Source organism: Ostrinia nubilalis, chromosome 12, assembly GCF_963855985.1.
Source record: "Ostrinia nubilalis chromosome 12, ilOstNubi1.1, whole genome shotgun sequence".
In the NCBI taxonomy this organism is placed as follows: Eukaryota; Metazoa; Arthropoda; class Insecta; order Lepidoptera; family Crambidae; genus Ostrinia; species Ostrinia nubilalis.
This window is the reverse complement of record NC_087099.1, coordinates 901,672-1,045,850: the sequence shown is the minus strand read 5'-3', so window position 1 is coordinate 1,045,850 and position 144,179 is coordinate 901,672. Positions and strand designations below refer to the sequence as shown.

The window sequence follows — 144,179 nt, the reverse complement described above, 5'->3', positions numbered from 1 at the left end:
GTCGATGTGCAATATTTATCGCCGGGTATTGTACGATGCCTAACGTCACCTCGGGCCGACAGCGTCATCATCGGCTGCGCTCGGCTCACACACTCGCTTTGGGACCCCACCGTCGACGCACGAATACCGCGTACCATTATAATTTCTTGTAATTAGGCTGGCGAGAATTACAGCACCTATTTTTATACAGTCTGTTATTTTCATTTAATTTATTCGTTAGGACCCTAACAATGATCCGGCTCGAAGGACGTGTTTTAGTAGTAGTATTCGTGCGTCGACGGTGGTGTCCCAAGGCAAGTGTGTGAGCCGAGCGCCGCCGATGATGACGCTGTCGGCCCGAGGTGACGTTAGTCATTGTACGTCTCCTGCCGCGCGTGTTTTGTCTTCCCAACAGGCGAGGATGCGCGCCTAGATAAAATCTTATCGATATGAGACGACAATGTATAGTCTATGATCGATAAGATTTTATCATGGCGCGCATCCTAGATGTGCAGGCTTGATTTCGACATCGAGACTAGCAGCAGAGACAAAGACAAGATCTTCATACAAATACAAAGAATTTATATGAATGTCGTCGCATGTCGCTAGATTATCATCGATGTCGACATCAAACCTGAGGCCCGTATTATGAAATGACACAAGTATGCTTTATGATTTATTTTGAGCGTGTCGTTTTATAATACAGGCCTAAGGCTCGATTACCACCAAGGCGGAGCAGAGAAGTGTTTTTAATAACCAATTAGATTTCATTATTTAGAAACTCAGGAAAACTGATTGGTTATTCAAAACATATCTCCTCTCTACTCCGCCTTAGTGGAAACCGGGCCTAAGATTCGGATTCTGAGACGACGCCAAAAACTTCATTCAATCTCAAATCGAGACCGTGATTTAGTTGGTAAAAATATCGAAATCCAACCAATCATAGGCTCGAATCATGGAGATTGAATTGAGTTTTGAGTGTCGCCTTAGAATACGAACTTAAGAAAGCGCTTCCACCAAAGATGTGCATGATAGCCAACTTGTGCAATGAAGGAAATAATAGGGATTTATTCTACGCGAGTAAGGTAAAGCGGTGCAGAATGTAGCGAGTAGCATGTTGTTTTGCTTATAATAAGACCTCGCTCCCGTAAGCTTTTATCTACCACAGCACAATCTATACTAATATTATAAATGCGAAAGTAACTCTGTCTGTCTGTCAGTCTGTCTTGCTTTCACGCCTAAACCACTGAACCGATTTCGATGAAATTATGCATAGAGATAGTTTGAGTCCCGGGAAAGGACATAGGATAGTATTCATCCCGGTTTTTGAAACAGGGACGCGCTATTTCCCACCACTCAAGTTCACAACTTTGGTGAAAATGCGTTAAAAGCCCGTATTATCAAACGACACCCTCTTATGCATAGAAAAGAAAGATTCGAGCCTGCAAATAGCTCTTGTTGCAATTCAACCAATCATAGACTTAAATTATTTGATGCTTAATTAGAGCCATCACAGGTTTTAATTTAATTTGTGTGTGCAACTGAAAAGTGAAGTGTCGTTTCATAATACAGACTAAATCTCCAAAACTGGATTAAACATTGTAGCTTCTTGTGATACTTTATTTCCAACAAATTAAAAAGAAAGTATATCATGTTAATCCAGAGTCGGGATATCATACATTCAAGAGTTGAAGCAGTCTACTTAATTATTTATTGCATTATAAATAAAAATAAAATAAAATTCATAAAATTCATTTATTTTTGCAAATAGGCTTTAAAAAAGCGCTTTTACACGTCCCAATATTAACCCTACCACTGCTTCGGGACATGAATGAATGTGCATGTATCTTGGAATCATAAAACATACACAAACACTACCTTTTATAAATTTAAAGATGAGCGTTGTACAACTTTAATGTAAGTTAATGAAAATTTTAATTGAATCTTGTATAACAAATTGAAATTTTTGATTGAAAAAGTTGATTGGAGAAATTGAAAGCTAGTTCTGTGTTACATAGCATTTTATCTTAGAATGTAAAAAATAAAAATTAAAAGTAGAATTCTAATTTTAACACTTACCCTCCTTGATTGTGAATTTTAGTAGATTCCAGTTGCCTTGCTGCCTCTTCAGTCTTTTTTAGCAATAGCAGCTTCTGGGCTAAATTCCTGTGAAAGAAATAAATAGCTGTTATTTTTAACCAGTTTCAAGAGATATGTTGCAAAAAGTTTTAAGGTCAGATGATAAACAAAGTCTACTAGTCTAATTCCATAGTCAAATGAACCTAATTTGAGAGGGGATATTGAAATAGAGGATAACATTCAATATCAGTGAAAAAACAGGGGTACGTTCATAGAAGTTGCAACTAACAAAGTGAAGTAATGTTTATTCTCTGGTACTAATAAAAGTGAATAAAGTGCAACCAATCAAAATCCACATTATTTGACAGAATTTATGGCTGAGCGTACGGCGCTAAAACTTGAGCGCGGTTGATCGGAGCTGGTGTCCACTTTGGACATTCAACGCAGTCCTGACGAGTGCCTATGAATGAGGGTTTTCGCGATTGAAAAATCCGACAGATGGCAATACGTAGACGCGAGGTCCAAATGCTGCATGATTGGTTATTTTTGACGTGACATTGACAGACATGTCAAAATCCACCAATCATGCAGCATTTGGACCTCCCGTCTACGTATTGCCATCTGGCGGATTTTTCAATCGCGAAAACCCTCATTGCGCGTAATGCGATCGACTCCCGCCGCGCGTGTGGAAACCCGTTCCATGTGTCTGCGCCACAAAGCGTTTCTTATACTATTTTTCGTTACAGTCACGTGTTGTGTTTCTGCCGGGGACAATGGAGGATAAAAGTATCTGGTATGTAGAGTGGTGTTACCTAATCAACGACTATCTTAAAAAGCTTGGGCCCAGAGCTGTAAAACTTCCTATTAAAAAAAAAAAAATGATAATAAAAATAAACTTTTTTAAAAACAAGCTTTTATTCTGAATTTCGAAAGCTTGTATCGCGCATGAAATTTATTCCTCTTTTTCTCTGTTTGCGCTACAAGCTTTCGAAATTCAGAATAAAAGCTTGTTTTTAAAAAAGTTTATTTTTATTATTATTTTATTTTACACTTTTTAGTTATATCTTAATCTCAGGACCCTGGACATTATCTAACACTAAAGTGCTCGAAAAGACAAAACCAACGAACCCAAACTCGATGAGTTTCCGCCGTTTTGTTTAGGAGTTCCTATGGCTACCTCCCGACTCCATCATCAGACCAGCTCAATGGTACCATAATATTGCATTGTCATCGTACTTACATAAGTATACCAAATTTCAGCTCAATCGGTTGAGGAGAACTGGTCTTAAATTCAGTTGCAAGATTTGTCCCACACATACTAACAAGTGAAGTCAATATAAAGCTTGTAAAAAGCTTGTAATAATAATAAAAAGAAGAGTTGTTACCTAAAGTGCATCTCTTGCAGCATCTCGGCGCGCTTGTGCGAGGTCTCGCAGCGCGAGATGACGGCCAGCAGCCCGCGCTCGGGCACGTACCACACCAGCGCCGCGCCGATCGCCTTCTGGAACTCCTTGTGGCGTTCTCCACCTTCGCGCTGAGCACGAAGAATTTCGTCCAATGACCCCAAGCTACTCATCCTTATCGCTCGCGCGTAATTATATTGCTGTCGCGACTGTGCGACGGGCGGCAGCAGTGAGTGTGCGAGCGGACTATAGTCTAGCTAGACTGTAGTGGATACAGAAGTCAATCTTGTGTTGTTACCTAAAGTGCATCTCCTGCAGCATTTCGGCGCGCTTGTGCGAGGTCTCGCAGCGCGAGATGACGGCCAGCAGCCCGCGCTCGGGCACGTACCACACCAGCGCCGCGCCGATCGCCTTCTGGAACTCCTTGTGGGCGTTCTCCACCTTCGCGCTGTAGACAACACGAGACGTTATAGGTATAGCACAGCGGTTCCCAAACTTATTTTGTCTACTGCCCACTTTGAGAATAAATTCTTTTGAGCGCCCCCATTAAATTTTCAAGAGTCAAATGCTCAGTCGGTGTCTAAGAGACCTCCTAAGTAGATGAAATTACAAATGGCCTACCAAGCCTCTACACAATGCCCCGATTTTTTTCCGGGGTCTCTTACCGCCCCCCTTTAAGCCTGCAGCGCCCACAAGGGGGCGTTATCGCCCACTTTGGGAAAGACTGCTCTAGCATAAGACCTGGTTTAAAGCGAAAGGTCACTGATGCCCGTTTTCACCATCAATCCCTAATTTTTAAGTGACCCCTATGAAAACAAAATTCCTGTTATGTGTTACCATAGGGGTCACTTAAATTAAAAATTAGGGATTGATGGTGAAAACGGGCATGACTCACTCATCACGAAATCTCAGAAACTACAAGTGCTAGGAGTCTCAAATTTTGCATGGGTTTGCATTAGAACTTAGGTGCTCACTAAGAACGGATTTTACGAAACTCCACACATAAGAAGGTAAAACGGGATCTACGCGTACGAAGGCGCGGGCGTCCCCTAATAACCAATAACATTTAATTGAAACCAGGAAATCTGATTGGTTATTCTGATTGCTCCGCTCCGCCTTGGTGGGCCAAGCACGCGGCTGGCACTGAGAAGAAGAGGTTTGTCGCCGTTTTGTTTTGAAAATTTAGTATAGCTTACACTGGGCCTAACTCAGTTCCTGAGCCATAGCTCAGGCAGCGGTATGAGGGGTGGCATAATAAGATGACCTGACAGCATACAATTTCTTCTTTTTTAATTTTTTGGACCCTCATAACTTCTAAATGGGCAAATTTGGGCGCGTGCTGATAGTGTAGGATTATAGTCAACAAGCCATAAAACAAGGCTCAAGTAGTTTCAAAGCAAGATCTGTCTAGGCTTAGTCGAAATCGACCACTTTATGTTTCATTCCATACAACAAAAATGGAAAATATTTTTTTCCAGCCAAACTATTGGTTTTAGAGAAAAACGTTTAATGATATTTATTCATCAGAATATGCATGCATGCATGTAATTTTTTGGACCCTCATAACTTCTGAACGGGCAACTTTGGGCGCGCGCTGATAGTGTAGGATTATAGTCAACAAGCCCTAGAACAAGGCTCAAGTAGTTTCAAAGCAAGATCTGTCAAGGCTTAGTCGAAATCGACCACTTTATGTTTCATTCCATACAACGAAAATGGAAAATATTTTTTCCAGTCAAACTATAGGTTTTAGAGAAAAACTTGTGCAGCATTTAATCATCAGAATAACGTATCCTATCGATAGGTAATGTTTTCAAATAGAAATTGTGAAAAAAATCGCTAAGTCCATAAATCTCAATTTCGATCCAGTGTGCCGCCCCGAAAGAAACTCCATGGTAAACGGTCAGCTCGTGACGAGTAGCTACGTCGTAACTAATTTTATGGGTGCGTAATGAGTATCGTTACATGAAAATCAGGTAGGTATTTTTTACGGTCAGTCACTCCTCATCACATTAAAAACTATTATTATTCTCCTTATTATAGAATGTTCGATTGTATGGCATTTACTGATTATACGATTAGTCAGGTTAAAGGACGTAGCACACTTATCAACCCGGAAAGGGATCGTAACCGTATCAACTCGAAGCGGTCAGTATTATTTGTATGAAACTCTATAAGTCTATGGAGTCTGTATACGACAACGCACAGTTATCCGCACCGTAACGTAAACGCCTCGCCTCGCAATGAGGGTTTTCGCGAATGAAAAATCCGCCAGATGGCAATACGTAGACGCGAGGTCCAAATGCTGCATGATTGGTTATTTTTGACATGACATTGACAGATATGTCAAAATCCACAAATCACGCAGCAGTCAGACCCCACATCCACGTCCCGCCATCTAGCGGATCTTTCATTAGCGAAAACCCTCATTGACAGCGGGCAAAAGGCGAAACAGCTCGCGAAAGGCGATACGATGTTGATCCCTTTCCGAGTTGATAAGTCTGCTATGAGCTTAAAACTGCGTCCTACAAGGCATCATAATGTAAAGATTAAAATTAATGAAGTCAAACTGAAACAATTGATTTAGTTACATCAAATTAATATTACAACTTTACGACGTTGTAAGTGATTTCATAAGACTTATATTTTTAAAAACACTTAAAACGACGCTAAACTATTATGTGGATATCAATCAAGTGGTTCCACTTTGATAAGAGTTGCGATAAAATAATCCAAAATACATCTCAGTCCAGCTCAGGTGCACGATGAAGCTACATCTTTTGTTGATCGTGCTCGCCGCGGCGTCGGCGCACTACCACGCCAGGATTGGGGTGCCCGCCGCCGCCCGTATATGGCAGCTGGAGAACGGCGGTGAGACCAGAATAACAGGCGGGTTACCCTCCTATAGAAGTTTGCATCCGTTCTTCGCCGGCTTACTTATCGCGCTGCCTATGAATTTAACATCCGTCTGCGGTTCGACGCTTCTGACCGACACCAAACTTATAACGGCGGGTCACTGCTGGAACGACGGCGAGAGACAAGCCATCCTGTTCGAAGTCGTCCTGGCCTCCGTGCGGCTGTTCACCGGCGGGACCAGAATAATCACCGCCGACGTCGTCCCGCACGAGGCTTACGTACCCGAGACGATATACAACGACATCGCGATGATCACCGTGCCGCCCGTCCAATTCAGCGAACTCATCAGGCCGATAAGTTTACCCGTGGAAAACCTGTTCAGTTCTCACGAGGGTCGCGTCGCAACTGTGGTGGGTTACGGAAAAACGGGCGATGCGAGTGAAATTACGGGAAGCCAGAGCCTGAGGTTCGCTTTCGTAACTGTGAAACCTAAAGAGGAGTGCGCGATATATGGGAATTTATTCGGGGCGTCGATGATTTGCACGAATGGCATATACGGCGGGTCCTGCGGAGGGGACTCCGGCGGGCCGCTGTTCATTTCGGAGCGTTCTGGGGAGAAGTACCTCATCGGCGTCGTGTCGTATGGCTCGGCTTATGGTTGCGAAGCGGGCCACCCTACAGTGTTCACGAGAATCAGTTCGTTTATTGACTGGATATATGATAAAATTTGTTATTGATACTAATACTATTCAATTGATTAAATTATACAAATTAATTGCTTTTAAGAATAAGCAAATAATTATTGGCGTAAAAATATTGTTTTTAATCAATTATTGAGAGTATAAAATAGGTTGTACTCAAATTATCATTTTTTATACCTGATTTGTTTGATGTATTACAACAGAGTATTTGTGTTGATTGATTTACAATGATTGAAAAACTATTTCTATTTATGAAATAAATTGTTATGCTTTATCTATTTTGTTAAAAATATTACAACACATCCGTAAACTGGTGCTGTTTAGCAAACATTTCTTTATATTGTAGTTTCAAGATAATTATTACTTTCTACTGTTTAAAACTTAAATATACTGCTCCATTGGCTTATCATTATTTTCTCCAAATGTGTATGAGATTCACATCTCACCACAATTCTGGAGTTGTAATACTTACCACTACTTCTTCAGGTACCATATACTTACTAAAGGCCAGTGCCAGACCATGAGTTTAGGGGACCCTGGGCTAATACTACTTAGGGGCCCACCTAATTACTCAAAGTATAGAAAAAAATGAAACAGTAAATTTTTTGTTGACTTGACTTAGCTGGCCCCTTGACTCCATGGGGCCCTGGGCTGAAGCCCAAAATCTGGTCCTCCTGAAGGCCTTACAATACTATTTACTCCAAAATAAGTAGGTAATAAATGAATAAAAAAATGCTTACTAGTCCTTGAGATCATCAGGCACCACAATTTCGAACTTGTGGAAGGTGTTTTTGTCAATGGGGGTCTTGGGAGTTTTCACCCTGAGCCGGTCTTTTGGCACAATCTCTGTGTAGCAGTTGTCCCATTCCAAGTACTCTATCACGAGGAAGTCCCCCCTTATCATCTGAAACACAATCATTTCTGTGTCATTTCATTGAAATTCAATATTTAATTTCACTACATCAAAAAGTGATGAGAAACTAATTGAAGATATTTCATTTCGAAAACTGGTAGTTGTAGCTTTTAATAGTGAAGCTTTATGTGTAAAATTTACACATTCCAGAAATAGCTATTTATTTATTTATATCATTTACTATTTTCACAGAATAATCAATAATGTATCATTAAATTGGTGTGAAATATTAACTCAATTTAATTGAGTATAAAGAATACCGGTAATGTTAATGTTAGCACCCTAAATGTATAGTAATTTGAAGGCCAACAGTGCCATTGAGACATTCATATAGCAGCTAGGTGGCACCTGGTGTGATTTAAATATTTCAAGGGTGAGAGATACTGGTAATTCTGGTAAACTAGTTACATCAGAAAAGTTGGTTACTTCAGCCAATACTTTAGTTTTAATAATTTGAAACACAATAAAATTCAAAACCAAATATAAAAAGTTATATGAAGAAAACTGGCATTTCAAATCCCAACTAATATTACTATAATATTATAAATGCGAAAGTAACTCTGTCTGTCTGTCTGTCTGTTACGCTTTCCCGCTTAAACCTCGCAACCGATTTTGATGAAATTTGGCATAGAGATAGTTTGAGTCCCGGGAAAGAACATAGGATAGTTTTTATCCCGGTTTTTGAAACAGGGACGCGCGCGATAAAGTTTTTCTGTGACAGACAAAATTCCACGCGGGCGAAGCCGCGGGCGGAAAGCTAGTATTAAATAATGGACAAGTGGTGCTATTTTTGGCTTGTTATTTTCAACCGACTTCAAAAAAAGGAGGAGGTTCTCAATTCGATCCATATGTTTTTTTTTAATAAATACATTATTACAATATACAATAAAACATTTTTCTTTTTTAAAATACATTAATTAAAAATATATAAAAATGAAACCCGTTTCGCGTTGTCACGGCATCACGTGTGAACGGCTGAACCGATTTAGATAATTCTTTTTTTTAAATGTTTGTGGAAGTCCAAGGATGGTTCTTACGGAAAAAAATATTAAGAAAATCTCTACGCTAAGGCGGTACGAAGTTCGCCGGGTCAGCTAGTTAAAAATAATAATACATTTCACTTCCCTACTACTAGAGAGAGAGTACCTATTCCTACTCTTCAAAGGATATTAAAGGCATCAACAAAGTTAATAATAGCTGCCTGAAATATTTATGGTTTTCATCAATAAATTTTAAAAGGGAGGTAGTAGTTAAATGTCTTGTGATTTCAGAAATCAAAATAAATATTATTGTTGGTGTTAAAATATTAAAATAAATAGTAATGTAATTCAATACCTTGATATTTGCTGTCCACCACCCACATGCTTCCTTCTCATTCGACCTCGCGAATACCTCGACCTCTTGGTTCTCCACGAACTCAGTGTGTTTGCCGGAGTCTTTGGGTGGTAGGAACACTTGAGAAAAGGGAAATTTGGACTCCGGCTGCCAGCTGCAATGCACAATTCGCATGTAAATAATAAAAATAGGAAGGTACCCGAAGACCACATATCTCATGAAGGGCATATAAAATTTCAACTCACTCATTTTCAAAGGCTACGAGAACCTCGTTGTCGAGCACGTCGGTGACAATGGCCTAAAAATAAAGGAAATTTCGAACATTACGATGATCCAATAAGTTGGTAATGTGCTAGAAATAAAGAAGTAAACTAGGTCAGATACGAGAAAATGCGCACATATAAAATACGGCTCGTGCGGACTCTAATTTGGTGCCGCAATAGTTGCTAAAAATATAAAAAGCAGCGAATTTACAACACATGGAAAAATCACGCCCTGTCAGACGGACATGGCGTCCATTCCAGCCGCGATCATCTTCCCGGAAAAATATTTTTGTAAGTAAAACGTACAAGATGGAATATGCGACTGCAAATAACTCAGGGTGGGAATCACGAAACATTGTACTGTCGAACCAATCAATTTATAATGTACTTCACGATTTACAAACCTTATAATAAGCACCATTTTCACCGTACACCTCGACCGACAAATCCTCCATTTTGGTTTGAAAGCGTATTTGGCGTTTTCGAGCGAGAACGAACTCTCGTATAAATTCAACCAGCCAATCACATGCAAGAATTTGTGCATAGACAACTTTTTACTTCTTAATTAGTTCATAGCCAATAGAATGAATCATCGATTTGAATTCAGAATCTAGAAATCCCCTAGAATCGCCACGATAGTTTCATAGTTTTCCGGCGTAACGGATTCAACACCATTATGAATAGGAGTTTGGTACTTTTGTTGGAGGCACCAATTAGAATTAAAAAAAAAATTAGAAAGACTTAAAATTGTTTTCATCAAATAATTAGTCTTTCAAAAAAGCTATTTAGGTACAAAAAAGCTGAAAATAGTTAATGAACTTACTAATGAGTGCCTGAGCTAAGGCCTGAGCCTGATGAGTAAGTTGAAATTTTATTAAATTGAATACATTTATACTGCCATCAATCAGAATCGGTTAAATTATAATCGAAAATAATCAAACCATAGACAACCATGTGACTTGGGGTGCGTGCACAGTAGGGTGTCCCGAAATATCTTTTTTTATATTTTCGCTACACAAGACCCCTCAAACGTTGCGTCATAAGATGTAGATTACCGTAAAAATAATTAAAAAAATATAAAATAATGTCTCAAGGGCTCTACCGGCATTTTTATGTCTCAAAAAATCACTTAATCAGCCCTTCACTGTTTGTCATCTATTATATTTTTTTCAAAATTATTTCATTTTATTTTGTAATAACAGTGGCAGTGGAACCCTAAGATATGATTTGCAGGCAATGACAGACTGTTTCCAGTGAGGTATAGGTTTGGTTCGAACTAGCAGAATTCATATTTTGACTTGTTTTTCTCAAATTTTCTACTTCTTTGGCGAGGCTGTTGGTATTATTTCTGTTGAGGTTTTATTGCTGTAAGGTATCGCACCGCACTTTTTTGTTATAATATTACATACTTTTAGCATAAATTAAACAAAAATTTAGCAAACATATGGTAGTAATATACTTTTTGATTTTTTTCAGGTAAAAACTACCTAGCCAAAAATCTTTAAAATATTATATTTAAACAGAATACTAATTGACATGTTAAATAGTTTTAGCATACTATTAAATATAAATAACATTTATGTACGTTACATATACACTTTCTAGCTGAAGTTTTTGTTCTGTACGCAGTTTTTTATCAATGGTGAACTTCAACGGAAGTAAAAAAATATTTTTAGTTATGAAACGCATACATGTTATATATCAAATTAAAGACAATTTAATACACTCCTTTGGCTCGTGTAAAACTTTTAGTAGAGTATTAGAAATTTTGTAAAAAAATGATTTAAAAAGTAGTATCACAACAATGTAAAAAAAATCAATTTTCCTTTAATTACTAACTGAAGGTTGATTTTATCGATACAATTTATACTACAAAATATCAAGCGCACACGTAGAGCTTTGATTTAAATAAAAAAGTAATGAAATCGGACAAATGGTTTTCAAGTTATGGTTGATTTTCTAAAATTGACTGTCATTTTTGTTAGCTTCCACTTAGAGATGCCAATCATTGTTTTATAATAGCGTAATAAAATTATTAACCTGCTGTAAGAAGGGAATTGAGTATCTTCAAATTAAATCGATATCTTGGCTGACCCATGGATTAATTAAGAATACATTAAAATCGCGCGCGTAAATGCCTAATTCTGGTCAAAAAGCCAATTCCGTTTTTAAAGTATTTATGGATTTATTGGTTTTTAAACTATTTTAAACCTTGCTGTGACTCATTGTGTATCCTCAAATTTCATAAAAACGCTATTTTTGTATTATTTATAGTTTATGTTAGGAACCCCTAAAATAGCAATTTTAAAAATGTTTAAGGACAGGTAGAGGCCTCAAGATGACAGAAGTCTAATTAAATTTAATGCTAATCGTAATCTATGTGTCAAAACGCAACTTTTGACACCTCTTGCGTAACCGTAGCTCAAAAAAAATTTTTTCCCATACAACGACGGGACACCCTAGTGCACAGATATGGATAGATGCAGCATGTGTCAAAAATTGTATGAAGTCGAGCGTGCCACTTTTTAAACGTCATTAGTGTCATTTTAGCGAATTTTAGTGATTGCCGCAACGTAAAAGTAATCGTATCATCGTACTGCATTTGCAAAGTCATCGAATGATATCGTGTGACTCGATTCGAAAATTAATTAATTCCGATAAAACTGATAATTTCTTAAATACAAAACCAAAAACATCTTTATTTACCTTTTTAAAATAAATTAATTCTTACAAATCGTCAAATCTCGTTATTGTTTTTACCCTACCAGCGTTTCAAGACATAAAGGACATCATCCATTTTGGTCCAAAATCAAAAGTGCCGGCCAAAAAATAAAAGTGCTGTATTCTGATAGAATACGTCCGCCTTAGCATTTATTACTATGGCACCAAAGCTGTAGCACCACTGTGCATCGTAGTATTTGAGTTCTAAAAATATATGAAACGACTGACTTTGATCTCAAATACTACGACGTACAGTGGTGCTACAGCTTTGGTGTCATAGTAACAAATGCTAAGGCGGACGTATTCTGTCAGAATACAGCACTTTTTTTTTATTGGCCGACATTTTTGATTTTGAACAAAAAATGTATGAATCGTCGATGAATTTTAGATCTCAAATACTCGACGCACAGTGGTGCTACAGCTTTGGTGCCATAGTAACAAATGCTAAGGCGGACGTATTCTGTCAGAAGACAGCACTTTTTTTTTATTGGCCGACAGTTTTGATTTTGAACAAAAAATGTATGAATCGTCGATGAATTTTAGATCTCAAATACTCGACGCATAGTGGTGATACAGCTTTGGTGCCATAGTAACAAATGCTAAGGCGGACGTATTCTGTCAGAATACAGCACTTTTTTTTTATTGGCCGACACTTCTGATTTTGAACAAAAAATGTATGAATAGTCGATGACTTTTAGATCTCAAATACTCGACGCACAGTGGAGCTACGGCTTTGGTGCCATAGTAACAAATGCTAAGGCAGACGTATTCTGTCAGAATACAGCACTTTTTTTGTTGGCCGGCACTTTTGATTTTGGACCAAAAATATATGAAACGTGGATGATGTCCTTTGTTAAGTGCATGAATACATCATCATCAGTGTGTGTCTTATTGATGAGTAAGTACGGTTCCTTGGGATCGGTATGAGTGCACCACATACAGGGACCATGGTTTTAACTCTTAAGAGTACATCGCAGGATATGTATTAAAAACAATGCTACTTTATACTTCTTCTACTGCTACTTTATTCTAATTAATTATTTGTTACTTGTGCTGTTAATTACAATTCTCAATCCGTAAATAATTTCTTCTTTCTACCGTGTTCGTACTACTGTCCTCGTAAAATCATCGTAACCGATTGTTGTAATCGGATTACATGAACATCACTCGACCATGTATGTCCATTTGGACATATCGGAATGGCACGCTTTGACGATCAACTTGCTGTATCTACTCTAATCCATATCAGAATCTGTGGGTGCGTGCGTGATTAAAAAAAACACTGACTTGGCTGGCTGACTGACATTGACAGATTAAAATGACAGCCGGACAGCTGGCAAACTGGGAATGTTGTAATTTGTAAATAAATTGAAAATCTTTGAAAATTTCACAGTCTAATAGTACCAACGCAACATTTAACAATAGAAAAGTGTTGTGTAATTTGTAAAAGCTAAGAGGTAATGTATACATTCTGCTTTCTGTATTATTACTAGCAATAAAATAGATAACGTTATCACCATCACTTTTTTGTGTTTCTTTCAGATGAGTGCTGATAAAACTGTAGTGCTAGTTACTGGAGGTTCTGGCCTAGTCGGGCAGGCGATCAGAACCGTGGTAGAAGAAGAAAAATCAAATGGAACCGGCGTCCCAGATGAAACGTGGGTGTTTTGTGGGTCGAAAGATGGCGATCTCAGGTAATAAGTGATAACGATTCCTTTTCACTGTACGTACACCTGACTAGGGTTGCCAGGTGTCCCGCTTTAGCCGGACATGATTGCCTTTTTACAGACTTGTCCTGCCAAAATCTGGTTCTAATAAATTTGAGCTATAAACAAGATTTATTGAGGGTGTACTCCAAATAGACATCATCCAATGTTCTGGACATCTATAAAACTCAAAATCTTAGGAGCTTAAAGCTTCTGCAAGGCTTAAGATATTGTAGCTTTTCCTAGACTTATTTATCATGAGACTGGCTTGATGTAAAGTAAATCATAAATCATAACACTTAATTACAGGGATAAAGGGCAAACAGAGGCATTGTTTGAGAAGCACAAGCCCACACATGTAATCCACTTGGCAGCCATGGTGGGGGGGCTCTTCCACAACATGGCACACAACCTGGACTTTTTTGTAAGTTAAAATCTTAGTTTATTATTTACTTGGTAAATGTTATTGAATGAAGATAATAACATACTATCCATAACCTTCTAGATTGATTAGAAATATCAAAGTTTCTAAACTACATTACAATAAATAGACCTTTTATAATAAATATTAGGACCTTTGCTATTTCTTATTTATATTAATGACCTTCCTTACTTTGTAAAAGATCTGTGTGATATTGTGTTATTTGCTGATGACACATCTCTCATTTTCAAAGTTGATAGAGGTAAAGTAAATTTTGACGATATTAATAACACACTCTCACAGGTTCTACATTGGTTCACTGTTAACAACTTATTGTTAAATGCAAACAAAACTAAGTGCATTAAATTTACCTTACCTAATGTGAGGCAGGTTTCCACGCAATTAATGGTGAAGAATGAACCATTAAATAGCATAAATTCCACAACATTCTTGGGAATCACTTTAGATGCTAAACTTCAATGGGGTCCTCATATTGAAACTTTGTCAAAAAGGCTCAGTTCGGCTGCTTTTGCAGTGAGAAAGATAAGGCAATTAACTGACATTGAAACGGCAAGGCTAGTATATTTTAGCTATTTTCATAGTATAATGTCATACGGCATATTGTTGTGGGGCTCAGCCGCGGACATTGAAACTGTGTTTGTTCTGCAGAAGAGAGCAGTGCGGGCCATTTATAACCTTGGACCCCGATTTTCCTTGAAAGATTTTTTTAAGGAAATTAACATACTGACAGTAGCTTCACAGTTCATTTATGAAAACCTTTTATATGTCCGCAAAAATATAGAGCAATTCACGAAAAAGAGCGATTTGCATAACTTTAATACAAGAAACAAAAATAAACTTGCCGTTCCAAATTTCAGATTGCATAAGATTGGTAATTCATTTATGGGAAAATGTATTAAATTCTTTAATAAATTACCACAAACTGTTGTAGAACTACCCATTCATAAATTCAAAGCACATATTAAAAGTACCTTAATGAAAAAGGGCTACTATAAAGTCGATGATTATTTAAAAGATAAAAATGTTTGGGATACTTTACTGCCTAGCTCGCATAAATATTTATAACTTTGTACATTTTAAAGCATGTAAACCTTTGAAAAAGAGGCTGACAATAGTGACTGAGTTTCTTGCGCTGCTTCTTCTCAGCACTGGCCCATTTATTGTCCTGAAGCAGTGGTAGGGTTAATACTGGGACGTGTAAAAGTGCTTTTTTTAAGCCTATTTACAGAAATAAATGAGTTTTATGAGTTTTTTATGAGTTTTTTCAGTACTTGTATAAATCAAAATATGGTAGTACTAGTGGCCGCCCGTGACTTCGTACGCGTGGATCCCGTTTTACTCCCTTAGGGGTTGAATTTTGCAAAATCCCGTATTAGTGAGCACCTAAGTTCTAAAAAGAACCCCCATGCAAAATTTGAGACTCCTAGCACTTGTAGTTTTAGAGATTTCGTGATGAGTGAGTGAGTCAATAAGTGACCTTTCTCTTTTATAGATATACCTAGATTAAATTAAAATGTAGATATGACCTACATTTGCATTATTTGCTAAGAAACATGATTCACTTGTTAAATTATTAATTTATGTTTACAGAGGGAGAACATGGCAATAAACGACAATGTATTACACGCAAGCTTCAAATTCGGGGTGAAGAAAGTGGTGTCCTGCCTCTCCACATGTATATTCCCAGACAAGACCACATACCCCATTGATGAGACTATGGTCAGTTGATTTGTAATTTATAAATAAATATGATTCATAAGATTCTACCCAGGTGATCCTGTCACATGTATAAACTTTTATGAATAAAAATATTACTTATTTTCAGGTGCACAATGGGCCACCCCATTCATCAAATTATGGTTACAGTTATGCAAAACGTATGATTGATATTTTAAATAGGTAAGTTTGAAATTCAAACTTAATTAGGTATATGAAGTTTGAATAGAGTGCAGTCTTAGGAATAGAGTTACCCACAATTAGTAACAACAGGACTAAAGACAACAGCACAGCAGAAGTGCCTAATCATTTTCTAGTCACATTACTCAAATTGTTGTCAATCCTCCAGGATCATGAGATTCGGGATTAGGGGTAAAATCCTGTAAGATTAATCTTGCAAGATGTAACCTGTAAGTTTAAAATTGCCAACTATCTGAAGGCCCCTGATTGGTCCGTCTGTCTCCATACGCCTAATTGAGACAAGCATAATAACCGCGCGGTTTCTGGGTAATTCTCATTGGCAAGGTACTGAGGCAGCAACTTTGCGGATATGGTTTGATGCAAATGTACATGAACTGCCCAGCAACTGCGCGATTATCGCCTTGTCTGGACTAGGTCATAGAGTGAAGCTTCAACCCATTCTGGGAATGGGTAGTTTCCCCTGCATATTCTAACCGTTGAGCATTTTTTCGAATTGACTACCCACCCCCAGAATGGTGCAAATCGCCATCGGCTTATTCCACTATTCCCCGTTGACAATCCCCGTCAACTTTCTAGTTCATTATTCTCCATTATAAGTTCCCAATTGGCGTTAACGAGGAATAGTGAACACAAAGCTCACTAATCCCCGTTGACGGGGATTGTCAACGGGGAATAGTGGAATAAGCCGCGCGATCATAGGCCAATGACAGGTCGCGCGACCTGTGAGTGGTTGAAGCATCAGGAATGTTAACCGTTTCAGGGGTTATCACGAGCAGCACGGGCGTACGTTCACGTCGGTGGTGCCGTGCAACGTGTTCGGGCCGCACGACAACTTTCGCCTCGACTCGTCGCACGTCATCCCGGCGCTGATACGCCGCATGGATACCGCTCTCAATGACGGTATGTGCTATAATAATTATTTTTTCTACTTAAAACTACTATAGTTAAAACTAGCATTTCTGATTCGGCCAGTCCGACACCGACACCTTTGGGCTATTGTCTAACATAATATGATTTTATTCTACAATTTTACTTATCTCAATAACTTTTCCACAATTCAGTGTTTTGATCTTGAGATGTTGGTGTCATTTCCTAGGTGAGACAGAAAAACACTGATCCCTGAAGTTTCATCTCTTAAAATGCATACGTTAGGTAGGAGAAGTCATCGTATTTTTCGGAAATAGATTTTGGTATATTCATTTGAAACCCTCTTGGCCTATCCAGTCCAACAGAAGTGGACATAATTTGTCTGAAGGAACGAATGTAGAATTCAGTTTTTAACGGCTAAAATAATGTATTTATAGGTGCGCCAACATTCACGGTGCTTGGCAGCGGCAAGCCGCTCCGGCAGTTTATCTACTCTTTGGACTTGGCTCGGCTGTTCGTGTGGACGCTGCGACACTACGACAGTGTTGAACCGCTTATATTGTCAGGTGATTATTGTTCAAATACATGAGCTGGCTGACGGCCGATGGGGCAGCAAGGTTCTGGAATGGAGGCCACGTGCCGGAAAACGCAGCGTGGGACGTCCACCCACAAGGTGGACCGACGACCTGATAAAGGTAGCAGGAAGGCGCTGGATGCAGGCCGCTACCAACCGTGCGATGTGGAAGTCATTGGGGGAGGCCTATGTTCAGCAGTGGACGTCCTGTGGCTGAAATGATGATGATGATGACATGAGCTGGGGAATCGGACATGGGCATAGCAAGAGCAAGATTCCTGTATGAATAAATGTTACTTCGTAGAAATTTTTGGAATAGGTTAAATGTTCAGGTAAGGAAATCACTAACAAAATAATCGAATATTCTAGCGAAAAATTATAAAACTTATTAAAATCTTCTTACTCCAACCAATCCAGATCGCCCTATAAAGTGCCCTGTCAAGGCTTCTGCAAGCTTTTGGCGAAGATGGAGATTGGAGAATTTGAGCCCGTTGATCTACCGCTCCTTGTGTTAAATGCAATGTCCAGCTGTGAAATATGTTTTAAGAGCTAGCTCGTAACGATGATACTGAACAATATTTTCTTCTCAGCACTTGCCAAATGTTGGTCTCGAAGCGCTGGTAGGGTAAAAAGATTATGAGACATGTAGAGGCTCCTTAAGAGCAAAATGATGATTTGTAAGAACTATTTATTAGTCTAAACAAATAAAGAAATTTTGAGTTTGACTTCTTTCTTTCTAACAATACTCTTCAACTCCATCATTTTAAATCCCCAGTGGACGAAGAAGACGAGGTGCCAATTAGCGCAGTGGCAGAAGCTATCAAGAAAGCGCACGGCTACACCGGCCAGATCGTCTACGACACCAGCAAAGCCGACGGCCAGTACAAAAAGACCGCTTCCAACAAGAAACTGCGGTCTCTTTGCAAAGACTTCCACTTCACGCCATTCGAGCAAGCCATACAGGATACTGTGGATTGGTTTAAGAAAAATAAGGAGCAGGCGCGGACGTGATGCAGTTGACAGGTTAGGTACAGTCACCGTCAAATAGTTCGTGACACCCAGTGACCGAAAAGTTGACAACACAACCTTATTCCAATGAGGGCCATCGTTTTAGCGCTCACCAGTTAGCGCCACTGTAGAGTAAGGTCCTGTCACTTGCTAGTAGCGAAGACAGTGGCACCACCTGGTGAGCGCGAAAGTGGTAGGAGGACTATCGCATTTGCACTCATCAAGATGGCGCCACTGTAGAGTAAGGTCCTGTCAATCGCCAGGGGTGCCAACTGTTAAGTATAAAAACGATAGCCCTCATTGTAAAAGACGTGTTGCGAACTTTTTGGCTACTTTGGGTGTCACGAAATATTTGACGCTGACTATGCAGACGACGGCACATCGAAAAGACACCTTAAGCAGTTGTAACAGGAACAATAATTTGTCTGTGCTATCGTCTTATTTTTTTACATGCGTCCGGCATTTGTTTGAGACAGGTCTCGAACAAACGCCGTAAGCATTGAATAAGTTTCAAAGTGTTTTCGTTGTTATTATAATAAAATGTTTATGGACCAATCCAAACTTGCGATGTTTTTTAGCAGCCAACTTGCCTTATCATTTTGTTAAAACTCAAAAAAGTCTATTTTTCTATTTTCTAAAAGAAACACGTTTTAAAAATTAACTACATTTACGTTTATTACAAAGTAAAATAAGAATAATAACAACTTGTAAATACTTAAATATAACTTTCAGTCGTTTCGGTAAATCTGATAGAATTAATTAAACCGAAAGTTTGCAAGCGTCATTTTATGTTTATTCGTACCACCATCTCTATCTTGTAGGATGTAAAAATGAAGCGTATTTTTAGAGCAATACAATTCAAATTAGTTTACGAATGCAGAAGTCATCGGCTTGTCAAGCTAATTTAAACTCTAAGACCCAGAACAGACGGTGAAACGCAACTGCAACTGCTAGTTACTTTTGAGTTGCATCTAAGTTTCTGCCATAGCATCCGTTGAGACCACACATGACGCGACCAGTTTGAAACTTTCAGTTTCATTCATCAGTGTGCTTACCGTGAGTTTACGTTAGGTGTGCTCGCTAGCGAAAAATCTATGAAGATTATATTTCTTGAAAGTAGCCGCTAGGGGCGCTGCACAATAGGTATGTCATACATTTAATGTCATATTTTTAGTTTACGCAGTCGCTAGCGAGCACATCTAACGTAAACTCATGGTAAGTGTACAGAATCATCAGAAAGTTGCAGTTGCGTTTCACCGTCTGTTCTGGGCCTTATGCTCAAAAAATTCAACGTCTCAATCAAATGGCCAAGGGAATACCGGTGGTATAGTAACGTGAGCGTTATAGCGCTAGCCCCATGTCGTCATACGTCATGAATATCTTCTCGATGGCATTGACGTAGGCCGCCGTTCGCACGTCCAAGCCCAGGTTATGCTGTTTTGCTACCCGCATCACGTTCTGTAAACAATTAACCATAATCAGCCGGAGTAATTTGACTAAATGTATCATAGATTTGATGAAAACAACGGAACGGAACGTATACGCGTCTTCGCCATATCAGCGCAGACTCGGGCAAAAAAGCCCACCGAGTCAACTTTTTTAATCGTTTGGACCTAAAAAGCCACTTGAAGGGTTAAAAATATTGTAAAATACACTCGGCGTCAAAAAATTGCACCTCCCGCGTCAATAACTTTGAAGATCTTATCCTCTAACACAAACATGGTGCTCCACTCCACCACACAAATAAACTTAAAGAAAGACACATTTAATTTTTAAATAAACGATACCATAAGTGGCTTGAAAAAATATGATGGGAGCAGAGGCAGCCAGATAAGACTAACATTTGTGGTTATAAAACCAAACAATGATCTCCGTGTCCTATAACAGATAGAGATTAATCCCAATTTAAAATCTTTATATAGTTCCAAAATACTGAACTGTCCTATGCATGACATTGACAGTGGGGCGCCCCCTGTTATTGAGTTTGGTGGGACAGTTTAGCATGGGTCATCTATAACCATAGCTCAAGCGTAACTGTCGCCTACTGTCTGCCCACCTGTCGCTTTAAGCAGCAACACTGGATCTTCTGGACTGGACATTTTTGGGGTACCAATCTTTAAGTCATTGAACGCCGAGACGCTAGACACAATGGAAATTGTATCCCACCAAAAACATTCTGTAAAAAACTAGCCAAGTCTCGATGGAGCTGCTTGTTTATCTCTAAAAAGTAATTAAATCTAGACAAAGTCGTGCCAAGTCTATGGTTCCTTACTGCGATTTCTTTATTATTATAGTTAATGTTGTGTGACTTGGCCGTTGAAGGGTGACAAAACCAGGTGCTCCATGACACCATTGCACCAATCTGTCGCCAGAACCGCTACCCATTGACGATGGAAAATTGCCACTTGGAAAACGTTGATTCAACAATAACCAGTCAATTGTAGGCTTTATAAAGCTGCGTATTTCAATAATACTTATGTATGATTATCTTAATAAAGATTGTTCAACGGCCAAGTCACACAACATTAACTATAATAATAAAGAAATCGCAGTAAGGAACCATAGACTTGGCACGACTTTGTCTAGATTTCATTACTTTTTAGAGATAAACAAGCAGCTCCATCGAGACTTGGCTAGTTTTTTACAGAATGTTTTTGGTGGGATTTCACTTATTTTTGTAGAAAGTGGCAAAATTTTTTAACGTCGTCGTTTTATCGATTTTTTTACGATATTAAACACAAATAAACTCAACGACCTTTAAAATGGACAACGAATCAGAATTGTTTTAATAACATGACCTTAGCGATCCTTACAATATAATAAACGAAATCAACGAAATGCAAATTACACAACATTCAACTTAATCGACGGGGGGCTCTGGAAAGGAAAAAAATCTGGACACCACTTGCTAGTGCTAGCGCCATCTAGCGGTAAGCGATACAGGCGAACACCACGGTGCCGGAGTAGTATTGATTATGAATGTGGTGTTACTCCAGATCTTCGATTTCCCTAGTTTTTATAGTTTTCCCTTTATGTGGCCATTAAACCCTAACTCTGTACCAAATTTCAGCTCTCTGAGTTTATGGGAAGTACTAGTTCTATTTTGATGATCATCAGTGAGTGAGTGAGTGAGTGTCGTAAATGCGAAACTTTGCTTTCGCTTAACTTCGGAACTAAATGACCTACAGACTTGAAATTTTGGATTTTAAGTTCTGGTCTTATCCAGAGGTTCTCAAATAGGGGCCTGAAAATGCGGCGAAATGGTTCCAGTAAAGATGGTACGGCAGTGTTTGCTTCGCGCTCGACTTGGCGGGGGCACTGCCGTGCCCCCAGATTGTTCGAGGCTCACCGGTGAGCCGCGTGGCGTCCAACGTGTTAATGAAATGAAGTTTAGAACTGAGTTCTCAAATGGTAATTGTGGGAAGTGGGAATGTATACGTTTGAAAGTTTTTGCCGCGGGAGGTGCGATTTTTGACGCTGAATTCTACTAATCCTACTTCCTACTAATATTATAAAGGCGAAAGTTTGGATGTCTGGATGTCATGATGTCTGGATGTTTGTTACTCTTTCACGCAAAAACTACTGAACGGATTTTGTTGAAACTTTACAGTATTGTTTATAACCCAGATTAACATATAGGATATAATTTATGACGATATGTGACAAATAAATTTCAATAAATAATTAAGACGTATCTAAAAAGCGCCATCTATCGTCATTAGTAAAAAAAATCTACAGCGCTGGACATACTGTTTTTGACGTTCGTAAATATTCATGCAGGGGAAGCCGTGAAACGCCATCTATCAACATCATGTTGATGTTGACAACATGATATCAAACAACAGATTTTACGAACTAAGGTGTAAAACGAGGTCCACGCGTACGAAGTCGCGGGCGACCGCTAGTGTCGTATAAACGGTCCGTACATCGCAGGCGTTGGTCATGGAGTACTCTAGCCCAGAGTTGACGATGTGCTTCTCGCTGGCGCCCTCGATCATGGTCTGGAACAGCGGCGACGGCTGGATCTTGGCGTTCACGTTCGCTGCCTTCAGCGACTCCTCCACTGACTCTGAATACAATAGAAAACTTTTTATTTGTAAAGTCCGGTCGCACATAGAATTTCGTCCAATGACCCCAAGCTACCTATCCTTATCGCTCGCACACTCACTGCGGCCTAGCCGCCCGTCGCACAGTCGCGACAGCAATATAATTACGCGCGAGCGATAAGGATAGGCAGCTTGGGGTCATTGGACGAAATTCTATCTGCTCGGCGACCGGAATTCGGTATTCAAGCAGACAAGACATAGATACAGAGAGAGATACACAAGTGAACAGTTAACTGCTTGTGCCCCTCTAACAAAAAGCTCAGTATACATCAACACCGCCAGGGCTTGTCTCGAAACTGATTTTTAGCGACGACTCTGCGTCACATTGCAATTTAAACCTTATTACGGCGCCGTAAATTGCGTAGTGTAACAACAACTGTACACGTAAAAGAGCATGGGTGTGTAGCAATGAGGACTATCGTTTTAACGCTCACCACTTGGTGCCACTGTAGAGTAAGGTCACCGTCACTTTCTGTATGCCTGTATCTCACATGATGATAAGTGAACCTGAAGTGGCGACAACTTGGGAGCGCTGAAGCAGTAGGAGGACTATCGCATTTGCACTCACCAGAGTGGCGCCACTGTAGAGTAGGGTCATGTTAATCGCCAGTGGTGCCAACTGGTAAGTACAAAAATATAGCCTTCATTGTTTATAAGGCCTATTCAAACCTGAGCGATATTCGCTGCCGCTGTGGGTAGAGGTACATACCGCGCGGGTTTCGATCAGGTATTTAGTATCAAGTATCGCGGCTAGAGTGTTTTCTCTGCCGCATACGGTAGCGAATACTGCTTAGGTCTGAATAGGCCTTTATTGTTCAAAAAGTACGGTTAGCAAACTTATGCCAAATAACCTACTACCTGTCTCATAATAAACGAATGCCCGTTTCTACTGAGTACTCACCCAGTAACGCCGAGTTGGAATCTTTCCAGAACTTAATGCTGAGCTTTCCGAAGCTGACGTGGTTCAAATTCTTCAGGAACTCGAAGTAGGACACCGTGACGCCCCCCACGTTTGCCAACAGATCTTGGAGCACCAGGATCTTACGTTCCCGCAGGGTCTAGCAATAGAGCCTACCTCGAAATAAACTAATGCGTGATTCCACTGAGTGCTCACCCAGTAATGCCGAATTGGAGTCCTTCCAGAACTTAATGCTTAGTTTCCCGAAGCTGACATGGTTCAAGTTCTTCAGGAACTCGAAGTAGGACACCGTGACGCCTCCCGCGTTTGCCAACAGATCTGGGAGGACCAGGATCTTACGCTCTCTGAGGATCTTGTCGGCGGCCGGGGTTGTCGGGCCGTTTGCACCTTCGCCTATTATCTGGGGGTGGGAGGATGCCATCATGTTTAAATTGTATTGATTCATATAAATCTATACTAATATTATAAATGCGAAAGTAACTCCTGTCTGTCTCTCTTTCACGCCTAAACCACTGAACCGATTTTGATGAAATTTGGCATAGAGATAGTTTGAGTCCCGGGAAAGGACATAGGATAGTTTTTATCCCGGCTTTTTGAAACAGGGACGCGCGCGATAAAGTTTTTCTGTGACAGACAAAATTCCACGTGGGCGAAGCCGCGGGCGGAAAGCTAGTTTAAAAATAATCCATTTTACATGGTGTGTCGAGCCGGAAGACGTAGTGTCATAGTGTGGGCAAGTCCCCCACTAGGTGGACCGAGGATCTGGTGAAGGTCGCGGGAGGTGCCTGGATACAGACGGCGTAGGACCGGTCTTTGTGGAAATCCTTGGAAAAGGCCTTTGTCCAGCTGTGGACGTCATTCGCTGAAACGCACGATACATGTGTGTCGGAATCGGAAATAAAAGTGGGAATTGAAATCATCAATCAGACTATGTATATTAAAAGCTGAAATTCGTAGCTTATGAGTGTTGGGCGTAACTAAGGTCTTTGGTTTGGTCTGAGTGGACACGAACTTGACAAAAAAGCAGCACAAACTCGAGATAATTCGTAGTTTAAAAGCGGAGCTGTTTACAGATGTGAATAATTTTCTAGTACAGACTGACCGAGATTCATGAGAGAGAATTGAAATTAGCAATAGTAACGAAATGTCACTCCCCAAAATTCCACCTGATGGGATACATTAAGCCACGATAGCCGAACGGTGAAGGGGTCGGACTGACCGACTCGAGATCCGAGGAACGCGGGTTCGAATCCCACCGCCGCTCGACTATTGTGGTGAGCCCACTCGTAACACAAGCTTATCACGAGGGGCTAACGGGACTATTAGTAATTTGGGCAATACAAATTGATAATAATCTTTTAAAAAAAAAATCCTAACCTTGCAGTTGACCTTGGCGGCGTTTTCGTGCGTGAGAGCTTTCTCCATGGCGGCCATGATGAGGATGTCGCAGGGCTCGAACATCAGCTCGGGGCCCGTGTCCTTGGCGCCCTCGAAGCCTTTGGCGCTGCCTCTGTTCTTCGCTTTGTACAGTTGAAGCGCCTGCGCAAAGAACATTATGTTGGGTTGAACGTTACGTCAAGTCTTAATTTTTTTTATCGTGTATAGTGTGGTAATTAATGCTGGATCATTTTACAACATCAACTGGACAGCACTAAAAAGTGCAAGGAATCCTCTCGTTTCTACCATTGCGAATCTTCTTTACGCAAGGTCTGCTCAAATGCAAAAATGAACACTTATCGGATGAGGTTAAATCTTAGGCTTGTCTGAGCAAACGACACTTGACATAGTCTAGTCTAATTTCTGATGGGGCAGCAAGGTTCAGGAGTGATACTATTTCTATTACTATTTCTATTTATTTATATTAACCGGCAGACAGTGGTGACTGAGTTTGTTGCGGCGCTTCTTCTCAGCACTTGCCAAATGTTGGTCTCGAAGCGCTGGTAGGGTAAAAAGATTATGAGACATGTAGAGGCTCCTTAAGAGCATATTTTATGACGATTTGTAAGAACTATTTATTAGTCTAAACAAATAAAGAAATTTTGACTTTGACTTTGACTTTGAAGGCCGCATACCGAAAAGCGCAGCGTGAGACGTCCACCCACAAGGTCGACGACCTGAAAAAGGTAGCAGGAAGGCACTGGACGCAGGCCGCTACCAACCGGTCAACATGGAAATCATTGGGGGAGGCATTGTTCAGCAGTGGACGTCCTTTGGCTGAAATGATGATGATGAACTTACATAGTTTTTAGTCTAATTCCATGGCTATAAACCTGTATATGGTAAAGGTGGGTCTATACTACCGAGCTGAGCCCAAGCCAAGCCGCTCTACTCGCGGTGTCAAGTGTGGATGTATAATGAGCCTAAAACAATCAATCTTCTTTGCGCGATGCAAATCTCTTTATGATCGTCAAATAACCAACTATCAGCGGAGCACAGTCGAGTACGAGCCAAACGCAGGAAGCGCGTTGCTCGTTCGAGGCTCGTCTTCGCTCTATACTAAAGCCCGGTCTGTGAGCACGTAGATGGGTAGATTGGGGTCATTGGACAAATCCAATGACCCCAAGCTACCCATCTTTATCGCTCGCGCGTAATTATATTGCTGTCGCGACTGTGCGACGGGCGCCCGCAGTGAGTGTGTGAGCGCAACAGCAACATAATTACGCGCGAGCGATAGGGATGGGTAGCTTGGGGTCATTGGACAAAATTCTACGTGCTCGCAGACCAGATTATACATGAATTTTGGCCCGGCTCATCCAGCGTAGACCCAAATTAAAGTGTTCATAGTATTCTCACCTTGGGGTCGATTCCGTCCGGATTGTGGAGGTTGCAATCGAACTCCAGCACGCCGATGATCTTGACGCCCTTCCCGTGAAGGTAGATGGCCGCGTAGCTGCCCACGTTGCCGAAGCCCTGGATGATCGCCGTCTTGTTCTGGAAACGTCCATTTAAATACGTTTAGAACAGAATCGAAACACGTTTATACGATAACACATACACACATAAAACAAACAGAGTCAACATTACAGAATCAGTCAAAAAAAATTACTTAGGCTTGCAGCAGCAAAAAGGCTCAGCTTATTATTATGTCAAGCGCATACCACATGACGCTTATTTTCAGACGGCGACCGGGGTCTGAGTTGCTCGGTGTATCAGGTTATTGACTGGTATTGTAAATAAATAATAATAAATAATAAATATCCTTAGACATTTTACACTGCGCTTCTAGTCCCAAACTAAGCAAAGCTTGTACTATGGGTACTAGACAACGGATATAAACATACTTAAATACTTTTTTTTTGTAAATACATACTTATTATACATAGAAAACACCCAGTCCAATACAAACAAATATGTTCATGCACACCAATGTTTGTACTGTGCGGGAATCGAACCCGCTACCTCCGGAATAGTAGTCCGTTTCGAACCACTACACCAAACGGCCGACCGACGGAGGAATACTATAATATGTGATCGCGATCCTCATCAGTGAAGGACCGAGAAAGGAGGAGAGAGATTGACTGGTAATGTCCGGTATTATTATTGTTTGTCGAAGAGAAGGATTGAACTCGTCCGTCTCGAACTGGAGGAGTCCGATGCCTGAAACGTTGACGTTGTCTACTACACCGAGAGTAGATTGTCAAACTTAAGTAGCGGTGGACACGGCACATAGCTTGTTGAACAAACGGCAGAAAAGTTATCAGGTGGCGACCTAAAAACGTAATGTAGGCAGAATTCCAACTCCGTCGACCGACAGTCTAGTAAAGATCGCGAGCTTCACCTATATACGGGCAGCGCAGGACCGGTCCTTTTAGAAGTCCTTAATTGTCTTACATTATTTTGGTCGTCCTGCCGGGCTAGGATACGCGCCGTGATATACTCTTATCGACGTCAAAATGTATGGGAGGAAAATCGATAAAATGGCGTGATAACCGCTTATCGCGGCGCGCATCCTAGGCCTAATGGTTTTGAAACGATTGTCTACAGCATTGTTCCCAAAGTGGAAAGACCTTTAAAGGAGGGCGCGGGCCATCTGTGTACTTAAGGATAAAAAACCTGCGACCGCTGAGAGAATGCATTCCAGACTGCTAAATACGACCAATAAATAATCTTGACTGGAGGAGGGCCGCGGAATTTTTTGTATGGTCGAAAGGGGGCGGACTCAAATAAGTTTGGGAACCAATGGTCTATAGTCTACACATTGAGTTTTCAACTAGCAGTGTTAGTAGCTGTACCTCGAAGCCAGGCTGGACGTCGATGAGCTTCATCCAGTCGGCGTTGTGTATGAAGTGGTGCACGGTCATGAAGACGCCGCGGCCCGTCGCCTCCACGCGGCCGTGGATGCCGCCGCCGTTGATCGGCTTGCCAGTTACGCATGCTGCCGCGTTTATGTCGTGGAAACCTGGACACAGGGAAGTTCAGCAAAGGGCCTTGCTGAAGTTTCTAAAGCACTGGGACTCAGGCACATAGCGTCTTAACTTCTTCAAGCAATTTATGGAGACCGAAGATTTGTTTCAATTCCAATTTTGGACGATTATTTGTCCAAGATTCCAATACATAGTCTGGTCCGTGAGCACGTAGGATTTTGTCGCACGCGTAATTATATTGCTGTCGCGACTGTGCGACTGGCACCCGCAGTGAGTGTGCGAGCGCGATAGCAACATAATTACGTGCGAGCGATAAGGATGGGTAGCTAGGGGTCATTGGACAAAATTCTACGTGCTCACGGACCGGGCTTTAGTAAGATCTATTAGAATCTCGTGAGGTTTCGCAGATGATTAGCTGTTGATGGGGGTAGGTAAGTTTATGGGCGTACCCAGGGGGAAGGAGCAGAGAAAAAAATGGCTTTTGTTCAGATGTGAAGTAAGAAAGCTATAAGAGCAATGTGAATATTAGAACGTGTGTTGATGGGCCGGTTTCCATCCAGTCCGACGCCGGTTCGTGAACACACGCACGCCCGGCGCCGAACCGGATAGAAATCGGCTCGCCAATACACGCCCTGATACGTTACCTATGGTCTTGATGTATGTATCGACAATCCAGGACATCTCTCTGCCCGAAGTGTTCACATCAGGCGCCGGGACGTCGATTCCTGCTCCTGAGTCAATTAAAAACATTTCAAGTCAATTAAAAACATTTCAAATCAAATCAAATCAAATTCGTTTATTTGTGGAACATAGGTAAATAACATATTTAAATATTTCTTTATAATATTCGTTTATCTGTTCATCGATAGTAGTATATTGGATCGAATAATCTTACCTATGTAATTTTTCTTTGCCAGCTCTAACGTGTAACGCCTGGTTATTCTCTGCAGCTCCGCAGCGGTGTACTTTTTCGGGTTTATTGCAACACCTGTGTACACAAACCAGAAACCACTGGTTAACCCGGACCTGAGCTCAAAACTTAAAGATGAAAAATAAATTATTTAGTGATTCTACCTCCTTTGGCTCCACCAAAGGGTACATTAGAGCAGGCGCATTTATACGTCATGAGCGCAGCCAGCGCTTTTACTTCTTCGAGGTTCACTTCGTCTGAAAATCTGATTCCTGTAGAATAAATGGGCATACTAAAATTCTATTCGTGTAGGTAGGTAACGTTAAAGAAAGATAAATAAACATGTATGTTGTGCAAAGAAAAGTAAAGAAATGCCTACCTCCTTTGCACGGCAACCGGTGGACGCTATGCTGCGAACGGTAGCCGTGTATGATTTCGTACTGGCCATTCTTTCTCTGCAGCGGGAACTCAAACTGCAGTGAGCTGTTGCAGGAACCCATCACCTGAAATATACGAATTAGCTTACAACTTAGAAATAAATAGAGGTACAAAGGTGAAGCTGGCAAAGGTCGCGGGAGGTGCCTGGATGCGAGCGGCGCAGGGCCGGTCTTTGTAGAAATCCTTGGCGGAGGCCTTTGTCCAGCAGTGGACGTCTTTCGGCTGAAACGAACGAACGAACAAAGGTGATAATCCATTTTGGGTTCATATTATCAGGTAAATGTGTCAGTCAGTATCACAAATTAATCGATAAACTTGAAGCTCATATAGGAAACACCCGAAGGCGCTGTGAATTTTAAACAGCTATCTCCCATTGTCAAAAAGGTGACTTACCTTCAGTATACCAGCTACTCTATTCAGCCTCTTCTTGTCCGACATGTGCTGGTATTTCTTGAGATATTCGATCAACGAGGGCTCCACGACTTGCACGGCGTTGTGGTAATAATACTCCACCATCCGGTAGAAGCTCGGGTTCGGGTCGGTGGCGATCGTTTTCAGGTGCTCCGGTATCTCGTAACATCGCAAACTGATCCTAATCGGACCGAAGGCTAATGATAACACCTTCCTAGCAGACTTACGCACTGGCAAAGCCATATTTTGAAAACAATATATCAATAATCCAATAATATTTCAGTATTTTGGTAAGCAATTACAAAAATAAATAATGATTGACGTTTTAAGATTGTCAGATTTAGTTTTTGATTTATATAGTTTCTAATGAGATGTCACGCATAAAAATCGCGGCATTGAGACAATGCAGAAAAAATCATAGAGCCCATTGAATATTTATCAGGGAATTCCTTAAAAAAATCATCTTATTCCAATCGGTCAAAGTGGAATAGATCATCCAATTTTGTCTTGTCAAATGAGGGCTATCGTTTTAGCGCTCACCAGTTGGCGCCACTGTAGAGTAAGGTCCTGTCACTTGCTAGTAGCGAATACAGTGGCGCCAGCTGGTGAGCGCTAAAATGGTAGGAGGACTATCGCATTTGCACTCATCAAGATGGCGCCACTGTAGAGTAAGGTCCTGTCAATCGCCAGGGGTGCCAACTGTTAAGTATAAAAACGTTAGCCCTCATTACTACTCCTCAACCACGCAATATGTAATTTCAAAAACGCTCATGACACTGCACACACATTCTTCAACAGCAAATAAAATAAGCAACAAATCAGATTAACGCTTTATTCAAATAAATATCTTATTTATCTAGCCTACAGATGGGATTAGTCTGCACCATCTGGAGATCGACGCGCGGGCCCACCAGGTCCCTTATGTTGTTGAGCCCGTACTTGATCATGGTGGGGCGCTCCAGAGACAGCCCCCAGGCTATGACACGCACGTCTTCGGGCAGCCCCATTGGTAGCAGCATCTCTGGACGGAACACGCCCGAGTTGCCGATCTCGATCCATTTGCCGAGACCTGCGGAAGGTTTTGGGGCTTGATCATTTAGATTGTCCATCGATACTGCTGAGGGATCTCTAGATAGGGTTGTCGAATGGCGACCGCATGCCGGAAGAGATAGTGTGGGTAGGCCCCCCACTTAGTGGACTGACGGTCGCGGAAGTTGCATGGATGACGCAGGACCGGTCGTTGTGAAAATCCTTGGGGGAGGCCTTTTTCCAGCAGTGGACGTCATTTGGCTGCAACGGCGACTGCTGATTGATGTCGTTTTAGGGCTCCCCAGTTGGCGCAACTGTAGAGTAAGGCACTGCTTAGTGACTAAGATAGTGACGCCAACTGGTGATCACTGTTGCGGTAGGACTATAGCATTTGCACTTACCAGAATGACGTACAAAAACTAATAATCCTCATAAAGCGCTAACTATCGATAAAACGTAGGATAGCGCTTGTGTAGCCGGATGCCTGAGCGCGTTTTCAATATCTGATTCAATCCTGGGTTTGAACTGCAGTTTGTGGAAGCCGAAGCGACGGTAAACGACGGAATCGCTAAAGTATAAGAAGTTTGAAACTCTTACCGGTATGATAAGCAAAGATTTCCACACTAAGTTCGGTGTAGGGGTTATAAGCAGGCTTGAACTGCAGCTTGTGGAAGCCGAGGCGCCTGAAGAAGGCGTCGAGCGTGCCGATGAGGTCGGCCAGCTACTGGAGAAGTCTGTAAGGCAAGCGACACTCACCCGTATGATAAGCGAAGATCTCCATACTGGGCTCGGTGTAAGGGTTATAAGCAGGCTTGAACTGCAGCTTGTGGAAGCCGAGGCGTTTGAAGAAGGCGTCGAGCGTGCCGATGAGGTCGGCCAGCTACTAACAGAAGTCTGTAAGGCAAGCGACACTCACCCGTATGGTAAGCGAAGATCTCCATACTCGGTTCAGTACAGGGTTTGCCTGGGTTTGAACTGCAGTTTGTGGAAGCCGGTGACGGTAAACGACGGAATTGCTAAAGAATAAGAAGTTTGAAACTCACCCGTATGGTAAGCAAAGATCTCCATACTCGGCTCCGTATAAGGGTTATAAGCAGGCTTGAACTGCAGCTTGTGGAAGCCGAGGCGCCTGAAGAAGGCGTCGAGGGTGCCGATGAGGTCGGCCAGCTACTGGAGAAGTCTGTAAGGCAAGCGACACTCACCCGTATGATAAGCGAAGATCTCCATACTAGGCTCGGTGTAGGGGTTATAAGCAGGCTTGAACTGTAGTTTGTGGAAGCCGAGGCGCCTGAAGAAGGCGTCGAGCGTGCCGATGAGGTCGGCCAGCTACTGGAGAAGTCTGTAAGGCTAGCGACACTCACCCGTATGATAAGCAAAGATCTCCATACTAGGCTCGGTGTAAGGGTTATAAGCAGCTGGCTTGAACTGCAGCTTGTGAATACCAAGGCGGCGGAAGAAGGTGGAATAGCTACAGACAAAGAACTTCAAAAACATTACTGACCTGTATGGTAAGCGAAGATCTCCATGCTAGGCTCGGTGTAAGGGTTATAAGCAGGCTTGAACTGCAGCTTGTGGAAGCCGAGGCGTTTGAAGAAGGCGTCGAGCGTGCCGATGAGGTCGGCCAGCTACTGGAGAAGTCTGTAAGGCTAGCGACACTCACCCGTATGATAAGCAAAGATCTCCATACTCGGCTCAGTACAGGGTTTGCCTGGGTTTGAACTGCAGTTTGTGGAAGCCGAAGCGACAGTAAATGACGGAATAGCTAAAGAATAAGAAGTTTGAAACTCTTACCTGTATGGTAAGCGAAGATCTCCATGCTAGGCTCCGTATAAGGGTTGTAAGCAGGCTTGAACTGCAGCTTGTGGAAGCCGAGGCGTTTGAAGAAGGCGTCGAGCGTGCCGATGAGGTCGGCCAGCTACTAGAGAAGTCTGTAAGGCTAACGACACTCACCCGTATGGTAGACGAAGATTTCCATACTAGGCTCGGTGTAATCAGGCTTGAACTACAGCCGCTTGAAGAAGGCAGAATAGCTACTGACAAAGAAGTTACTCACCCGTATGGTACGCAAAGATCTCCATGCTCGGCTCCGTATAAGGGTTATAAGCAGGCTTGAACTGCAGTTTGTGGAAGCCGAGGCGCCTGAAGAAGGCGTCGAGGGTGCCGATGAGGTCGGCCAGCGACAGCCCGCGCGCCGCCACCACGCCCTCCACCTGGTGGAACTCGGCCAAGTGCGTCGCGTCCAGGGTCTCGTTGCGGAACACCTGGAGTATACGTCGACGATATCATGGTGGAGGTAAGAATTCTGGTTAACACACTAAATGCCAACTACGCAATACATCACTGGAGTTTTGGGATAACGCTGTTTAGGTTTGTTGTCGACACGATAAGTAGAAGAAAACATCACTAGTGCCTACGTAATATTGCGTAGTTAGCATTCAATGTGTTAAAGTTTGATAGATGATTCTACATTATTTCATTACAAGTTTTTTTTTAAACTGCATTCTTCAATTGGTCAAATGTGGCTGATGCTTATGTGTATGACATTAGAGTTGACTATCGAATGGCAGGTACAGAGTGTAACGAAAAGACGTGTGTTATATACGGCGACTTTATTGGGACTGTTTTTACACTGCAAAATTTGCCTAGCTACTCATTCAATGAATGAGACCGTGCGCTTGTCTATTATAAACATAACATGCCGCCCACCAAAGTACGACAGGACTTTCATTAAATTATTAGCATGCACATAGTATAGTTATACAATACAATAGCAAGTTACTACCAATATCACATAACTAAGTAAATATTATGATCGCAAGTTAACATAATTACACAAAGAAATTAAACTCACGAAGTAAACAGTAGTTAAGAAACAGTGACACAATGTAAGTATAATCCAGTAGGCTTTCTCAACATTGACATTTACTATTAAAATTAAATATTCGTACAAACTGAATTAATCTTCAATATAGATAAAGAAATTTACTGCATCATCATTAATAGGTAGTTCACACAATTTACTAACCGAACGTTTTACAATTTCATTACGATACCTAACACTGTATACTCTGGTACAACCGTCATTTCCAGGGTGTTGAGCTACTATCCTACCTAATGGCCACTTGCCGGGTGGTAATTGTTCGTCCTTAAGTAACACAACGTCACCTACTTTGAATTCTGATTGTTTTTTATGCCACTTAGGTCTAGTTTGCAATCTAGTCAAATATTCAGTTTGCCATCTATGCCAAAAATCTCTAACCAACTTTTGTGTCATTTGCCAACGGTTTAAACGGTTAATATTTATGTGTTGTAAATTAGGAGAAGGTACGTTAATTGGGGCCTCGCCTATCAAAAAATGACCAGGCGTCAAAGGTTCTGGTGCATCTGGATCTAAATTGTCGATTGGAACCAAGGGTCGTGAATTCAAACAAGCTTCTATGTCACAGAGTGTGGTTGTCATCTCCTCGAACGTGAGACTAGCTGTGAGTATTCTTCGAAGGTGGTATTTTATAGATTTCACGCCTGCTTCCCACAAGCCACCGAAATTAGGGCTGTAAGGCGGAATGAAATGCCACTGTGTTCCTTCTTTTGCGAGATGTTCCGTTAAATGTTTTGGTAGTTCTAATTTTGTGGCGTTTAATGCTTGTGCCAATTCCTTGTTAGCACCGACAAAATTTCTGCCTTGATCACTCCACAAATGTGTACATCTACCCCTGCGAGCAACAAAACGACGAAATGCGCCGATGAAAGATTCGGATGTTAGATCCCCAACCAATTCAAGATGGATAGCTTTAGTAGCCATACAAATGAATATGGCAATGTACGCCTTATTTTGTTTAGCTCCACGTCCTCTTGACATCAAAACATACAAAGGACCAGCAAAATCAACCCCACTGTGCAAGAAAGGACGTGCTGGTGTTGTGCGCACACGAGGTAAGTCACCCATCAGTTGTGTTTTAACAAGGGCCTTCTGCCTAGCACATATTACACACTTGTGTATGTAAGCCTTAACCGTATTTTTTGCTTGCAGGATCCAGTACTTCGAACGCAGGTAAGTCAACACTAGCTGCGTTCCACCATGCAGTGTTCTTTTGTGTGCATCAGCAATAATCAGGTAAGTTAATTTACTTTTGTTTTTCAGGATTATAGGATGTTTGCTGTGTTCCGGTAAGACAGAGTTACGCAATCTGCCGCCCACCCTGAGGACATCATCTTCGTCAAGGTAAGGATTCAATGTTTTTAATTTACTATTTCTCTTTACATTTTTGTTAGCTTTTAAATCTTCAATTTCATCATTAAATTCTTCTTGTTCAATTTTGATGCATTTCTTCAAAGCAATGTCTAATTCTTGCGTAGTTATTGGCTCATCTATCCCTTCTGGATTTGTTTTACTGTGTAAAAACCTTATGCTGTATACTATTACTGTTAAAAGTTCATTCAAACTGTCAAATTCTTCAAATTTTATTATCTTTTCTTCATTTATCTTCAAATTTGCATGTATGTTTCTTTGTTCTAAGTCTGTATGTGACACATTTGGTTTTGTAAATATGATTTCTTGTTGGCTTAACCATTTTGGTCCATCCCACCATAGCTTGCATGTTTTCAGGTCTGAGACTAGAGCGCCCCGAGAAGCAACATCAGCAGGGTTGTGCTCTGATTTCACATGATGCCACTGCTGGTGATTGACATTGTCCAAAATTTCGACGACGCGGTTCGCAACAAATGTCTTCCATCGAGTCGGTTCTCCACTTAGCCACGACAACACTATCGAAGAGTCAGTCCAAGCAAATATTTGTGAAGCAGGTATTCGCATTGCTTGTGCTACATGCCTCAGTAATTTGGACAATAGCACTGCTCCACAAAGTTCCAGTCTAGGTAGCGAAACTGGCTTAACAGGAGCGACTCTTGTTCGAGCTGCAAGCAGTTTAGTGGTTATAGTGCCATCGAAGTTAATTATTCTGCAATAAATAACTGAGGCGTATGCTTTCTCAGATGCGTCTGAAAATCCATGCAATTCTATCCTCTTGGTTTCTTTGTTTGAACATCCAATCCATCTTGTTATATTAATGTCTTTAACGTTTTCAAAGTCTTGTCTTAATTTTGACCATTCTTCTTTCAATGCCTCGTCAAGTTCTTCATCCCAGTCTACCCTCTTCAACCACAGTTTCTGTATCAGTATCTTCGCGTTAACTATGCAGGGTGCTATCCATCCAAGTGGATCAAACAGCCTTTGAATTTCCGCTAGTATGTTTCGCTTTGTGATTGAGGTGTCCAGAATGGGAGGTAAGTTTATGTCATATTTGAATTGATCGTTTGCTAAATTCCATAGGATGCCTAACGCTTTAATAGTTCCATCAATTTTCAAATTTAGCTGTACTTTAGTTGAACGGTCTTCCGGTTTGATAGATTTCATGAATTCGGCACTATTAGACGACCATTTTTGCAATTCGAAGCCACCTCTTTTTAGTATTTCAGTCATTTGTTTGCATGCTTCTATGGCTTCGGCTGCACTGTCAAACCCAGATAGTACGTCATCCATATAAAAGTCTTCTTTCAGGATCTTTGCAGCGACAGGAAATTCTTCACCTTCATCGTCAGCTAATTGTAACAAGGTCCTAACTGCGAGGTAAGGTGCTGGTGCGGTTCCAAACGTAACGGTAAGTAAACGGTATTCTTTTATGTCTTCATTAGGATTGTCTCTCCACAAAATACGTTGGAAATCGGCATGTTCTTTCTTTACTAACACCATTCTATACATTTTTTTCAGGTCAGAAACAAAACATACGGCGTGCATTCTCCACCGCAGGACTATGCTTCTCAGATCCTCCTGCAAAACCGGTCCAACCAACAACTCATCGTTCAGAGATATCCCGTTCGTGTCTTTACACGATGCATCGAAAACTACACGAACTGGAGTAGTCTCGCTTCCGCTTCTTATGACAGCATGATGACTCAAATAAACTGCTTTGTTTTCATGTTCTTCTTTTGGTATTTCTTCTGCATGATTTAAATTTACATATTCTTGAATAACTTTCGCGTAATCTTCTTTTAATTCTTGTTTCTTCTGTAATTGCCTTTCAAGCTGTAAAAATCTTCTCAATGCTATCTCTTTGCTGTTACCATCTAATGATTTCTGAACTTCTGCTTTAAATGGTAAGTTTACTATGTATCTACCGATTTCATTTCTTTTGTATGTTTTCTCGTATATGTCTTCGCATTGTTTTTCTTCTTGTGTAAGCTTTCTTCCTCTTCCAGTATCTAATTCCCACATTGCGCTGAGCATTTCATTAAAATCAACCTGGTGATGCATTACAAGCAGTGACGGCGTTTCAGGTTCTCTCTCACCTATTTTTCCAAACAAAATCCAGCCAAGATCAGTCTTTTGAGCACACGGTGTTCCAGGGGGCCCTTTAATTATGTCAGAATGGACGATTTGTGCGTACTCGTTGACCCCAAGTAACAAGTCTATCGGTGCTGATTTGTTGTAGGTTGGATCAGCTAATTGCAAGTTGTATAGGTGAGGCCAGTCTCTCACCGCGATTGATGAAGAAGGTAATTTTGTCGTTAACTGTTTAGATATAACGTAAGCTTCTGATTGCAGACAAAATTCCTTGTTATGTGTTGAAAGTATATGAAGTTGAACTTTGCTATTTATCTTCGTCTTTGTAGAACCAACTCCAACAATGTTCCCTGTGATTGATTTTCTTTTCAGTTTCAGTAGCTGAGTCGCCCGTTCGCTTATAAAAGATGCCTGCGATCCTGGATCTATTAGCGCTCGAAAAATCATGGTATGTCCTGTTTCACTCTTCACTTTTACCATTGCTGTGGCTAATAGAGCATACACCTGGTTTGTCTTGCAGTGTGACGTCATCAATGTGTTGACTTGGATTTCATCCTCTTCTACATTTGTATTAGTAGCATGTGCAGTAGGTTCATTCGACTTAGTTTGATGCAGAAGGGTATGATGACGCCTGTGACATATGCGACAGGACATTTGTAATCGGCACTTCATAGCAGAATGTCCTGTCCACAAACAATTGAAACACAGGTTTTGATTTTTTGCATAATTACTTCGTTCCGTAGTTGACATCTTTGTGAACTGTTTACAATGACATAAAGTATGATTTTCGTTACATAATATGCATGTTCTTACTGGAGAAGTTGCTGCGTGGAAGGTTTTCTCTCTTGTGGTCTTCTCTCTTGCTCTCTCTGATGCTCCCGTCGTGATTGGATTAACTAACTCTAACGTACGAAACCTTGATTCCAAAAAACACTTCAAATCAACCCACGACGGTAACACGTCCGAGTCACTCTTGAAAGCGAAAGTCTCCCAATCTTTACGTGACTCCTGATCCAATTTCTGTACTACAAGAAATATAATTATAGGATCCCAAGAATCGGTTTTAATATTTAAGTTATTTAATGTATTTATGCATTCGTTAGTATTATCGAGTAACATTTTAATTTGATTGGCAGACTGAACACTTAACTTTTTATATGAAAACAACCTATTTATAAGAGAGTGCACTATTATACGTTTATTTCCGTAACGATTTTTCAAAGTGTCCCACGCATCCAAATAATTGGCTTCTGTCACACGAACATGTCTGAGGAGTGCTTCTGCTTCGCCCGCTAGGCTGGTCTTCAAGTAATGAAGCTTTTGTACGTCGGAGAGTGCGCTGCTGTTGTGTACTAAACTCACGAACAAGTCTTGAAATGTCGGCCACTCTTCATAGCTTCCATGGAAGGTAGGTAATTGTATACTAGGTAGCCTAACTTGCGACTGAAACGTTGATACATTGGGCGAATCATTATTCATAATGCAAGGCGAGCTTCTTTGTTGTTCCAGACTTTTCTTCTCATCTATCGCCGTGATCGCATCACGAATGTTGCCTTTGATACAGATATACATGTCCTCAAACGTTCCATATTGATCTTCCGCAAAGTAAGCTATGTCAGCTCGTTGTTCGCGCGGCGTGATCTTCACGAGTTCATGATGTGTGGTTGTAAACAACTTCCAGTATTCGTCTATACACTGCATTCGAGCTTGTAAATATCCTTTAGTCAACCTTGCTTTAGGACATTTTCTTAGATTACTTTCCGTTTTTCTTATCAAACAAGCTGTTTCTTCAAGTTGAAGTAGTAATTGTTCCATATTTGTAGTAATTGATGTTTAACTTCACTCGTAAAAATGTCCGATGAATAAGTTTTCTCTAAAACTCAGTCCGGCATTGATATGCAAATTAGGCAGATAACGCTCAACTCGTAAACAAGTTAGTTGGAATCTTCATTTCTCCTTCGATATCTTAACTGCTTCACCATAAGGGCTAATTTGCAACTTCACGTAGCACAAATAAATCGGCACCTTCCATTAGCGCGCAGCGTATTGTATTCGATCGCTCCCAGGTGCACGAATATTTTGTTTATTCCACTGCAAATATCCGGTTCGTTACGGACCACTATGATGCTTATGTGTATGAGATTAGAGTTGACTATCGAATGGCAGGTACAGAGTGTAACGAAAAGACGTGTGTTATATACGGCGACTTTATTGGGACTGTTTTTACACTGCAAAATTTGCCTAGCTACTCATTCAATGAATGAGACCGTGCGCTTGTCTATTATAAACATAACAGTGGCAAAAAAAACATATCATAGGTACTATCAAAGAAAATGGAGTAAATGAAAGGAGACGCGGCCTAGCATCGTGTCTCCATGACATAGGATCGAGTCATCGGCACGTGGTACACCTTTGAAAAGCAAAAAATAATTATAATTTTTGCATCACATTTGGATGTTAAGGTTGTGTTCTAGTGGCCTACACCCACGTGTGCTGCTCATACACAGAATCAATGTCCGAGGGCGCCCGCGAGAGTTTTAGAAGAGCCCCCTTAGGTTTCTTTCTTGTAAGAAAACGGACGATTTCGTGTTTCTTAAAAAAATCTTCGCTTCTGAATCTATACTAATATTACAAAGCTGAAGAGTTTGTTTGTTTGTTTACTCGAACGCGCTAATCTCAGGAACTACCCATTTATCGAGGAAGGCTATAGCCTAGGCTATATAATATACCATCACGCTAAGAGTAATAGATGCAGAGCAAAAATGAAAAATGTGCAAAAAACGGGTTTTCACGCGTACGAAGTCGCGGGCACAGCTAGTCTTCTGATATATCCTACCTTATCGATGCTGAAGTACTTCTGCGGCGTGAAGTCCTTCTGCTGCGCGAGGTGGTACAGCATACGCGCGCTGACCGCGGTCGTGTGAGTGCGGAGAAGGTTCTTCTGCGCCTCTTCCAGCTTCCAGTCGTACCGGTAGCCCTGCGACCGTTACGTCATAAGAGATCAGTGGGTCTAAAGCCTGGTCCGTGAGCACGTAGAATCCCGTCCAATGACCCCAAGCTACCCATCCCTATCGCTCGCGCGTAATTATGTTGCTGTCGCGCTCGCACACTCACTGCGGGCGCCCGTCGCACAGTCGCGACAGCAACATGATGGATGGGTAGCTTGGGGTCATTGGACGGGATTCTACGTGCTCACGGACCAGGCTTTAGACAAAGTGCAAATTATAATCGCAAACCAGTCGAAAGTGGTCGAAAAGCCCCTTTTTTGTATGGAGATTTGACGGATTCGATTTTCGATTCGATCAAAAAGTGCGTTTTGTCTAGGGGGGCAGGGGGCGTAGTGTGAATTTACTTCAAACGCATTCGATATCGACTGCGAAAAAGTGACATTATGTATGATTGCACAGCCCCCTGGCGGAAACTTTCCAGAACCAAAATCTTCATACTTTTTTCACGCATTCGACATCGAATACTTTATTTTATTTTATTTTATTTTTATTTTACAATTTTTTGGAGAACTTACAGCTAAGTGTTACATTAAGTAATGTTTATAATTAAAGTAAGGCCAATTAAAAGTTCCCACCTATAGTTAAACAATTAATTAATTTTATTGCGGACAGAGAACGATGTTAATTTATGAAGTTCAAACTACTATCTAACAAAGAAAAGATTATTAAATTTTGTTTTAAACTGGTTGATAGGGGTATTGAACAAGTCTAGTTCCATGTCATCACAAACAGAATTAAATCGATCAGGAACTCTAATTACAAACGAATTTTTGCGATAGTTGGTCCGAGTCAAGGGTGCCTGCAATATTTTAAAGTGTCGTGTAACTTTTTTGGGGGTATTAATATGAAAAATTTTATAAAAAAAAAAAAAACCGACTCCAAAAAACCTACACTAAAACGTAGAAATATAATTACTAATTACCTACTTATTTATGTAGGTATACCATGATTGATACTTCTGGAGTCGGTGCCAAGATTAAGAAACATGTAGTTTGCCTGCACCGACTCCAAAAGTATCAATCATGGTATACCTACATAAATAAGTAGGTAATTAGTAATTATATTTCTACGTTTTAGTGTAGGTTTTTTGGAGTCGGTTTTATTTTTTTTTATAAAATTTTACTTATTTCTTGCTTTTTAGTTAACTAATTATTACCTTGATGTTACCACTGAAGGTAGGCAGTACACTGAGACCAAAAAAAATTGGTTTATAATCGGCGGAGATATTGCGTATAAAAAAGTTCATCCCCAATTTTCCACCCTTGAGGGTTGCTTTTTTTATTATTAAATTTAAATGGGACCACCCTTGAGGTATTACCTATACGCCGAAAAAAGATTTGTTCAAATCGGTTCATAATTGGCGGAGTTATCGCGTAACAAACATAGAAAAAAAAAAAAAAAAAAAAACATACGGGTCGAATTGAGAACCTCCTCCTTTTTTGAAGTCGGTTGAAAACGACTTAAAAGCTCTGAGGAGTCCACATGATTTTGAAATATTTTTAGTAGGAATGCGATGTCGTTTAAGTCTCTTCGCATATACATATAATGGCAAAAAGTGGAAGCGCCTGCACCGCTGTGTGTAGTCTTCTATAAAGACGCGGCATTTGTATTGCAGATGCCGTAAAAATCGTCTCTGTATAGACTCCAACCTTGTTACGTATGTTTCATAGGCTGGGTTCCACACCTGCGAAGCATACTCTAAATGACTGCGCACGAAGGCACAATAAAGCATTTTCACAGTCTTTATGTCGGTAAACTCAGAGGACATCCGCAGAACAAAACCCAGCGCCTTACTGGCCCTAGCAACAACCGAGTCAATGTGGTTCTCAAATAGAAGTTTGGAGTCAAATACAACGCCGAGATCTCGCATATAATCAACTCTAGAGATGATTGTATCATCGAGAGTGTAGTTATAGGCTATAGTATGGGGTTTTCTAGAGAATGTGCAGATATAGCATTTAGATATGTTAAGATCAAGATGGTTCAATGAGCAATAACTCAGAAAAACATTCAAATCTTGTTGTAGATTAAGACAGTCTGATTCGTCTCGGACAGGGCATATTATTTTCATGTCATCAGCGTACAATAATATTTTGCTGTGAGAAAAGCAAGCGCCAATATCATTGATAAAAATTGTGAATAATAATGGCCCCAGAAGCGAGCCCTGTGGCACTCCAGATGGCACAAACAGGGTAGATAAGGTGTACCCATTCAAGGCTACGGTCTGGCAGCGATTATTTACGTATGATCTGAACCATCTGAAGAGGTCACCGTGTATACCGACCAGCTGAAGCTTATGAAGGAGTATGTTGTGATCGATTCTGTCAAAACATTTGCTGTAGTCGGTATACACGATGTCCACCTGTTTCTGAGATGACATATGATCAGTAATAATATCATGACAAAGCAGCAAATTAGTGGTGGTGGACCTCCCGCTCAGAAACCCATGTTGAAAGTCATTAAAGGATTGTTTTAAACCTGCATAAACTTGTTGGTAGACAATTTTTTCTAAAATCTTTGCAAAGATACATAATTTGGAGATGGGTCTGTAATTTTCGATAAGATTTTTCGAACCTTTTTTATGAATGGGCGTCACAAGAGCAGATTTCCATATTGTAGGCACACATCCAGTGGATAGTGAAAGTTGAAAAAGATATGCCAGTGGGGTGACGAGGCTATCAGCGCAGTTAGTTATGAAGTGTGGTGAAATACAGTCAGGGCCGGCGGTTTTATTAATGTCAATGTGTCTAAGTAGCCTAAGTAAATAATCGTTGTCTATTTCAACTGAGGTTATATGAGATATTGAGTCACAAGGATGGGGAGGTGAAAAAGACACTGAGCGGGACGATTGAAATGTGGAATGAAAATATTCAGCAAATAAATTGCATGTATCACCACCTGAGCTAGACGAACGACTGCCATAGTTCATAATGGATGGAAATGTGTTATGCGATCTTTTACTTTTAATGTACGCCCAAAATGCCTTAGGATTAGACTTGATATTATTTTGAACTCTTTGTATATAATTTTTGTAACATTCTTTTTCTAAAATTTTTTCTCCGTTTCGTAAGGTTATGAAAGATAAGTGATCAGAGTAATTTTTATATTTTAAATATTTTTTATGGTATTTATGTTTTTCTTTGATCATTTTAATTAAAGAAAGGCTATACCACAGAGGATATTTAGAGCCCATTGTACCTTTTTTAAAAGGGATAAATTCATCACGAAGTGCATAAAGTAAATTGTAGAATTTTGTTACGGCCTCCTCCATGGTGAGCCCAGAAAAGTAATTTAGCCAATCAACATCATCAAGCTTATTACAAATAGATTTATAGTCACCACGGTTATATAAGTAAGTGGTTTTAACAGCGGGTCTGAGCGAGTGTTCATTATGTATGGGTATTGACATGCACAGGGCTGGGTGATGGGGATCGGCGGGTACCAAGGGGTCTGCACCACCAGAGACACAAAGATCGATATTACTAAATGCTAAATCCAGCAACCTGTTGTGCGTGTTGTAAATGTGGTTGTACTGTAAAAGGTTACATGTATTCATGTTATCGAAGAACTTGGTTTGAAATGTACCTAAAATATTACAAGGCGTGCAGTCGGCACCTCCTTTTTGTGGTGTCCAAGAAACATTCGGCATATTAAAGTCGCCAAGTATAATAAAATTGTCGTCAGTGTTGTTTAGGACGACATCGGCGCAGCTATTTGAAAAGTTAGTCAGTTGTGTACCTATGGAGTGACCTAACCCCTGCGTGCAAATGTAGGTGCAGCATATATGTATATTTTGCGCAGCAAGTTTGGCTGACTTACGTATCTTAACTGTGACCCATACATCCTCAGCCGATGAAGACCATTCATTTTTTCCGTCCGCCACTAGTTCACGCTTTACGGCTATCAACACTCCCCCGCCCAAGGACTGCCCTGTACAACTATAATCCCTGTCACGTCTCCAAACCAGATAGCGATCGTCAAAAAGTTCGTTATCGAACACACTGTCTGTCAGCCAAGTCTCTGTCAAGGCTATAATGTCATAAGAATTCACTAGAATATTTCTGTAAAACATACTAGTCTTTGTGCGCAGCCCCCTCACGTTTTGGTAATAAATAGTTAAAGAAGCGAAATCGACAGAAGTAATTTTAAATATTTGTAGGTAGTATGAATAGTATTGAATGTCGAATACCACATTAAAAAAGCGAGGCTTAATTGAGTGCACTCCGCAGGCGGACAATATCCGCACCCGCCATAGTAGGTTACGAGTGATAAGCACAAGTAATAACAAGGTATCACAGAATTTAGCAAGACGAGTTCATTTATCTGATTTAATAGTACGCAAACACGAACGAAGTTTACCCTCACAAATAGCAAATGCACAAAAGCTGTAGCAGCACAAATCAAAATACCTAACGAACATTTTGCCAGCTGACATAATTTTAAATTATTCATAATTTTAAAATGACACGAACTAATGTTTAATTTGAAATATGGAATTGGATTTATGGCTACGCCTAGCGAGAACAAGCGGCGGACGGCAACTAAATGGCAGCCGCTTGCGCCGCCCGCTCCCTGTCGAAGCCGAACAATACGTATGCAAATTAGGCAAGCGCTTCTCAAACTACAGAGCACCCCCGAACCGACAATCGCAGTTAATACGCACATTATGCAAAATATTATATAATCATAGATATCTGTGGTATAATATGATAACACTAAGATCAACCATAACATATAGTATACTAAACAACACTTAATTAAAGTTTCTTTAAATCTAGATCCGATTTTATATTTTTTATTGGGGATGTTGGATTCTTCCTTACGAAAATTTTGCAGTTTTTTACCCAAACAAAAGAGTATCCACGGTCTTTAGCTTCTTTTTTTGCTTTGTTTAGTAATATTTTGTTCTCTATAGTGAGGTGGTCATTGACGAATATTTTGCTCTCAGAGACAAATCCAAGTTGAGTTGCGGATACATTCTTATGTGCCCTTGCGCACGCAACAAAGTTTTCCTTCAGGTACCGGTTGTTAAAGTTCACAATAATGTTTTTGTTTTTCTGATCGTTACGAGTTGGAACGCGCACAATGTAGTTTATGTCAGGTTGCGTTACTTTGCAATTAATCTGGGATCCAAGCTTCATAATAGTTTCAATCAGGTTCTCAGAATCTTTATACGGAATTCCCTTGATTTCGGCATTATTTAGTCGATCTGTTTGATCCTTTTGTTTCACTATATCTTCCAGGTGTGAAACACGTCGAACTAGTGCAATATTTTCTTCATGGTTTGCTTCTACTGCTGATACCCTTATCTCCAGATCGTTAAGTTTCTCTTTACATAACTTCGATGACTCATGGGCAAATTCTACAGAACTTTTTAGCTGCTGTATATCTTCTTTAATAGCCTTTACGTCATGCGCCAAACCCGCAAGTGCCGCTAACTGACTAGACAGCTTCTTGATTTCTGACATGAGCAGCTCGCTGTCCGGGCTCAGGAATGATGGCGAAGGAGAATTAGACGAGGATAGTTTTGGCGTGGATCCGCCTTTGCATCTTGGGCACTTCCATGTTGTTTTCCTATCTCCCAACTTTCTGAACCCGCCCTCCGTGATTCCAGCACAGTTAAAATCGTAGCAGAGCATGCAGGAACTACACTGGGCCACATCTCTGGCGTCGGCGGAACAACTTGCACATTTCGGCATTATTAAGGCAAATCACAAAGTTTGGGAAACACAGGTTACACTCGAGGAGCGGCACAGAAGCACGCAGACGCCGTCCGCACTAACCAGTTGCGACCGGTTGACATACGTTTGATATAAACTCACACGCCTCCTGTACAATGAGCGACACCGTACTTGGCATCATTATTGGCGACGTAAGTTGGCGACCCACTCGCTTGTCTATGAGCAGCGTCAATTAATAGTAAACATACTCGACATTTGTAAGATCCTGACATGGCGCCAACGAGTTCAAGTGCCTCATATGACTTACATTTACAAAAATCATAAGAAGACTCAGTTTAAATGTTATTTGGCATAGGCAAAATAAAACTGGTAAAAGTATGTTATAGGCGATTATCACACTGCGCCGCGCTCCGCCGCGGTCCGCGTGATTTCATATAAAAAATCCCGCGCGCAGACGCGTTGTTAGTGTGTTGTGCCGCGCGTGTTTTCTATACAAACTGAGGTACTTGCATACAATGATTAAGGCGATTAGAGTCCTCAATGACCTTGGGCGTTTGACCTTCACGCCGCGCGAAACACCCGCGCACCCCGCACGAAAACTCCGATTTGACACCGATCAAAATTACACGGGCATAGGTAGATACAGAATAGAAGCTCTTTTTTCATGACATTACTGCCTATTATTTTAAACTTGAATTGATGAACCTTGATGTCGGTGTCATTTAACTCAGGCGTAAAGGTATTTAATAAAAATAACACAATCCATGAACATTTTGTAAGGGATATTTTATTTTTTTATTTTTTCGTAAATTTTCTAATGTTTTTGTCGGTTCAGCCGTTCTCGAAATTTGAACATGTAATATGTAGGTAACTTCGGGTGGAATCTTGCAAGCTGAATTTGTTAGACCAACTTCCTGACGACAACTGTAGGTATTGGAACACATAGTAGTATTGTCTATGGTTTAAAAAAGCAAATGTTTCTCCTTTTGTCTATTGTCATTCTCTTTGTGTCACTTATGAAGAATAAACTGAAAATGTGTTTAATCTCGTCTTTTTATTAGAAATCCTTCAACAACTGATTGAGTTAAAATTTTGGATATACATGTAATTCGGATGACAATGCAATATTGTGATGACATGGAGTCGATCTGATGATAGAGCTGGAATGCCAGTGGCCCCATAGCAACTCCGGGATTAAACGATTCCATCGAGTTTTGGCTCGTTTGATTTGTATTTATTTATTTATATAAATATAAGTAAGTAATATTATGTAAGTAAGCTACTTTAAAAATCACGAGTACCTACCTACTTCAATTCTCAAAGGCAAACAGGGTCTGATGATGGAGCTGGAATGTGGCCGTAGGAATAGGCTAGTTTCTTAAAAAACACTTTTAGTAAAAAACACTATCAAAAAATATTAGACACGGGATATTTTTATTTGTCAACAAAAATTACGAAGTTATGATGCGATGAAATTCCGCGTGACGTCACAAATCGCAACAATTTTGAGCACGCCTTAACGTCATGTGCCTCTTCTGAACTTTGGCGCGCTTTACCTCTTTAAATTTTCATAAGTTTAAAAAAGTGAAAAATACATTTAAAGTATTTTTTTGGTAAGTTGACCGACGGACTAATTCAAACTCTTGCTTTACCCAGGAAAAATCCCTATTCTTCGAAATTATTACGAGCTACATAACGAAAAATGTTTGCTACTACGCCGCAGCAAATTCCGCAATATAAATAAAAAAATAAATTAAAAGAAAAAACTTTTTTTTTAAACAAGTTTTTGTATGCTAATAGTTTCATGACGCTCCCAAAATTCATCATCTTGTGAGAGGATTTCAGTTTTTATCGACGAAACTTTTTGATTATTATAGCCTATAGGTACGTTTCATGGTTAGGTAATTTAGGGAAGTTTATTTGCACTTAACATGAAAAATATGGTATCAATGTACTGTGTACCTATGCACCTTCAGTGGCAACAATAAGGTCTATTGAGTACCTATAGTCTACTCTCGTTCGTTCGTTCTCGTTTCAGCCAAATGAGGTCCACTGCTGGACAAAGGCCTCCCCCAAGGTTTTCCACAATGAACGGTACTGCGCTGCCCGCATCTAGGCTCTTCCCGCGATCTTTACCAGATCGTCGGTCCACCTAGTAGGAGGCCTGCCCACGCTACGTCTTCCAGCCCGTTGTCGCCACTCGAGAACTTTTCTGCCCCAACGGCCATCGTCTCTACGAGCTATGTGCCCCGCCCACTGCCACTTGATTTTAGCAATTCTGCGAGCTATGTCGTCTATAGTCTATAGTCTACTAAAGGCATGAAATAAATTAATTTTCACCAAAAATTAAAACCAACTCCAAAACGAATCACCAAAAGGTAGGCTGTCACCGACTCCGAAAATATCAATCATGATATACGGGCATTTGTAATCAGTATCCACATTTTTTCTTCTTCTTCTTCTCCTCTATGGCTACTGTGTTTCCACGTTTGCCAATGTCACGTGAGCATAGCCATTACACGGTATATGAAGTTATAAACCTTGGGGTTGAGTGCTATTAGGTATAGTCTAGCGTGCACACATTTTTTAATAAGCTCTATAGAACAATATTATCAATACCACTTTATCTTATTTTTTTTAACTGTGGTATTTTCGCGGAGAAACATATTGAAAATCTAGTTCTAAATGGCCCACGTGCGCCATAAATTGTTTTCTTCACGTAAATCGATTAAGTTACTGATTCTGACTCGCTCCTAATTTGGATACTGATTGCAAAGGCCTAGTAAATAAATAACGGAATATATTTTCAACTTTTACTTATCTAGTGCCGTTTTTTTTGGAGTCGATTTTTTTACACTAATAGATTCTATTTAGGTAGATAATAGCGTCCGAGCATGCCTTAATTCAATCGTATCGTCTGACTGAACGTGCTCTATGAACAACTCTGACATAAAAACTATTGTCAAACAAAGACTAGGTTGCACCATCTTATTTTAAATTTGACAAAAGTCAAAAATCTGTCAAACTCCATACAAAAAAACACCGGTTATCGCCAAAGCTACGGTCAAAGTTAGATCACGTCAGGTGGTGCAACTCAGCCAAAGAAAAAATTCATTTTGATCGCTAATGTCAGTTTGCAGCGAGTGACACAACCTCCCCGTCTGAAGGCCGGCGGCCGACTGCCGCCCGCACCCCGCGAAGGCCCCCTCAACAGCAAAACGTTCGGAATTTATCAAAAGTAAAATTTATGAATGAAAGTAACGTTCGATTGAAAAACGCAACGTGTCATTTAAAGATTAAAGAATTCCTAATCTATTCGTGCAAAAATCTTTTAAATTAACATAGCCGTTTTGGAGGAGTAGGGAATTTAAGTAAAAAATCGATGTCCCGTATTTATTTTTTTAATCCAAAACAAAGAGTCGTAGCGAAAATTCAAACGTCACAAATGGAGTTCTTGAACTGTTGTATAACATATATTTTTTTCAACTATTTCTGTCCAGCAATAAAAGAGGAGTAGGCTTTACAAAATGCCCATTTGACGCGGATTGAGGACTCTAATCGCCTTAAATCTGTCGTCCCGCGTACCGCGGCGCAGTGTGATAATCGCCATAAACATCTTTCTAAAACTAATAATTGTTGTCAACAAAAAAAATATTCTGTATTGCTAAAATAGGAGTACCTGTGATCCATATCCTCCCTTGCTGTGGACCTGTTTAACCCTTTCTAAATAGTCCATGGGGAACTTCGTAGTGACCGCAGGGTTCGATATGAAGAAGGTGTCATGAGCGTCTCTCGCAGGATGCTGCTGCGGTTGGAACAGAGCGTCGAAGTTCCAGAAAGAACTCTCCACATACATGTTGGTCGGCATCTCAGTGAAACCCATTTCGAGGAATATCTCACGGAACTCTGACCGCACTTTGAGTAGGGGGTGCAAGTGCCCACATTCTGGGGGCTGACCTGAAATAGTTTAGATTTTGTAGTTAGTAAGAGTAATAAAATAGATTTAGCTTAGACCCAGTATATTTATTTGCACTTTATTATTCATACATAGTAATCAAATATTGTATGGATAAATAATCAAAAGGTAATGTATTAACATAAAACTTTAAAAGTTATATTCATAATCATTAACACACTGGAAGTGAAGGTACATATTTACCAATATTACATTATCTTATGATTATGAATTATTTAACTTATCATTGCAATTTATAAAATACATAGGTAACTATTGTATGTTATAAGATTTTTACATACCTAAAGCATCAAAATTATATGGTTTGAAATCCAAATTCTTCCACGACCCTGTCAACAGCATTTCACTAGTTAAATCAGTCTCCAGCTTCTTTATTGTGGTTGCGAACTGTGGTCCCTTGGATAGAAGGAAGCTTTTGATGGTAACTTCTTGTAGGAGTTTTCTCTTTTTGTAGTCATTCCTAATGTTATCAGCTAGGTTGTCTATGCCTTTCTTTATTTCGTTCAGGTGATCCTGCACTGTGTCTGTGATGCTATCCACTTTCTTTTTTACAAGAGGTGCTCCCCCGGACTTATCTATTAATATCCATCCCGATGACATGGCTTTGCTGAAGCCTACTTTTGCATTAGGAACTGTCTGAAATCGATTAAGGTGATTCATTACAATTAGGAATTAAACATTTGAAGTTGTAAGCAAGCATGATTTGATCTGTTTAAATGCATTAAAGGACAAATTCAAATTATTTACAAGTGTAAACGTAAACATTTCAAAGCCGAAATCTAAGGAATTATGATGTAAGTAATAGATAAAAGTAATGAGTGTAGTGGTTTTTAAAACACGTACTTTCATAAGTTCTGCTTGTGGTATCCCCGCATCCGGTACACTGCGGTAAAGAACAGCTTCATGGCTCCCTTTGTCGGCCACCAGCTGGCCCTCCTCGGTCAACTCCCATCGGGTACTCTTCACCGCCTCCGAAGTCACCATCTCCAGCGCTTCGAGGCTTTTCACAGCACCCACTACTTTCTGATGGTCCTCATTGAACTCTAAAGCTAGTTTTAAAGTGTCCACCCTCTCATTTTTGTCTAGCACAAGCAAAATTCTTTCGTTCAGTTCCATTTTTGTGGCAAATTTATTTTAGTTTCGTCTTCGTTTTAGGTTATAAAAGTGGTGACATTGACACAACAGACTGATGACAACACGACTTGACTTTTGACAATGACAGATAGCAGCAACCGAGGCTTGTAAAAAAAATCTAACAAGTTCAAAAATAGCGACGTTTTACCTGAAAATAAAACGTTTATTAAACATACTTACCTTATTCGAAGCCTTTATAATGAGAGTAGTGTCTGTCTTTTCCTGTTTGAGTACTAGTTTTGACGTAAAATCTGCCCACGTGACTTCCGCTCCGGTTCCCCACCGCCTAAGCACGCCTCAATTAACGACACTAGCGCCACCAACGGTAGCTCGAAACTAGGTTTCGATATTCTCGCCATTGTGTTTTATGACACCAGGTAGATTTAAAAAGTAGGCTTCGAATAAGGTAAGTATGTTTAATAAACGTTTTATTTTCAGGTAAAACGTCGCTATTAAACAGTACTGTACCGTTATTCGAAGCCTTTATAATGAGAGACGTGTCTATTATCTCCTGGTGGCGCTGTGTAATCGCCAATGTGATCAATTTAAGAATAAGACATTGATCAGTGAGAAATGTTATGAATTAGTTAGAACCTAAATAAAATTGTTGAATATTTAGGTGGATACGCTTATCTGTCTACCGAGTGGTAATGTACTGTGTGCAGGTACATTATAATATTTTACAGAATGCAACCACTGCATCTGCATCTCCGTAAATTCACGTTTAATGGATCGTTTATTAACTACGTAATAATGAACTATCGGTTACTTTACGTCATGTAAAAGGCTCAAAAGCTACGTTCACCTTCACTCACATTATCAGACCATTGGATGAAATATGTAAGCTTCGGTAAGAGTGAATAATTATTAGGTATGGAAAAAAATATTCACTGGTACAGTTAAGGTCGCTTGCCGATAGCGGGCGTTTGATGATCTCCAACATTTCCCACATTTAGGTATCAGATCAGATTTTAATATTTATAAACCTTTACAGGACCGTAGCCTAGGTGGACGGTGTAATGAATAGGTAACAATAGCTAGCCGGCTATGTATAGGTACGATACTTTTGTATTGTCTGAGTATTCCGCATTATCGCTGTTCGCTAGGGATAGCGAAGTTTGAGTCGGAATTGATAAAATTTATAATGATACAAACTTTCCTAGTACAAAGTTAGTAAACTTTGCGGTTTACCAACGTCGGTGCTGTGGTAGGACTGTGCGACCATTATCTTTCGGGCTAACAGTGATAACTTGTTAGCTAGATCAGCTTATTGACGGTTAGTCAACCAGCTTAATTCAGAGCAATCTTAATATGTAATTATGTATTATTGTAATTACAATTATGATAATAATGTTATAGGGCTGAAGAAGAGTTTGTTTGCATCAACACAAAAATTATCTTTGTGTTGGAGTCCTTTAACCACGAATGCTATAAAATCATAATTACATCATTCTACCACCAATAGTAGCGGAGCATCAATAAGAATGTTGCGAAAGCGGGAAAAGTTATGCAGACGAAGTCGCAAGCACAGCTAGAATTAAATGATAGTTTCGTAGCCGATCTAAACCTTATCAGGTTTCATCAAGGCCCTTAGGGTGGGCATCGGATTTAATTTCGAATGATTTATTTTCATCACCCTGAATGCCGTTGGACGATCGCTCATTTGCACGATGTAATAATATTTATGTAAAAATATTTATGTAATGATGTTTGTGTAACACAAAGTTTTATATCATCGCCAATGTCACTCATGATTCATTGAAGTGTACATACCTAAGTTGCCAGTAGGTAGGCAAGTACTAATTTTTGTGACAATAGTCAGCAGAGACAAATTACTTTATTGACCTAGCGAGTCGGGTAGGTATTAGAATATTTCACGAGGCTGTTGTACTTAAAACAAGCTAACTCGTAAACAGTTGTTTGTGCCACAACATTTTGCTTGTGACTACCTTCGTTACAGTATAATAATTGATGGATTTAAATCACATCAAATACGAATTTTGTAAATTGTACCATGTAGGTAGGCGAAGGACTTTCGGCCCCAAGCAAAGAGCTTAAGAGTGCGGCACAATTATCCAAAATTAATTCCAACCATGTTTATGTACTTCTGTGTGACCCTAAGGTCACAGTGATAATTGGAAAAATCAGAGTTTAATTACTTTCTTGGACTGAAGGTTTTTATTTATTCCCTTAATTCCTCGTAAAAGTCGTTCATATTCATACGACAATTTTTATTGTACCACAGAGGTGCACAAAAGGTCGAATTAGCAATATGACATGGTGTCATAATTATTATGACACTAATAATAAATTATATTTATTTACTTAAATTAAGTAGACTAGACGTAGTCATTGACACTATAATAGGGCACACGGAAAGTCCAGTTAAGAGACTGAAGACTTGTGTGACTTTTGGTATGCAATCTTTTCTCCAACGAATGTAATGGCTTGTGTAAATGAGAAAATAACAAATTGTAGTAGGTAAACCTGCGCGGTTTAATATATATTTAGTAAGTACGGTTTACTAAAGTCACTGTTTTCGTTGTACAGTGAAATTCAATTGCGAAATGCGTTACCATGCAGCGTGTCCAATTTGTTTTAAGCTCAGATAAGCTTCATACTTTTGGTTATTGTGGATCATAAGTACTTGGTATTGGGTGCCATGAGCGCCTCAAGTTGGCGGTTAAAATGCTCTTTGCCTCACGCAAATCATGAATTGTAGTGTTATAATAACATGAGAAGAGCCCATGCTTTAGGATTTGTAACGTTACGTGACTTGATCTGCATGTTTTTGGTAACCGAGACTCGGTTAGACCATTTTGTATTTATGGAGTTCACCTTTTACTGTTACTAGTTTGTAAGACTGTTATTATTTTGTTTATTTATTTTATATAGGTAAGGACCGACTTCATTGTGTTTATTATCCAGACTTGTATGCTTTTATTACAATAGGGGCATGGGTTATATCTGACCCCGAAGCAAGGATGGGTCCTGAGTTACCCCAGAATGAAGTCGTCCAATAGGTAAGGGCGCGAATGTCGCGACTCTGTCTGTGCGAATCAATTGCCGTCAGAACATTTGCATGAGTCTGTCGGTGTACTATAGGTATGTATAGGCAGAAAAATACTTATTTTAGTATTCAGTACTTTGTGGTACCCGCCAAGCGTCTATGGATGTATAACCTTATTTAAAAGACTATCAGGTCAATAGTTGTAACTTTACTATGCAGAGGCTGCATAAAGGCTTAAGTTTATTTAATTTCTCCAGGCGTTAACTGTTCGGTACCAAAAATTCAGAGCGCATAGCTGCGACCCCGATTAATTAACATCCTTCAAGATTCTGAAGGTTTAGGGCGATGCCCTCGTATCATCTCGGCAGTAATGAAATAAGCCAAACTGACACGAATCGAGTCATTTTTGCGTAATCTCATGATCTCTGTCTCCACCTTTTACCCATGGCAGGTCTTAAATAGCTTACTTTTGTCATGAAATAAAGCATTTTAATTAGGGTTCCATAACCCTTGAAAATTATGAGGATTTGGGGCGATGCCCTCATGTCCTCCCGGCAACATCACTTTAATTTTGCCGTGCAAAATAGAATTTCAGAACCTTTTATAGTTATGCGGATTTAGGGCGAAGCCCTCATGTCTACCCGGCAACTTTACTTATTTTCGTTTGCCGTGGAATAAGGCGTTTGGGTTCTATAACTCTTCAAAATTATGAGGATTTAGTTTAGGACGATGCCCTCATGTCTTTGAACCGCAAATACAAACGAGCGAGGTTGCTTGGCTCGAAATGTAATGATTTGAGTCCGATTCTCTTTGGGTAATCTCCTATCCCAGAGGGATGAGGGATAACATGACAGTTTAGAGCGATGCCCTAAGATCTCTCGACGTAAATAAAAATGAGCGAGGTTGCTCGGCTCGAAATGTAGTGATTTGAGTCCGGTTCTCTTTGGGTAATCTCCTATCCCAGTGGGATGAGGGATAACATGAGGGTTTGGAGCGATGCCCTAAGACCTCTCGACGTAAATAAAAATGAGCGAGGTTGCTCGGCTCGAAATGTAATGATTTGAGTCCGGTTATCTTTTTGTAATCTCCTATCCCAGTGGGATGAGGGATAACATGAGGGTTTAGAGCGATGCCCTAAGACCTCTCGACGTAAATAAAAATGAGCGAGGTTGCTCGGCTCGAAATGTAATGATTTGAGTCCGATTCTCTTTGGGTAATCTCCTATCCCAGTGGGATGAGGGATAACAAGAGGGTTTGTGGTAACCAATGCCCTACTAAGACCTCTCGACATAAATAAAAATGAGCGGCGTTGCCTGGCTCAATATGAAACTCCTTGAGTGTTTGAGTTTTCTCCTATCCCGGTGGGATGAGGGAGAAAAGGTTCTGGCTCCTGGTTTTTCCCTGTTTGCTCCAAGAGAACTTACCCTCGCTCCAGGATTATGCTGCTGCGCTTTGGTTACACTGCCATCTAGCTTGCCGAGTAGCCAGTTTCAATTTTTTCAAATTTTTTCAAGTTATTTATAATTTTCAAATTAGCCAGTTTGAGTTTTCCACTGTAGGTATTTAGCATAAGACGAAATCTCAGATCGATCTGCGGAGCAGAGTTGCGATCGTATTGCTGCCGAAAAATTTTCCAGACGCCGCTAGCATCAAATAAACTGCGTATCTCCTTCACCGTTTATTACACAGACTCACTGTTTATCTACACAGTAACAGCATAGCGTTTTCCTGAAATCATAGTTTAAGAAAACCACAAAGGTATTATTATACCTACGTACCGTATCCTAATAGGACAAACTGCACACTTCACTCTTGGGTTATAAGCCATGCGTTAGACTTCCATAATGGCGGTAGGATAGGTACGTCGGTACGCTACCCTACCTAGTGGAAGTTTTCATACTTTCCCCGGATGCATATTGATAACGGTAGTTTACCGTTTATTTATTTTGTTGATTTATAAATCAACACAATCCGTCCGATGGAATTCGTATGTCTGAAATGGTATTGGTAAGTTGGTACTTACAGCTTATTGTAGCAAGCAATCACATCTTGCGACTATCACATTACACCACACCATCCTTTGATTTGACCTCTACGCCAACTCTTGCTCCTCTTCTGCACGTGGACATAATATTATTTCCTCTTTCCTTTTGAAAATAAAGACATCTAACGGAAAACCCTTAGGAACAAACACAGCTAGAAAGGAGTGTTATACCGTTAGGAATGAACATTGCTAAAAAGGAATATTAGTTTTAAAACACATCTAACGAAAACCGTTAGGCACAAACATTGCTAAAAAGGAATGTTAGTTTTAAAACACATCTAACGGAACACGCCGTCAGGTACGAACATTGCTAAGAAGAAAAGTTAGCTTAAAAACATATGTAACGAAAAACCGTTAGAAACAAACATTGCTAAAAAGTAATGTTACTTTTAAAACACGTCTAACGGAATACCGTTAGGTACAAGTATTACTAGAGAAGAAAGATAATTATTAAAAATTACACTGAGTTAGATTGAATGCAATCTACCCCCGAACGGTAACACCGTTGTAAAAATAAATTACACTGCGAAATAAGTAATCACAGTAATTTTTATAAGTTCAGCCAGTACATAATAATTTAGAAGTACTTACATTATGATGGTAATATTTTACCTGAATCACGTCACGACTAGTACCTGTGAGATGGGTCGCGAACTAGCGGAGCTAATTCTACGACCGTCTCGAACGGGAACTAAAACACCAATGGCGAGAATATCGAAACCTAGTTTCGAGCTACCGTTGGTGGCGCTAGTGTCGTTAATTGAGGCGTGCTTAGGCGGTGGGGAACCGGAGCGGAAGTCACGTGGGCAGATTTTACGTCAAAACTAGTACTCAAACAGGAAAAGACAGACACTACTCTCATTATAAAGGCTTCGAATAACGGTACAGTACTGTTTAATATTTATTTTTAAACTTTATAATGCAAACGTGTCGTAATCACTTAATTACACACCCAATAACAACAAATTAAAATAATTACGCTGTTTAACAAATAATGCCTTTTTATTGTTCACTCTAAACCATTATTTAACATGGCAAGTAACCGCCTTGCCCTCCCTTTGAAAAAAATTGGCGCTCAGTTTTAAATTAAAACTCAGTTTCTGTAGCAGCATCCACAATTTGCACGTGCGTGAGTGTAAATGTTAAATTGCGAAAGTAGGTATTAGATAATTCGGAAAATTCCTTGTATCTACGTTGCACTGTAATGTAAGTAAATCTATCAATTTTATTGCCTTTATTTAACCCACTTGTTACGGAATTCATACAATACCACTGTTACATAAAACAGGATTAAAAATGCTCAGTTTACTTTTCTATCACTTATTCTACCTAGTTGTTCGGGCGGGATGAAAAAAATACGACATCAGGCACATTATTTTGTTTTTTAAAGTAACGTTAATTTCACAGATGTATGTAAACAGGCTATTTATTTATCAGTAAGTGAGACATTGATTGAGTATAATTATTTATTGTTTTGTGTTGAGTACACTACCTAAATCATTTATTGTAGAAGATAGTTTTGTGGGTATATTATACGGATACGGCTATTAGGTAGGTACCTACCTGTACCTACATAGTAAAATTTTCTGCTTATCCCAAAAGATTATACCTTAAGAATGCAGAGAATTTTACGTGACATTCATTCCACCTTTTGATAAAATTGTTTTGTCTATCCATTAAGATATGAAAATATATTATTTCTCTGGGTAAAATAAAAATATTCATCTCTTCTAGATGCAGTTTGATATTGTAATATTTGGAGCCTCTGGCTTCACTGGTAAGAAGGTAGTGGAAGAGATTTCCCGTGGAAGAGCCAAGTATGCTGGGGTCACCTGGGCAGTGGCCGGCCGCTCGGAAGCCAAGTTGCAGAGCCTGTTAAGCGATATTTCTGCCAAGTATGGTATGGTATGGTGCAGTTTGTAAGTGCACCTGTAGACCGACTCGTTTTTGCTATTTTTCTTTCATGGAATAATCTCACTTTTCAAATAAGTTAGGTAAATACAGACGGCGTCGACACGTGAGATCATTAATATTTGGTTGTTTAACCACAAAATTGGTCTAATTGGTCCCAGAGGTGAGGGGCAACATTTGCTTTTTTCAAGTCACATTTATGGTACTACCTGTTAATTGTTTATTAAAAAAAAACTAAATGTGTTTTTCCTGAGGGTTTTTAATTGGGCTTTCAAATAACATCAATATTGGTGGTCAGAAGAAAAGCTTTATTGTCGCGGGAGGTGCGATTTCTTTGACGTCAAGTGTAGTTTCCATTGGAACCAAAGGTTAAATAAAATCAAAGGTCATTATTATCTTTTGTCAGTGTAATGAATATTTTCCATAACGCTTAGGCTGAGTTGCACGACCTAAATTTGACCGTAACTTTGACGATAACCGTTGTTTTTTGTAAGTATACAGGGTGGAATCTTGTAATGCCACCTGGAGGGAAAGTACTCTTAATACTGTAGATAGAAAATTTTACTGAAAGAAAACATTCCTTTATTTTTGAAAAGAAAGAGAACTGCATTCAAAGATTTTTGAAAATTTTTAGAAAATTCCCTACTATACCATACAATTTTCTGTACATAATGAAAATAACTCAAGATTTCATGGTTTTCCTTTCATTTGATTTATCAAGTTTGTTAGAGAGATTTCATCCTTATTGTCTTAACCCTAACGATCAATGCAATAAAAATACAGGGTGTAATTTTTAACAAATTACATATTAGTGGTTCGATTCCCGGGTGTGGCAAAAAATTTTTTTGAAATCTTTGAATGCAGTTCTATTTCTTTTCAAAAATAAAGGAATGTTTCCTTTGAGTAAAATTTTCTATCTACAGTATTAAGAGTACTTTCCCTCCAGGTGGCATTAAAAAATTCCACCCTGTAGAGTTTGACTGATTTTTGACGTTTTTTTAAGTTAAAATAAGATGGTGCAACCCAGTAAATCACATAATAATGAGTTATAAAAACTTATGGGGGTAATGGGTACGAGAAGAAAACTTAGCTGTCCCTTTCTCAAGCTGATTATATTTTCAAGTCTGAAGGTTGACTGTTACAAACTTGTTTTTTCAGGCGTAGACATATCCGGTATCAAAATTATAATTGCTGACGTCAGCGATCAGTCGTCGCTGACAAGCATGTGCAGACAGGCCAAGGTGTTGCTGAACTGCTGCGGGCCTTACCGCCTGTATGGTGAGCCGGTGGTGCGTGCAGCTCTCGAAGCCAAGACGCACTACGTCGACATCACTGGCGAGGAAGATGTGAGTTTTGATCGACTTTAACGGTGTGTTAGCATAGATTCCAGAAAGCATCTCAATCAGTACCATAAACTAACAAACAAACATACCATCGAAACAAACCCGGATACGCCTACCTAGCATATAAGGATAAGTAAGTACATAACATAAGTATTTTTGTATAGAATGAGTAACATAAGGTCGTATCGCGTTAATCACGTAGGTAAAATTCATCAACCAAACTCTTAACTCTACGTGCATAAATACCTACTTACCTCAAAACCGGTTTAAACTATTGAATATCATCATCTCTGTACTAATCAGAGAAAAAAATCACCTTGATGTTGACCCCTCTCAGTCAACATGCAATTATGTTTAAGTAAGGTAGATACCAAGTTACGCCATCATGGTACCTACCTATGTCTGAATGTCTGTAAGTTCTGTAACTCATTAAAAAATTGACATTTTTAGCTATCATTAAAATAGCAACTTAATTACATAATGAGGTTCTAATTAAAATTAATGAATAAGTACTTACCTACCTGCAATGTTTAACACAAGTCTGATATTATCATTCCTTTATTTCCGAGAATAATGCCCGTTTTAACCATCAATCCCTAATTAAAATTATTAAGTGACCCCTTTTGTAACTCATTACAAGAATTTTGTTTACATAGCTAGTTAAATAAAAAAAAACGGGCATAGTCTCCCACATGTACCTACCTACTGGGTAAACCCAGCGTTGTTTTTTTACAATTTATACAGGGACATTTTGTTATGTTTTCAGTTTATGGGAACAATGCAGATAAAATATGACAATGAGGCTCGCCAAGCTGGTATTTACGTAATTAGTGCATGCGGTTTTGACAGCATCCCAAATGATATGGGGGTGATTTTCTTGGAGAAGAATTTCCAAGGTATGGTAATAATACCTGATATAGTTACTTTAGGATATTGTGCTGCAGCTGAGATCTAGATTTATTTGTTTATTTTCAGGCACTCTACACTCAGTAGAATCGTACTTATCACTCAGCACCGTCAAGGAATACCAAAAGGAGGCGCGTAAAAGTGGTGTTCTTAACTTTGGAACATGGGAATCTTTGGTTTATGTGTAAGTTTTATGATTAGGTAAGCCTACGCCTCGAAAAAATATCGTTCGCAATTGTCTCGTGAAAAAATTGTCTGTATTCTGGCTACTGCGATACAAGCACGTACGCTTAAGCAGAGTACTTTAAACTGTACATTTGTTATCATTAAGAAATACACTCTTTTACTTTTTACTAATTAAAATGCTAATTAGTATAAAATTTACAAATAATGAGCAGGTACATGAAATGATTGCAGATTCGCCAATTTCACTGAGATTTTGAAACTGAGAAGTAAACTATATCCAAAAAACGAATCCACCTATAAGCCAAAACTGAAACAGCGGTAAGTTAGGGTAATTAATTATTACCTAAGTACTTAATTATATTAAGAAAATACTTTTACTAAAACAATCATTATATTTCTTCTTCAGATATATTCATAAGCAAAATGGAAAATGGGCAGTTCCTCTCGTAAGCCCTGATGGGTCTATCGTGAAACGCACGCAGCATCGCCTCTTAGAAACCAATAACAAACGTCCTGTACAATTTCAACCTTACATTGTTCTCCCTAGTATCTCATATGTTTTTCTTCTTGGTATAATCACCATGTTTGTCGGCATCCTCTCCAAATTCAAGTATGGAAGAGCTTTGCTTTTAAACAAACCGGAGTGGTTCTCCCTGGGGCTGGTGTCAAAACAAGGACCAACACAAGCAGTTATGGACAACACGTGTTTCACTTTTGAAATGTTTGGACGTGGCTGGGATATGGGACAAGATACTGAAGCTTCTGAACCAAAGAAAACAGTTATAGCTAAGGTCTTGATAATATTTAAGTACTTTAGTTATTAGGTACTAAATTACTCGTCTTTTTTAATTATTAGGTACTTACTAAACTTTGTCTTCATGTGTAGGTGATTGCGATTGTTTTGCTTAAAAAAGAAATATTTTAGTATGCTCAAATGTAGGACTACTTACTGACCTTAATAAGGTAGAATTGGAAATTACGAATTTCAAACTTTTCAGGTTTCCGCCATGGACCCTGCTTATGGATTCACGTCCTTGGCACTCGTGCAATCAGCCATTGCTATTCTCAAAGAAAAACACAAAATGCCATCAACGTAAGATAAACATGAAATTCTGATGAAAATAAATATATTTTGCACTAGCATTCACTCGCGTGAAATTTAGTTTGTCACAGATCGTCATAAATTATAGCCTATGTTATTCTGGGTTAAAAACAAACAATTTATACTGTAAAGTTTCATCAAAATCCGTTCAGTAGTTTTTGCGTGAAAGAGTAACAAACATCCCCCTTGGACAAAACGCACTTTTTGATCGAATCGAAAATCGAATCCGTCAAAACTCCATACAAAAAAGGGGCTTTTCGACCACTTTTCGACTGGTTTGCGATTATAATTTGCACTTTGTCTAGACCCACATCTATCCAGACATCCAGACGACATCCAAACCACAGATTACTTATTAGATCCAAATTTTCGCATTTTCAAAGTGAAACGAATGCATGCCTAAACCTAACCCACTTATTAACCTATTAGCCGCTAACCCATGTTAAAAGTGGTATGTCTCACCCTCAACCCAGACCCACCCCACCAGGCGCTAAGCCCCCTATTAATAGTCCAGTCAATAAAGCATTATAGATGGAAAACTGTAGAACACAATTTTTGACTTCAGGACTTTATTTAGACTAGTTAGGAGGTGAACATAGCAAAAGTCCCCGCCCTTAGCCCTTGAGCCGGCGGGGAGAGGGGGGTTTAAAGGTGCCACTTTTCGGTTTTTCGCTTATTCCTCGGAAACTATGCGTCCTAGTGACATGACTACTTTGAACCAAAAAAAGCATATTCAATTTGCTACAGGTGAGATAGACAAGTTTTTCTATAAATTGTATAGTTTTCGCGGCATCTGCTCTAGAAGGACTGTAATATTGGAAATTTTATTTTCGTCTTATATGTTTCCATCAGGAGAAAATCGACTAAATCAACATTGAGCAATCATTCTAGACATGCGGGAGCATGTTAAGCCTAGTTCCAGGGAGGGGACTGCACCGTGCGTATATTTAGACGAACCACTTTGAGCCACTTTTGACTCCTCATCACTCAAAAACTACTGTGCATTAACACTTCAAATTTGGCTCATGTGTTGAGACTTGCAAGATATACTTCAGTTTCAAATTTCATAAATATGCCTCAAACGGTTCTTTAGATATTGACGTCCAAAAATCTACATGTCTGACCTACAGACCAAATTCTAACCACTTCCAGATGACCTCGAAGGTTCAAATTTGGCATCCAGAAAGGTAGTTATGTAAATAAATAGGAACAAATAAAAAACCAGTTAATTTTAACATTTCACATGTCGCACCCTTAGAATTAAAGTGACTTAACTCAAAATTCCTGTTACTCTCGATTTCACCATAAACTGACCTTATAAAGCATGCTCTATATCCCTGTATAGATAAAGTGACCTATCTCTTAGTAAAGGCAGAGAAACGCATACTTCGGTCTCTTTCACTAATCCCGCTTTTCATGTATGCATATTGTGTGAAAGAGGCAGAACTAGTTTTACGTCGGCGGTGCTTGCGAGTGTACGTGTAAAACATCGGCGGATCTCGAATTGTATCTGTTTATTACAAAAATACTGTAAAGGTAAGTTCATGATTTTTTTGTCATAAAGTGACCTTTTAATAAATAGGTCTGTATTTAAACTAAATATGTTAGAGTATTCAGTGTTCATTTATGGATTCGGTCTGTTTAGTTAAAAATATAAATGAAGGATACACGACACTTTTACGAATAGGACTATTTATGACTGAACTAACCTAATTTAGTTTTGATATTTTTGATATTGCGCCTGTGTAGAAGAAAAAATAAAAAGGACCGATCAACATATTTTTGGAATATGTCGCTTTAATATAAAATTTGTTTAAGATATGTATAAATTTATGTACTTAAGAGTTTAATAAGTTGTGTTGTTTCAGACTTTACTTCACAAGTTTACTAGTAAACTAAGAGCTAGTGAACGCCAGACCTACGTCATTTTATAAAAGCTGAAAGTTTATCAGCGTATGCTCCCAATATAGGTTATAATGTTGGTGAATTATGAAGTTTGGGTCATCATGGCTTTGGGAGCTTTAGAGCTACCCTAAAAAACAGTCTGGCAAGGAGTTGGAACTGTCAAAACTGTGTGAGTGTTGGGGAAAATATTTCTAATTATTGCCAAAATGTTAAACAAAAAAAAATCAGATTTTATAGTATATCCTATATTGGGAGTATACGCTGACAAACTTTCAGCTTTTATAAAATGACGTAGGTCTGGCGTTCACTAGCTCTTACTCTATAGTAAAAATAACCTCAAGATGAGTTAGTTCAAGATATGTTTAGTTTGATGGTAATAACACCTCCAAACATGCAAACGGATAATGAAAACAAAGACAGGGAGCTTTTTTTCCCTCAGGGATGACGGAGTCAAATAGCTTCTGAAGAGCTTTTAGTGCCGGCGCTCCACCTGCTTTCAGAAGCTCAGCTGTGATTCCATCATCACCCTGTACCTTGTTGTTTTTCAGGTGTTTGAGAGCCATTCTAATCTCGCACAGACTGACGTCCGAGATATCTTATAGTGTCGGGTCAATCTAGCTCTTGGGTCTTCGGCTAGATTTGTGATCAGGTGTGCGTACACTCGTGATAATTTTCCGTAGAACCTCAACCTCTTCCAATATCTCAGGCCCCGACGAGATGACTCTGCCATCATCGGTCTTCAGCTTGGTCAGTTGACTTTGGCCAACAGACAGATCTCTTGCTATAGAGCCCTTGTTATGCTCAGTCGCCTCTTTAATTGGGTCTGTATCAAATTGGCGTAGGTCGCGAGTTGAGTATACTTGCAGAACCAAGTTTCTTCTCTCTTCCATAAGTTGGTGAGGTCAGAGATCTTTTTGGTTCCTTTTGAACGACGGGTTTTAATGAACTTAGACCCAGTCGTTTGGACAATTCCTACGAACCTGTCATTGCATTCGTCCACATTTCCGTAGTCTCCTAGGCATTTGAAAAGATTTTGCAATTCGAGATAAAAGCTTTCGGGGTTTTGGAGCTGGATGAGCGCTAGGCAGAGCGAAGACTTCATCACCTTCATTGGATTCGCGGAAGATATCGTAGTCATGCTCGATGGCTTCTCGATGTATGAAGAGCTTCTCAACAATGGTTCTTAAAATGAACATGGACAAGACAAAAATCATGTCAAATATCCGTGTAACCCACACCTCTGAAAGTTAGAGACTACACTCGAAGTTGTTGACAATTAAGTGTACCTGGGACAATCCAGTTAGGTAGGTCCAACTTCGAGAAAGAGGTCAACCGTCGAATTCATCTCGGCTGTGCTCCGTTCGGAAAGCTTCGCAATATTCTCACGTCCGAAATGCCGCAGTGTCTCAAAACAAAAGTCTTTGACCAGTGTGTGTTGCCAGTGACAACTTAAGGATCTGAGACGTGGTCGCTTTCTATGGGCCTCATAAGAAGGCCCGAGGGCGATGGAGCGTGCTATTCTCGGAGTCTCCGTGCGCGATCGAATCAGAAATGAGAAGATCCGCAGTAGAACCAAAGTGACATAGCACGCAGAATCGCTAAAATCATGTGGCAGTGGGCGGGGTACATAGCTCACAGAGTTGATGGGCCGCTGGGGCAAAAAAGTTCTCGAGTGGCGACCACGAGTTGGAAGACGTAGTGGCAGGCCCTCCACTAGGTGGATCGACGATCTGGTGAAGGTCGCGGGAGGTGCCTATGCGGGCGGCGCAGGACCGGTCGTTTTGGAAATCTTTGGAGTAGGCCTTTGTCCAGCAATAAGTAAACGTCATTCGGCTGAAACGAACGACTAAGAAGCAAACTATACCCTTGGGCTATACCTCGGTTAGTTTTTTTCATACAAAAAGGCTATCTTATAGCACCCAATATCTGAATGTGTAATTCGAATTATCCGAATTATCCAACACTGTCTTATTGCTCACCTACCTACACCAAGAAATCTTTCACCCAAAAAGTAGTTGGTAGTGTACATCGTATTGCAGTTAGTACCTAGATAATTATTTTTTTAGGTTTGGTTAGGTACCTGACAGGTTAGAGCACTTGCCCCACCCTGCCCCACCGTGGCTACGCCCATGTTCACTACCTTATATTCACATAACATTAAGTATAGTAATGACTTATGTCAACAGATTCATTTGCAAAATGCGTCATAAACAGACATAATTTATAAAAAATCTCATCAGTTTCAAAAGTATTTTGTAATAAAGTGACCTAATTTAGAAGTACTTTATATTTTATGTCAAAATATATACTAAATAAAGTATAATTACAAAAAATACTCTGCCAATGTTAACTCAAAAGGTTAATCAATAAATCTACTTAAAATCAATCAAATGCGACGGAACACGAAAGAGATATAGTAAAATGTATTCAAGACTACACTTTTTTGAAGACTTTCTTGTTCATTTACCACAAATTGCATTTTTTGGATTCGGTCACTTTCATTCTAAGGGTGCGATGTGATAGATAGATTTTAGTGCTCTAAATATCGACTTTTGAACGTCAATACCTAAATAACCGTTTGAGGTATATTTATGAAATTTGAAGCTTATGTATATCTTGCAAGTCTCAATACATGAGCCAAATTTGAAGTGTTAATGCACAGCAGTTTTTGAATGATGAGGAGTCAAAAGTGGCTCTAATTGGTTCGTCTAAATATACGCACGGTGCAGTCCCCTCCCTGGAACTAGGCTTAACATGCTCCCGCATGTCTATAGTGTTTGCTCAATGTTGATTTAGTCGATTTTCTCCTGAAAGGAACATGTAAGACAACAATAAAATTTCCAATTTTACAGACCTTCTAGAGCAGATGCCGTAAAAACTATACAAGATATAGAAAAACTTGACGGTCTCACCTGTAGCAAATTGAGTAAGCTTTTTTTGGTTCATAGTAATCATGTCACTAGGACGCATAGTTTCCGAGGATTAAGCGAAAAACCGAAAAGTGGTATCTTTAAACCCCCCTCTCCCCGCCGGCTCAAGGGCTAAGGGCGGGGACTTTTGCTATGTTCACCACCTAACTAGGCTAAATAAAGTCCCGAGGTCAGAAATTGTGTTCCACGGATTTCTCTCTACACCGTCGTTAAGGCATTTATTGACTGGACTATAACGTAATGTGATTAAAATTAAATCCAAACAGTACATAGCTAAACTCATAAATGGGTTGAAGTTTCGTTGAACTAAGTAAGTAGTTTTTAGAACTCTTGACTGGATTTAGTAAAAATTATATTTTTCTTTCAGAGGAGGAGTCTTTACGTCGGGCGCTGCTTTTTGGAAGACAAGTCTTGTAGCTAAACTACAAGAAAATAATGTTAAATTCGAAATATTTTATTAATTTAAGATTATCGTGTAAAATGTAGTCCTTTTACCTTAATTATTATGTTGGTATTATTGACTAATCGGAATCGGTACGCACTTTGCTTGTTTTTATCGCCCCAACTCTTAAATCCGCGACCTTTAATATAATTTATAATTCTTCCTTTAATACGTAAATTAAAGGTATTTATAATGCCTATAATGGCATTGAATAAATGGTTAAAATTAAGGTATGATTAATAAACAATTGATAATTATTTAAAACTTCAAATGATATTACTTAACTTTTCCTTGACCACAACTTATAACTTTATTGTGGTAAGTAAACCCACTCCCAGCAAAAGCAATAATTATTAGGTACCCCCTTAAAGCCACGATGCGATGCGGCGTGTGGCTCAGGCGCAGCGCCTAGTACGGTCATAGTGGTGGACCGGTTGGAAATTATGATATTATTTTTTTATGTTTATATTTGGTTCAAATAAACAGTCGAACTTGCCGCATTCTATGTTATTAGAGGAACACACGCGTTGAACAGTATTAAAGAGATAAAACACACACATAGCTTGTTTTTGATTAAGAATTTGAAATAAGTACCTACCTACTGCCATTTTGTTCATATCCCGCGCCCCGATTGCGTTAAATATTTGCAACTGCAATGCGACTAAGTATCGCGGTGTGCCGTTTTGACAGCTAGTTCAAACGAAGTTGTAACGTAAACGGATTGCAACTACGTCTTTGTGTTAAAGCTGTCAGAAAGCTACTGTTACTCAAACGCTTCACGAACATTTGCTGTTTTAATGAAATAAGTTCGGACTTTTAATGGAAAGCGCTTAAATCCGTTATTTCGTCTTCTTTGCGCGTGAACTTTACCGCGATACCGAATTGCACATCAGCTGGAGCATGACTGGGGTGTGGACTAGAGATGAAATCGGGGCACTGAATTGCTGAGATTTTGGTGTATGGTGTGGTATTCAACGGAGCAATTATAAATTGCAACGAACGCAGCGCGCACCGAGTCACTACGCTACGGGCCACTCTCCGACTAATATATAGTTATCTGTGCGGGCCACCCGCCGCAGCACATCATAACGTAAGTACTCGTAACGTAATTGTATTTTTTTTTGGGTAGTATTTAAACGAGTGACTGTAAATTTATGTTGTACTAGCGGCCGCCCGCGACTTCGTACGCGTGGACCTCGTTTTACTCCATTAGGGGTGGAGTTTCGTAAAATCCGCTCTTAGCATCTATAGCGCATACATTTTAAATTTCAACTCTCTTACTTTAAACACATAGGACTTTCATAATATAAACTTCCAACCCTCCTTTTATCTCCTTAGCCCCCGTAGTTGATTTCTAATGATACATTTTCAGTATATGTACCACCACCACCACCACCACCACCACCATTTCAGCCATAGGACGTCCACTGCTGAACATAGGCCTCCCCCAATGCTTTCCATGTTGATCGATTGGAAGCGGCCTGCGTCCAGCGCTTCCCTGCTACCTTTACGATGTCGTCGGTCCACCTTGTAGGTGGAAGTCCCACGCTACGTTTTCAGGTACGCGGCCTCCATTCCAGAACTATTCTGCCCCATCGGCCATCAGTTCTGCGTACTATGTGCCCTGCCCATTGCCACTTCAGCTTGCTAATCCGTCGGGCTATGTCAGCGACTTTGGTTCGTTTACGGATCTCCTCATTTCTGATTCGATCTCGCAAAGAAACACCAAGCATAGCCCTCTTCATAGCACGCTGTGCAACTGAGCTTTTGTAACTCGAACAGTTAGTTAGTAGTGGCCTATAGTGAGAGGCCACGTTTCCGAGCCATAAGTTATCACTGGTAACACACATTGGTTATACACTCTAGTCTTCAGGCATTGAGGTATTTTGGACGGAAAGATGTTGCGTAGTTTCCCGAACGCTGCCCAGCCGAGTTGGATTCGACGATTAACCTCCTTCTCGAAATTGGACCTACCTAGCTGGATCGTTTGTCCGAGGTAGACATACCTATTACCTACTTGTCGACAATCTCGAGAATTGAGCTCCCAACTGAAACTGGGTAGGGCGCAACATGGACATTCGACATAAGCTTCGTTTTGTCCATGTTCATCCTCAGGCCTACCTGTTGGGAAAATCGATTAAGGTCTTCGAGCATTGTGCCAAGATCTTCAAAAGATTCCACCGATGACCACAATATCGTCGGCAAACCGATGTGTACACAGTACCACAGTGTACCGAACAGTATATTATTATGTACACCTCCACAATATCTAGAGATCATAGTGAGCATACATTTTAACTTGAAAGTTAAAGTCTCTTACTTTAAAAACCGAGGACTGCAATACAAACTTCTAACCCCCTTTTTAACTCCCATAAGGGTTGAATTTTGCAAAATTTGGTCTTAGTGACTACCTACGTTCTAAAAGGAGGTGTATTCCACTTTGATCACCTGGCTTTGATCAGCCAGGTGATCAAAGTGGACTTACAGCGACAATTTAGTGTCCTTTGAATATATTCTGTGCCTTTGAGCACCCACGGATACGATGTCCGGGGTGAGCCAAGTGGACTCTAGTTAAATTATTATTTTAGTGTCCTTTGATCATCTACAAACAAATCACACCTCCTCTGAATAGTCACATGTCCAATTGTTGTACTACATATTTTGTTTTGTAACATTTTTGATATTTTCTAAAAACCGCAATAAACAAATTGGACATGTATGTGACAATTCAGAGGTATGATTTATTTATAGGTGATCAATGAACACTAAAAAAAAATTATTTAACTGGAGTCCACTTTGATCATCTTGGTGATCAAAGCCAGGTGGAATAGACCATTAACCCCTATGAGAACTCTTTTGAGACTTGTAGTTTCTGAGACTTCGTGATGAGTGAGTGAGTCACTTAGTCATTCAATGACCTTTCTTTCTACTAAAATTATACGTACCTATAGTAATTATCATTAAAATCAAATAAGTAAGTACCTACCAACCTAAGTATTTTAAAATAAAGACCCTACCAAAAAATTAACAAATTACATACAGAAAACAAAAACGAAGTAATTATTATCCTATTTAACTACAATCGCCCACGCGCCCATCCCATTTGTCCGCCGCTGAACCGTACCCTAATATTCATCTCGGTAGATGGCGGCACTTAATAAGAATTTGCAAGGAAGTTTGTAAAAAGTCACTAATTAACACTTTGATTTGCTCGTTTAAACACAGTGAATGATTCAAATAGGTACATACAGTGAATGGTTCAAATACATAAAATATTTTTAATTATTAAATTTTCAATATTATTTACGAACAGCGTTATTCATAGTATAGCCTGACCAGGAACATAAAAACCCTGGCATAGAGGCGCGACAATTGCATTTCATAGTGCAACACTGAGTACAGTCGTACCTGTGTTAAATTAATAGGCTATTAACTTTATGTATCAGGATTCAGGATTACGGGCTAATTTTATATTTTCATAAATTAACGAAAAAATATTATTATAGGTAACCTGGTTTAAATAAATTAAATGAAACCATCAATCGAGTTAGTAGGATTTATTTTATTATTCATCAATAATCAAATTCAGAACTTGAATATTCAACTGCAATGTCTGCTCATGAACGCTTGAAACTCGGTACTTCTTTCCCAATTCCATAAAATTCAACACTAGGAAAGTGACAAAAAACTTTAAAATAGGTATTTGAAACGAACCACAACTAATTTTCATAGTGGACTGTACTATACGATAAACATGTCAGTCAATTTGACAACCTTTGTCGGAAACATTATTCAATGAAAATATTGTCCGAACCCTTAATATTTCTATTCGACAAATACTTTAACACATTGTGAACCACTTTTCTTTCACGACTATAAAAAGATTTTAGCAATTTTATTCACAAAATCAATTGCGCACATTTAAAATAAAGTTTGTTTACACTTTGACAGCAATAGACTGACATGCAAGGTGACATGTCAATGAAGTTTTCAGTTACTGTTGCCATTAAAAGAAATTAGTACCATTAGTTTTCCGCAACATGGCGAGGGTTTTTATGTTCCTGGTCAGGCTATACATGTAATATTTAGTTACTAATTTACTAATGATGTCGATAGATGGCGTTTGACAGCTTTGCCTTCATGAATATTTAGGTACCTCAAAAATTTTTGTCAGGCGCAAGAAGATTTTACCCAATGACGATAGATGGCGCTTTTCCACGTCTTATGAAAATCCCAAATATTTTACGGGACCCTACTCTTTTCCAAAATTAAATTTAGCCTATGTTACTCGTGAGTTATGTAGCTTTCGAATGGTGAAAGAATTTTTAAAATCGGTCCAGTAGTTTTTGAGCCTATCCATTACAACTAAACAAACAAACAAACAAACAAACAAACAAACAAAGTTTTCCTCTTTATAATATTAGTGTAGAAGTGTCAAAAATAATTAATGTGGGCTAAAGAATTACTAAGTGAGCGACTGAGTGCGAGTGACGAAAAATCAAAAGAACAGCAACATACAAAAAAAAATTGAGTTCCTTAAAATAAAAAATGAGAAGCTTCATAATATTTGAGCGACCTAATATTTGATTGAGTGTCAACGTCAGGTCCTGCATTTTTTCAATATTTGGCAAATGCTTTTTTTATACTGAGCGGTATTTTTAACTTTAACCCTTAAATGCATAGTGTTGCCATATGTCTACGAAGTACTTTTTTAATTATAAAAAGTAACACATTTTATAAGCGTTTCTGAACGTACGCTAATATCATAGAAAACATCATAATAAAAATAAAAAAACCGCAAATGAAGGTAGATTTGAAAAAAAATTAACCGATATTTGACGTAGCGATTGCGAAAGAGAAAAAATTGGTAGTGTTAAAATTTGTGGTATTTGAATTTCGGATTCAGTGAGAATTAATTGCTAAAACGATTGGAAAAAAATACATACGTGTTAGAAATAATGTAAGAATTCATTATTTTAACTTATTTTTTTGGTAACCTATCCCGAATGTGCCTTCGACTTGGTTTTTGTGTATGTAGCCAAATGTCTACACCATGCGTTTATGCCATAAAATTGTTCTATGGTTTGCTTATTTGGCTTTTCTTTTCAGCATGTTTGGCTCGCTATCTGAAAAGGAAATTGACGCAGCTCTTGCTGTTTTAAATGATGGTGCAGTCTCAGAAGTTGATGAAAATTTATATGATGATAACATCGATTTTAACCCAAAAGTACGGGATTTATTGCATGATCTGGATGAGGAGTCCATAGATCATAATCTACCCTTGGAACATAACGAAGACCCTGGAACATAACGAAGATCTGATCTAATATATGCTCCTCTTCATAGACTATGGGAGGGTTATGTTCCAGGGTCTTCGTTATATTCCAAGGGTATATTATGATCTATGGACTCCTCATCCCGATCATGCAATAAATCTCGTACGTTTGGGTAATAATCGATGTTATCATCATCTAAATTTTCATCATCTTTTGAGACTGCACCATCATTTAAAGCAGCAAGAGGTGCCTCAATTTCCTTTTCAGATAGCGAGCCAAACATGCTGAAAAGAAAAGCCAAATAAACAAACCATAGAACAATTTTATGGCATAAAAACGCATGGTGTAGACATTTGGCTACATACTGTTAATTTTCAAAAATGTACTTTTTTTTCGTACTAAGATTTTTTTTATGATTTTTCCCCCTATCTGTGACTAAAAATCTAATTGAAATATTTTTTTCATAACTAAATAAAAAATCATGCATTTAAGGGTTAATGAAGTGTTTCGAATGCAAAAACTACTTTGAAAAATACTATTATGAGCAGCGTATTATGAGCCCACATTTAAATAAAAAATGATCTTATGAAATAAATATTTGACGGAACACTATTCTAGTAGCGAAAAAAATAAATCATTAAAATTTAAGGGTAGGTAATCAAATGAAACAATGTATTACGAAAAATGAAATAAATTTGTATTTTCTTAAATCGAATCAACAAAAAAAAAACAAAATAAAATAAGTCGCTTCTGTCAACCCAAAAAAAAGTAATCTTATTAATAAGGTTCATTGATTGGTACCTATGAGGATCGAGGAGCTCTACCTACTCATCGTCACTGTATGATAAGTGCTGGCTTGGACTTAGCGGGCCGGCCTCGTTTTCTTTTTTGTCCAATAGGTATCAGTTTTGCTTCCAGTGGCGGTGTTGTTAGTTTGAGCCGAATTGCTAGACCCAAAACGTGTTTGCATACATATTTTGTTAAAAATTCGGGACAGTCGCCCCGCCCCCATTCGAATTCGCGCGCTGTAACAATCTGTAGTTTTCATTAATAAAGCGTATCAAAATAAAAAACATGAGACCTCAAATATAATATCAGTAACCAATAATCATTAATAAAGCAGCTCACAAAACTTTGCTTAGAGTTAAATTTTTTTTTAGTTCGTTCAGTAAAACCTCAATTAGAAAAATCTAATGTATCTTCATATTAAAGTTGCCCTCTCTGTATTTCTAGTCGCTCACTTAGTAATTTAGTCGCCCGGATAGTATTTTTATGTCTGAAATGTAATAATCAAAACCCACATTTTGTAAGCTCGTTCTGGATTTTATTATTGATCAATATTCGTCGTTAGTTTGGTTAATTTTTCGCTTACTCAAATTAATACCGCTCAAGGTATTAAAACAGTATGCCATCATCAGTCGCAAAGTTTTTTTTTAGTCGCTCGTTTTATAATTCCCCTTTTTTTTTGTATTTTTATTAAAGATATGTTGTGATAAAATTGTCTTCTATAGAAAACGTGGCGTGCAGGGCTGCAGTGCACAGAAACACTTATCTTTCATTTTTCGTGGCGCTGAAAAGGTTAACGAGTTACTACTGAACTAGGCCCTATTGTCTCTGACCTTAGCCTTTTCCTGTGGAAACGACAGAAAAAAAATTGTCAGTGTCAGTCAAGTGTCAAACCATGACAGTGACATACAGACATTTCAATTTCAATTCAACCACAAACAAAAAAAAAATTCTTCATTAGTATAGCACGTAATATTTTAATTACAAAGTACAAGGTAGGTAGACCGGACCGGCTGTTATTATCTACCGTAGATAGAAAAAATATTAGTAGAATTCGGCATCGTTTATCGTCTTCGGTCAGCACACGTAATCGTAAGTGTTAATTATATTGATATCAAGAGGCACCTTTAAATTTATACATTAATGCAATGATTAGTAGGTTTTTTATCTTCATTAGTTATCCTACCTGTTGATGTGCTTTCGTAAAAACTCATGTGTATTATTCTAGATGTCAAAGGTCGATTTGGTTGTGTTTGGGGCCACCGGCTTTACCGGCAAGAAGGTTGTCGAGGAGTTGGCCAGAGGGGAGAAGAAGTATGCTGGCATCAGCTGGGCTGTGGCGGGACGCGCTGAGAAGAAACTTGAGGCTGTCTTGAACGAAGTGGCCCAGAAGACGGGTAAATATCTCCAAAATATCTTATCTACCTATAAATGGGAAAGGTCACCGATTGACTGACTCACTCATCACGAAATCTCATCACGAAAAACTAGAAGTGCTAGGATTCTCAAATTTTGCATGGGGGTACCTTTTAGAACATAGGTGCTCACTAGGAACGGATTTTACGAAACTCCACCCTTATGGGAGTAAAACGGAATTCACGCGTACGAAGTCGCCGGTGGCCGCTAGTATAAACTATTACTTAGATAATGTTAACAAAAGTATTTTCTTCTTTTACTCATTCATGTTGAAATATCATTTCATATAATTTTTTAAACATAAAAGGATTGTGATGATTATTCAGTTAAATAATTTAGTGACAAATTTGTATAGATCTACCTTACTTTAACAAAAAATAATAAAGAAACATATACCCCCATAATACAAAAAATGGCTGTGATGTACGGACGGACAGACGGACAGACAGACATGACGAATCTATAAGGGTTCCGTTTTTTGCCATTTGGCTACAAAACCCTAAAAAGTTAAACACGCAATGAACAATGTTTTAAAATGAAATTTCCATATTTATTGACAATTTAAACTAGTTCTCAATGCAAGTTTAACTTTTTTGTAAAAAAGGAGTATTACTTTATTATTAATTTTTAAAATTATAGATATAACTTGGTAAGGTATATTCTCTAACAAATTGATGATAATACCACATCATCTGTGTGTGGCATCATTACTGACTTCTGGGTTGTAAAGTCAGATTTAGCAGTTTTATTTTAATTTGTAAATTAAATGTAAATTCCTTCTTTTCCTGAAACAATAGCAGTGAGGGGATATCATCCATTCTGTACTTCATCTATTATTCTTGAATAAACATTATAGAATTGTTCTTATTCTATTATGTGCAAACTTCATGAAGCCAAAGAGACTAGTAGTTTGTCTGCCGACAAATGCTATTGTGGCTTTCTGCAAATTTCATTTTTTATTTGTTTCAACAAATTCTTGTCATCATTCTCTCTCTTCTTAGTGGGGCACTCTTGTCAGAGTGGTCGTGGTTGCGCTGACGACGTACATGGTGGGGTGATGTTATCTCCGAGGGTAGCTCTCCTGGCGATGTGCTTCCATTTGTGACGGTTAGAGGCGTCGCGAGTACATTGGACCTTGTCATCATTAGGTAGTTATTAAAAAAACAAGTAACAAGAAATAAGTAGCAAAAAATTATTGACATAATTGTATAAATGTAAATTTTTGTTTATGAGTTAAGTACACAATAGAAATGTTTATGTAGATGAGAATATAATAGGCTTGAATCATTGTCTATGTGGAGTTTTGGGTCTGCCATCGGACGTGTCCTTGGGTTCCGGGTAGGGGAATGCCCCCAGTTATGGGGGTACCGCCGCCGACAAAAACCCAAGCGCGACAGGTCTTGACAACTCGGTGGGCCTGTCGGGCAACCCGTAACCCACGATTGAGTCGGCCGGGGCCGTCGAAGTATTTGTCCGGGCCACAATGTAGGGGACATCTCTAAAAACCCCCAAATGGGCGCTTGTCCCGGGCCCATTTTTTGGAGGGCCGCTCTAGGTACTTCTCTGAACAGCAGAGCTGACTGAGCAGCAGCATATAGTAGACCGTAACTCGCTACGACGGACCGGGGGTCCTCTTCTACCAGAGGAGAAAACCACTATAAAAACAACTGGAGGAGGGGATTGGGAGTCCGCGCGAAGCCGGACTGGCTCCCTATACTCTAGATATCGAGCCATAGCCTGTGACGGAGCAGCGGATGAATGTCATGATCAGTAACTCGCGGCTCCGTTTCATTGGCCTCCGATTAACAAAGCTGCCTTTTTTGCTCTTTTACTTCTGATGACTTACTAAACCTCAAACAAAAGAAGAGATAAAAAAAAACTTCCTACATACATTTGCGTATATCTTTTTTTTAATATTTAAACTAAAATATTTTTTTAAAAACAGCTAATGGTGATAAATATGTTACTCAACAGCTCACAATGCGTTACGGTGGCTGTAAAAAGTCGAAATTGTGAGAATGATGTCAAAACATTTTTTTTTTCAATTAGATTGCATCAGATGAATTCAGATGGAAATTGAACCCACACTGAGTCAGCGTTGTTTCATCAATGCTGGGTAGTGCTACCCAGGATGTCCGTCCAACAAAAATATAATTACAACAAAAAATACAACAAATATTTAACAATCAGTTAACATGTGCTAGGACCATGTTGACATCGAAATAACACTGTATTAATACATTTAAAATCACGATTCCCGACACGTTTGCTCAATGTCTCAAGGTTAGCGGTCGGAGTAGTTACACGTGTTAACCGAAAGGTCGTGGGTTCAATTCCCATCTCAGGCAATCTTAAGTTTTATATAATAAAAACACATCTTCGATGCACAGATTTATTAATCTCATAGAGATCTAGAGAGATGCCATCTAATGCGCTGAGTTCGAAACCCAGTGTGTCATTAGAAATTCAAATCACAAAGTAATCAAAATAAAAATAGTACGTCGCGAAGAGTGTATGTAAAAGCCTATTTGGCATAATTTTTAAACTATTTTTTTCTAACGTTTTAATTTCTGTAATTTGTTGTTCTAGTGTGCCAAATAAATGTACGTTCTATCTTTCTTTCTTTCTAATGCGCACATTGCATTGCTCACGAGCAATATGTTCTGTTTTTGGGAATATTGCTGCGACACCGGCCTCGCCCGCTTTTCACATCTCCCTTTAGTTTCTGTGATTAACCCTCTTTGTTTGTTAATCTTCAGGCGCGGACTTGTCCGGCGTGCGGCGCATAGTTGCTGACGTAGGAGACAACGATTCCCTGAAGAGCATGTGCTCGCAAGCCCGCGTGGTGGTCAACGTGTGCGGCCCGTACCGGCTGTATGGCGAGCCGGTGGTTCGCGCCGCCATCGACAGCAAGGCACACTATGTGGACGTGAGCGGCGAGCCTCAGGTGATACACATATCTAAAGCCCGGTCTGTGAGCACGTAGAACTTTGTCCAATGACCCCTAGCTACCCATCCTTATCGCTCGCGCGTAATTATATTGCTGTCGCGACTGTGCGACGGGTGCCCGCAGTGAGTGTGCGAGCGCGATAGCAACATAATTACCCGCGAGCGACGGGATTCTACGTGCTCACGGACCAGGCTTTACATCCCACAGGCGCAGGACCGGTCTTTGTGGAAATCCTTGGGGGAGGCCTTTGCCCAGCAGTGGACGTCTTTCGGCTGAAACTAACGAACAAACGAACTACATTTCGATCGAGTTAACTGTACACCCGTCTGGAATACGATTCTCCCTCGCACTCGCCCGCGTTCGCTTCGTCCGTGCTAGAGCGTCGATGTGACGTCACGGCTGCCAGGTGCGCTTGTAACTCAACTGTGTTGTAATATCACTACTATATCCGTTGTAAAAAATGAGGTACCTCTAGTTTTATGTCAGTACCCAAGTAGCATTTTACTCCATTTAAGAGTTCACATTTAGTTCCAATGTGTACTTAAAGCATTAGTACAGTTCACTCGTGATGTATAAGCTGTATTATTGCAATTAATTACACCTATACCTGTCTAAGGGACTTATAGGAGTGTAGACTAGTGTAGAGTTATACTTTTATACGATTGTTGGTGTTATAATACTCTAACAACTATCCTTTAGTCAGCCGTCTGACTAAGAGCATTATAGGAGGGTAGAGATACGGCAATCGCTGTTTAACGGCCTACTTGTACGATGTTATTGGCTCCGTGCACGATTACAGCGCCAACTAGCGTCCACAACTTTGTGGGTTCTGTCACATTGACATTTAGGTCGTTTATTTGTGAAAAAATATCGAAATGAAAAAATAACAAATATTTTCAACTAATAAATTGTTGTGATACCACGATTTGGGTGGAAAAAAGGTTTTGAAATCATTTTGGTCATTCAAATCAAATGAGGTAAGTCCAAAAAGTGTGTTTAATTTTGATTGTGTCAGGGTTTGTTTACTTCATTTATAGTTGTAGTTTTACAGTAAAACAAAAAGAAAAAGCTACTTTAACGGTTTCATTATATAACAGTAAATATATTTAAATGTTTCTGTATCGCTAGTAATAAATTAAATATCGTTTTCAGATCGAAATGAGTATCGTTTTGAAGACCGGGTTTGTGAGAGTTACAATATCAAATTCCAACCACAAACCGTATTTAAAGGAAAGTTGTTGGTATTGGCTGGACAAGTCCGAGATGTAGAAGAATTAAGAACAAAACAAGGGCAGAGTTCAATAATTCACGCTCTCATCATAAGGCAAACATCTGTGCACAACAACTACTGTGACTCATTTTTGTACTACCACGTTGTATAGTTTAGTTATTTCCAAATTGTAAACGGCTATTAAAACAGCCCTATCGAAATACAGTCCACTCTTTTATTTAAGTTCCCAGTAGGACCCTTTTCATGCGATTAATTAATGATGTTAAAATGTATTATGTAGAATCGCTTTGCCATTGACAGATACATCTGATGACAGAGCTTACATTATTTCTACTTTTGACCACCATGAGCGCTGCGATAGATTATGTCCCCCCCACCTAGTACTTCGCACCCAGCGAATAGAGCTAGCATTTTAATAGAACACACGTGGTCATTTATAAAGCCAAAGGCTGTTATGTTTACTTGTTTTAGACTGTTATACAGCTAGTAGCTGTAGTAGGACTTGTTTGTGATAATTAAATAACCTTTTTTTACTATCTGTACAAAAGTGTTTCAATGGTTCGCATGTGCACTGTAGGCTGTTAAAAGGACTATATGTGTTGTCCATTAACATCAATAGCAGTTTATTTGTCCACAAGTACTACTCTTATTTGCTTTAAGCTGAACATGAATGTGAATGTGATATTCTATTACACTTTTCCCCAAGCCTGTTTTTAGTTGTTCATGGTGGTTCTGTACATGATGCAGAGGAAAATATTATGCCTGAACCTGAAAGTTCCCTTCAAAATATACAGATATCAGAGTGTGATGATTGCAGTTCTAGTGATAGTGAATACAATTTTGATTTGGACAATTATTTATTTAACCTTTCGCAAAAAAATAAGAACATGGGCTATTGAAAATCGTATTCCTCATTCCGCTTTGAATAAATTGTCAGGCATAATAAACGAATTTAAACCGGGAACACTACCGTCTGATGCTTTAGGTACTCATACTTGACTATTAGTAGCTGGGCTAGGCGATTTAACGGACATTAATAATTTTTATTGCGGATCTCTAAAATTTCAGTATTTGAAAGAATTAAAGATACACAATTGACCTGAACTAAGTACATCTTAAAGCTGTACATAAGTTCACATTAGAATAAATTTATAGACATTAGCGCTGTAGTGGTACAAATGTGGAACTTCATATAGATAACAGCATTCTAACAGAACACATGTGAACCTAATATACGCTCACCGCATTAAATCGGAGTTATAACAGTTCACATAGCCGTATTTCATTTCCACCATTTTGTTCTACATAACCTAAAATATTTACCAAATAAATCTCCAAAATTAATGCAGATTTATTACAAAATTCGCAGATAGAGCGATTGAGTTTTGGTTTCATGTTATAATCAATTACCGTAATATAATTATAATGCCAATACAATATCAAAAACTGAAAATTGTAGATTTCCTCTCAACCAGATTTAAATATTTTAAAATGAATATCGCGTTTTTACAGAGGCGCGTAAATATTTTAGCTGTAAATATGTATACATTTCACGATAAAGTTGCATTCCCAATGGCATTAACATTATTAAGTATTTAAAACCCGTGTTATTATTTGCATAAATGATTATCCGCCCGAGTTGTTTCCCTCTTGGCACTCACGTACAAATACCAAACTAATATTAAAATGTGGAAATAATTTAGGACACACGTGAACTTTATGTAGCATTGGAGTACTTTTGTCGGACTTTATAACTTTGAAAGCTGTGCATTTAGCCACTTGTTACTCTTTATTACACTCACGTACGTTGTATGGTTCACACTGCGTCCCATATAGTGCCGTAAGTCAGCCTTAAGTCCGATGTTACTACTTAAACTGCTATTATAATGCTATTATACTGCTAATGTACAGCCATAGTGAACTTAAGGCTGTCTAATTTGTGCCCAAACTGGTTCTATAAAAGTATTATAGCAAGCTATACAGCTCGTATACAGCTGACATACACAGCTTGTGGAGTACATGTGAACGACTAGTGAACTCTTAAATGGAGTAAAATGTTACTTGGGTATCAAATGAGATACAGTCATCACAGGTAACTCTAGTTTTAAGTATGAGCGCTGTTTTCTACCAAAAAACAGACGAGGCGAAAATAGCGACAGGTTATTCTCATCGAAGCGGAGCGGAGCTATATCGACTATAGTGATTTGTTTACACTTTCTTTATCACCACTCTTCTGTATTATTACTTATCATCACCTTTATAGGAATGAAGATCGTAGTTTGACTCGACCGAAAAATATTATCAATAGCTAATACTATGTGCAATATCATTTAATAATTTCTACAAATGACGTTAATCGATGATATTTTTTAAAAACATTGGGTTATGTATGTAGTACAGGTGTGATTTTATACAATTTAAAAATGTACCTCGGTAGACTAGTGGTATTTTTTTGACATTGACCGTTCCAAAGAGACTTATTTCGTAAGGTGGATAATAGATTCTTTATACTCATTGAATGCTAATTATTCGGCTGGAATAGACTCGTTGTCAACAATAAAGTAAGTTTATAAATAGACATCCGTTTACAACATAAATACATAGTAGTTTTTTATGTGTATGTATTTGTTTTGTACATACATATTGTGACTTGTCGGCTTTACAAAAATAATACTTATGCATGCTTAAATATGCACATTTTTATCCGTTTTCTGGTACAGTCAAGGAACATAATATGTATATCCATGACCCATTTCGCTGAAATGTTTTAAAGTCTCTGAATCCATTAAGGTCGAAAATAGTGTGAAAATGTCAAAAAGTGATATTTTATTGTTTGAAATTAAAATCTTTCCTCTTTTTCTTATTATTTTTCATGCTAATTAAGGTGTTTGAATAAGTACGTCTAAAGCGGGTACCCGCGCAAGTTTTAGCGTAGGCCCTAATAGCAAAAATAAGTGACTGTTGTGTAACTAAATTTTTAAATAAACAACTTGAAAACATCGAACTGCCTAAGGCGGGAACCGGACCCACGATTTTTCGCTTGCCGGGCGACTGCTCTTCCTATTATAGTTTAACTAAAAATAAACAAATTAATTTAAATTTCATAAAAACCTTGAATGTCGTCACTTCTCAGTTCATGGAGACGATGCAAATTGAGTACGGCGCGCAGGCGCGTGACGCAAACGTTTGCGTGGTCAGCGCGTGCGGCTGGGACAGCGTGCCCAACGACATGGGCGTCGTCTTCCTGGACCAGAACTTCGGAGGTGGGTGTCCCAGAGACCATAGAACTATAACTCCTATAGTCTGGTCTGTGAGCACGTACAATTTTGTCCAATGACCCCAAGCTACCCATCCTTATCGCTCGCGCGTAATTATGTTGCTATCGCGCTCGCACACTCACTGCGGGTGCCAGTCGCACAGTCGCGACAGCAATATAATTACGCGCGAGCGATAAGGATGAGTAACTAAGGGTCATTGGACAAAATTCTACGTGCTCACAGACCGGGCTTTAGCAACCGAGGACTCTTCACTCCCTAGCGACCGAGTACTCCACTCCCCAGTTCATAGACGATGTAGCTAGAATACGGAGCAGTTGCATGTGAGGCGGGGACAGCATGCCAAATGACATGGGCGTTATCTTCCTGGACCAGAACTTTGGAGGTGGGTGTTGACTGTTGTCGAGACCATAATGTTTAGGGACCGGGTGCTCGTTATTCACAGTTCAATAGACGCATAGCTAGAGTACGGAGCGGTAGCGGGAAAGTGTGCCGAATGATATGGATGTGATCTTCCTGAACCAGAATTTCGAAGGTGGGTATTTCTAGAAACTTCGTAGGTTAGTCCCTCAGGAGTTCAGGACCATAAAATTATACCGTCTAGGGACCGAGTGCTCTTTACTCTTCTTTTCTTAGACGATGTAGACTTAGAGTAAGGCGCGGTGGCGCAGGAGGGAACAGCATACTGAATAACAGTCTGAGTTTCTCTGGACCAGAATTTTGGTGGTGGGTGTCTTTAAAAACTTCGATGGTGGGTGTCCCTAGAATTTTCAGAGATCTTTCCCTCGAGACCACCACTTGTATGACTAATATCTTTATTTGCTTCAAACATAGCATGAGGATGTTGTTTTTCACAATGCTCTCATGTTTAACCTTTTAACAATAATCATGCAAATCATTGCACAAATAGTCCTCAATGCCAAGTCACCGCATAATGTTGTTTGTTTTCCCCAGGCACTTTGAACTCTGTGGAGTCGTACATAAGCTCCAAAATCGCGCCCGAGGTGGCGTGGCAGGCGTTCTCGCGGGGCAGCGTCAACTACGGCACCTGGGAGTCTCTGGTCTATGGGTTAGTTTCCTTTAATGCCTGTTTTAGAATCCTTCCTACTATCAATGCGAAAGTTTGTGTGGATGTCTGGATGTTTGTTACTCTTTCACGCAAAAACTACTGAACGGATTTTGTTGAAACTTTACAGTATTGTTGTTTATAACCCAGATTAACATATAATCTATAATTTATGACGATATGTAACAAACTTTTCAATAAATAAATAAGACGTGGGTAAAAAGCGCCATCTATCGTCATTGGTTAAATAAAATCTACAGCCAAAAAATTTTGACGTTCGTAAATATTCATGTGGGAAGGAAGCCGTTAAACGCCATCTATCAACGTCATTAGTAATTAAATTAAACGAGGTCCACGTGTACGAAGTCGCGGGCGAACGCTAGTCATTTATAAATATCTAACCCGATTGGGTTTGCCAAGACATTTGAATTTATTGTATGTTGTTATGATTCGTACATTACCTTCGCACATGAACTTATAATATTATGTACATATATTTCCTGTTTTCCTTACTAGTCTGCGTCTAAGTAACGCTAGCGTATTAGACTTTATACCGCACGTTCGCATTTTGCATTACATAGGATATTGTCTAGACGTCAGGCCTGAAATATCTGTTTTTCTAAAATGTACAATTTTCAAAAAGTCGTACTCATGTTTGCATTCCTATTTTGTCAGCTTTATCGAAATGTCTTCAATTTAAAATGTGTGCAGATTTTAGAAGGTCTTTATTCATAACTAGCTTTCTGCCCGCGGCTTCGCCCGCGTGGAATTTTGTCTGTCACAGAAAAACTTTATCGCGCGCGTCCCTGTTTCAAAAACCGGGATAAAAACTATCCTATGTCCATTCCCGGGACTCAAACTATGTCCCTGCCAAATTTCATCGAAATCGGTTGCGAGGTTTAAGCGGGAAAGCGTAACAGACAGACAGACAGACAGAGTTACTTTCGCATTTATAATATTAGTTGGGATGTTTACATTTATTTTCTATAATTTCTATAAGCTGAAAAACGAACATTGTACAAAAACTGTCATTCTTGGAGACGACAATTATTATTTTAAATGGTTGTCATTTTGAGTAGCAGACATTTTGCGAAAAATATATTTCAGGTCTGAGCCAAAACCTATAGGAATAGCTAAATCTTTCAAATGGATTTATATGAAAAGTTATTGTACTTAATATGTTTAAATTGTATTTCTTACAGCTTGGCCCATTATGATGAGCTGGGGCCGCTGAGGAAGAAGCTGTACCCTACTTCCATGCCCTCCTTCAAGCCGAAACTGCAGAACAAGTAAGAAACAAATAATTTACAAACTTAGTTTGATATCTCTTATCTAAGTAACTACTATGTCAGTTGCGAAGACGGTTTAGAATTCCGTGTAAAAAATTATTAAATGCCCGTTTTCACAATCAATCCCTAATTTTTAAGTGACACCTATGGTAACACATAACAGGAATTTTGTTTTCATAGCTTAAAAATTAGGGATTAATGGTGAAAACGGGCATAAACCACTGGAGGCTCCTAAGATATGAAAAAGAGTTCGACCCTCGACTCTATTCTCTTTTGACTGTTTGGTTCATAATTTTGGGTATGTTGTCAAGTTTATATTGTTATAATCATCACCTAATTTAAATTATATGCAGTGGAGACTAAAGTCTGTTCGCCGAGAGTTGATAAATATTATGAAATGTCTTGCAATAGCGACTGTCGCTTAATTATCGCATTCTGTATGGCGGGCCTCGTTTGTCACAACGCGCACTGAGTACCATGGTACGAGCCACGCAGCTGTCGTCAAGCGCCCCGGCCGGCGGGCCGCAATGTGTGAAACGGAATAGATTTATTTTACATAAGACCGAAATGAATGGTATGACAGTGGGTAGGGCTTTGCCCAACATTGGGATACACTATAAGCCACTTGATAATAATGAAATACTTTTTATCCAACACATGGATGCCACGTGTTTGATCCGTATCCCCACGTATGCCCTAACCGGAATAATTCCCGTAAAGGACATTGGGAACTTTAATATGAGAAAATGCCCCACGGCGGACAAAGATGAAACGTATTTTATTTCAAAGCTTTATACTTGTAGGTATATTCACTTAAAGCGCTATGTTGTGATATATGGGAATTCTGAGATATGACGAGTCTAAGTTGAAAATATATTTGTCTAAAATGATTTGATATTTTTATATGTTATGTTGTTTGGCATTGCAGAGTAACCAATAAAAGTAAATAAAATAATATAAATAAATAAAAAATATAAATAAAATAATATAAATAAATAAAATATTATAAATACTTAAATTAATATTAGACAACATCTCATATATTACTCCAACCCAAAATAAGTAGCTAAGGCATTTGTGTTATGGAAATCGGGAACGACGAACCACAACACACCCAAACCAGAGACAATGTGAAAAGATCGTTTTCTATATTGTCCCGGCCGGGAATCGAACCCGGGACCTCAGGATTGGCCCGGCACACCTTGAAAACCGGTGTGTGCGCCTCTCCGCCACCGAGGTCGTCAAAAATGTTACCTAAATGTAAAATAAAATAAAATATTATTAAAACTTCATTTTCTCAATATTCCCATATAAGAGAGAAAAAAAAATGCACGGAAATTCATTGGATATTAGTATGTATCATCTGTGATAGGTTTCGTTTGTGTCCGCTACTTTTCGGAAAGTGGGGCAAAAAGTTCCCAATGTCATTTAAAAGAGATAATAATTATAATCTACCAACTTTTTCATTATATCGACAAAAATAATTAGCGGGCCGCAATTTATAATGAGTTTAGAACCTCTGATATTTAATTTTTTTTATCAACTCTCGGCGAACAGACTTTAAATGACTTGATGTTGATGTAGTTTGAAGTTTTCTATCCAGTTGACCCTTATAGGATTTTGGAAACAATTTTAAAAAAAAAGGGAGGAGGTTCTTAATTCGACTCTAAATCTATATCTCATACATTTGATGTGTTTAATGTTATAATTTTAAAAATTAAAGATTTACTTATCCCTGCTTCTATTTTCAGAGTCCTCCCTCACAAGGAAGGCGGCCACTGGTGCATCCCATTCCTGGGAGCCGACAACTCCATAGTGTATCGCACTCAGCGCACCCTCTACGAAACGGAAAACAAACGCCCGGCGCAATTCCGCGCGTATCTCAAATTCCCCAACTTACTCTACGTGGCCATGCTGTATGTCTTCGGAACTATAATCATGCTGCTATCCAAATGGCAGTTCACGAGGCAGTGGCTGTTGGACTATCCCAGGTGTGGTGATCCGGCTCGAAGGACCAGGAAAATGTGGTGGACTGCAGTGGACTGTATGCGTTTGTGTGTGTTTGAGAGCGCTGACCGGACGATGATGACTGCCGTTGAGAGCTTGCCCTTACTATGTCGGGCGTAGTAGGTGCTACTTGCAGGAATAAAACCACTATTTCACTTGCTGAGACTTCTCGCGTTTATTATTCGCTTCCTTTTCTCAGTTCCTGCTTCTTCAGGTCACTTGTTGCTTGGAGCACTTGTTCTCTGAACTGAACACAACATCAACAAATAAACTCAAACTTGTCTCCCGGAGCGCCTCGCTCCGTATTTATAGGGCCCCGGGCTATATCCATCCCTTTCTCTCCCGATATTCCTGTCTCTGTCTCTCATGTTCTGGAATGTTCGAAGCGAGAGGTCCGATATTGCCGTCCTGTTTCTTTTTCTCTCGAATATTCCAGAAGTGTGTGGAAGAGTAATTGATGTGCAAGCGAGATGACAGATAATGTGAGAAAGAGATGGAATGTTATTTATCTCTAATCGACTCTAATTGATTATTTTAGTACATTTTCTGATTGTTAACGTTGCTAATCAATTATAATTAATAAATTAGCGTATTTTCTCGGTTGACGTCGCTAACACCAGGATATTCTCGTGCGGGATGGTGACGCGACAAGGCCCGCCACAGGAGGTCATGGATAACACGAGGTTCCAGTTCAAACTGGTTGGCAAGGGCTGGGCGGCGGGAGAAGATGTGGACACCACTAAGCCGACTAAGACTGTGGTGGCTACGGTGAGTTTGTTTTTGCTTTGTTAACTTTAATGCTTCAATCAGACCAACGCGTGCAGATCGCCATCGCCGGAGCGATCATATGCTAATGACAGGTCGTGCGGACTGTCATGGGTCACCCGATCTGTCATTGGCCTATGATCGCGCCAGCGATGGCTATCTGCACGCGTTGGTGTGGTTGAAGCTTAACTAATACATTGAAACGTTCTTATCACATAGGTAACCGCACTGTATGCACATCACAGTAGCGCTTATTTTCTGTAGCAGCATTGTCAAGCTAGTTGCAGTTTCGATTTTTTTTAATCAGCAATGTTTTAGCAAGTTATTGAGATTGACGTAAAATCAGAAGCAGTGGAAATCGTAACTATCTATTATTCTTTCCATGTACCGTGTATGATGTACTAAAAGGTAAAAATGTGATTTAAATGGAAATATTATAAATTATTTATACAAAAATATGGTTAACTACCTAACTCACGTTGATATTGTGTATAAATTATTGTTGACACCTAAGTCGTTTGCCTCTTGCCCCATAAAAAATGCTGACAATAGTGATTGAGTTGTTCCTTACGCTGTCATTGTTATTAGTGGTCTCAGATAAAAAACCCATCTTCCTAAAATCAGGTGACCTTCAGTAATTTTATTTACCAAATTTAGAACTCCGCAATCAGTGCTGATGTTACAGCACGTAGTATTGATTGATCATCAGGTTTGTCAAATGACCGATGATGATGGATTGTAATGAATCGGACTGTCGAAATCAACGATGTACCAATGTCAATGCTAAATCATCCAGATAAACGTTATTTCCTTATGGAAAACTCGTTTCACAAAATCGCATAAATTTTGACGATGGCCACACGTGATTACTTACCTAAATGGTTCAATATCAATTCAGAAACCATATCATACGATTTATGGCCATAGGAAAACCTAAGTACTTAACTGAAATAGCCCGTAGAATTGCCTAATGGAGTGGGCGGGGCCACAGAATAATAATAAGTACTACGTACAGAAGTTTTAGTTTGCGAAGGTATTTAAAAAAAATGTATGCTCAATGTCATTAACAATATGGTGTAATTTAGCCTGTCTCAAGAGTCAAGCACCATTTTGTTGACAAACGTCAGTGATCGGCACTGCGCCGAAGCTATAGGGCTGACTTCGGTAAAATGATGTGACGTGAGGTGCCAAACTGCGGAAAATGGCGGAGGAAATACATGAATAATATTAACTACTAATAATTTACCTCTCAGTGTCTTGAGGCAACCTAAAAACGTACAATCTGTGTTTTTATTATTATTTAAGCAGTTAAATACTGCACAGTATTTAGTACACCATTTTCTTTATTTTCTTCCATCATACACAAGAATACGCGTGCGTGAGTCAATGTTCGCTCGTATGTGAGGCCTTGTCGAATAGTATCCTGTAGGTGGGCCATCGTGCGTGTTTTGTTTTCGATGTAAACTCGCGCAGATGAACAGGCCTGACGGGGCATATAGCCTGAGTCTGACTGATGGCTTGGGGCGAAAGTTCTCGAGTGGCGAGCATGGGCCGGAAGACGTAGGCCTCCCAGTCGGTGGACCGATGATCTATTGAAGGTCGCAGGAAGCATCTGAATGCGGACCGCGTAAACAAACTAACTAAAGGTTGTAGATATGCTGTTAATTGGGATCATGACTGGGTAATGAAATCGAAATTCTATTTAGTTCGTCAGACAGATAATAAAAAAAATTGGACACGTATTTTTTCATTTTTTTCATTATCGAATCATTACAGTATTATATTGAGTTGAAATGTTTAAACATTTCAACTCGATGTAGCACTGTTATTATTTAATAATATTTTCTAATTAGGTATCTGTCTGACTGACAAATAATTGTAATTTTGTCATTTAGCCTAAACACTGCTTTGTGCAATGGTGCTATATCACAGAATAAGTAATAGTACAGGTACAGAAGGATTACTCCGCAAGACGATTTAAATAAATGCGAGTCTTGCTACGACGCGATACAGTTCAATTCAGCTCGCACAGCACTACGTACCTACAATTTTATTCACCTACAAGTTTTGTCTCTTTCTATCGCGTGTCTCTGAACTCTTCTTACGCTGCTAGGGTTGCTATGCTGTCTAGTGAAAAAATAGAATTAATCTACTTAGGTATTTGTAATGAGGTAGGTACGTATGTAGGTAAGTATTAGTGTTATTTTACCTTTGAAAAATAACATTTTAAATATACCTACTTAGGATAAAAAAGTACTTATTTTAATAAAATGTCTTCATTCATACCTATTTTAACATAAGACAAATAAATTAAACATACCTACTATCACAGAAGATAGAATGACGTCATCATACCTACCTACTTACTACGCAAACACGAAACGGCTACATCCTAGAACGAGAGGCATCACCCGAAAATCATATTTGTATTTGGCTTTGCACAAACTTTATCTAAAGTTACTCGCTGTACTTTGGCAACAATTTATTTTTTACTGAATATTGTTGGGGTACCTATGCATTATGGTAAAAGAACTAGCTTGTCGTAATTTGGTGTATCGATGTTACTCTTCCGTTTCATTTACCTACACGGAAAGGTAATAGTTAATATTTTAACGATAAAATTCTTAAAACATCATAAATTGTATTCAAAAGAAATTATTTATTAAAGGCAAAACATCAAGTCCCGACGGGCGCGCGCGTTGATACTCGACTGATATAATACCCGCCGGCGGGGCGCTTCGCTGTAGGTAATTATCGGATGTACCGCGCGGAGTGAGCCAGGCCTGGCTATATTCGAGTTAGCGCCATCTAGCGATGCAATCCAATATTGATAAGTTGTGTTGTTTGCCGGCAGGTGGCGGGGCGCGACCCCGGCTACGGGTTCACAGCACTGGCGCTGACGCAGTGCGCCGCCACCATCCTGCGCGAGCGAGACAGCATGCCTAAGGAGTGAGTACTCTTCTTACCTATTAATTAACTGCCCCGGGGGATCGCAAACTGTATTCATGAGGTCAAATTTTATTGGCAAAGATAAATAAGTATAGCCTGACCAGGAACATAAAAACCCTCGCCATGTTGCGGAAAACTAATGGTACTAATTTAACCAGGTTACCTATTAGATATAATTATTTTTCGTTAATTTATGAAAATATCTAATTAGCCCGTAATCCTGAATCCTGATACATAAAGTTAGCCTATTAATTTAACACAGGTACGACTGTACTCAGTGTTGCACTAACAAATGCAATTGACGCGCCTCTATGCCAGGGTTTTTATGTTCCTGGTCGGGCTATAAGTATATTTTTTTATTGAAAACAAAAAAGTGAAAAGAAAAAACTTCAGCAAAACAATCTTAAACAACAAAAAGTTACGCTTTGAGACCCGTGATTCTCTATTTTAATTAAACAATAAAATATTAAAATACATAGAGTTATATTATTTAAATGCAAGAGTGGAAACAAGCCCAAACTAGAGGGTGCCTCTAGTTGCGTTTATAAACACCACCTACAACATCAACAATGAGGGTTTTCGCGAATGAAAAATCCGCCAGATGGCAATACGTAGACGCGAGGTCCAAATGCTGCATGATTGGTTATTTTTGACATGACATTGACAGATATGTCAAAATCCACCAGTCACGCAGCAGTCAGACCCCACATCCACGTCCCGCCATCTAGCGGATCTTTCATACGCGAAAACCCTCATTGATTTTAGTTAACCCTTAAATGGTTTTTGTCCGTTTTAAAGGACATCTTATTTCTTTAAATAGAATACATTTTTAAAATAAAATGACAATTTTAAAATTAAGTCTTCTATTAAAATCCCAATAATTTTTAATCTTAATAAATTGATGCTTATTCCAGGGGTGGAGTGATGACCACCGGGGTGGCATTCCAGAGGACTAATCTCATCAAAAATATTCAGGATAGCAACTTTGAAGTCAAATTCGAGATCGTCGAACCCAAATAAATAAATAAGAAACAATGGAAATACGAGTACCTACTACCTAGACTATGCATTCCAACGGTAAACTAAACTTTATTTCTCTAACGTTTTCTAGTCTGCGATGTTTAAATAATAAAATTAAATAAAGCTTATTCAAATTAATAATAACGCGCACAATTCTGAGTAAAATAAAAACTATTCCATAACCTAAGCATTTATTTATGTTAAGTATTTATGTTTTTTTATTACTCATACTTAGTACTCGTTGAATAGGCTAGTTGCCTAAAAAAATTTTTTTAGTCCGTAATGTTTAATATCAAAAAATATTGGACACGTATAATTTTATTTGTCAATCTAACAAATAATTACATAGTTATGGTGCGTTGAAGTTGCGCACGACGTCACAACGTGCGGCATTTTTAAGCAAGCGTTGACGTCACGGGCCTCTTCTTATGAACTTTGGGGCGCTTTATCTCTTTAAATTTTCATTAGTTTGAAAAAGTGAAAAATACGAGTAGAGTATTTTTTGATAAATTAACTGACGGACTAATTAAAACTCTTGCTTTTTGACCCAGGCAACATCCCCATTGTTATGTGTATTATTTTATTTTTATTTATTTTACATGTACTTCGTTATCATTCATATCTTAGTTTAAAAAGGTTAATCGCATTTAGAATATTAATTTTACTAAAATATAAATAATATGTATTATGAATTTGATCACGGGACAAAAAACTCTACATAGCAGCTATGTCATAACATACATCCCTTTTCCACTATATCAAAAGCCATTTTTTATTTAGGTTGAAGCCAAACGAGCGTAATTTACGACGCGTTTTTTGAGTCTACACAAAAATTCTGTATGATCTTCACAACGACGCAAAATGTGTTGGAACTTGAACGTTTATTACGCTACGGAAATTATGCTCGTTTGGCTTCAGCCTTAAATGCCTGGTTATCCGTTAAACAATAATATGAACTGATTAAGTTTCGACAAAGTACTGACAAAGTTTGCGTTTCGTGTCCCGTGGTAGATTCGACCAAGACGCCAAGCGGACTTGGTGCTCATTGAAAGGTGCTGATATTAATGTAGATAAACTTGAACTTTTAATTCGACTCGGAACTTGACAGTAGAACTGTCAAAAACCATGACACATAGTGGTAAAAATATTGTTAGTTTCTTGTTTATGTACCTACTACTGATTCGTATTAAAAACTCAAGTTTTGGTATGTAGAAACGTAATTATAGTTGATAATAAAATATTTACATACTGCACTAATATATAAATAATGCATATTTATTTAGATATGTATGTATCTCTTAGTTTTTATTTTTTATATCGAATAAACATATATTTCAACATTTGATTCTATTATTACCTACTTGCCTGTACATAGTAGAAGGGAAAGTAAAACTTCGTATTGAAAATAGATTAATTAATTTATTGATAAAGTATTAGGTACTATCTTACCGATAGGAAATGTACACACAAACCAACCTAGCACGCATTATATACATTAAGATTTAGTGCAAGCGCTGTACATAGGTAATTACATTGCTGTACCTTCGAAATAAATTAGAAAAATGAGCTTTGGTCTAAAAATAAAGTTTGTTATAAAATAAATATAAAAAATATATCAAAGTCCTAAAACTAATGCTAGAGTTACACCATCGTGTAAACATCGGTAATGTACAGTTGATTGTGGGAAGAAGCGATACAATTATCATTTAACATCTTAAAGTTCGTGATCACTAATATTATTGAATTAATTAAATCTGGATTTCTACCTTTGTAGTTTATTCAGCACGTAAATAAAGAAGGTATATAATGAAACGATGTAACCTGATAACAACACATTTATTTCACACTTTCCTCATAGATTTACAAAAATTTATACAACGCGAGGGTTAAGAAACATGCTTATTTTAATTTTCTAACCGACCATGATGACAAGTTTCGGCTGTAGTTAGAGTAATTTAGACTTAAGACACATCACACACATTATAAAACGTGCATAAATACATATAGTTCAACATTATAGCTAATGCATCAGGATATGGTAGAAATCCAGACCAAATTAAAACTAAATAACATCTACACTATGCCCAGAATGTTATTCTAAGTTCTATCTTAAAATCTATATACAATTACATCGACAGATACCGTGCTGATAAGCCAATCTCGATGGTAGTCCAGGCCAAGATTGTGAGTCGAGTGGCAGTTATCTTGTCGACCGATAGCTTACGAAACTTGTAAGTGTATCATAATGTTCAATGGGTTTATTGGATGTGATTTTTGAAGGCATTTCGCTCATTCATTTCTGCTGCAGATAACGGTCTTTTCCACTCAAAAAATAAGGATGTTTTTATAAATATGTTCAATGGCGACATCTCGAAAACTGCATACTAGGTTTTGAAGATTTTTACGTTAACTTGGTCTTATTTATACAACCAAAAACTTGGCCAGCCAGAAATGGTTTAAAAATCATTGCAGACGATTAGGACAATGACTATAATTTATTGTAATATACAATCCCAACTTATTCCCAACTTATAATATTATAAATGCGAAAGTAACTCTGTCTGTCTGTCTGTCTGTCTGTTACGCTTTCCCGCTTAAACCTCGCAACCGATTTTGATGAAATTTGGCATAGAGATAGTTTGAGTCCCGGGAAAGAACATAGGATAGTTTTTATCCCGGTTTTTGAAACAGGGACGCGCGCGATAAAGTTTTTCTGTGACAGACAAAATTCCACGCGGGCGAAGCCGCGGGCGGAAAGCTAGTAGTCTATAAAATTGTAGTATAGTCCAATTACCATTTCGAGATGTAAACTTAAGTGAGACTATATCAAAAATCTGTATTGATAAAAATGTTATTTTTAGTAAGAAATGTGATTTTGAATTGAAAAAGCTATCACTCCATTCCGTTACCAAAACATGTCAGTTAGCACTATTTACACTGATTTTATAGATTTTAGAAGCTAGCTCTAAATGAATGACTGAAGAACTTAAACATAGCATAATCTAATCTCAAACGTCGATGTAGCAATGCTAAAGCATGTCCTAATTTAGGTTCGGAGATACACAGCGCAGTTTTGTAATGGATCACTTGCAGGCACGTGTATTTAGTATAGTATCAAGGCCTAGCTATTATAATACTTGACGATTACCACGATGATTTTGAGTCGTACAGTCAGCGTCAAATAGTACGTGATACCAAGTGGCCAAAAAATTGACAATATCATTCCAATTGACACAAAGACGTGTCGCGAATTTTTTGGCTAGTTTGGGTGTCCACGAACTGTGGTTGTTCGTTGAAAGTTAAATCAGAACACAATATTTTTAGACAGGTCATTCATCCTTTAACAAAAACCTCGTGTAAAGAAATAGCTGTCTAACTAGGCTCTAAATGTCAAGGCTTTAATTTCAACCGACTTTTCCTGCAAGTGATCTTAAACCAACAATGTGTCTCCGTGATTTCGTACATAATAATTTATTTATACAAAAGTCAAATGAGCGGGTCACTAAATAGTCTTTGTACTGTTCACACTGCACTGTGCACGGTTTAGCTGGACTCCCGGCTGTTCTCGTTGGAGCCGACAGCTTGCGAGGGAGAGGGGGTCACCTCGGGAGCTACAATGAGCCCCTCTTTGATCCTCTTCTTTTGCTTCATCCGTCGGTTCTGGAACCAGATTTTGACTTGTGTTTCGTTGAGTTGGAGAGCGGAGGCGATCTCTATCCTCCTCGCTCGGGTGAGGTATTTGTTGAAGTGGAACTCTTTCTCGAGTTCGGTAAGCTGTTTGTTGGTGAAGTTGGTGCGTCCGGTGTTGTTGAGGTTTAGGAGCGGGCTGGCCAGCATGGGTCCACCGGTGGGAGTGCGCAGGCCCTCCTGTGGGCTGCCGAGGACGCCCTGGTTCACGAACTCCGCCGGCGGGATCATCAGCTTTGGTGCTGGAAACGGAAAAGCAGATGTAAGTGTAACTGGTGGAATAGGGGTTTAATGGAAAGACAGGCGAAGACTGGGAGGAATAAATACACTGAGAGAAAGATTATACGAGTTCGTTATTTTACTGGACATGAATAAAATTGTGTTCCAAGCTACAGTTACAATGATCCTGGACTCTTAATAGACCATAAAGGCCTAATATTTTATTGTCATTCTTTGAATATCTATGGATTTACTAACATAGGTAGCGCTGACTTCGTAAAACGCATGTTTGACGTCAAGTTTTTGTTCAACTATTGTGCCAAGTGTAATAAAAAAGTACTTGCTCGATCGCTATTCACTTGTCCGTCAAGCGAACACCGTGTGTTTACAGAAACGTCTCATTGCGGGGATTAGCTTCACAACAGCCGTGGGAGCAGGCTCCGTTTATGACAGGTGTCAATTTTTTCTAATTTGAAGGTACAAGATAAAAGATATTTCAATATTGGCCTAAGGAGGCGCCCCGCTGCGCCTGAGTGGCGCGTCTGCTGCGTAAGGCTTGGACGTTTATTGTTGTGCTCGGTTATTATCTAATTGTTTGTTTGGTGGATAACTAAGATTTTTGTGCGCATTCCAAATATTGGACGAGGCTTACGGCTAATGTCAAATATGTGTTCGGCGGTTGTGTGGTCGGCAAATAGCTCGGAAATGAGGTTTACGTTTGCGGGAGTTCCAGCCAGGCTAACTACCTTATTCTACCGACCTGTCTTTACATTGCTTGATTTTGAAGAAGCATAATATTTCTAGGGGCAACGCTTTTAAGAACACTTTCTATCCTCTTGATTAACCCACTCCGTGACAACTCAAAAAGGGTGCTAAAATAGCCAAAGGACTGTTTCAATAATTAAGTAATAAGGGAGTTAGCAAAAGTGATTCGTTCTGATGATTTCGTTCGCTGACGTTCCTAAATATTGCACAAATTGAAATCAACATTTCGAACGAGACAAGTTCGAAGGGCTAATAAACCAATATCGTTGTAATTGAGCCAACAACATACTGTTACATCCACAACAACTGTTAATGACAAGTCGGAATCTAAAACAAATAATCTCGTGACTTGTTTTTCCGCCCCTACAGATGTATCGTATCCCCAACCCTTCCGTGCCGGGGTGGGTCTAATATCGACACGTTGGCTTTTAATCTGATTAATTAATTTTGTCTGTCAGCCTGTCCACACTGTTATTAACATTCGTTGGGCTTTCAGAGCTTTGTTAAGTCAATAAAAGTGATCAGCTTTATTAGATGACGAGCTTTTTTGAGAATCACAGGGAAGAAAATGCTTTACTGTGTTTTGTATAGTAAAAATCACACTATTTGAATGGGGTTTTTATTCAACATTTAATCGCCGATCGTTCTCCAGACCTTTAGACTCTTAGTTCTCTTTATTTTAAGTTATGACGATTGGTTCTATTTTTCAATAGTCTAATCAAATATTTTTTGTGTTTCAGCCAATATTAAATCCGTGGTCAGCCTCCCCTAGGCATGCGGGCGTGTTTGCGCCCGCTGTTTGCGTAATCTCCACTCCGGCTAACCCGTTGCGAGCCAGATGGGTGACCGTTTCCATTGCCTTCTCTTAGCTCAACCCTCGACTCGGCAATGAGGGTTTTCGCGAATGAAAGATCCGCTAGATGGCGGGACGTGGATGTGATGTGGGGTCTGACTGCTGCGTGATTGGTGGATTTTGACATATTATTATCTGTCAATGTCATGTCAAAAATAACCAATCATGCAGCATTTGGACCTCGCGTCTACGTATTGCCATCTGGCGGATTTTTCATTCGCGAAAACCCTCATTGGCCGGTATTGCAACAGAATCGTCTAAAGCGAACAGCTGATGGAAAACTTCAATTTATTTTTCTTCATGCCCAATGCAATGCTAAGAATAAAGGAAACAAAGCATTTTGTGTTCCTTGCTTTATTAAATGTATGTGAAACTATTGCTTGAAGGTATCATTTACTTTGCACAGACGACGATCTAAACATTGGAAGTATTAATTGCTATTTTTGCGTTTAGGCGTCGACGATAAGATGTTTAGAAAAATCGTATCGTGTTAGTTAATGGAAACAGAGTGTCACCATGTGATGAGTGCCGCGCGTTCGCAGCCGCCTGCGACAATATTGACAGAGGCTGTGACGCAAAACTAAAGGCAACCACGACTTACTCTACGACGGTTCCCATAGTCGAGACAGAAAGTATTGGTCACTTGGACTGTCATCCAACTATTCGTTTTTGTTTTAGTACCAGTTTGACTTTTGTTTTTGACATCAAGACCAATCAGAGTTCTAACTCTGAGCCCCGATTACGGTAACTTTTATAACGTCTACAATCCAGACGCGTTTCTGATTCTGCGATACGATTGGTCAAAACAGCTGACGTACGCTGATGAACGACCAATGGTATCGCAGAATCGAGAAGCGTGTCTGGATTGTTGACGTTAAAAATTACCGTAATCGGGGCTCTGTACTCTGTAAAATAGAAACAACAAACGTTTTAAACTTTCATGGTCACTAACATTAAACTAACATTCGGACTGTTGTAATAGTAAACGATCGTGGTTCAAAAGATTGATGGCAAACGAGTACCAGCACCAGAAGAAGTGGAATCATATTCAACTGGAAATACACAAATTGATGATATCATAACATAAACCAGTTTTAAAATATATTTCGTTCGTTTCAGCCAAATGACGTCCACTGCTGGACAAAGGCCTCTCCCAAGGATTTCCACAACGATCAGTCCTGCGTTGCCCGCATCCAGGTACTTAATAAAATAAAAAATTTAAGACAAAAACAGAATTTAAGGCAATTAATTGCGTCAACATTCTCAGTCTGTACCGTTTTAGCATTTTATCACTTGTCTGATGAACTGACGTTTATGTTTCCCATTTGAAAGCAACGACCAATCCGTTGCGCTAGCACTACGCGGCTAATCGTCAAAGGCCGTGTTTGCTGTTTGTTTGCGCGCGCGCCGGTGTCGTAACTCGAAACTGAAGGAGGCCGGTGCTACACCGTCTGTCCATTATGTCCCCAATAACTAGGAATATTGGTGAAGTTGTCTACAAAATAATCATGACAATTCTTGTCATTGTTACTGAATTTGTTGGATTAGTAGAGTTATTCGCTTACTCTGTGCAGCACTACGCGGCTAAACGTCAAAGGCCGTGTTTGCTGTTTGTTTGCGCGCGCGCCGGTGTCGTAACTCGAAACTGAAGGAGGCCGGTGCTACACCGTCTGTCCATTACGTCCCCAATAACTAGGAATAATGGTAAAATTCATAATATTATTGTTATTGTCTTGGTAGAGTTATTTGCATACTTTGTTCGTCAGTTATTTAAAGAAATATCGATAGAAAGAGGTCAATGGTCGAACCCAACTCGGCTGGGCAGCGTTCGGGAAACTACGCAACATCGTTTCGTTCAAAATACTTCAGTGCCTGAAGACGAAAGTCTACAACCAAGTGTGTGTTACCAATGACATAATAAAATTATGGTTCGGAAACGGCCTCTCACTATAGGCTATTTATTTATTTATTTAAAATCTTTATTGCACACATAAAAAACAGTGGTACAACAGGCGAGCTTAATGCCATGTAGTATTATTCTCTTTCAGCTAACCAGAAAATTAGACAAAACAGATAATTTAGGCTATAGGCCTTATACAGAAGAAATGTTGATATGCCGACAAAATACAAAAGTATGTTTCTAGCAATCGGTGGCTTACCGTCTAAGATGAGTAATTGCAACCGCAAAATATCGCGCAGTCAAGATCTTTAGTGGCTGCGGTTTTGAGTCAGATTACTGACGAGCGAGGGGTTAGTCTACTAGAGTCGCATCGAATTCGAAATTATTAGTAGATCCCTAGGACTAGGATCCAGTCGGCTCGGCCTCAAAGACGTGTTTGTTCTGGTGTTGAAACTTGAAACAGAAGACTGCCACTACACCGCTAGTCCATTAGCGCAAATGTTTGCGCGTGCGTGCGCCGCTTGAGCTTTACTAAATTGGGCAGTTTCATTGCGTATCATTCTAACTTTGGATTATGGTCAAACAAAAGAAAACTCTATCTAATTTTCCGTTTTGAAACGTATACCTAAATTGCGTGCAAGAATATTTTTTTGCGTCATCATTTAAAAAAGTCTTATTTCGTTACATTCTGTATGCGTTTCATTGTTTATCATAATATCAAATGTTATTATGACAACTCTTTGTGGTAATATAATACATATTTTACAAACAAATAAGTAAAAATAAACATGCTTTTTTAGAATAATTGATTTGCCCATGCAAAGTCTGCTATGATAATAGCTATATTTGGGCCGCATTTACCCTTATTTACCAGCGGACAATGCGGGTGGCAATCCATAATGTTCCGGTGCGTTTCAAATTAAGAATAATTCAATCAGTTCAATTGTTCAACAAGACTGGCCATGTACCGCCACGTCAACGCCCTTCGCTCCCGCCAGAAAAAAACATTCAATTCGATCTGACAGTTAAATGACAGCTAGGGGAGCGGGAAAGGACGCTATTGGTCCAAAATTGAACAATGCGGCAGATGCGTTCACAATTTTTTTTATTGTAAACGCACGGCCATGTTTGCTCAAATTCTTTACCGAAAAATGGGTGTTTATGTAATGAAAAAAGTTGCAGCTGATGTCTCACTTTCCTGTGACGGTTGACAGGAGATGCTCCGTACGATATAGAGTAGGTACTCATGGTAAGTTTGTAATAGAAGCAAGGGGCTACACCGATCATGGGTCTGATACGGCCGCGAGGATGGGTATGATGTATCGTTTTCCCGTTTCGTAAAATTATCGGAATCATGAATTAATTTTATGCTCGAGTTCAGTTAAGAATCGCGTTCACTTTTTCGTGACTGGGAAACGTTTTCTAATTGTAAATTATTTACTCATACTTTGTTGTATTTGCGTCGTTACAGTCTTAACAGTGCAGCGATGTTATTATTACTCGTCCACTAGATTTTCTAAACTAATCATAATTAACCAGATAGTAGAAAAAACTTTACGTAATACCGATATTATTCCACATACAACACAATTTCCCGCAAGTAACAAGAAAAATTTTTAATACACATCTATACTAGTTTACTTGAACGCGCTAATCTCAGGAACTACCGGTCCGATTTAAAAATTAATTCAGTGTTAGATAGCCTATTTATCGAGGAAGGCTATAGGCTATATAACATCACGCTACGAGTAATAGGTGCAGAGCAAAAAAGTTTTTCACGCGTACGAAGTCGCGGGCACTGCTAGTTTATGATAATGAGTCGCGAGCGAAGACGCGGGGAAATCTTTGTGAATGAAAAATATTCCCTAATATGGCAAATATGAGAATATTTTTCATTTTAAAAAACAGCACCCTGTATATTGACTGTATCTGGCCAGCCATAAATTATATGACAAAAAAGGTCGATAGTAAAACGTCGATAATCGATATCTCTGCCGAAATTGGAAAGCTAAGCTAACAAGGGCGGCAATACCGGTAAGCCGCTAATCCCCTGGCTCCTGTGTACCTGATACGTGGGTGTACGATAAACGATTTTGGCTGCACTACCTTGATAACCTCGAGTGGTAGTTAACACATGTTTTGTCAAAAACATGAGTGCCAATATCATATAGGGGAATTAGTAAGGTAACATATTATTAGGGAAGTTATTTTAAAGTTATTTTCTCCATCGACTCTTTACTATAATTAATTGTAATACTTGCGATTTTGCAATGAAAATTACACGACAAAAATGTGACAAAAGAAACTCAAAAAGTTGTTAATACACAATTTAAGAGGTCTAAATTGTAATTTATATTATCAATTTCGCAACTCTGACAATAAAAAATCGCAATGCAAACCCAGTGGCTGATGCTTTGAAATATTTGTAATTTTGAAACTCAAAAGGCAAAATGACGAATATTTTGTAAAGAAAGAAAGAAAGAAATAGACTTTATTGACACAGTAAGCACAAATTATATACAATAACAACACAAAACGAATATAGAAAATAGTGGGCCACTGTGTCAAATAGGCTCCCGCTCAGCATTTATCCTGACATGCTCGTGAGGGCATGTCAAGAAACTGGTCTTCTGCGAGAGCCCTTGTTGTGGCTTCGCGCATCCCTTCGGAGAGACATCGACTCGAGTTCGATATCTCTCAAAAGGGGTGAGCAAAGAAGGGACACCGAACATTAAAACACGACGCATTTTTAAAACAAAAATAAAAGTAATAAGTTAACAACAAAAAACAAAAAAAAAGAACCGTAACATAACAATTGTTCGAGTTGAATAAATTGATTTTCGTAGCAACTACTCCGTAGTCCGTACTACGATACGAAGCTTTCGCTACGTCTGCCTGTAGCCTATAAAAGACATAAACGTGTCAGTGATTCAAACAAAACATCTTAATTACTTACTTGATAGGTAATTTTGTAAAAAAAGATAATTTATGAAATTGATAATTTGCTTTGAATCAGCCTAGGTATCACAATGTATGTTACATATAATATTTTGCGAATACAAGTACTTCTTTTAGTTGAACTTATAACTACATAGTTACTCATCTATACTTCTATACTATCTATACTTCTATACTAATATTATAAATGCGAAAGCAACTCTGTCTGTCTGTCTGCCTGTCTGTCTTGCTTTCACGCCTAAACAACTCAACCGATTTTGATGAAATTTGGCATAGAGATAGCTTGAGTCCCGGGAAAGGACATAGGATAGTTTTTATCCCGGTTTTTGAAACAGGGACGCGCGCGATAATGTTTTTCTGTGACAGACAATATCTCACGCGGGCGAAGTCGCGGGCGGAAAGCTACTATCGTATACTAAAGTATTCATATCAACTCCAATGAAATTTTGTTTATCAGTCGCGTATTTACGTATTTATAGCAAATCCTGCACGTTTCCTCTCCCTCCCGAGTCCCACGGTCGCGCGGTGATCACTCATCCAGTGTCGCGCGCGCAAGCTCAGTTATTAGCATTAGTACCGTGTGCATGAGGGGTCTACTTTGAAATTATTCGATATAGTGACATTGTCCTCTTGTCTATGGATTCATTTATGTCTTGCATTTATTTGCTAAATTATTGTTTGGTGGACGAAAGAGAACAATGCATTTGAACGCAGCGAGCTATTTGGAAAACTATATTTCCCAATTAAAAATTAATGAAAGTTTTGTAGAATTTAAATGGAATAGATAAATCGTTTATAAATAGCTATGGAAACGGAAAAGGGACAAGAAATATTGCAAGTTTTATTGCCAACTTGCATATAATTTACTAGCTTGTCTGTCACAGAAAAACTTTATTGCGCGCGTCCCTGTTTCAAAAACCGGGATAAAAACTATCCTATGTCCTTTCCCGGAACTCAAACTATCTCTATGTCAAATTTCATCAAAATCGGTTCAGTGGTTTAGGCGTAAAAGAGAGACAGACAGACAGAGTTACTTTCGCATTTATGATATTAGTGATTGAATGAATCCTCTTCCTCCGCCCATTCCTCCAGCAAAAAAATAATTGATTATAATGTCCCAGGTAATCGGACTTAATTTGCTTTTTGATAATTTTAAATCACATAAAATAAACGCTCTTTGAGCTGCATAAATCTCTTTAATAATACCATGAAACACCCTGTATGATCCAACGCCGCGCCCGGTGTCCCAGCCCAGCGGTGTTTGCCGAGCAAACTTGCGCAAGCTCAATTTGAGTCGGCTCCGTCTCGGAACCCGATCTGTTTGCCGATGCCGAATCCTACAGGGGTTTTGTTTTAATGCGATTAGGGTCCATTTGTGATATGGGCCAGTTGCACAGGCCGGCGGCGGAGCATTTGGTCGAAATGTTATTTTTATTTAGTCGTCACTGAAAAGTAGTGAATGTTAGTAGATTTTCAAATACGCTGTGGACTTAAAGATTTCAATGGCTCCGGGAATATGCTGTGAGATTCCTTTGGAATCCGTTTCAGACGGCAAATTATGAAATTGTAAGTGTTAAACATGTCTAAATAAACTGTTATAAGTATAGATTTTGGTTCATAAAACTAATTTGGGGTACGTTTAAATTATATTGACGTTAGTGCCAGCCATCCATATCACAGGCTTTCGTTATGGTTATGTTATGCCTACAAGTAGAAGAAAATTGATTTGATAAGTATTCTGTTATTTTATTGAAATAAGCCTTTTCCAGCTTTTTCAGGTTTTTAATACCTATTTTCCTTAATCTGTAGGCCCTTGCAGAAAGTTTATTTGGCAACCGAGCAAATAAAAATCAACCTACAAACACTCCAGTAAACTGCGGGTACGAGTGGAAACAAAGTGAGCAGTACCGAGCCCCGGGGAGTGATCCATCGCTCAGGCGGACGCAGCCTCCCTTCGGAGGGCGGTCAGTTGCTGGCGTTGCACACGCTGCCACGTATTTACTTTGGAAATGAGAATTGCTGTCCGATTGTAAGCCGGCATTTGGTGCGCCTGATAGTGAGCAATCATCACTGCCCATTGACTACGCCTACAAAGAGTTGTAACTTGCCTTTTTTCAGGATCAGAACTACCTACGTTATTATACCCATCTCTTTTTCCAAGGGGGGACGCCTATGTACGTATTTCGAAGGGAAATTGTTCGTTTAAATTATAACTGATCAGGGAAATTATTTTCAGTAGGTAGATTTAAAACGATGATATCTACTCCCGGTATATTAAGAAAGTTATTGAGACATCACTTGTGATCTCACGAGCACTGAGCAGTCGTTAGAAAATTCTGGTAAGAGTAGCCGCACACCGTTGATTTTTCGTCGGCCGATAGTTTAGTCGGGCAGTTGATCAGTATGGGCATGTATGGGAGTGCGCACACTACGCCGATTCGATTTCGCCGGCCGATTCTTCATACAATTTAAAATCGGGCGCAACTATCGGCCAACTAAAAATCAACGGTGTGCGGCTACTCTAAAAATAACAAAAATACAATTTGTTTCTTGGTGTACACATCGATGTTTAGGTATTTATAAATTCGCCAATAGCTGTCGCGATAGTAGTTTTTTAACGTGATGCATTGTTACAATGGATCATAATACTGTTTAGATAACTTCACAAATCACTGCATTGATTTATTTGGTGATTCCAATGTGACGTATTTATTGATTGGAACATGATTGATTAAGAATGATGACCTCTAGGTTGCGTTGTGTCATGTGCAGGTGGAAAATAAATTCGAGCTTTATGAAAGATGCTACGAACTGATGTCATTACCAAACTAATTTTATTTTGGTAAAGACATAATGAGTCGAGATAGTCTGGTAGGTAAATCATGAGAGACGGGGGAGAACATTTCAGGCGAGCTCCATGCTCCATCGCACCAATTTACTTAATTAAGGACAGCAAATTACATTGTAATGCACCGTTAGTTAATAATGCAGTAAATACACTTTAATTTAGGTAGGTAATTAACACAATTCAAATTGGAAAAAGCCTTAGGCATTTTAATGTCCTACTGTTTTATTAAATTGCTAGAGTTTTCACCAGTTTTTAGAAGAAAAATTATTGAGTTTTATAAGACATGCAAAGTAAATTCTACAACATTTAGGAAATTGGGGATCGCATACTCTACAAGTCTACACCATATGTATCATTCTTTGGATGGAATCAAACCGTAGGTAAGTATTTCTAAACTTCTCGAAATTGTTGTTGGAAATTAATTTGTATTTTCAGTAAAACGTCAATTTTTTTTAGATAAAAAAATCACACATCGGAACAGCTTACGTGGCTATCTACGGCTTAAAGCCAAGATTGATGGCTCCACAGAAGTGTTCAATCTGACACGTTTTAGAAATCTTTCCAATCGTTCATGAGATATCTGAACCTCCTTTATCACGGACAGCACCTTGCAGGTTAAAAGCTATTTTCACTGAGAATAACTTGAGATATCAGGAAGATAAAGATTTAAGATAAAATGTGTGAAAAATCAAAATCAAATCTTAATCTCTTTCGAAGATGAGTCAGTTCTAAAGTTTTCGCCATTGCAGCACTGTTGCAAACACATGATCTTACTAAACAATTGCAAGTATGATAGGTTTAAAAGCATGTTAACTTAACGACTAATAAATAACGATCCTAGGTAAAAAAATTTGGGCATTGCAGACTTGAATAAATTTTATGACAAGTAGGTATAAAAACGCCAATCCCTATAAGAATTTGTAAGCAAATCTTGAAATGCTGACAAACCTACTTTGTTTCTGATGTTAACATTCTTTACATTTTGAATACATATTTGTCGAAATGAATCACATTGTTAGCATCGAAAATAAGGAATTCATCAATGTCAGCTCGATAAAATCTTGCCTTTACGTAATTTCAGTTAAAAGTGAGATGTAATCTGTGGTGGGAAGCGGGATAATTGTATGTAATGTGTGTGTAACATCATCGATCACCTTATCAGCGAGTTATTCTGGAGATAACCTATCTGTCTATTGTGTGATATCGGAGGCTGTAAACAAACACCGGAGTTTGGTTGCTTTCAGATTGCGGGGTGCGGCTGAACATGAGATGGGCCTTGGAAGGAACGAAAGTGCTATGTGTTGCATGTTCAAAACCTACGCCAAAAGCTATTTTTCGTTATGAGATTTTCAACTCGCCTGAAAAGTGAAAAAGTAGGCACAACAACTGCACATGCTAGTTCACAAATACCTAAATGCTCTATTAATCAAAATATTATTGTACAATTGATTTTAATTACCTATAGAAAAAAAATCTAAACATGAAGCTTAGGTACTATCCCTCTAAAAATCTTGAAAATCTGTGTATCAGAATGTTACACCCGAAACATAAGAAATAGGTAGGAATTATATTTTATCATTATAATTAAATTTAGACTTTTATAAAGAATAGTTAAGAACTGAAAACTTGGCTGTATGGCATAATGCCTTTGCCTTTCCAGCAAAATAATCGAACCAAAAAAAAAACGGGGTAGGCAGTTTAAATTTAGAACTCGGTGATTCGCAACCTTCTCACTTGCAATAATTTGGTCATTGTTCATTTATTTCATGTGTTAATTTAATAATGTAGCGTAATAATGTTAAAAATAATTAATTATGGAATTAGTGATTGTATAATTAGCAAACAAGAAACATTGCTGGAAAATCGGGCCGTTAAACCTACCTCGCCGTAACATCACAATTTTTACCTCCATATTCAACATGGAAAAAAATTGCTGTGAAATCTATTTCTATACTTTTCGAATTCTATTGTTAAGTTACAATCCTGTGCCTATAATATTTTTCGGATTTTGCTACATACTCGTATTATTATACGAGTATACCTAACAAAAGAATGGGTGAGTGATTTATTTTAAAATTACATGTAGTCACAGGTCACACCTACCTACGTGATCTACAATTGTTTAATGTAACCTAGAAATAATTACGTAGATATGCTAGATAGCTGCATCAAAATGTTAATCCTACATTTTAACAATTTAACGTGTTGAAGGCGGCAAACTGATCTTACAAAAAGTCCATATTATATCCCAATTTGGATGCTAGGTACGTCAGAGACCTATAAATCGTACAACCCGTGTACTCCCATCGTATCAGCCCATAAGATAAGTGAATTTATTACTTTTGTGGTTATAATAAAAATATTTTTACAGGTGCACCCCGAGCGAGAAGAAAAATTAATACAGAGATTGGTGCGACTCAGCAGATTGGTAAGTGATTTTTGTCATTGTGTAAGTACGCACCATGTTTTTGTGCAAAGAAATAATTTTATTTTAATTAATTATTGAGAATAGTTAAAAACTGAATACTAGGCTGTATGTCATAATGCCTTTGCCTTTTCTACAAAAGAAAAAAATATCGAACAAAAAATTCAAAGGGGGTAGGAAATTTAAATTTAGAACTCTGTGATTCGCAATCGTAATCACTTGCAATAACTACGACAATGTTAATTTATTTCGTGTGTTAGTCATTAAGAGCCATTTTACATTTTCGTGCAAATTTCTAAGATTTTGGAAGCATGAATTACTATCCTAAGCAACACCCAGAGATTATTTAATTACTGCGAAAGATAGTTCAATCCTTGTTGTTGACCAATAATGTAACGGATTTACTAAAACTCTTTTGATTAATTCTCAGTGCCCCATCTCCCACAACCATTTTACGGAAAAATTGCCGCAGACTCAATTTCAAAGTCCTGTATCTATTATTTATGCTCGTATAATAAGCTTAAAAATATATAGAAATCATCGGACATATATTCTTGTAGTCCAATAATCAAACGGATTCTTGAATTTCATTACCATTATTGAGTAAAATCTAAAAATAATTTGGCAAATTTTTAAGATTTACGTCACATTTTGATCGTGATTTTTGGTTTTAATACACAGCAATAACAGCAATAAAAGTATCCCAAAATAAAGTATATTCATTGGAGAATTGATTTCTACAGTTATTGTTTAAATATTAGTAACTACTTTGTCAAAATATTGATGTGAATATCAGTATAAATTACAATGCGGAAGCCGACATCGATTAGTACGGCGCGAGCGCCCGTCAAGGCAGGACCTGTGTCATTTTTCCCGCCATGACGTTTACGTGTGTTCGTGTCATGAAGCGGAGATTTATACGGCGACCAAATACTTTTGATACTATGCCGGGAGGTCCGTTTTGAGTCGGCCGTTTGGTGGTTCGAAACGGACTAATATGCCGAGAGGTCCCGGGTTCGATTCCCGGCCGAGCAGAAATTGAAATGATGAAATTTAATTTCTTTGACGGGACTGGGAGTAACTATGTATTTATGTATGAATTTAATTTAATAAATAAATTATAAAAAAGGTTGGAAGTACATAGTATATCCATTAAGCTAGCACCCTTAACACAAGCATATTAGTTGCTTATTTTGGGACTAGATGGCATTGTGAAATTGTCCAAAGATTTGTTTATTTATTTATCCGCTTTGAGTTTTGTTTCGTGAAGAAGAAAAAGAACCGTTTTGTTTCGAGAGGGAAGTTTTGTTGTTAAATCAATAGTAATAAAAGAGGAAAGATTTGATTATTTTGTTCTTTTTAAGGCAATAGGCTCCGAAAAGAAATTCTTTCACTAAATGTTTCCTATATTGGCTATAAAATATTTTCTAAAACTTTACTCCAAAATCTTCGATAATTGGTCGTTTAATAAATAAATTAGATAACATATTAATATTTTTTTATTGTTTCCAGTACGATTTCAGTACTAGTTTTTAGAAATTCTATGAGTTAACTAAAGTGTTATTTTATGCATAATTTATTAACTTCTAAAATATAGTCCCTATTGATAGATGACGTGCTTCGTATTTGGTTAAAAAGGTGTAGAATGTTATTTTGAAGATAATTTTCTTCCATAGAGATATAGAAAGATGCTAAGTAATGCGCTGAGTTCGAAACTCAGTGTCAAAGAAATCAAAATATGTGCTCATTATCCACTGCGGTATCAGTCTTCAACGTTCGAATAATCTTTAGTAGTATGCAAGCAATGTAAACTGTTTACATTATAACGTCGCTGCTGTCATCATTGCTTTCACAAGCAATATTATGTTCTGTTTTTGGGCATATTGTTGCGACACCGGCTCCGCCCCCTTATCACATCTCCCTTTAGTTTCTGTGATCTGTGCTTGCTTCGAAGTTGATATCAATTAAATATTCCTTAGTGCTTTTGATTTAAATTATTTTTTTATTTTGACACGTGTTTGAAAAATCAAGTAATAGTCAATATTATAACAAATGAAAACGAAACATTGCATTGCAAGTTGCAATGTTTCAATATTGATGAGGAGATTCCATTGGAAAGTCTGTATTCATTCCTAGGATTCCCCTAACACCATCAAATTCAAGAGAATTCTAGAGAGTGCAGTTTCCCATCTCATGCTTAGGGGCCACGGTTTAAAATAGCGTGTTTGCATAGTAGCCTGCAACGGGCAACCGCGTGCGCTGCTCATACTAATTTTCGATACAAAAACAAGTGTTGGCGCCTCACGAGTTTTAGCGGAGTTTTATGTCTACCACATACTGGTGGGAGTAGACTTAAAGGAAATCTATGCTTCTCCGACGGCCAGTTGTAAGTTGTATGCTCCAGAGTATGTGCACACAATAGCCTGGTGATTTTAGCACCCGAAGGAAATGTTTCAATTTTGTTGTAGAAAGATATCATAATTTTATAATAAGTATTCAGATATTTAAACATACCTAATAATTTGTAGGTTTTATATTAAAAAATATTATCATATAACAAAATTAATAATTTCTTTGAATAATTTAATTTTATTAGAACCAGTTTCCACTTCTTCGCGGAAAAAGTCGCGGGAAAAAAGCTAGTATGAAATATGTAGTATTTAATTTCCCGCGGCTTTACTCGCGTGAAATTTAGTTTGCTACAGATCGTCATAAATATATTGTTATTCTGGTCGACGCACAGTAGTTTGATTTTAAAAATAGGTGGACATACGATCGAAAGTCATAATTTCATCGAAACAAAAATTGTTTTGGATAGCATTTTGAATGCTGATCAACATTTGTTATTATGCATTTTTCGTAAAAACGAGTCTTTCATGCTTAAAAAAAATATGACAAAAAAATTTGTATGGAGAAAAAACGTTTTTATTTTTATTCTGGCCACTGTTGCAAACTGTAGCAGTCAAACCTTATGTAGTCGTAAGTACCTATGGTGCCTAATATTACTACATAAAAAAATTTTGCGGGCACGCGCGGCGAAGCGAGTAATGGACATGCAAAATTTTAAATATTTTTATTTATGGATTATTGATTTTAATGCACTTAAAAGTAATTATTAATAGGAAAATAGACTTAGTCTAACTAGATACAGCCCCCTATTACCTCATTTCACACTAAAACCTTTCAAACTAGAACCTAAGTTTTTAGGTACTAGGTAGCCTAAGTCGATTATTGACATTATAATATTCACTACTGGTCTACTGGTTATGGTGTAAGGTGGATTAGGTAGATATGTACCCTTTTATTTACCTAGGTATATACCTACTTCTTGGCACGTACCTATAATACCGACAGACATGATTAAAAAAAGACTTCAAGCAAGAACCCTTGACTTCAATGGTTATGAAATATATTTTTACTTTCTAAAGTAGCCCTGAATAGATCTTTATATCATTTTGACTGTCATAATCGATTACAGTAGGTAGTGGGATTAGTAAGGGTTGAACGGTTATAGTAAACAATACATTTTTATCACTCTCTATTAAAGTTAGTCGAATAATTCTAGCATAAATAGGAATACCCGCAACCCTGTTCCACACATTATTCATTATCCATCATCATTTCCACAATGGCCGGTTGGTGGCGACCTGCATCCAGCGCCTTCCTGCTGTATGAGGTCGTCAGTCACCATGTGGGTGGACGTCTTACGCTGCGCTTTCCGGTACGTGGCCTCCACTCCAGAACCTTGCTGACCCATCGGCCTTTAGTTCTGCGTACTATGTGCCCTGCCCATTGCCACTTTAGCTTGCTAATCCGTTGGGCTATGTCAGCGACTTTAGTTCGTTTACGGATCTCCTCCTCATTTCTGATTCGATCTCGTAAAGAAACACCGAGCATAGCCCTCTCCATAGCACGCTGTGCAATTTTGAGCTTATTTATAAGGCCTATATTGAGAGGCCACGTTTCCGAGCAGTATAGCCACACATTATTGCAGATCCATTATGTTCACCTCTACCTATAGTTTTATATGCCAGCTAACGTACACAAACTGCTGATACATGGTGCAGATAATGTGATAACATTTTGGTGTACTGGCTAACTGCCTATTGGATTCTTTCGGAAAAAGTAGGTATGTGAGTGAATTGGATTATTTTGAACACTTTGTTCAAGATAAGTGAAGCTACTTTAGAAAGTAAAAATATATTTCATAACCATTGAAGTCAAGGGTTCTTGCTTGAAGACTTTTTTTAATCATGTCTGTCGGTATTATACGTGCCAAGAAGTAGGTATATACCTAGGTAAATAAAAGGGTACATATCTACCTAATCCACCTTACACCATAACCAGTAGACCAGTAGTGAATATTATAATGTCAATAATCGACTTAGGCTACCTAGTACCTAAAAACTTAGGTTCTAGTTTGAAAGGTTTTAGTGTGAAATGAGGTAATAGGGGGCTGTACCTAGTTAGACTAAGTCTATTTTCCTATTAATAATTACTTTAAGTGCATTAAAATCAATAATCCATAAATAAAAATATTTAAAATTTTGCATGTCCATTACTCGCTTCGCCGCGCGTGCCCGCAAAAATTTGTTATGTAGTAATATTAGGCACCATAGGTACTTACGACTACATAAGGTTTGACCGCTACAGTTTGCAACAGTGGCCAGAAAAAAAATAAAAACGATTTTTCTCCATACAATTTTTTTTGTCATATTTTTTTTAAGCATGAAAGGCTCGTTTTTACGAAAAATGCATTATAACAAATGTTGATCAGCATTCAAAATGCTATCCAAAAACAATTTTTGTTTCGATGAAATTATGACTTTCGATCGTATGTCCACTTAATTTTAAAATCAAACTACTGTGCGACGCTAGGGATGGATGAGCGTCGCTGTCGCTGGCGACAGGGTCTTCTGGTTAAGGGTTCATGACGTAGTTCTCAGGCAAAATGAAATCCACTCATAGAAATTAATAAACTTAGTGTATTCACGAGAATAATTACACACAGCACTAGAGTCGTATCGGAACTGAGTGAACCAACGGTCTTGTGATAGGAACGTCCGACCCGAGTGATAGTTGAACACAGACTGCCTAGTACTGCTATACTGTACTGTAAAGCTACATCAAAATTTGTTCAGTAGTTTTTGCGTGAAAGAGTAACAAACATCGAAACTTCCATACAAACTTTCGTATTTATAATATTAGTAAGACTAGTAAGAAGAAGATGAATAATAATTATTTTAGTTATTTGTTAAATAATAATAATATTTATTTATTTATTTATTTCTTAGCTCTGTCTGATAATGGATCTGGAGGAGTTGCAATGGCCACCTCCATTGCAACTCCATAACAAAACAATAGAACCCTATGGAGTTTGGGCTTGTGTAATTCGCCTTGACGAATACTTCGTCTAGGTAAATGATATCCAGGGTCCGATGATGGAGCTGCAAGGGGGCAGATTTTTTTTCACTATGTGACTGTCTTTATTTTGTACTTAATATAATATATTTTACATATACCTATTCGTGTTTCATTATTAATCGAAATAAGTATAAAAATCTTTAAAAGACTAAACAAACTCTATTAAAATTTTAAATTACTTTATCATGTTTTAATACCTTATTCTACCTTAAAATTAATAACTTATATCAAGTCTTAATACGGTGACGGCTCAAGATTTTTTTGTCCATTTCGGCGTTCTTTTTACTCTTTTGTCGTTGCGTTGACAGTTTGTAGCTAAATTCGCGCGGAATATTTTTGTGAAATGGCTCTTAATTTGCGTTATAATATTTAAAAAGTAATTAAATATGGAATAAGTGTTATTGTATAATTTGCGAACAAGAAAAATTGATGAAAAATCGGGCCGTTAAACCTACCTCGCCGTAACATCACAGTTTACCTCCATAACCCACACGGAAAAAAATATAATTGTGGAAATCTATTTCGAATAATTCGAAATAGATTTCCACAATTATATTTACTTCACAGTAATTCGAATCGAATTACTGTGGTTTAAAGTAGTTAATCCTTAACCTGTGCCTTCGGATATATTTTTCCGGATTTTGCTACATCTAACGAAATAATGGGTGAGTGTCCTATCTCAAAAGTGTTTGATTTAAATGATCAGCATCTAAATTTTTTTGATATGTAACTTAGAAATCATTAGGTAGGTATGCTAGATAGCTGCATCAAATTGTAATTAGAGGTGAAATAGATGTAACAACTTTTTGAATGTGTCGGAAATTCGGTCGTACCAAAAGTCAATAATATTATTTTACAATTTGGATGCCACGTCAGAGGCCTATAAAATCTAACACCCCGTGCACACTCGGCCTCGTCGGCACGCGCACCGACGATCGCCAAACGGCTAGAGTACCTTCTGTACTCGCCACTCTGCCCGGTGAAGCTGGAAAAGCTCCTCAAGCTACCAGCGCGCGTTCCTTCAAAAAAAAAAACCCTGATCATAACAACCATACGTTATGTGAATTATTACTTTTGTGGTTATAAATAAAAATCTTTTTCAGGTTCAACCCCGTGCGAGAAGAAAAACTACCTACAGAGATTGGTGCGACTCAGTAGATCGGTATGTGATGTTTGTAATTGAGTAGGTATTTCCAAAAAGTTTAATTCGAAAGTACTTAGGACTGAAATGGTCTAAAAATAGAAAGACCGATTTGAAAATAATAATCTATTTCAAAGCTAAATGCCAATATTTTTTGTTTGTCGCCCTGAATTTTGTGGTAATAAATAAACATCTTTTTTCAGCAGCATCCCGTGTGAAATGAAAGAAAGCAGACTACCTACAAGGATCGTGCGAGTCGGCAGATTGGTGAGTGATTAACATTTGTAAATTAAGTTATATTTTTACAATGGTTTAACTTTTAAACATCAGCAGAAATTGTTACGGTCTTGAAATTAATGGTCAAAGAAATGTTTTTTCTGGCTTTCCCTTGTTACTTAGGAGGTAAAACTTAATAATAATATACTTTTTTCAGCTGGTTTTACTGCTGTATCTGTATTAGCCCAATGAAAAATTTTAATAGTTAGGTACTTAGTTCTTGACAAAGATTTTATTTGACGATTTGTAAGCACACTAAAGAAATTTTGACTTTGAAGTCAAATCTATGAATTTACATTCCGAATGTGTTATGTGGCCATGTCAGTTACTTTAAAGTCTGCCAGCCCGGCAACCTGTTACAGCTCAAAAAAAATTATAATATCTTTTTTCAGGAGGCGTATGCGAAAAAGGAGACTAGCTACAAAGCACGGCGAGAGTCGGCAGATCGGTAAGTGACTAACTTTTTTTTGTGAATATTTTTAAAGGTTTTAACTTGAAACAAAACTATTTCTTCTTTGTTGTTAGAGTGCCCCTTTTTTTTCAGCCCGTTTCAACTGCTTAATCTAGCCAATGAAAAGGACAAATATTTCTTAGTCATAGTCATAGTCATAAATGTTTATTGCATCATGTTGGTACATTTGGATCTTAAATAATAATACAGAGTCCCGAAACATGGCCCTGTAAGGGCATTGCAACATTGTAAGTCTTGTTTTTCCTGCCCCCATAGATATTTTAAAGCAGTTTAATTCGTGAAGCTATTTCGAAGTTATAGGTTTCTTGAGTCGACGAAATACTTTGCGGACTAGGGACTGGACTTGCTGTCTAATCTGAGTTTCACCGATTGAATCGTCATTACATTCATATCGTTTTGTAGCGTATCGCACCCACGTGATCAAACACTACTATCTCTCTAAGATGTTATGTTTATTTAATTGATTTATTGAGTGTTGATAGTGTAGAATGCTGGACATATCATGTCCGGAAGCCGCGTACTCCAAATATAATAAATTATAATACCAACACGTGATAGTGCGGTGTGACGTCCCGATTGATCGATTGAGGTGGCGCGGTAATCGATGACTCGCGTCGACTCGGCTGCAAGATGGCGTCCACCGAAATGTCAACCGGAGTTTGACAACTTCATTGTTACTGTATTGTTAGGCTAATGCTGTACCGTTAGTGGTTATCTCGCTTTCATTGTATGCAAGCGATGAAACATGTAATGGCGGGTATTGTGAGGTTTAGCTTTTTATTATTAATGTGGACAGATGATACGTCTTTCGTAGGTGGGTACAATTTGGTCAAAACATACATTACTGACAACTTACTTAGAGAGTTACCCAAGAGAGTTAAAATACCAAATAGAAACATGATTCAATACTCAATACTCAATCGTTTATTGCATAATTCATGCCGCATGATTCTTTGAGTTCTTACAATTTTAAGGATTTAGTGAGTTTTTAGTTTTTTGTGTCGGAATGGTTTTCGCCGAACAGTGTAGTTGACAACACTAGTCTCTCAAAATACGAAGTTTTTAACATTCGTTTCTCAAAATACGATTTTTCCTCGAAGTTTAACATAGGTCTCTCAATTTTAACTGAAAGTTTTTGTTATCTATTAAAATCTATAATCACTTATATCTTACCTACTTCATTATAATATTTTTACTCCATGTAGGTGATTTTACTACTGAAATATCACATGACTCTAAATATTATTGTATGAAAATACCACTTTTGCATACTGCGACTCATTGAAGCTGCAGTAAATTTTCTTCAATGCTTTCAACTAAAATTTACAAAATCCTTTTCTTGCAAAGCTTTTTGCAAACAGCGCGTTGCTGTCTGCGTCTTACTTACTACCTACTTACTTAAGAATATATTTTCAATTTACTAATGCTGATTATAACTTTGTCACCGTATTATTTATGGCCCGAGTAATTTTAGTCAACTTATCTTTTATTACAAACTCTAAACAATGCTGAATTCATTGAGGCAACCAGTTCAGTCTTGCTGAGTGAATTAAGACACGGTCTCACTGTTTCTGTTTATTTTTATCGTATCTTACTTACAAATTGCCAAATTCTACTAGCAGAGACTGCATGTGAAATGTTTCGCGACGATGATTTCTTGTAAGCTTATCTTGTGTGTGTAGTCATGGCCTGTGTATACATGTAGTCATGGGGTGTATGTACTCATGTAAACTCGATTTTTTGAATGGCCAACTGTGCGTGAGACAGTGATTCCTTCCAACACTTGTGTGATAAGTGGGTTCAGTAGAAATTTTTAAATCTTCTTCTTCTTAGGCCTATCCCATTATTTGGGGTCGGCTCTCCTCGTTCTGAGGTGCCAGGACAGTCTGTCTGAAATCATGAGTCATTAAGCTTTTAAAAAAAGCTTTTACCCATGACCGTACAATTATAACCATACTGAAGTCATGAGTCATTAAGCTTTTAAAAAAAGCTTTTACCCATGACCGTACAATTATAACCATACCACTACTACTTGTTCAAATTCAAATTCAATGCTTAGGGACAATAATTTAGAGTGAGCTAGTGTTTCGATGAAGCATTGCAAAAAGCTCGGTGTAAAAGTCAAGCTCTTTTTCATAGGTTTACAATTTTACCTACTTTACTTTAGTGAGCTAGGCAGTTAATAACATTCCAACTCCAAGTATATTATTTATAGAGCTTTTCCTATGAGAGCCTCTTTTGAGAAAAGTACTTTTTATGTAAATGAAAAAGCGACTCTACAAACTCGGCAATTAGTTGACATTAACCTGCAGCAAAAGTAGTCGTCTGAACTTAATGTTCCCGATTCTTACCAATAATAACCATGGACACACACTCAGGGTGTAGCGTAACTGTGATTTACAATTTAGTATCTTATGGTAAAATGTTACGGTTTATTTTACAATTGAACCCTAACACCTAACTCGGACGTTCGCGATCAGTTTGGGCCCGCCTGATAATGACGGCATTATCGAAGCCGTGTCACTCTCGGCGAGTCAATATTTAGAAACACGAATTGCAATGTTATGACACGGTGATGATCCCTAAATATTACATCAATAATTTATCATGAATTCTTATCAAGACTACGAAAAAACGGGACGTATTTAATGGCATGCTTGATGAGGACGATGCTCCTGACTGTAACTATAAGTTAGGTAACTATCTCATATAAATAAATATCCTTGGTCATTTTACACTACGCTTCTAGTCCCAAACTAAGCCAAGCTTGTACTATGGGTACTAGACAACGGATATAAACATACTTAATTTTTTTTTGTAAATACATACTTATTATGCATAGTAGCACCCAGACCCATCACAGAAATTAAAATTCATCATTTCAATTTCTGCCCGGCCGGGAATCGAACCCGGGACCTCTAGTATAGTAGTCCGTTCCGAACCACTACACCAAACGACCGACAAACTACATATTATGTACGAGTATAACCAGCTAAGGCACCTATTGTGGACGATAGAGTACAAAACTTTATAAGTACCTAACGGTTAAAAATGATATGTTACCTTATGAACACTTTATTGTTGTTGTTATATTATCATTGTGATAATTCTACTAATCCAATGCTAATAGTATTAAGGGATTTGGTAATTTGGGACTAAGTATACCTAAATATACTTCTTACCAAAACGAGCTAGACATGACGTTAACTCAAGTGCAGCTGTTATCTGATAATTATTTTTTTATCTACATACGAGTATACCTACTTTGGTACTACAATATATTACAAATAGGAGAAAACAAGTCATCATCATCGTGACATATTTGGCCACTGTAGGAGCAAGACTCTTATTTACCAGAGGGTATTATAAGATTTAGCCTTCACTCCCTATGATACAAATAATAATCATCTCAAAATCAATTTATAAATGACATTATCGTAAGTTATAAGAAGAAATGATGTGATTATGTTGTTATACATTTTCAGGACTGACCATTGAATTGAATTGAACCCATTTAGATCTCACTTCTTTTGTCGTTGAAGTCAACAACCAAGGCATATAATTATTATCATAATATTGAACTTGGCTCTCATTTCACATTTATGTTTTTGATGGGATGTCATTACTGTTGATTACTTAAAGTACCTTCAACTTAAACCCCAGACTTAACTCTTCACATAAGAAAGGCATAGCTTTTCATTATCACACTCGAAATTACACAAATATAAAAAAAAACTAGCGTTATATTTTGTAAATATATGACAAACAAACCTTGGATAAATAATAATATGACAACATGATTTCGACAAATAGGATTACCAAACATGTAAACCGATTTGGCCAAGCCGATCAGGGCCTCCGATAAGCTATCGTGATTTTTAAAGTGGCAACAAACGCGATACTGCGCCTGCGTCTATATCTCGAGTCACCAGTTCCCCTGATTGGTTAATAATAAAATAATAATAATAAACCTGATTTATCTTCGATATACATCGTTGATAAGGTTTTTTAATTCCATTGACGTAGTTCGATTGATAAATTCGTTATTTTTATTTCAGTGCTGCAATAAATGTTTTCGAGATAGTTTACACATTAAATTATAAAACGAATTCGAGATAGTTTACACATTAAATTATAAGGTTACTCACTTGTTCACCCTGCTATTAAAATGAAGAAACATTTGAAAACTCGAGTATTTTGTCATGAAATTACCGGCAAAGTCAAAAACTGAGGTTGAACTTATCGCACCTTCGGTAGAACAAGGGCACAATTGTCAAAAATTGCAAAAATGAGTTAAGTATGCAGAAATACTTTAAAAATGTGTAGCTAATAATTAATAGCTCTCCTGTAAAATTGCAAAAAGTGCAATTGTGCCCTTGTTCTACCGAAGGTGCGTTATAATTTTTCATGCTAAGAGGGATTGCTCATGTTGGGACTTGCTTTTTTTGGGCTAATAATGTTGAAATCGGTAGTTTTTATTTCATAATGTTTAAATCAGTAAGATGTACCCTCTACCTACCTAATAAGTACATTCTACCTTCTATGTTAGATACTATTGATTAGGTAGAGACACCTGTGGCAGTAAACATTTTTTAATACCGGGGATATGACGTCAGATATTACACTTTACATCTCTATTACACTCTTTTTGTCTTCTTTAAATGGTCTTGTATTTCATGCTACAGTGTTGTGAATCAATTCTATCAACAGTCAAGTATGTAGATTTGTCGTCACTAATAGATATTAATATCATAATGGCAAGATGAATGAACAAAGAGTCAAGAATCTGTTCAACGTCGACATGTTTATAATCGGACTGCGATAGTGTATCTTGTAATACTGATATTGTACTGATACGGGAGATCACATTGTTTTATTTATAGACAGTGAAATATTATAATGTTACTACTAGCGGTGCTCGCGACTTCATACGCGTGAAAATATCCCTACTAATATTATAAATGCGAAAGTAACTCTGTCTGTCTGTCTGTCTGTTACGCTTTCACGCCTAAACCACTGAACTAATTTTGATGAAATTTGGCATAGAGATAGTTTGAATTCCGGGAACGGACATAGGATAGTTTTTATCCCGGTTTTTGAAACAGGGACGCGCGCGATAAAGTTTTTCTGTGACAGACAAAATTCCACGCGGGCGAAGCCGCGGGCGGTAAGCTAGTATTGAATATTTCCCGTTTTTGCAACATTTTTCTTTACTTCCCCTGCCCCTATTGGCTATAGGGTGATGTTGTATTGTATAACCTAAATCCTTCCTGGATAAAATAATTGGCTATTCAACTCAAACCGGATGTTCAACGTTATAGCGCATTCAAGCATAAAAAAAAACTCTTCAGCTTTACAATATTAGTATAGATCGATACCCTTATTCATAAAGCAAACAGCATAATAAACCTATTTTAACTATTGCACTGTTTTGTCACTTTCTATCCAATGATGAAAGCGCTAAGTAGGAACGAGATAAAACAGAGCAATATTTAAAATAGGTTTATTAAGCTGTTTGCGTTATTATGAATAAGGGTATGAGACTTGAGGGGTACCTAAGTTACTCAGGTCAGCAGCTTTTTCTGCCGTGTGGGCTGTAAAAACCAGGTGTCGGACCTCATTTAAAGTCGCCATAGGCGTCTGACATGGCTCGATCGAAGCGACAGCTTAATGTGCTCTCTGGAGCACGAAGTCATGATTGTTATCGGGGATTCAGGTTTATTCTGCATTGTAGCTAACTGAGATTCCTATGTAAAGTAATTATTAACACCACAGTCGTACATATGCTTCTTCAGAATGCTTAATACCTACAGAATTAACAGAGAAGTCGCGACTTTTCCGCGTGGATTTTCCATTTGTTACTGAGTCTTAAAGTAGATACCTGCTTATTCATATTTTTTTCTTAATTTTGTCTCTTTGAAATCTTATTTTCTCACTTATTTTTTTTTGCGACATGAAATGCGGTGTAGCGCACGCAAAATTTCGTAGTCGGTCATTTTACTTGGAACAAATGAATAAGAAGTTTTGCCCCAAGTAAAATGAACAGCTACGAAATTTTACGTGCGTCAAAAGAAAATTCAGAGAATAAAGGCGTTCGGAAAATTTTATAGCAAGAAAATTAACATACCAGAAAAATTTTCTACAGTGAAAAAAGTCGATCGGAATTTTTTAAACAATATAATAAAAATATTGAAAAATGTGTCTAACAAGTCAATTCCTAATCTAAAGTGAAAACACCCTAATTTGTTTGACAGATTATACTAAAATCTTCCTTGTAGAGAACGCTGAAGTCTTCATAATAACTAGGGAGGAGGGGTGACTGGTAGGCGCTGCGGGAGTCGCGCATTAGCAGGTGCAAGTCACCTGCATAGTGGGTAGTTAGATAAGTACGAGGTGCAATTTATGGGAGAATAGTTCATAGGTTTTTTTTTTTTAATTTGGGCATTTCGAATTTCAGAGAGAGCGCGGCGCTATCGGTTTACGCGTTGCTCTCTCCTACGTGATTTAGAATTTTAATTGTTGAAAGATTTTAGGGTGCTAACTGTTACTGTTTTCAATGTGGGTGGTTTACTTTGCATTACCTCAAGGTTGTCTGATAGAGATGCTGTAAGGCATTAATTCATCCTCCATGTTAATTAACTCGGTTAGTTTGGGACAGTCCAACTTCTTATTTAACCTGTTTGATTATTATTGACAGAACGAAATGACTAATGGGAGAGTCATACCTCTCCGCCACGTTTGGATTGGGTCTCGCCCGTATTCATTCAAGTCCGCTTTTACTTTTGTTTGTGCAATAAATTATAACTTAGGTTAATAGAGTTCAGATACCATCCATCAACAGCACCAATGTTCTTTAATTTTTAGTGTTTTATGGTGGTAGAGATGATGTTGTGTAAATCATCGCTAACTAAGGCTGAGTTGCACCACCTAACTTTGACCGTAACTATAACGATAACCGGTGGTTTTTGTATGGAGTTTGACATAGTTTTGACGTTTGACAAAGTTAAAGTAAGATGGTGCAACCCAGCCTAAGCCTTTCAAATATTGGGATTCTAATTTATATTGAAATATAATTATTATACGCACAAAGATTTAGTTGGCTTCTAGTAGAGCATTGCCAGGACGGTCAAGCTTGAGTGGCTATTACTCGAACGCGCTCACATTACCGGCCTGCAAGTCACCTGCAGTACGCGTGGCGCAACTCACGAGCGGCTGCTTACATTGTTAATTAAAATAGTAAGGCTGAGTTGCACCATCTTACTTTAACTTTGACAAACGTCAAAAATCTGTCAAACTCCATACAAAAAACACCTCATATCGTCATACTTAGGCCCAGAACAGACGGTGAAACGCAAATGCAACGAAACTGCAACTGCTAGTTACTTTTGAGTTGCATCTAAGTTTCTGCCATAGCGTCCGTTGAGAGACCACACCATGACGCGACCAGTTTGAAACTTTCAGTTTCATTCATCAGAATCATCAGAAAGTTGCAGTTTCGTTGCAGTTACGTTTCAACGTCTGTTTTGGGCCTTACAGTCAAAGTTACGTGGTGCAACTGAGCCTTATGACACGGATCTTAACGCGACGTTTATTAATGAGTTACATTATGTACTCACGGCTTGACGTTTCGGCTGCGATGCTGCAGCCGTGGTCACAAGCAGACTGGCGGCTTGCGGCGTCCGTTCGGGCGGGATTGAAAATTTTCAACTACCCTCATATGTTGTTACATTCGTCATGTTTGTTGTTACACTACCACTAGTGATGTTACCACGACACACAACACTCGCAGTATCCGTATTCGTACTTGACGGAAAAATTTCATTGTTAATTCTGTAAAAGGTACTTTATTCCGAGTTACCATAAATACCTATTCCAATTCTACACTATTTTTAAACATCTTTAGCTCATCGTACATTAAGAATACATAGACACAGATAACCTGTAAAAATGCTGGTTTTTACTGATTGATGATTTCGTAATTCAATTATTTAAGTGTGTGTTTGAAAATCGATTTCATGGTTTTACATCTCCGTATTGATTTTTTTAATTAGATGACTCTTAATTATTATATCTTCATAAGCAGTTCGCTTAATTATCATAACAAGTTCACTGCCCAATATTTACTTGACTATAAGTGAAGCTGCAAAACCAGTTTCACGGGCCACTCTGATTTGTAGTATAGCTTAAATATTGCCTTTAATATTTTTGTCGTCTTCAAAGCGATAGGTTTTTTTTTTAATATACTATAGTTTAATTACCGAGCTAATATCTCTCTATTACGTCGGTAATCGCTAAGTATCCCTGACTTTATCCTATCTTAAAATCTGTGGCTTCTAGAACTGGAAGCTGTAGAGGCTGCCAATGTCCTTGATCTTGTCTGAGGGGACAGGAGACTTGTCTAGTCCAAATCAAAATCAAAATCAAAATCAAAATTTTATTTATTTGTTTAGACTAATTAAATTAGTTCTTGCAAATCGTCAAATGCTCTTAAGGAGCCTATACATGTCTCATTCTTTTTTTGCCCTACCAGCGCTTCGAGACAAACATTTGGCAAGTGCTGAGAAGAAGCACCGCAACAAACTCAGTCACCACTGTCTGCCGGTTTAAAAATATAAAAAAGTAGGAAGTTACAATACATTCAGAAGCAAGTTACTACCACGCGCTCCCGTTGATAGAAGGTGGCCTTTAAGACGCCCATCTAGCACGAGACCGCGTGGCAGTTTTGAATATATTTATTTAGTGCCGTGCTAATTTCTAGGTTAATTGTTGCGTTTTGATACATATATATTTTATGTCAGGTATATCTTTCCTTGACCAGTCCCCGAAGGCAGCGCCTGTTCACAGACATGACGTGTGAACCAGCCATCGCTTCACTCGACCTCACACGCCACAGCCCACGTCCCTTCAGCAAACCCTAAGTTTCGTTAGTTCGTTTCAGCCAAATGACGTCCACCCCAAAGTTTATAACTTTCAAAACCTATGTCTATGTTCTCGAAGCTGTTGAGGTTGACAGTACTTCCTATTCTTGTCCCTTGAGCCAGCCACCAAAGCAGTGGTCCCAGTAAACCGATTACAGCGGGTCCAGGCGCCTATCGCGCGATCGGCACGCAAGTCGCCGCACGCGAGCCTTCCGATATTCGGCTTTGTCCTGGTAATGACCCCTTGACTTATTTAATATCAATAATATGCTCGTTTCGGTAAACAGGGATTGGGCTACTTGGCTGCCGACGACTTTCGTTGTGAGTTTGAACTGATTTTTGTGATTGGAAAGAGCGCCGAAGCTCTTCTAGAAGCGCGACATAATTTTTTGTGCTGCCCTAATAGAGCCTTTTTGATAGAATACTAAGGTAAAATCTAGTAATTGGGAAGTATAAGAACTGATGAAATTGTTAAGTAGGTAGGTACGAGGTATCCATTTGCCATTATGTTAGGAGATTAACTAATGCTTAGAGAGCATGTACTTAAGCAGTTAGTTATCATTTTAAGCTTATCCGGCTAAGTCCAATTTTAAAACAAAATAAATAAAACATGGATGGAAAACAAGATTATTATTATTTTATTTTCATTGACAAATAGTTGTGAAGTAGCGATTAAATATCACAGCGTATAATAATTTTCACTACAGATGGTGAAAAATATGAATTCATTGGATGGTTTAGCAAATCAAATTTAGTTATCTCGATTAGGTCGCGGCAAATGTATTTTATTCACCCCAACGTCGAGGGGTTGCCGTATTCGTCGCCGGTCGGGATAAATATTTGACGATAAAAAGATATAGTCAATTTGCATTTACTGACGTTTCATATTTCAGAACGTGATATGTTCATAAGAATACACTTTCGCAGACTTTATTTTAGTAGTTATCCACTAACATCTTTAAGTTAAGGCCAATATTGTTTCTAATTTGGCTTAGGTATTATATTGATTATGTTTATCAAATTCTTGGCATTGTTGTTCCATCAGATTTCTGAAAACTATGTTATTCGAAGAAATCTAATATCCCGAAAGCAAACATTTTAATCGCGTGATGTAGCGTATCGTTTACACTCTGTAAAAATGTCATTAACGGCCTCACAAACGATTAAATGTCCAAAGTTTGTTGAGATGTCGTAAATACCGGCCACTGTGTACACGTTGTAGATTACACGAATTTCATTTGTGTCAATTTGAACGAAGTATTAAATTGAATTATTAGTGTAGGCGGTCCGGCTGGAGGCAGTAGGTCAAACGTCACCGCGGCTTACACGGGCGACAGTCGAATTCTCGGCTTCGGTTCTTATCGTGAGCCCTTAATAGCCCGTTCTTGCTTCGGCTGGTAATGCTTGGACTTACTATTTAAAACTGTTATTAACGCTTGAACTTTCGAACCATTTTCGACCTTTTGTTTTATTTTAGTTTCAACTGCTGAGTGCAAATATTTCGAGCTTCTCGGATGTAACAGTTACCTGCATAAACAATTGTCTTCTAACTTGCTTGGATCAGATACGTTTCGATTTTGATGAAATCGTTTTAACAGTAACCCTAACCACCAATACTAAAGAATGAGAAGTAGGTATACATACTCGTATAACTGCATTAAACAATTATCACGGTAAAACTAAATAAAATCATTAGTGACAGGCTGAAGTTAGCATCCACGAAGGCAGTGGCGGCGTAGCATGGGTTGGCACCCGGGGCGATCACCCCCCACCCCCCGTCATTAGTCCTAAGGCACCCCCTGGACCCTGGAAGATGAAAGACAATCGCACCCCCCCCGCCCCCCCCGTATCATGACCGACCGTAGATTTGCCATGCAGATGTGCCAGTGAGTACTAATCTGCGCAACTTGTGTCACCCCCTGATGCCTGGCACCCGGGGCGGACCGCCCCCACCGCCCCCCCCTTACGCCGCTACTGCACGAAGGTGTTCCGCAAGGTACTGTTTTATGTCCAAAGCCTTAAGGCCGGGTAGCAGAGAAAATGGCGAAAATGAGGTTTTCATTTTTCATTTTTGAGGTACTAAACAGTAAAATTAAAGGCTAAGATTTTTATTGGGCATAGCTGAGGATATTTTCTAGGGCTATTAACGGATGGAAACACGATTTGATGAAGTTGACTCGATAGAATAAATTCCCAAAGTTACCTCTATTCGTTTTCTATTTATGGTTTTATTTTTAAAATAAGCGATTTGAGATTCTAAATCTTTTACTAAACTAAAGTTCAGAAATAACTTTAGGGCTTTTAACGGATGAAATTTTTATATTGCGTCTTATTTAGTTACTATGTTAAAAAATGTGGAAAAAATCGTCCATGACGGCTTGGACAATATCAATCAGTCGCGCGGTGGCGCTTACGGAGGACGGACGCGTGTCAGTTTTTTGGCCGTGACAGTTCGCGATTTGTCAATATTTTTGACAATGATGACTTTGATGAGTCACAGTATAATAATATCAGTGTTACTGGAGAAAGCTTAAATTTTTGATAATTAAAAATTATCAATTTTGTCTACCTATTGAAATTTAAATCGTTCGCATCCTTTTAAACGAAGACTCTACTCATGATACATAGTACATTCCTCAAATATGAGACAAAACCAATGAGTTAAAATTACATTTTAATAGTACCTACATACAATCGTCTTACACTCTTTAGAAGAGCACACTGACACAAATAAATAATAAAAAATACTGTCTAAGGTCTGTAGCTAAAGGTCTAAGCTGTAAGATAGAAGAATCTTCTAGCCAAAAAGATGGCAGATGCAGCAGATGTCAACGGATTTAAAACTGGAGTTCATATGACTCCTTGTAGACTTGAGTCTCTAGAGCGTCCCTTCCTCCACCATGCGTAAGAATGTTTCAAAAATACTGTCTAAGGTCTGTAGCTAAAGGTCAAAGCTGCAAGATAGAAGAATCTTTTAGCCAAAAAGATGGCAGATGCAGCAGATGTCAACGGATTTAAAACTGCAGATCATGAGACTCCTTGTAGACTTGAGTGTCTAGAGCGTCCCTTCCTCCACCATGCGTAAGAATTTTTACAAAAATACTGTCTAAGGTCTGTAGCTAAAGGTCTACGCTGCAAGATGAAAGAATCTTCTAACCAAAAAGATGGCAGATGCAGCAGATGTCAACGGATTTAAAACTGGAGTTGATGGTCACATCAACTCCAGTTTTAAATCCGTTGGAGTCATCCTTGTAGACTTGAGTGTCTAGAGCGTCCCTTTCTCCACCATGCGTAAGGTAACCGCGTGTGATGCTCATAGTGATTTTCGATACAGAGCCCCGTACATACGTTATACATAAATTATGGAAAGAAAACACCCAGACCAATACAAACAAATATGTATGCAATTTTAGTGTGATATTTTTATTTATTAATAAACAAAAAGACTGAACAAAATTGATGCGTGTACTGATTAATGTAATTAACCACATGCAAAGTTTCGTGAATTGCAACAACTATAATTTATTATCCAAGCTCTAAATAATCGCTACCATGAGTAACTGATCATAAAATGTTTTTCCAATCGCTCAAGCTCCCGAGGACCTACCGATGGGTGACGTAATCTTGAAATTCTTTTGGCCGGCGCGGAACTTCCGGAAGGTCGGGTGACGCCACGCCTCTTTCAACCGTGTTTACTTTGGCAGTTATACAGTGTGTCCGGGCATGTAGTGCTCAAACTTTAAGGGCGAAATCTAGGGACAATTTTATCGATAAAAATACTTCAAATTTGGGGCTTGACCCATTTATCACAAAATTACAAGGATTTAAGGTTTAAATTTTTAGTTTTCACCTCTTCCTTCAAAAACAAGTGAAAGCGTGGGTAGCTTAACATTAATAAGCAAATATTTTATATCATGCGATAGCCAATAAAAATATCTTTCAGTGGAAGTAGAAAACAGACACAAGTTTCATACATTTTATGGGAGTAAGAATGGATTTAATTAGAAAAATACATGATTTTTTTCACTTCTTTTTCAGTTATTTTCCAACACAAGAAAAACCAGGTCGTTAAAGTATGTTTTATTTGCATTGTATTATTAGTGTTTGAGCTATTCTACAAAACGAATGTAAATTTATTAGTCTACTTCTATTAGTTTCGACGCAATTGTTGCACAAAGATACCCCTTCCCAGCCGGTTCCATAGCGCTGCTAACATGCGAAAATACACTGCCTGAAAGAATCACACAACCTATTTCGACGCGCTATGGAACCGGCTGGGAAGGGGTATCTTTGTTCAACAATTACGTCGAAACTAATAGACGTAGACTAATAAATTTACAAGAATTTGTTGCAATTTCTTACAAAACTTGCGCGCAAACAGCAAATGAAGTATGAAAATCATCAAACTTCTGATACTCGTAACTCAGTTCAGACTGAGTTTAGAGGTATACATGTCATAGTAAGTTTGGTTTATTACACTATTTTGTAATCAAAAAACAAGGTTTGGTCGATGGCAATTTCCGGCATTGTCTTTTGAAGTATTTTTATCGATAAAATTGTCCCTAGATTTTGCCCTTAAAGTTTGATCACTACATGCCCGGACACACTGTATTTTATATTTATTCGATTCTAAAATAATATTCCCAAAAATTCTGAAAGTTGTTTTAATTTGTATCACTTGGATATGAATTGTATTAGAAAGTGCTGTGAGTGTGACGCTTGAACAGAAGGAAGTCAACCTAACCTAACCAACTGCGTATTTCTATACTGTGTAGCCGCGAGAGCTCTTTGGCGCGCTGTCTTCGGCGAAGTATTGCGCGCGCAGATTTTGACAGCGCGAAATACCTACTTTAGCAGAAATACCAAGCCTTAACTATAACAAAATATAAACATGAGCTTTCACCTCATCATTGTTAATGAGAGTTTCTAAACAATCAAAGGCATGTTTAGGCGTATAAATGCATTCTTAGATAACAGGGCCATTGTTATAGACCACCGTCCAGTGATAGTGCCTGGCAGATTAACGACAGACGGCGTGGGAGGACGGGGAAGAGCGCTTAATGGAGTATATCATCATTAGCTCCCGATATTAGATACGCGGAACAATGAATACTTAAGCGATACTTGTATCAGTTATGAATTTGATTTGAGTAAGAAGCTAAGGGCTCATTAGGCGGGTTTAATAAGTTTGAGAATCAAAAATCGTCAAGATCGAAGTACTCTTCCTGAGAATAATGCAATAATGGAGTTAATTTACCTATTAACAAACGTCATTATTTACTGGGTAGTACTATGAGAACATTTTGTTATGATCATGGATAAGTAGTAGTACCTAGATACCCTCATCAATAGGGACACGTCATACAGGCAATTAGTAAACTTATAGCTAATCGATACCCGCTACAGATAGCCAAAAAAAACAACGTAATTTTTCAAAACGTCACGTAGCTTGGGAGAAAAACTTTTGAAAATGTTTTTTACGGTGTTATAACTACGATTATTTTTGAACCTATTTACGTGTAAACATCCAACAGCTACACAGTCATCTCCCTTGGGAGGGTACGATTGATTTCGCCAATGACAAGAAACCTTTTCTCAAATTCCTTTCTATAAGAAACGTCATATTCAATTGGAAAAGAACTCTAATGCACAGCGATAAAATCTAAATTCTATTGCAAAACGATTTCCATGGAGCGTCTCGAACTGGGTTCCAAGCAGAAAATGTCAATGTAAGATATCCTTTATTTCACAATGTTATCTCTTTCTGCTGTCAATTTTAGAATAGGATTTAATGGCTTGGTTTTAAAGTTGAAATTCGCGAATGTGTTCTTGGGTTTCGTAAATCGATGTTTGTGGTTCATTTTGATGTCTGGTATTGTGCTAGAATAGATAAGATCGGGTGTCCCCTGACAGCATTCATGTGTGGTCTGCAAAAAGGTATGCAGTTTTTGGCATTGTCGTCGTTACACTGCAATGTTGCTGACGTCATGGCTGGTGACGTCATGTTCTTTTTCAAATTATACACAATAGGAAAAATGTGATTCGTGCTTGTTCTTATCATCACGAGGTTTTATTTTATTTATCTCTATGGCTGGGCTAGCTACCTGTTGTCTGTTTTAATTAAAGATATATTCTTTAAGCTACACCTAAACTTTATAATAGTTTATGTAGGTACCGCTAAAGTTATTACGTCAATATAAACTTGACATAAATTGCCAATTAATCATATTTGGTTTTACTCGCGGAGTAGAAAACTTATTTTCTTTTTAAAGGGTTTTTCGTTAAATATTCTTTGAGTTTTTGGAAGTCGCACTTCTTCTTTTAATGTTGACAACAAACCTATAGGTTAGCCCATCTATGCTATAAGAGTGGCACTGTATGTCGTACTGTGTTTTTATTTGATTTTGGAAATAAATTGCATGTAAGTAATAAGACCAGTGATTCGTCATTGCTCCTGGTTTATTGGTTCCGCACCCACCGCCATGTAGCGTCTGTCATGGTGACTTGCATGTCTTTGGACATGCGGCCTATTGAATATTGTTGACAAAATAGTGGTAAAGATATTGAGTTGCTTTGTCAACAAAACAAACAATTATATGAATAAATGGTTCCAACTACTAGTTACTTAGATACTCTTTGACGAGTCTTCCAGGCTACTGGGCCCACTTAAGATTCTAGAGTAGATTAATTTGTGTTAATTTGGTGTTCACTAGGGCATTCTATGATGACTATGGATAACCATCGATGTAGGACCCACTTTTAAGTATTATTTACTGCTGTAAAAACAATTTTCTTATATTTTGTTGATTGTCTTCACACTGTAAGTTCGTCTATACTAAGAAACAAAATACAATTCAGCTGTAAGACATGCTTTTTACTGATTGAAACTGCCAATTTCTTCATTATGCCTGCATATATAAAATGTTTTTTTATAGGTATTTCTGTCTTTGTGTTAAAATTCATGAATATTTAATTAAAGTTGCAAATGAGATATAATTCAAAAAGAACGCTTTAAAGTTACTCTAAATACTGCTATATGAGCTACAGTATTATAATTGCAAATAGCATAATAAACGTAACAGTATCCCATTAGAGCGCGAGTTTGTTGCGGGAATCGAAGTAACTACCGTTTTACGATTCCTAATGGGACCACCGTGAATGTGCTACATTGTTAGCTTAAAATCATTACGAGCTTTGTAAAGCTGTAGTATTCAATTCAATTCGAATTAAATTCAAATTTCTTCTTTCTTTATTTATTTATTTAGGAAAACCAGGATTTTACAGTGTGTAATAATGACACAAGATAGGCAACAAGTAAACCACTTATAGGTTTATACCACTACAAATTCTATGCACAAACTGGGTTGCACTTAAAAATCTTGTTAATATTATTACATTTTGTTTCGTGTATTGATTCAGATAATTGTATGAAAATAGTTTCCTAAATATTAATAAGTTAAAAAAGCCTTCAGTTCATACATTCTGATACCAAGGTAAAGTTAGACCTTATTCATGTTGGTAACTCAAATTACAAAAAATATCACTAAAATGAATTGCGGAAAATGTAAGAAAGCATAAGTTATCGAGTAGTAAATTGACTGCATTTATATCTTTCCTAATAGAAAGTAGGATTCTAATTTGCATTTTTTCACAACCGAGGGTTATCGCGATCGATATACCATACGTTATGATTCTCAGTTCATTAATTTTACAATTTATATCGCCATTCGATTGCGGCAGAATGCAGTTCCAAGCTAATTAAAAACAAATAAAAACATTACAAAGTATGCTGAAAACGAATTTATGTGCGTTTCATTTCAATTTGATTACGACTGTAGTTAATTTTGGTAATAAAATATTTCAATTACAATTGAAATTAATTATGAGCAATTATGAAAATTGTTACTTCTCGTAGCTAAAGGAATAAGCTAGACTTCTCGATGTAATTTACAAGTTTTTATTTAGCTGCACCTGTCTTGTTGAGGGTATTAAATGTTATGAGAGGTATTAGCCTGTAACATCCTGTAGTTTTCCATTTCCAACAGAGTTTTTTCTATGCGATTATTATGCTTATGTTAATCAATGACAATGCTACGAGTAGAATAATAATGGTATCAATTAGTTGCGTTTGTAATGGAGCTAGCTTTAAGACTGACTGGCATTTCCTAGTAAGGGATCGCTGAAACCTCTTTCGATTAACAGATCTTTAAAAATATTACAGAAACAGTGTAGTTAATAAGTATTTCGCGACATACAGACCTCTGAGAAAATTTTGAATGTCTATCGCACAAGAGCTTTCGACGATTTTTGATAGCTTTAAGAAAGTTTGCAGAAATTAATTTGAGTCTAAATCACATACATTGCTTTGCAATTCGAGCCGGTTTAATCAAATCAAATAATAAGAATTTTGAACACATACAATTTTTATACATATTACCTACTAAATATCTCTACAATTTATTTCAGAAGTGAAATCTGTCAAATGTACAAGCTACCTTACATTGATGAAATGATAAACCATTAGCAATTATTTTGAAAGGGGGATATAGTGTCTATGTGGTTCACTAGTAAGAGTAGTCACCTGACATGTGAAGGGTAGTGGGTTCAAGTCCCATCTGAAGCTTAATTTTTAAAAATAGATTTAGATGTTCTGAATAAACTAGACATTCTAAGCTTACTCCACTAATGGCTTCATCACGCTTAATCCGAATTTCCCTGTATCACCGATGTTATTAGCGTAAATTTCTTTTTATAGTCCACTTACGTTCCTTTTTACGCGCGCCCCACGACACGTTTCGTTACACGCAACCACGGGCCGCGTTCCGTTTTACCTAATCCTCCATGTTGCTTTTTTATCTGTATTTGTTTTTGTAATTGCACGCAAGTTGGAATCGCGGGGTTTCCGAGGAAAGCCGCGGGGCAGCGCATGTCGGCTGGTAAACTGTTTGAATTGGTGTATTAGCGGTAGTTGGCGTTGTTGGGTGGTGTTATTACATGCGGTTATAGGTTAGCAATCAGTTGGGTATTTGTATAGTCGATCATTAGTAGCGCAATAGAATACCAGGTATCCTTATAGTGACTATTTTTTGATTTTTGTACCATTTAATAACTTATTATCCTCTTATCATAATTTGAGCTAAGCTCAAATTGGATTTAATTTCTAAAAAAATATTGTCCATTCAGACCTCTAAATAATTGAGAATAATTATGTTTGCATATGCATGTTTTTTGGACGCTAATTAAATAATCCTAAACTTAGCCTATTAATTTGAATTTAATTGTCTTACTTTGCCGGCATTTAAAAACGCTATTTATAACATAGCATTTATTGTTATTGCACTTTATAAAAGACAATACCGACAGTAAGTACTTTAACGTCCATTTAAAACACATAAAAAATTATATTGTATTTGATATTAGTTTTAATTTTTTGTCCTCATTACGTTAGAACTTCTAACTCTTTCCTTGTGCACATTAACATAAAGTAACAATCTTTAGACGAATAAACTTGCTGTTTTCCGTATTTTTAATTGCACAAAAGAAATAAACCAATTGGAATTGAAAATTAAACTCTAGCGCGGTCGGGCGCGCCTGTCATGTCGGCCGTTTTATCGCTTACATCTACGCGTCTGTCTGTCTGTCCTAGCCGTATTAATAGAAAATTCGTTATAATATAAAGATCGTTAATTCCCATTAAAGCTACAACAAATTGTTGCTCATTAATTTACCTGTTATTGATATACGATCGGCGTTGGTCGCAATTAATTTCGCGGTGTAATTATTTATGTTAAAGGCAAATAATTTTGTGCCGTGTGGGGACGGCCATAAAGAATACTCTTCCCCACCGCCAACAGGAGGCGTGTCGTAAGAGGCGACAAAATCCCTGCAGCACCGGACGGGCAGCAGCGTCTGCGTGCGAAACCTTATAAAAAACTGCGATCGCCAACCCGCCTGCCAAGCGTGGCGATTAAGGCAAATCCCCCCCATGGAGAGGAACAAAAAAACACGGCCCCTAGTCCCCGGCGGCCCCACTATCCCGGGCCACGGTAGCGGTCACGGTAACGGTGGGGCGAGGGGTGCTAAGAATCACCGGGTACCGACAGGCTACCAACCCCGACGACCTCTGGCCCTGGCAACATTTAACACTCGCACGCTGCGGACTGACGTGAGGCTCGCCGAACTCGAGGAAGAACTGAGCAGGTTGCGGTGGGATATCGTAGGATTATGCGAAGTCCGAAGAGAGGGGGGAGGACACCATAATCCTGAAATCCGGAAACCTGCTCTATTTCCGGGAGGGCGACCAGCAGTCCCATGGTGGTGTCGGGTTTATCGTCCACAAGTCCCTTGTCAACAACGTGGTCCAGATCGAGAGTGTTTCGGCGAGGGTAGCGTACCTTATACTCAGAATCACCAAACGGTATTCGCTGAAGGTCATACAGGTATACGCACCGACCACGGAACACCCCGACGACGAAGTGGAGACTATGTATGAGGATATTTCCAGAGCCATACATAGCTCCCGGTCCCATTTTACCGTTGTGATGGGGGACTTCAACGCGAAGCTGGGTAGACGAAGCGATAATGAGCTGAAAGTGGGGCAATTTGGGTATGGAGAGAGGAACGCACGTGGCCAACTGCTGGCTGGCTTTATGGAGAGGGAGGGCCTCTTTATGATGAACTCCTTCTTCAGGAAGCCAAAACAGCGAAAGTGGATATGGCTGCATCCCAATGGCGCTATAAAAAATGAGATCGACTTCATCTTGTCGACGAAGAAGCATATATTCAATGATGTCTCTGTGATCAACTCGGTCAAAACAGGAAGCGATCACCGAATGGTAAGAGGCACATTGAATATCAGACCCAAGCTCGAGAGGCGTCGACTGATGAAGTCTACGCTCCGCCCAGCGCCCATCCAACTCCAAAACCCCGAAAGCTTTCAGCTCGAGTTGCAAAATCGTTTCGAATGCCTAGGAGACTGCGAAAATGTGGACGAATACAATGACAGGTTCGTGGAAATTGTCCAAACGACTGGGTCTAAGTTCTTTAAAACCCGTCGTCCAAAAGGAACCAAAAAGATCTCTGACCTCACCAATAAACTTATGGAAGAGAGACGAAACTTGGTTCTGCAGTCCTCTGAAGATGCTGCTCAGTATCGGCATCTTAACAGACAGATCTCCAAGTCTTTGACTCGCGATCTACGCCAATTTAATACAGATCGTATTAAAGAGGCGATTGAGCGTAACAAAGGCTCTAAAGTGTTCGCTAGGGATCTGTCTGTTGGCCAAAGTCAACTGACCAAGCTGAAGACCGAGGATGGCAGAGACATCTCGTCGGGGCCTGAGTTATTGGAAGAGGTTGAGAAGTTCTACGGACAATTATACACGAGTGTACGTACACCTGTCACAAATCTAGCCGAAGACCCAAGAGCTAGACTGACCCGACACTACACCGAAGATATCCCGGACGTCAGCCTGTACGAGATTAGAATGGCTCTCAAACAGCTGAAAAACAACAAGGCACCGGGTGATGATGGAATCACGGCTGAGCTTCTGAAAGCAGGCGGAACGCCGGTACTAAAGGCTCTTCAGAGGCTGTTCGATTCCGTCATACTTGAGGGAAAAACGTCTACGGCATGGCACAGAAGTGTGGTGATACTTTTTTTCAAAAAAGGCGACAAAACCTTGTTGAAAAATTATAGACCCATCTCACTTCTGAGCCATGTCTACAAGCTGTTTTCGAGAGTCATTACGAATCGTCTCGCTCTCAGGCTCGACGACTTCCAGCCTCCCGAACAAGCCGGTTTCCGAAAAGGCTTTAGTACAATAGACCACATACATACGCTACGGCAGATTATACAGAAGACCGAGGAGTATAATCAGCCACTTTGTCTGGCGTTTGTGGACTATGAAAAAGCCTTCGACTCGATCGAGACCTGGGCAGTGCTACAGTCTCTCCAACGGTGCCAAATTGACTATAGATACATCGAAGCGCTGAAGGGCTTGTACGAAAACGCCACAATGTCGGTCCGCCTCCAGGATCAGAACTCGAAACCTATTCAGTTGCAGCGAGGGGTGAGACAGGGAGATGTCATATCTCCGAAACTGTTCACCACCGCCCTGGAAGATGTTTTCAAGCTTCTGGACTGGAGTGGATTCGGCATAAATATCAACGGCGAGTATATCACCCACCTTCGTTTCGCGGACGATATCGTAGTCATGGCTGAGACCGTGGAGGACCTAAACACAATGCTCGATGGCCTCAGTAGAGCCTCTCAACAAGTGGGTCTTAAAATGAACATGGACAAGACAAAAATTATGTCAAATGCCCGTGTTGTACCCACTCCTCTGAAGGTTGGAGACACTACACTCGAAGTTGTTGACAATTATGTATACCTGGGACAAACAGTCCAGTTAGGTAGGTCCAACTTCGAGAAAGAGGTTAATCGTCGAATCCAACTCGGCTGGGCAGCGTTCGGGAAGCTTCGCGAAATTCTCACGTCCGAAATACCGCAGTGTCTCAAGTCAAAAGTATTTGACCAGTGTGTGTTGCCAGTGATGGTGTATGGCTCTGAGACGTGGTCGCTTACTATGGGCCTCATAAGAAGGCTCAAGGTCACCCAAAGAGCGATGGAGCGTGCTATGCTCGGAGTTTCCCTGCGTGATCGAATCAGAAATGAGGAGATCCGTAGGAGAACCAGAGTGACTGACATAGCCGGCAGAATCGCTAAAATCAAGTGGCAGTGGGCGGGGCACATAGCTCGAAGAGCTGATGGCCGCTGGGGCAGAAAAGTTCTTGAGTGGCGACCACGAGCTGGAAGACGTAGCGTGGGCAGGCCTCCCACTAGGTGGACCGACGATCTGGTGAAGGTCGCGGGAAGTACCTGGATGCAAGCGGCGCAGGACCGGTCTTTGTGGAAATCCTTGGGGGAGGCCTTTGTCCAGCAGTGGACGTCTTTCGGCTGAAACGACGACGACGAAATAATTTTAGGTGAAGAGTGCAAGATGGATTAGGGATAAATTTTACTCGTGTCTGCAATCGCTTGAAATAAACATTATAAGGAGAATAGTTTGAGATGCATACTTAAATTACATTTTGATCTGTTACCATGGTATACAGTGTGTCCGGGCATGTAGTGATCAAACTTTATGGGCCAAATCTAGGGACAATTTTATCGATGAAAATACTTCAAATTTGGGGCTTGACCCATTTCTCGCAAAATTACGAGGATTTAAGTTTTTAATTTTTAGTTTTCACCTCTTCCTTCAAAAACAAGTGAAAGCGTGGGTAGCTTAACACTAATAAGCAAAAATTTTATATCATGCGATAGCCAATAAAATTATCTATTAGCAGAAGTAGAAAACAGATACAAGTTTCATACATTTTAAGGGAGTAAGAATTGATTTAATTAGAAAAAAACATGACTTTTTTCACTTCTTTTTCAGTTATTTTTCCACACAAGAAAAACCAGGTCGTTAAGGTATGTTTTATTTGCATTGTATTATTAGTATTTGAGCTATTCTACAAAACGAATGTAAATTTATTAGTCTACGTCTATTAGTTTCGACATAATTGTTGAACAAAGATACCCCTTCCCAGCGGTTTCCATAGTAATCGGAATAGGTTGTGTGATTCTTTCAGGCAGTGCATTTTCGCATGTCGCGTGCGCTATGGAAACCGCTGGGAAAGGGTATCTTTGTTCAACAATTACGTCGAAATTAATAGACGTAGACTAATAAATTTACATTTGTTTTGTAGAATAGCTCAAATACTAATAATAAAATGCAAATTAAACATACCTTAACGACCTGGTTTTTCTTGTGTTGGGAAATAACTGAAAAAGATGTGAAAAAAAAACGTGTTTATTTGTAATTAAATCCATTCTTACACCCTTAAAATGTATGATACTTGTATCGGTTTTCTACTTCTACTAATAGATAATTTTATTGGCTATCGCATGATATAAAATTTTTGCTTATTAATGTTAAGTTACCCACGTTTTCACTTGTTTTTGAAGCAAGAGGTGAAAACTAAAAATTAAAAACTTAAATCCTCGTAATTTTGCGACAAATGGGTTAAGCGCCAAATTTGAAGTATTTTCATCGATAAAATTGTCCATAGATTACGCCATTAAAGTTTGATCACTACAAGCCCGGACACACTGTATACCTAGATACCAACCAATACTTTTCAATAAATGGCCAAGAAGTAAGAATATTGGCCATTTGGAGACATTTTTTTTTTCATTTGTAGAGCAGCCCTTGCAGAGCGTGGGTTACACCATTTGATTCATTAGCTTTTTGTCATCTCACACAGCATGCTCCTACAAACTCACAATAATATTGTCGCGATATAGATTTTCTCTGATTTTCCATCGGGAATAATCCATGACGGGCATCTTTTTTGACCTAATTAACTGAAAATCGTTTGAATTGTGAGGTCTACTAGTATATTTACATTTACATAAAAAACTAAATGATCTGTGTGTAATGTAAAATAATTATTAATAATCGTTCTAGTTTGTCGCTGCATAATGATTTTCTATGTGCATCGCTTCTACACAATAATTATAATAATAACTAGTCTATCTTATTTTATTTTTTATTTTATTTATCTTTATTAAAGAAACATACAGCCTTGTTTGACACATGAAATGCATTAATACGAGAAATTCTTTATTTCCTTTTATGTGCCGTTTGAGTCCCGGGAAAGGACATAGGATAGTTTTTATCCCGGTTTTTGAAACAGGGACGCGCACGATAAAGTTTTTCTGTGACAGACAAAATTCCAAGCAGGCGAAGCCGCGGGCGGAAAGCTAGTTACTAATAAACGGGAAAATAAAATGTAGAGTCACTTTAAATTAAGTGTAATAATTAGAAATATATAGGTTCACTTGCTCAACGTCTCATTGAATGAAACTTAATTATAGCAACTTCTTCGTCTAGTTTTTCTTTGGTAAAAATATTAGTACAAAAAAAATCATAGAGACATTTTCACAATCAGTTAGTAGCCTCATGCTACGGCCTATAAAACAAAACAGCGTTGACCATTGGCCTCTCCCGGAGGCTAGCTCGAGTCACAAAAGTCACAACCCCTGACTCCGTGACGGCGGCCGTCACAACGCGCCGTCACCTCCGTCGACGTGACGTCGCGGTCGGCATGTTGACGAGATATCTGGACGCAGCATCTTGTTACGAGTGCTAGCATGTTTATGTTTTTAATGTACTTTTGGTAAGGCGTTAGAGCTTTTGTTTTCAAATAAATATGTTGTGATAAACTAGAGTTATTGGCAAATCGGTCGAGACTTTTACGATACGAACTTATTCTTGTCGTGTCGACAAAAACCTACACAGCATCAGCCCGAAACTTCACCACAAGAATGGCGTTGTCAGTAGCCTTCATTAAATCTTCCTGTATGCAGTTGTTTTGTTTGATATGAACTAGTACAACCCGTTAGCGTTAGAAGAAGAGGGTTCAAGTTCCATTTGAAAAGTCATCTGTTTTTGCATTTGCTTTCATAATGCTATCACTTAATGCATTATAATTGCAATTCTAATAACAATCCTTTATCCATTTAAGGATAGGCTGGGATAGTTCAACATCGTTAATCCTACTTAACATAAAAGAAAATTGCACTCCATATTATTATTATTGCTTGCTAGAGCAAGCAACTTGTATGTAGGTAGACATACAAGTTACTTACGATTAAACCTGTTTAATTCTAAAAACACTGAATCTTAATTTAGTAGTGACTAATTTACACTTTATTTTAGTCACAACACAATACACCCTGTATTTAAATAAGCCAAATCTCTTCCTACTGTTGGCTATGAGTGGATAATTGCTTCCTTCCCTAATGAAAGCGAGCCGCTATTAAGTGGAGAATGAAGTGATTCGCCGCTTAATTCGTTTCAATTTGGGGGTAGTTAACCCAAGATTAAGGGGTGAGATTTACTTTGGTTGCTTTTCATAATGACGTCGGTTAATGCTGTTAATTTATGTTTTACGAAGTCAGGCTAGATACTTAAAAATATTATGTTGCTCGATACCAAATCATTGCGAGAAAAGAATGTAATTTTTTCTACCCATTCGCTGTCGAAAGACTTGAAACTATAGCAAAAAATAGGGTTGTTATACTGTTAAAAGCACTTACCACTAGGTTTTGGTACATTCCTCTTGACTTGCATCCACTTATACGTAGGTACCGCGGTGTGGGACGCGTGGGGCTGGTGCCCGACGTGGGGCATGCAGTCCCCGTCCCGCGGGAAGCCCTCCCGCAGCCCTCCGAACTCCTCCTTCGGCTGGTAGTGCTCGAACTCCGCACACGGCAGCGGCGACCCCGCATGGTTGTACTGCATCGACGTCTCATCCACAAAATGCATGTTATACTTCGTTTCTAAATAGTGATTATCTAATTTGTGCTCGTGCACGTGCATGTCCTCGTGTCTCAGCACCTCTTCTCTGTGCTTGAACGACTCCGCGTGAGGGGGCAGCGAGTGGATCGGATAGTTCGGCTGCAGCTCCCCATAGTCCAGATTCGTGTAACATAAACCAGTGTCCGTGCTGATGACAGGCGTCGGGGGGTGCTCGTGCGCCGGCTGCCCGTGCAGCAGCGGCTCGTAGTAGTGCCCCGGCGCCTCGTAGTAACCCTCGTGGTAGCCCTCGTAAGCAGGCTGGTAGGCCGCTCCCTGCTGGTAGTACTCTGCGCTGTAACCGTTCTGCTGGTTGTTATACATCCCGACGTCCATAGTCATCATGTTTGTCACAGTAACCGTCTATCGATATCAACTGTTTACATCACACACATCACTACGCCGGATCGAGGAGATCGCACGGATTGGCGTCCCGGAATTCGCAGCGATCGAATTTTAAACTCGCTCGTGCCGCACCGCGCGTTACCGCACGCCCGCGCGTCAGCTCAGCGGACGAACACTGATCGCGACTACGTATTTTTTCATAACCACACCTAAAACTTAAATCGGCCGTCCTTGTCTGGCACGTATGAAATCGTAGCAGGCGATAGAGATAGGGTTATCTTTAACGGTTTAATGATACAAGTTTTGATAAGAAGCGTGATTTTAATGGAAAGATTGGGTCGGCGGTCACGGTAAATGGGTTTGTTACGAAATTCCTGAGGTCAGAAATGCGACTACGCAGGGTCTCGCGGGGCAGGTAGAGCTTTGCGATGGAAACTTTTTTGTGTTGGGCGGGGCGGCCGCGCGAGAGGCGGGCGAGGGCGCGCGATAAATCGCCAATGGGGCGGCGTGGCGCCGGGCGGGCGCGCGGATTGGCCCGCGCGAGATAATAGTGCGAAACTGGGAGGCTGGGTACTCGCGACGGATGTTTTTTTATTTACTTTGTGCTGCGCTGAATGGTCCTTGGCTGTCCGTTAACGCAGAACGCTTTAATTTATCCCGCTGACGTAAATCGATTTCAAGGTGTGAACAGTTGGTTTTCTCTGTTATTTTCCCTCGGCCCGGGAGCAGCTGTCATTGTGTCCGGGACCGCTGTCTTATGTGTCAGGCGACACGAACGACATGACGGATGCATTTTATTATGCGAGCTCTGTATAGATTACGGAATATCCATATTCTAAATAAAAGTTTCACTGTGACAATAGTTACGGTAGTTAACTTTATTCTCAAGGAGGTGTGAATTGGCTTTGACTAGACCTTCACTTTGGGCCATTTCAACAGAAAGCTGATTTTAGTCCCGCCATCACTATCTCATCTACAATAATAAAAAGGTAGCAGTCGTCATCTATTTTATTTAAAATAAATTCATCTCCGGTGTAGAGCTTGAGGAACCCGAAAAATAAAATAATTCTGAAAGAGTAATTTTACAGAGGAAGTAAGAGTAGTTTTTTCCTGAAAAACGTGCTAACGTTTTCTTTTTGTGTGCTTATAATTTGTATAATAGAGTTTCCTCACTCAAGATAAGGACGTAGGTAATAAGGAAGCAGTCTTTAAAATATTGAGAGTTGTTCAGATGATATTCGTGGTCACTGCATCGCATTGCTTAAGTAGGTACAACAGAGAAGACAAGACAGTATGTAGAGTCGTTACTAGTGGCGGTAAATAATTTTATTTCGAGGTTGAAACGGATTACACACAACACTTATTTTCTGTCTGACACTGACTATTTAAGACTTGAAATGTATCAAAATATTGATATAATATATGTAGAGATGTCGTCTACACATACGAGTAAGTAGGTACTCATATTTTATGTTTAACTGTTCGCGATAATTTCAAAAATTACTGAACGAATTTTCATGCGGTTTTCACCTAGGTATAGTGATTCATAAAGAAGGTAGGTAATATAAATTGGTCAAGAAGATTAAAGCCGGCTGAATTAAGACTTGAGCATTTTATATTTGCAAGTAGGTTTTTAAAAAGAACTTTTACCCTACCACTGCTTCGGGACAATAAAAAACTAAATTACTGTTAATGATCTGAATATTACGCAATTTGATATGAAAATGAGCACGCATTGACCTAAAATTTCAGTTCAGAAACCTGGAAATACGCCAATGTTATTCCAGGAGATGATAAAAGAAAGAAAGACTTGAAAGGGGTACTTATAAATGTGTGTTATAATCTTTCTGTGATATACCGATATTCACGCGAAGGAAGCCACGGTTTAAAGCTAGTTCTAGTATAAATAAGGTGTAGGTAGAGAAAACATTTTCACGAATAATAAAAAAATAAGTCGGTTGAAAGATGTCTTTAATGTGGAAATTACCTGTTTTGTAAATTTTTCAACATTATCAAAATACTTACTTAAACCAACTGAAAAAATAACTGACCAAATAGGGTTTGAGCAAAAAAGCAAGACAGGGTAAAAGAGAAAGAAGCATTTTTACTAGACTAATTATACTAATTAACATACTTAATTATAGAAAAAATAATACTTACAACATTTAATCCACAAATTAGGAGTTAGTTTAGTTTTTGATACTTATAAACAAACACAAGGAATAATAAAACACAATAACATAATTTTGTATTTTCTCTCGTGAGTTAGTGAATATGTCCAGAGTGAAACAAACCTGCATTTTCTTTACATAAAATAAATGAAGTAGATTTCATAAACTTCCAGCTACACTATTATTCATAGACTCTGATGACAGTTGCGTATTGTAACAATAAAATAGGTTTATTTCGTTTGTTGTAGCTCTTAGGATTAAAGGAATAAGTCCACTTTTATTGGGTGTAAGTGAAAAATTATCTACGATGCGCATTATAATGAGCCGGGACGTGTTAATGCTCGAGACGAGGCAGATAACGCGTTATGGGTTCAGTTGATACCTCTAGTGGTGGGACATCTATTTTTTTTCTATCGATAAAATCTCAATACGTCAATTCTTACCCGGGTATTGGTTGTGATTAAATATTTTTGTATTAGTTAGATAGTTGTAAAGTTATTTATTTATCATGAGGATACCTATTTACTTACAGCAGTCTTGCTTTTATGATTAGGTACCTATAAGTTTTAATAGAAGCCTATTGATCGTTATTCGATGTAGAGAATACTTAAAAAGGTTGCAAAAACTATAACAATTCCTACTCGTATATAGTTTTATGAATCTGTACTAAAAGTATAAAGCTGAAGAGTTTGTTTGTTTGTTTGTTTACTTGAACGCGCTAATCTCAGGAACTACCGGTCCGATTTGAAAAATTCTTTCAGTGTTAGATAGCCCATTTATCGAGGAAGGCTATAGGCTATTATACCATCACGCTACGAGTAATAGGTGCAGAGCAATTTTCAGGCGTACAAAGTCGCGGGCACTGCTAGTACCAAATATTGATACAAACATGAAACTATTACCCTCTAGACACGCGGTAGCGTGTCGTTAAGCAATAATTATTACTTTATTCCTCTTGAACTTTTGCTGCATCGCGTTGCATTCGTACTTAATAAATCAAAAGCCTTTTTCATAACGATAATAATCATCGACTATCTACATCTCTATGGGCCCTCTTGTTTTCAATTAAGTTGTCGAGTGCTGATTGCCGTCTCATTCTCGCCCGTTGTTTTTGTATGATGGCGTCTCGCTCCCGCGCCGCAACGGAAGCAGGCTGGTCAGATCCAATGATTAATAGTGCGAGGGAACTATTTGCTGGGAGTAAGGTACGGCCGATGGCGTGGATATGCTTTTATTGTTTTTGTCTAGAATTAAGACCGTTCGGTCTTAAAAAATGATTTGTTAATAGGTATCCTTTTCTTGATTTTGACTAATTTAAAGGCGAGGCAATGGTCTCCACAGTTGTGTCATTAAATATTGCATTTAATGTGTTAATAAGCTTCTTTGTCAGTAACAATAAAAATTGCGCTTGTTGCTACTGTTAAGAGACATTGTAGCTTATTTTTTAAATTACATTACCTATGAAGATACAATATTTGATCAATAAATACTTAAAGCAAATAAACTTCCAAGCTAATTAAGTAGTATAAATTTTCATCATGTGAGTTCAAAGTCCGAGTATCTGACTGTTAAGCATTTGACGAAGGATCGTGTTGAGAAAATATCAAAATACACTTACAAAATTAAAATAAAAACAAAAAACAACAAAATGAACCGATACCTACTTATCATATTCTTGGTCCAGCTCAACTTAAAAGCGTTACATGTTACCTACATCAACATAATTATAAAAAACTCCGAGTGGACAAGCTCGCTCCATTATTAATCACGTGACACGTCACAACACTATGATATCGTTATTCAATAATAACCCGTTCATTTGCGAACGTTATGTCAATTCAAAGCGTATACTCATGAACTTAAAGTTTAGTTCATAACGTAAAGCTTTTTGACATGTGACGTTTTAGTGATGGGGCCAGTATCGATACCCCACGCGAATATTCACTCTATTTGGATAAACGAAAGGGTTGAGTTTCGTATGTGATGTAAAGTTGGCTTTTTAATAGTGTGTAAAATGATAGGGCATTGTTTTTGTGCTGGTGGTATGAAGACATCGACTGTCAGACTGCTTTCATTGTCCGAAATATGATAAAGATTGCCTTTCGTTAATGTCGTCTCGATTTTTTTGGTGAGATTACGATAAAACGTCGACATTAAGTGGGAGTGAATAAATTGAGCTTTAATCATATTTAGGTACGTGAATTAACTTCTGACGTAATCATGCATTAATGTAATTTAAGCCCATTAAAAGTAGGCTCTTAAGATCGTATGATATAAGTCGGTATTTAAAATTCGAGAGCTTTATGATACCGCTACCATCATAAAACCTGCCTATTGTTTTAACTCTAGTTTGAAGGATAGCTATGTAATGGAAATTAAATGAATGATGTGAGTTTTTGTATTTTTCTGCTTTTACAGTATTTTGTATTCATATAAGAACTCTACAAAAACTTTATTTTCCGTGTAACAAATTACTTGACCA

The 144,179-nt window shown here is 38.6% G+C and overlaps 9 protein-coding genes and 1 long non-coding RNA gene across 13 annotated transcripts in view; 5 read left to right on the top strand and 5 right to left on the bottom strand.

Moving 5' to 3' along the window:
• Nucleotides 1–10,040, bottom strand: part of LOC135076633 (fragile X messenger ribonucleoprotein 1) — a 20,462-nt gene extending 10,422 nt beyond the window's left edge. Inside the window, exons 1-6 of the mRNA XM_063971056.1 lie at nt 9,931–10,040; nt 9,509–9,561; nt 9,264–9,417; nt 7,756–7,919; nt 3,760–3,909; nt 2,059–2,145 (exon numbers count right to left, since the gene is read on the bottom strand). Coding sequence (XP_063827126.1) covers nt 2,059–2,145; nt 3,760–3,909; nt 7,756–7,919; nt 9,264–9,417; nt 9,509–9,561; nt 9,931–9,981 — 659 coding nt within the window. The 5' untranslated portion in view covers nt 9,982–10,040. The remainder of the gene's footprint in view (nt 1–2,058; nt 2,146–3,759; nt 3,910–7,755; nt 7,920–9,263; nt 9,418–9,508; nt 9,562–9,930) is intronic.
• On the top strand, nt 6,210–7,132 carry LOC135076755 (collagenase-like). Its single transcript, XM_063971178.1, has one exon. It carries the CDS (start codon nt 6,224–6,226, stop codon nt 7,049–7,051), a length of 828 nt encoding a protein of 275 aa, XP_063827248.1. The 5' UTR covers nt 6,210–6,223; the 3' UTR covers nt 7,052–7,132.
• Nucleotides 10,041–13,552: 3,512 nt separating the features above from the next.
• On the top strand, nt 13,553–19,322 carry LOC135076754 (GDP-L-fucose synthase). The gene is made up of 8 exons (XM_063971177.1): nt 13,553–13,704; nt 13,790–13,941; nt 14,263–14,377; nt 15,986–16,114; nt 16,221–16,294; nt 17,073–17,212; nt 17,617–17,745; nt 18,529–19,322. The coding sequence occupies exons 2-8, from the start codon at nt 13,790–13,792 to the stop codon at nt 18,762–18,764; spliced, it is 975 nt and encodes a 324-aa protein (XP_063827247.1). The 5' UTR covers nt 13,553–13,704; the 3' UTR covers nt 18,765–19,322.
• Nucleotides 19,323–19,413: 91 nt separating this feature from the next.
• Nucleotides 19,414–30,233, bottom strand: LOC135076756 (glutamate dehydrogenase, mitochondrial-like). Its single transcript, XM_063971179.1, has 11 exons — nt 29,892–30,233; nt 29,440–29,563; nt 29,225–29,332; nt 29,046–29,138; nt 28,795–28,881; nt 28,019–28,185; nt 26,580–26,717; nt 25,164–25,325; nt 23,982–24,186; nt 22,688–22,830; nt 19,414–20,219 (listed from the first exon to the last, which is right to left on the bottom strand). Exons 1-11 carry the CDS (start codon nt 30,150–30,152, stop codon nt 20,103–20,105), a joined length of 1,605 nt encoding a protein of 534 aa, XP_063827249.1. The 5' UTR covers nt 30,153–30,233; the 3' UTR covers nt 19,414–20,102.
• A 494-nt stretch (nt 30,234–30,727) lies between these two features.
• Nucleotides 30,728–51,148, bottom strand: LOC135076753 (phenylalanine--tRNA ligase alpha subunit). Its single transcript, XM_063971175.1, has 6 exons — nt 50,787–51,148; nt 50,225–50,579; nt 49,647–49,924; nt 40,115–40,255; nt 32,992–33,199; nt 30,728–30,978 (listed from the first exon to the last, which is right to left on the bottom strand). Exons 1-6 carry the CDS (start codon nt 51,057–51,059, stop codon nt 30,758–30,760), a joined length of 1,476 nt encoding a protein of 491 aa, XP_063827245.1. The 5' UTR covers nt 51,060–51,148; the 3' UTR covers nt 30,728–30,757.
• Nucleotides 43,397–46,069, bottom strand: LOC135076453 (uncharacterized). The gene is made up of 2 exons (XM_063970919.1): nt 44,759–46,069; nt 43,397–44,224 (listed from the first exon to the last, which is right to left on the bottom strand). The coding sequence occupies exon 1, from the start codon at nt 45,983–45,985 to the stop codon at nt 45,044–45,046; it is 942 nt and encodes a 313-aa protein (XP_063826989.1). The 5' UTR covers nt 45,986–46,069; the 3' UTR covers nt 43,397–44,224; nt 44,759–45,043.
• Nucleotides 51,149–57,110: 5,962 nt separating the features above from the next.
• Nucleotides 57,111–67,052, top strand: LOC135076752 (saccharopine dehydrogenase-like oxidoreductase). 3 transcript variants are annotated; one of them, XM_063971172.1, is made up of 9 exons: nt 57,114–57,337; nt 57,866–58,031; nt 59,201–59,388; nt 60,152–60,281; nt 60,361–60,475; nt 60,709–60,795; nt 60,884–61,268; nt 61,476–61,570; nt 66,782–67,052. In XM_063971172.1, exons 2-9 carry the CDS (start codon nt 57,866–57,868, stop codon nt 66,873–66,875), a joined length of 1,260 nt encoding a protein of 419 aa, XP_063827242.1. In that variant the 5' UTR covers nt 57,114–57,337; the 3' UTR covers nt 66,876–67,052. The 3 variants fall into 3 exon arrangements, with proteins under 3 accessions (XP_063827243.1, XP_063827242.1, XP_063827244.1); XM_063971173.1 differs by lacking the exon at nt 61,476–61,570 and having other exon boundaries at nt 57,111–57,337; XM_063971174.1 differs by lacking the exons at nt 57,114–57,337; nt 57,866–58,031 and adding an exon at nt 58,043–58,531.
• Nucleotides 67,053–73,622: 6,570 nt separating this feature from the next.
• LOC135076769 (lipid droplet localized protein-like) lies at nt 73,623–92,224 on the top strand. Of its 2 annotated transcripts, none has more exons than XM_063971192.1 (10): nt 73,623–73,913; nt 74,147–74,315; nt 77,094–77,281; nt 81,649–81,778; nt 82,745–82,859; nt 84,059–84,145; nt 85,897–86,136; nt 86,773–86,920; nt 89,772–89,866; nt 90,781–92,224. In XM_063971192.1, exons 2-10 carry the CDS (start codon nt 74,147–74,149, stop codon nt 90,884–90,886), a joined length of 1,278 nt encoding a protein of 425 aa, XP_063827262.1. In that variant the 5' UTR covers nt 73,623–73,913; the 3' UTR covers nt 90,887–92,224. The 2 variants fall into 2 exon arrangements, with proteins under 2 accessions (XP_063827262.1, XP_063827261.1); XM_063971191.1 differs by having other exon boundaries at nt 73,816–74,010.
• Nucleotides 78,121–78,719, top strand: LOC135076452 (uncharacterized). Its single transcript, XR_010258260.1, has 2 exons — nt 78,121–78,261; nt 78,437–78,719. It is a non-coding gene; the product is annotated as an uncharacterized LOC135076452 (long non-coding RNA).
• Nucleotides 92,225–93,434: 1,210 nt separating the features above from the next.
• Nucleotides 93,435–139,715, bottom strand: LOC135076750 (homeobox protein Hox-B1-like). The gene is made up of 2 exons (XM_063971171.1): nt 138,923–139,715; nt 93,435–94,815 (listed from the first exon to the last, which is right to left on the bottom strand). The coding sequence occupies exons 1-2, from the start codon at nt 139,524–139,526 to the stop codon at nt 94,430–94,432; spliced, it is 990 nt and encodes a 329-aa protein (XP_063827241.1). The 5' UTR covers nt 139,527–139,715; the 3' UTR covers nt 93,435–94,429.
• Nucleotides 139,716–144,179: the final 4,464 nt, after the last annotated feature.

Coding starts and splice junctions, on each gene's coding strand:
- LOC135076753 (XM_063971175.1), bottom strand. CDS start 51,059: ATGGAACTGAACGAAAGAATTTTGCTTGTGCTAGACAAAAATGAGAGG. Junction 33,200..40,114: donor AGTACTTCAGCATCGATAAG/GTAGGATATATC, acceptor CGTATACTCCAG/GTGTTCCGCAACGAGACCCT. Junction 30,979..32,991: donor GATCTTTGCGTACCATACGG/GTGAGTAACTTC, acceptor AACCTTCCGCAG/GTCTCGGCAAATGGATCGAG.
- LOC135076754 (XM_063971177.1), top strand. CDS start 13,790: ATGAGTGCTGATAAAACTGTAGTGCTAGTTACTGGAGGTTCTGGCCTA. Junction 14,378..15,985: donor CACACAACCTGGACTTTTTT/GTAAGTTAAAAT, acceptor TTATGTTTACAG/AGGGAGAACATGGCAATAAA. Junction 16,295..17,072: donor ATGATTGATATTTTAAATAG/GTAAGTTTGAAA, acceptor TAACCGTTTCAG/GGGTTATCACGAGCAGCACG.
- LOC135076750 (XM_063971171.1), bottom strand. CDS start 139,526: ATGATGACTATGGACGTCGGGATGTATAACAACCAGCAGAACGGTTAC. Junction 94,816..138,922: donor GAATGTACCAAAACCTAGTG/GTAAGTGCTTTT, acceptor TTCCGTTTCCAG/CACCAAAGCTGATGATCCCG.
- LOC135076756 (XM_063971179.1), bottom strand. CDS start 30,152: ATGGCTTTGCCAGTGCGTAAGTCTGCTAGGAAGGTGTTATCATTAGCC. Junction 29,333..29,439: donor CCGGTTGCCGTGCAAAGGAG/GTAGGCATTTCT, acceptor TTTATTCTACAG/GAATCAGATTTTCAGACGAA. Junction 24,187..25,163: donor CCGCCAAGGTCAACTGCAAG/GTTAGGATTTTT, acceptor TCCCACCCCCAG/ATAATAGGCGAAGGTGCAAA.
- LOC135076769 (XM_063971192.1), top strand. CDS start 74,147: ATGTCAAAGGTCGATTTGGTTGTGTTTGGGGCCACCGGCTTTACCGGC. Junction 81,779..82,744: donor CCTGGACCAGAACTTCGGAG/GTGGGTGTCCCA, acceptor TGTTTTCCCCAG/GCACTTTGAACTCTGTGGAG. Junction 86,137..86,772: donor TGGCTGTTGGACTATCCCAG/GTGTGGTGATCC, acceptor CGCTAACACCAG/GATATTCTCGTGCGGGATGG.
- LOC135076755 (XM_063971178.1), top strand. CDS start 6,224: ATGAAGCTACATCTTTTGTTGATCGTGCTCGCCGCGGCGTCGGCGCAC.
- LOC135076453 (XM_063970919.1), bottom strand. CDS start 45,985: ATGCCGAAATGTGCAAGTTGTTCCGCCGACGCCAGAGATGTGGCCCAG.
- LOC135076752 (XM_063971172.1), top strand. CDS start 57,866: ATGCAGTTTGATATTGTAATATTTGGAGCCTCTGGCTTCACTGGTAAG. Junction 60,796..60,883: donor AAGCCAAAACTGAAACAGCG/GTAAGTTAGGGT, acceptor TTTCTTCTTCAG/ATATATTCATAAGCAAAATG. Junction 61,269..61,475: donor AGAAAACAGTTATAGCTAAG/GTCTTGATAATA, acceptor CAAACTTTTCAG/GTTTCCGCCATGGACCCTGC.